General features: G+C 31.2%; 3 protein-coding genes across 3 annotated transcripts; 1 reads left to right on the top strand and 2 right to left on the bottom strand.

Moving 5' to 3' along the window:
* Positions 1–55,734: 55,734 nt before the first annotated feature.
* On the top strand, positions 55,735–117,759 carry LOC107441071 (discoidin domain-containing receptor 2). The gene is made up of 13 exons (XM_087167296.1): positions 55,735–55,948; positions 75,476–75,576; positions 91,340–91,445; positions 93,207–93,438; positions 95,044–95,191; positions 100,616–100,792; positions 101,461–101,802; positions 103,291–103,344; positions 106,054–106,244; positions 109,122–109,257; positions 111,736–112,010; positions 113,019–113,233; positions 115,430–117,759. Exons 2-12 carry the CDS (start codon positions 75,480–75,482, stop codon positions 113,202–113,204), a joined length of 1,944 nt encoding a protein of 647 aa, XP_087023422.1. The 5' UTR covers positions 55,735–55,948; positions 75,476–75,479; the 3' UTR covers positions 113,205–113,233; positions 115,430–117,759.
* Positions 117,760–121,383: 3,624 nt separating this feature from the next.
* On the bottom strand, positions 121,384–126,944 carry LOC107441070 (uncharacterized). Its single transcript, XM_016054209.4, has 4 exons — positions 126,785–126,944; positions 125,900–125,996; positions 123,143–123,257; positions 121,384–121,976 (listed from the first exon to the last, which is right to left on the bottom strand). The coding sequence occupies exons 1-4, from the start codon at positions 126,831–126,833 to the stop codon at positions 121,854–121,856; spliced, it is 384 nt and encodes a 127-aa protein (XP_015909695.3). The 5' UTR covers positions 126,834–126,944; the 3' UTR covers positions 121,384–121,853.
* A 5,968-nt stretch (positions 126,945–132,912) lies between these two features.
* LOC107441069 (uncharacterized) lies at positions 132,913–142,050 on the bottom strand. The gene is made up of 4 exons (XM_043051342.3): positions 142,001–142,050; positions 136,684–136,855; positions 135,122–135,227; positions 132,913–133,124 (listed from the first exon to the last, which is right to left on the bottom strand). Exons 1-4 carry the CDS (start codon positions 142,041–142,043, stop codon positions 132,969–132,971), a joined length of 477 nt encoding a protein of 158 aa, XP_042907276.1. The 5' UTR covers positions 142,044–142,050; the 3' UTR covers positions 132,913–132,968.
* Positions 142,051–144,179: the final 2,129 nt, after the last annotated feature.

Below are 144,179 nucleotides of genomic sequence, written 5' to 3'. Positions count from 1 at the left end.
AAAAATAAAGGAACAATACCTAAAAAAACCTTTGTTCTTATAATCGGATTTTTACGCACTAAAATGCTTAAGGGAGCTAACATTCACAAAGAAGCAGGCGTACAAAAATATATACTCTTTGACAACATGTTTATTTTCAGACATTCCAATTTTTTGACTTTTCATGAAAAAGATAGATGGCCTTCATATTTTTTCTAAAACTATTTATTTAAAAAAAAATTAAGTTTTATTGTGTGATTAAAACAAATTTCTTTTTCAATGTTTTATAAGTGAGTTTTATAGTGAGCAAGATTATCACATTTATAAAGCAAAATGAAAATTCAAAGTTTAACAAATATAAAAATAACCATTCGAGAAGTTGAACTTAAATTTGAGTTCAATAAAAATCCGCATTTATCTTATTTATTTTTGTGCAATTTATTAGATAGAGCTAAGCAAATTTTTAGCAGTTTATTCCATCAAAATGAAGGCCAACTGTATTCAGCGGCATAATGCTGTTGTTCAATTCGACTCATGATATTTAAAATTTTCAACTGTCAAGCTACTCTCTCCTGTACACTTCTCTACACTACTATGTTCAAAAAGAGCTAGAAATTATCACTGAGAAGTTAGAAATCATCACTGATGTTATTTTTAAAATGTGTGAAAAACTGAATCGTTTATAGTTAAAATTTAAAACAATGACTAACGATTAACTCATCAGAAAATTCCATTTCAGTTTTCGCTCATTCCTATTTAATGAATGAATTAATATTTAAAGAAAAATCTGCATTAACATCAACTGTTATCCATATCCAAGTTTAAAAAAGTGTATTTGAACTTGAAGGGAGGAATTAAAAATTATTATATTAACGATCGAACAAGATAATAGGGAGAGTGTGAACTAATAGTAGAAATTAAAAAAAAAACAGCTGATTTTTATGATCTAGGGATTTTTTTTTTTTGAAGTTATACTTCTTATGCGACTTCCAACAAGGTTGCGTTAAACGCTTAACGCTACATTTTTATTGGCCGGGAAATCACGTGGTAGGATCCAGTTTTCCCTCATTCATTTACATATTGATTTGGTTCTCACTAGCATAAAAATAATAAAAGTATTGTTTTCCTATAAATATTTTTTTAGTTTGTTTTGATACACATATAATTTAATAGGGTAGTAGTTCTTATTTTCAAATTTAGTGGATAACAATTGTAAAAAAAGAGTGAAAACAATCCCACGGACAATGCGACGGATTTAAGGTTATGTCAAGGTACGTCTCTTGTGAATATCAATTGATTGTTAGGTTTTCTCTTTTGAAATTACATTATGACGCATACATTATTAATACAAATACATTTTCCAGGGCGAGACGATGAGGCAACCACGGTGGTTCAAGAGATCGACGAGGGAAAAATGCACAATATTACCGTGATTGCAGAGCGCAGAAGCGAGCGGAGAAGGAAAAAGAGTCGTTGAATGGAACTAGTGATCCTTCTACGACTGCTGATTCTTCTACAATTAACGTCGCAGGTTGCGAAGTTTAACTTCTTCCGCGCGGAGGGACTCCACGCACTATTTTTTTTTTTTTTTAGTGGTGGTCCCGATGTAATTCCTAATATGCGATTTTTAATTTCATGTTCTAAATGTAAACTAGTTAATATGTAGGACAAATGTACTTTTCTAAAAGAGTAAAAGCTATTTTCTTAATTGTACAGGCTATTGAAATTATCAATATAACAGAATTCGTTTCATTTTCTCCCTTTCCATTTGGGATTTTCCTACTCCGTTCACCACATGTTCCCTCTAAGGGGACCGGCAGAAGCACTCCAGAAAAGAAATGGGGGGGGGGGAGTTGTTCCTCGTGATTTCGAATTTCAAGTGATATTCAAACAGTGCACTTCCTAAAAACAAATATCCAGATTGAATAATGCTTTATTATTCCATGGAAATGTAAGCCGATTTTGGATGAAAAACTCTCCCCTTTTTCAGAAATGACGCCTTTGATTTTTAGTCGCGTTGTGGACAATACAGCTTACGCAAAATGCTGCGATTCATAATACATTATGAATCAGCAACAAACACAGTACATTCCATTGACCCCTGATGTACGATTTCGGATATTAACACAAATAAATTCAAAATTAGAATAAAAATAGGAACATTAGCAAAGAATATACTTACAGAAATACCTTTTTTCGATTACAAGTCGTTGTTTTTTAGAAATACAGTCAAATCCCGTTATAGTGATCACTGTTTATAGTGAACTACCGGATAAAGTGAACAAATCTTCACTCCCGTGCCTTGCTGCACACGTATTTTATTTTTTGTGGATATGGTGAACCAAAAAAAGAAGAGAGAGGGTGTCGGATATTATGAACTGTTTTCTGTCTACGACTGATTCATTTTCTTCATTTTTTTGTAATAATTTTGAAATTTCTACTTCGAAATAAATACATATATCGATTTTTTAAACCATCTACAGCATGGTATGTAGCGATAAGTTTATTTTTCTTGTTTGCTTCATTATCGAATTGATTCAGCATTCAAAGAATTCGCAATCTTCCGGTATCTGTACAAATGCTTCAAGTCAAAGCCGAAGAATTCTATTTGGGGAGATCACTACTTTTATGTGCTCGAGTGGAGGGTTAAACAGGTTTAAAAAGCGGAATAACATAAATTCAGGAAAAAATATCGGAGAGTCTGGAAGTGTTTCCATATCTGATGTTGAAAATTACGCATCAACTAAAGATTACTATTTTTTTTTTATTTTTTTTTTTTTTTTGTACGGCGAAGAGTAATAAATAATAAAAGTTATACATTTTTGCTACTTTGATTATATTTCAGTCATTTTTATATTTCATTTCATTGGTCATTTATTTAAATAATTTGTAATAAAAAGGGGGGGGGGAGTTTGGAAAAATTAGTTGAAATTGTCTGCGGAACGGATATAGTGAAGTCCCGGTTACAGTAAACCGAAATTTCGGTCCCTTGAAAGTTCACTATTCGGGGTTTGACTGTATAATAATTCTGTCCTTTTTTCATAAATAGCATGCGAAAATTTGTCGAACCCTTAGATGCCACTGCTTTTAACTAATTCACTATAACCACGATGATGCCCCGCAGTGGACTGATCGTTAAGACACGGTTCCCAGCATATCACCGAAGTCAAGCATCACTGGCTGCGGTCAGTGTGCGGGTGGGTGACCACTTAGATCAGTCTGCTTAGGGACCGAGGGTGTACGGTATGGGTTCTCGTTAAACTGCTCTACCGTACAGTGCTCGACTTAGCGTGCAGGTCGTCGGGCTACCGAAGCGGGGGTGCCATCCCCTCTGCAGAGGATCAAAATTGTGATGGCATGTCTTCGGATCATCCTCAGGGATGTTTCCTAGACCGTCGCCAATAGCCCATTGTGCAGCTCTAGTGCGACGTAAATGAATTACAAGAATAACCACAATGATTGCTTCGCAATAATCGCTGCTTTTGGCAGAAAACAGTTTTATACTAAAGTTCAAATTCTTCACTTAACATATATGTACTAAAAGGACTTCTGTTTGTTTACGCTTGTGCTTCCACTTCCCACATCCAAATCTTATTATCTATTACTATTATAAATATCTAGATCTTTTGGTAAACTGAAGTAATTTTTCCGAGTAATCAATTTTTGAAAAAATATTTATATTGTTATTATATTATATAACATTACATATTATTATATTGCTCAAACTAATTTGAGTTTACAACAGTAATTTAATATTTCCGCTTACCAAACGGGCGGATATATTAAATACGATATTTGCTTCCATATCGTTGTGCATGAAGTTGAGTGTCCAGTTCTAAATCATTTAACAGATATCTTTAACTGTTATTTATAATACTATATTAATGTTATTTTTCACAAAAATAATAATTGTAAGATGGTTAATAAGATTAGACCACCTTTCTGAAATATAGTGTGCAGAATTACATTATAATAATGATAAAAAACAATTCTCTTAGTTTTTAACTCTTGAATTAAGAGCGCAATAATAGCAGCAAAGGAAAATTACTTTAAATTAGGAATGCAAAAATATTAATAGGAAAACATTACCTTTCTGACTTTTATTAATTTTATGCTGATGACAGCCAAAACAATATGCAAATGAATGATGAAAGATTGGATCCCACCACGTGATTTTTCTGGCCAATAATAATGCAGCGACAACTATGTTAACACAATATGTGTCTCCCTATATTAAAGCTGTTGCAAGCACCGCTATTGTTCGCTGCAGTTATCAATTTTATGAAACACTTTGTTTTGCTGTGCAGAAACTGTTAGATTTAAGAACTTAAAATTTCGAAGGTGTGTAGAAAAATATCGAGCGATAATATAGAATATAGAGCGATATAGAGAAATATAGAGCGATTTCTGTAATAATATATTTCTGGTAAAAATATAATTCAAATTCGCTTAAAAATTCTCAAATTGTCTTAAAAAAATATATTCAGTTCGAAAAATAGATAGTAGTATTCGCATAAGTAGTTGAAGAATAATTAACTGTTAAATTTCTGAACAAAAAATACAATAATATAGTCCGGACTTTTCTACATACTACAGTGATGAAATTTTAACTATCGAAAAGGTACTTCTTCTTTAAGCTTTTAAATGGAGTTCTTTTCCGTACTCCAATTTGTCCAAAAGTTATTGCAATTTTAAGTGCGTTTTTGTAAAAAAAAATTCTGCTTTAAATAATGACTATTCGTCGTGAGAAAAGTACAATTAAAGTCATAGCAAAAAAAAAAAAATTCCATAGAGATATTGGTGCAGAAAAATGTATTTTTCTTTCTCGAGATCTTTATTTCATAAGCTCATATTAAAGTTTATCTTAAAAGTAATAAAAGAGTGAGATATTAGATGTTGCCAGATATAAATCTGAACAGTTGTTACGAATTTTTTAAAAATAAATATAAAAAAAACGGATTAAAATCGTTCAGTACTTAAAATGTTTTGACTTCTATTTATTTATTCTTAATCAGTCGACCAATAAATATTTAATAAGTTAAATAATCGTCTGCACTTGAAATTTATTATTTCAAATCGATCATTTCGTTCAGATTAGCATATTGATAAATTAATATAGAAGTACATTTGTATAATTTGTTATAAAATGTCTTTAGTTTTTGTGGAAATTATTAACTTTTAAGAAGAAAAACATCTACTGGAGTTTATTAGTAGGGCCAGCAGGAGTAAACTCTCCTAGTTGATACGAAAATAATAACAGACTACTATAGAGATAGCTCCTGTTTTCATAGCGAACACATTATTAAAATAAAAGAGCCGTCGTGGCTCAGGGGTCAGAGCTTTCGCCATCTAATGAGTGGAACTGGGTTCGAATCCCAGCGATGGTTGGTCTATAAGAATACCACAACCGGTTTACACCTACCACAGTGCTGACGTAAAATATCCTCAGTAGTAGTAGTGGTCCTGGGTTAGAGTCCCTTTGCCGTCAGGCTAACCGTGGGAGGTTTTCGGGGTTTTCCTCTCCATGTAGCGCAAATGCGGGTTAGTTTCATCTAAAAATCTTCCACGATGGCAAATTTCTCCCAATTCTTGATCCAGTAGTTCCCTTGTCGTCTGAATTGGGTTCAAAATAACAAGCTACCGAGTTGAACACTGGCAGTCGTAAACCCAAAATTGGGGGCGACTGTTCAACGACGGTTATAAAATAAAATAAAATAACCTATGAGTGGACCCGGGATAGCCTGGTTGGTAGGGCGTTGGACTCGCTTTTGTGAGAACAGGAGTTCAAATCCAGATGGACGAAGACTCCCCTGGTAGTAAATGGTGACTCATGCACGCTAAATCTATCGAGTCGCAATGTCCTCTATGTTCCCAAAACAAATCATACCTCTGGGGGTACTGATCCAGGAGTTTCCTCGTCTTCTGCATTGGGTTCAAAATTTCAAGATTACAGAGTTGAACATTGGCAGTCGTTAATTCCAAATTGGGTCGGCCGACCGGTTGTAAAATATTAACGTAAAAACATTAAAGTTACCTAGGAAGAAATAATTTTTCTTCAGAAAAAACGCAGTATTAATACAGAAATTATCAGAGTTCCGAGGATTTAGCAGAAATTACATAAAATTACTATAAAAATAACAGTTCCATCAAAATGAATCTTGTTCCAATAAAGTTGACACAGTATTAAAATAAAAGTTAACACGCGAAGGTAACTCCTGTTTCTGTGGAGATAACAAAGAAGTTTTTTTTACAAGATGGTTGAAGATAACGAAAAAAAAAAAAACTTGATATCGTGTACTCTGAACAGCAGAGTTTATGATCATTAGAAAGAATAAGTTAAAATTAAATGAATCGTCTTAATAAGCATTTAATCATTCTTTTAATAAAAGTAGGATACGAAACAGCTGCAAGAACTCTCGTTGTCTGAGGGATCATTTAAATATTACGTAAGCACTAGCGGGGGAAATGATTTGCTCGTACAGTCGGACTTCTGTTTAACGAACTTCCATTTTGCGAACTTCTCTATTTTTTTTCGAGAAACCATAAACTTTTTGGAAATTACCTCGTAAAATAACTTCCAAAGTGAATTTTCTATTTAACAAACTTTTCTTTGAAATCCACTTTCCCTAATTCCCAAAATAATTCAAAACATTTAAAACTTGGTAACGCATTTTAAGGGGGAAATGACCTCGAATTGTTTTTCGTAGCCACTTTTAGAGAAAGCAGTAAAATCCCTCTTTCTTTACATTTCAAACGAAACGCTCAGACGAAATTAAACGAATTTTATCCGTAGTAATTAAACTTAAGAATATATGGTGTAATGTATGTTTAGAATTACTTTTATAACAAATACAGCTATAAATTTATACCTAAATTTAGCTTTTATTAGTTGTAAATGTATGTATCATGCATTGGATAATGTTTTGCTCTATTCCTGCTTTCCATGTAGATTTCTTTTATGGTTAAGATTTATAAAATAAATAGTATATACTAGTTTACAAGATAAAGGTGTATTAACTACTATTTTAATTACAATTATGAATTTAAAACCTGATTTGTGCTGTTTAAGTATTTCAAAAGGGGATTTTCTATTTAACAAACTTTCCATACAACGAACTTATTATTGGAAATTAGCGACTTGGTCAAATAGAAATCTGGCTGTATTTGCTGATAGAGGAGAGACATAAGATATGGACGGTGGTCAGAAGTAGCGCACTGCATTTAGCGAAACTACAGTAGTCGCTACTTTTTTTCGTAGTTAGTAGAGTAGTGTTAAAAATATAGTGTAGCGAGTAGTGCGATACAAAAAATAGTACTGATTCCTGGCAACGTCAGTTAAGTATATGAAGAGGGTTCTTACACAATTAACTTTTCGAGTTTGATGGGTGCATAACTTCAGTCAATGGATGCAATTGAAAATACTCCTGTAACTATGAGTTAACTGGATTTACGTATTTAGAATCAGGTAAAACTAATAATTAAGCTAGCAATAGATAATTTATCACTATCACATCATTATCATTATAGTTGGCCAGACAGCCCAATGTGGGCCAATGTCTTCGTCTGAAGATTTCTCCATTACCACTTCCGATTTATCTTTGATCTCCAATTCTTTTCATTAATTGCAAGAAAATCAGACTCCAATGAGTCAGTCCATCTCTACCACGGCCTTCCTCGTTTTCTTGCTCTAGTGGGTCTAAAAAGTTATATATTTTTTATTGTATTGTCCTCGCGCTCATTCGAATCACGTGGGCCATCCAATTCATTCTATTTATTTTCATGTATTTAAATTTTTTTTTTTTTTTTTTTTTATAAATCTTGTGCAGTTCAAAGTTAAGTCTCCTTCTCCAGTTACTGTTTTTACCACCTTCACATGCGAATGAATATTGAAACATTGATGTTATTTTAAAGGAAGGAAGTATATTTTCGATGTACTTAACTTCTTAGAGGAAATATAAGTGCAATATAAACACTTAACGAAATTGCAAGTATTTGATAATTTCCCGCATTTCTAAAATTAGACATTTGCACCCAGAAGATCATAAGAATTTGAAGATCAAATGAACAAATTCGAAAAAAAATTGTCTTTTTGAATAACAAACTGGCTTATGTAAAAATGAATAAATATTTCTAAATAATATTTCATGTTTCATATTTTCATATTTCAAGCCAATTTCTTATTCAAAACCATTTATTTAAAAAAATGTTATAGTTGTAGTAAGTTACAAAAATAACGCAGTTTTCCCGACAACTGGATGTGATCAAGACTTGCGCAAGACATTAAAATAACCGTAACTTCAAAAGTTCTTTAAAAATTAAAAATTTAAAAAAAAAATCAACTAAAAAGGTACACGTGGAGAAAATTTCAAATTTAGAATAAAAATTGAATTTGGAGGAAGGAAAAAATTAGTATAATTTTCGAAGAACTTGAGAGTTTTTAAAGGTGGAAGCGAAATGTAAAAGATTCTTAAAGAATATTCTGTTCAAAATTTTATAAAATAATTTTATTTTATGCAAACTTAACACTAGAAAGATTGAAACTTAGTATATACCTATATTGACCAAAAGCAGTCAAAATGAATGTATTGTGAAAGAATAATTAATGTGTAAAGAAATTTGTTTAAAATTAATTGTTAATATTTTTTATATTATTTACAGTTATATAACAAGTTATTAGTAAATATTAACAATAAAAGAAAATTATCTGTTGTATAAATAAAAGTCACAAAATTCTACTAAATTGTGTCCTTATATACATCATTGTTTTCGTAATTAAAATTGAAAAGCAGTCAAAATGACTTCCTTGGGCAATCTATAGTGTTAAACATTTAACTTTAGTTTAATCCTAAAAATTAGAGTCCCGCAGTAAACTGATCACAATGACACCGCTCCCAGTAGAGCACAGAAGTCAAGCATCACTAGCGGTCAGTAAGTGTGTGGTTGACCACTTGATCTGCCTGCGTAGAGACTGAGGGTGCACGGTATCGGTTCTCGTTAAACTGCTTTACAGTAAAGTGCTCGACTTCACACGCAGGTTGCCCACTCCTTCTGCAGAAAATCAAAATTGTGATGGCATGTCTTCGGATTATCCTCAAGGAAGTTTCCCAGACCGTAGCTCGTTGCGCAGCTCTAGTGCGACGCAAATAAACTACAACAACACAGACTAAAAAATAGAATACTGTACTAAATGTCACACAAGAGCCGATTGGTCTACTTAGGGGTGAGGGAGCTGGCCTTGCATGAGAAAGGTTCTGGGTTCATATCCCGGGCAAGGCATGGATGTTCCTTCATTCTCCGCACTATCTGTCCTTACTGTAGGAGCAACGTCAGCCCACCTATAATAAGGTTCCCCTGGAATAATGGCCTACAAATCTGCCCTTCAGATGTCTGTACGACGAAAGGTCGTTCTCCAGTTGGGCATTGGAAGAAAAAAAATGTTTGGTTTTCCACCAACGTATTTTTAAACAACTACGCAAACGAAAAATGATGCTTTACTACCCAAGTAGCACATATCTCAAAAGCGATATTGTAAAAACTTAGCTTCAAACATTGAACGATATCGTAGCGAAACATTGTACCATATAAAAATGGACCCCTTTTATAACGTATATTCAATATTGCAAAACAATATTGTTCGATATTGTAAAAAACGTTGGGGAATGTCGGTCGATATCTCTCAGCATTTACAAACGTTGCACAATGTCGATGGACGTCATCAGTACGATATTCAAAAAACGAATCATTTATAAAGGAGGGGAAAAAATGCAGGTTTATTAGCTGAAGTAAAGAATTAAAAGAGAAGTATAAACATTAAATGAGAATAAATGATATTAAGCCTTAACAATTAATCCACAGACATAATACGGACTCCATTTTCAATTAGCACCTTTTCACATGTCAATTTTTAGTTAAAACGTTATTATACATTTTTTTTTGAGTTGTTAGGTTTAAGTTTTTATTTTTATCATTCAGACGAAAATTATTTCCTATCATCTACATTTTTTATTTGTATTTTCTACTTTAATTTAAAAAATAAAAAATAAATTAAACAGACACATCTACAAGACGTTGAATGCTCTACAAACGCTTTGAAACGCTCCTGTAAAATTAAAATAAATAAATAATAAAATAAAATAAATTATTTATTATTCTGCAATAATTATTTTGTAATATGTGATCATATTCAAAATTTCAAACTTATTATAAATGCCCATCAGTAATAGTGTGATGTTAAAATCAGTATTATTCTTCAACAATTTTATTAAAATTTTAATCTCCCTTATTTTAGAACTTGGAATTTTTTCTAATTGCTCTTCAATAATTGTATTTGTGAAATTCATGTATATTTTTCCAAACATTTTATTATAATTTTGAACTCTTACCATATAATGATTTTTATAATGATTTACAATTAATTTCAATGTTTATTTTTAATTAGGAAAAAAAATAGAATAAAATTTTTTTTCATTTGATGTGATAGAAATAATGTATGGTTGGAAGTAAACATTAAAATTTTTTTGTTGCTTTCTTTGTGTAATAAAATATGCATTTTTGTGATATACTATAGTTCTTTTTTTTTACTGGCATTGGAAGGAAAAAAAATGTCACGCAACAACCTTCTTAGCTCAAGCAAAGGATGGGGTTTGCGATTTGCTTATTTTTGCTGACAAGGGGAGAGGGGTATTAAAGAAAATATAAAAATGTAAGGATAAAGTTACACGTAGGAGAATTTTATATCTGGAGTAGAAGTTGAATTTCACCTAAAAAATTTCTTCGAAGAGTTTTGAACACTCAACATTTATACATCTCAGAATATTCTACTCACAATTTTTATAATCTGAATTAAAATTTAATTTTTGTATCACATATTTTAAACTTTGCATTCGAGACCAATCCTAAAATTAAATTACTATAAAAGTCAAGTAAAAACCTTGTTTCTCGTTTTTCTGACAGGGGAGTTGCCTAAAATATACTTACGTAATATTTGAACGGTCCCTAAGGCAAAGAACAAAAAATTAATTTAAACACTCTTTTCCTAAGATATATAATTAGACGGAAGCAAAAGATAATCAACTAATCGCGAAAATTTTGATTATAATTTTTTTTCTTCCTACTCCTCCGTAATGATATATAGATTAACATCTGTCAATTCGGTGGCATTTTGTCTTTATAGATGAACTTCATATGATCGCTACTTGTTGAACAGAAAAAATATTTAGCTGTATATGTATTTTTTAAAATTTTTACACAATTATATTCAAAAATAGTAAAAATCATTAAACGTACAATCTTGGTTTGGTTAGAAAGTTAAGCCCTGGTCAAAAATGTTTTGTAGTCAGTTTGGTTAACCCTGGCGATTAACCTTTTAAAGAAGTTAACATTGTTAATAAAAAAAAAACGTAGAAAAGGAAAATTAAATTTTATTAACAGACTAAAAGCCAAAAGTTTTCTCTAGTTTAGTTGAAAAACTTATTAAAAAGAAATTCGCGTGTAATTTAAAGCTATTCGACTTGGATTTCATCGCATTTAATTTAGAATAAAAAAAATTACGTAGGAAAATGTACCTCGCATACTTAGATAGCATTGTAAGAAGTGTTTATAAATACAAGCCAATAAAATAAAGCACTTTTAGCTTTTTAACTATTCAATTTATAGACTCTTGTATAGTTCATTCGATTCAAGGTAAAAACTTCATAGGAAACCATGCCTCACTCTTTAATGCATCAATATTGTTACAAATGCAAATTTGTACTTTTTGTATATAAAACCCATATAACTTCTAAACTATTTGTTTGCTCATCTCGTAATTGTTTAGGTTTGAGTTCTTACCAGGGAAAAACCAGTTTTTACCGGGACATGGTAAAAACCATGTTTATTCACGGATATAATGGTTTGTTCTTTATAATTGATAGGAATATATATTTCCCTATTACAGCGAGTATGAAGAATTATTAGATAATATACATTTATGTATGTACTAACGGGTTAAATCCGCTGCCGCTCACCGATCTGGATGATTGCTTCGTAGTAATTGTTTTTTTCTTGACAGAAAACAGTTTTTCAACTGAGATTAATATTATTCACTTTGCTTGTGCTTCCCACGTTCAAATATTATTATCGATTAGTAATGTAGATCTATAGTTGAACGGATGTAAGTTTTTCTGAATTTTAAATTACTTAGGTAAGGATGTATAGCTTCCTATTATAGAATGTTTTACTCTTATGAATGTTATTCTTGGAATGTTTTACGAGCTGTTTTGTAGTCTTTGCTATCGGATATTTTAACACTGATAGTGAATATCAATGCTTGAACCACCTCCTTAAGTATGATTAAACACAATATTTTTTGCACAAAACTGCTTTTTAACTCATGAAATAGCTCTATTCTGTACATTCTAAAACCAAAAAATTTCTTTTATAAATTGTGCGCGCTTATGAATTATGAAATAATGCATTTAATTGTAATATCTCGAGCATTAGAAAACCCTAATTTACACAAAAGGTGGTTTAGAAGAAAGAAAAATGAAGGGCTGTCACACTCCCTTTTCCCATTTAAAAAGTCATGGCAGATTGCGTTTGGAGAAAATTACTTCAGATTTAAAAGAGCTTAGAGAGCTCTAAGCCTGCCTCGACCAATCACACTCATCTGGAATTACAATGAGCAGATTTTAATAAGCGGCACCCGTCAAACGATTCTTTAGTAATCCTTTTGTTAACCCTTTCTCTGTACGGTGTTGGAAGGGTTAACACCTTGTACGCCCATACTAATGAGACTAATCCTCCAAATAGGTTTATTAAAAAAAGGAAGATTTCCAATTCTAATCCCTCTTCTCTGTGAGTGACTTTTCTCTAGATTTCTGATAACTCAATGTTAATTTATAAAGGTATTTTACTTATATATTTTTAAATTAATTACAATTTAAAAATATATAAATTAATTTAATTTAATTACAATTTCTAACACGCAGTAAATAAATGAAAACAACAATCTCTAGTTCTTGACCTGCTCTTCTGGTTAGAAAGTATACACCCAGAAACCTTAAAGGCAACCTTGTGTCGTAATTTCCTTTTTATTGTCACCAAAATGTTTGCACTAAAAACCTTTATTTCAAAAAAATATTGCAGTATCGATGATTTTAAAGAAGTTTTTTTTTTGTCAAGCTGAAATACGACTGAATTGCATCTAATTATTATTGAACTCTACTTGCCTAGCCACTTGCAGCAGCTAGGAAACTGCAGAATCATACATCATCATGAAATCCAAAGCTTCGGCTCAATTTTAAGTACTCTAGCTAATCAGAAAGTACAATATACATCATAGCGATATATTTTTTCTACTTACTTAAATATCACTTACCATTTAAGGCTACGAAATTCTTTAAATCGAAAAACATCCTTTCGATAAGGAATACTGTCGTCAGCTATTAGGGTGGTGTGCGATTGTTTTTGTTTTCCAGTGGCACCCTCTATGGCCAAGAATTTGATTTCTGCCACACCCATATGTCATACCTGTCCATTCATGCATCCACAGATCATAATTTTGACCTGAACCAGAGAGCGATCAATCTCCAATTCAGTATCCCCAGAGGTATAATTTGTTATAGGGAACACTGAGGAATGTGTGACCCGACACATTTAACGGGCACCAGTCACCATTTACTATACGAGGAATCTTTGGCAGGCTGGATTCGATCTCCCATTTTCACAAACGTTAGATCAGCGCCCTGCCAGCCTGGCTATCCCGGTTGCTTTCAAATAATATATCTTTTGCAGAAATAAAATAAAAATTCTCGAATAAAAATTGAAAAAAAAAATCTCAATGAAGTTGTAACTCTCTCTTGGGGGATTGTTTAGAAGGGGAGAAAAAACAATGCCTGTCTGCCATAAAAGAGCATGCAGTTGCCGTGGCTATTAAAGAAATATATTGTTTTGGGGTAGAAATTATTAATATTAATTCTTTAAAATCGTTGAATTGTAGGAATTAGAGCTTTGGTGGCTCAGGGGATATAGTGTTCGCCTTCTAATAAGGTGTACCGGGTTCGAATCCCAATGATGGCTGAGCGAAATGAATCCCGCTCTCAGATCGCACCATCCACTATGCTGGCGAAAAGTATCCTCAGTGGTAGACGGATCATGGTCCCCTTACAGTCGGGCTTACCGTGGGAGGGTTTCGCGGTTTTTCTTTACATGTAACGCAAATGCCGGTTAGTTCCATCAAAAAGTCCTCCACGAGGGCAGATTTTTCCCAATACTTGATACAGGAGTTCCTTTGTCTTCTGGGTTGGGTTGAAAATTACAAGCCTACAGAGTTGAACATTAGTAGTCGTGTAACCAAAAATTGGGTCGGCTGTTTAACGACGGTTATAAAATTGTAGGAATTGGGAAAAAAATCATTTGCCTGCCATAATGCTTCATAAATCTCACCACGTAGAACTTAAATAATTTTTGTAAGGAAGAAAAAAAAACATAACCTGTATTTACGAAGCTTGTATTGGTTGGTTGTAGATTGCACCTTGTAGGAGTTATGCAATTTTTGCAGGAATTAAAAAACAATTCCTTGTCGGTTGTCAAAGATCGTGCCGTTGACAAACCCTCAAGGAAAAGATTGTTACATAATTTTTAATGTAATGCAATGAATCAGTTTGGGTCTAATGCGATGGATTCTGCTGTCTTAATTTCCACAGCAGTTTTAAAACTAGTTAATCTATTTTCAAAATAGTCCCCCCTCTCCACTTCAAAGTGAAAGGGTTGAGGAAGCAGGTGGGGGGAGGAAGGAAAGGGGTGGTTGCCTCAAATATTTTGCATATGTTTCTTCTTTGAAGTGAGAAAGGGTAGGTTAGCCATAGGCACGTGCACCATCAACCACACTGACTCACGCTTCCATCCCCCCCACTACTCAAATATTAGCTTCGCTTCATTCATCATTGATATTGCATTTCTCTCCCCCCCCCTCCTCATTTTGATGAAGTAAGGAACCTACACGAGCGCAACCAATGAAACGCCGTTTTCTGACGTAAGTTCCAGCTTCCAGGTGACATCAAGTTTGAACAGTTCATTAAGTTTGACCAGCAATGTAAGGCAAAATGAGGAACTTTTCCCATTGGACAGCGGTCAGTTGTAGCACTTGACAAATCTTTCATTAACATTTTAACAGATTAAATTTCAAATCATTAACTTACTTCCTACCAAGTGTAATCATATAGTTATTTATAATTCTATAATTAATCATAGTTCTATAATTAATTATAATTCCATAATTAATTATAATTTTATAATTAATTATAATTCTATAATTAATCATAATTCCATAATTAATAAATTCTATAATTAATTATAATTAAGATAGCAGTAAAAGTGTTGAAATATTTTTTTGCCACCATGTATGTGGCATTGGATCTAGCAAGTAAAAGTTCCATGTCTTTTCTCGAAATACTTTACAAGACCTAAAGGGTAGAAAAATTCTAAGCATTTCTCAAAATACTTTACGAAGCCTAGAGTGAAGAGAAATTCTAAGTATTTCTCAAAATACTTTACGAGGCCTAAAGTAAAGAAAAATTCCAAGCTTTTAGCAAAATGTTTTACAACGCCTAAAGTGAAGAAAAATTCTATGTATTTCTCAAAATACTATACAAGGCCTAAAGTGAAGAAAAATTTTAATGGAGCAAAAGTAATTTTCAGAGGTCTTCCCATATTTAATCATAATAAAATAAAACGCACAATTTAACGAAGATGCTCACCGACAGTTTTTTAAACGCCATTTTTTATGTAGTCGTCGTGTATGTAGTAGTTTGTTTGTGTGTGTCGTCGTGTATGTTTTATGTATGTAGTCGTTTTTAAGTAATCGTCCTGTTTTTGCTTATCAATATAGGCTTAGCGAGAGGGCACTTGATGATTAAAGAAAAATGTTCTCCTATATTAAGTTTTAAACATGCATTTATATAACATGCATATAAAAATGAATATGTATACAAAAAATAAAGTTATCGAAGAGCTGACAAAAATTGTGTTCCTCTCCCTCTATCATATTTCCTCTTATTCGCTTACCTTGAACAAGTAATTCTAATAGATCTTTACTAGAGTAAGTAATTATGTATATCTTTACTCGTACTAGTGATTCGAATGCGTTAAGTAATTCTAATACATTTGAGTAAGTTATTCTAACTCGAATTTCAATATATGTTGATTCTAATAAGTCATTATTAAGTTGATTTTAATTAGTTGTGTCTAATTAGTGTCTTTAACAGGTTGACTCGAAAAAGCGTTTTAAATTTGAATAAATAATTCGAATGTGCTGAATCTAATAAGTGATTCTGATGTACCAAATAACTGAATAAAATAAATTGACTCAAATAATTTGTTATCTCGATTAAATTATAAGTATATACGACTGAATCCATTGGAAGAATGACTCGAATCAATGTTCTAGAGTAAAGAGACCCTGATTTTTTATTTTCCTTGGCGAAAAGGCTTTGAAAAACAGTTTTTTTTTCGACTCTCTTTTCGCCAAGGCAATTAAAATTCCTTAGACTTGACATTTGCTTTACGCTTGAGACAAGGCATTAATTTTAAACTACCATCTTGCAATAAAGAATTATCTTGGTTTTAAAACGGACAAACTACCTAAATATTTTAAAAGCTAATAAATGTTTTAAAAAATCTTCAATGCGACGAGATTTTTTACCTTAGATAAAAATTAATGAACTCTATGCAAAATTCTCAATTTCTGATGAATTTCTTTCGAGATATTAGTTGGAGTAACTTCGTAAATATTAAAAAAATAGATTGCAAAACTGAAGTTTTTTTTAATATAGATGTTTTGCTTCATTTTCAGAATTAGCACAGACGGCGCATGTTATTATTGCGCTTAACTTGACCAAACTGCCATGAATGATTATTTCATACTCAGAGCAGTAATAAAAATAGCAAATTATTCGAAGAATGCTTTTCTCATGTGACTGGGAAGGTATTCGTCTCGTGATCTGTAGCAGAATGATCGCCAAGTCTTGGCAAATACTTCCGGTCTGCTTCCCGCAAGAAACAAAAAAAAAAAAAAAAAATCACAGAAAGTGGCCAACTCAAAAGGTACAATCTCGGGCAAGCATCTATATATATATATTTTAAAAATAAATTCCAACTTTGAAATCTATATGGACACTTTGGCGATTGTAGTTGTCGCGACTGATCACGATACGGAAAAAACCCCTTTCAAACGAAAAAAATAGTGTTTATTGAAAACCATGGTAATAAAAAAAAGCCGACATGCATATATTTAGAGTCACCCCATCTGCCGCATTAATTCAATCCCCCACACCCACACACACGATCTATAAAAGAGAGAACAGCTGAGAATCTATCAGCCTATTCGTAACTGTTTGAGCTTAACTAATCGGTTAGGATTTTTACTGTGCTCAACCTTGAGAAGAAAAAAAAAATTGTTTCCAAAATTGGCCTCTCAATCTTTTCCCACCCCCCTTACAGTCTTTAATACAGTCATCAGGGTCACATGACAGTAAAATGGTGCCATAGAATACATTGTTCCTTCATAATATTCGTCACTGATGTAGGACATGAAATAACATGCATAGACATGAAATTTATATGCATTTGAACAGGTGTTACTTTCACTATAGCTCTCTTGGATTCATTCTTTCCATTCATCGAAATTGATAATATTTTTTCTCATAATAAAATCTCATTCTTTTTAATTACAAAAAAAAAAAAAAAAATCATGCCCAATTTAGGCCCGTTTAGCAAAACATTTATAAAGAGTTAATTTTGATTCTTTTGTTTACATACTAATGAATATTCCATCTTTAAAGAATTATTGTTTTTTTTTAATCAATTGTCTCTTATATTTTAAGGTATGTACTCATTATTTTGTTTGCTTTCGTGAAATTTCGACTTAATAGTTTTAAAGAAACGTTTGTATTCAGTGTCGTATTTTATAAAAGAATAATGTGTCTAGTTCAATATATATTTTATTGGCATAACCTTTCGCTTTTATTTGGATTTATAATTAATATAGAATCAAATTGAATACAACTTACAATACTTTAGTAGTAATTCTGTAAAATTTATACTTTTCTTTAATTGTTTTACTTTATCTAAAATTAAAATGCATGTTTGACATCTTTCAATATTATAACTGAAAAAGAGGGGAAAAAATTGAAATGTTTTTTTGAATAATTATAATATTTATTATTATATTAATATAATATTTATTATAATATTTACCATTCAAGATTATAAATATCTAACTGTTATATTTCAATTATCGTGAATCTATATTTATTAAATAGCTGTAACTCTGTATTTTTGTAATACTGAGAAGATGGTGGTCAGATAATACAATTAAAGTCAAGAGTGTAGCTTTTCGACAAAATGTAAAATTCGTACAAAAATATTCTTTTTGAGAAAATATATTGATTTAATATTTATAATATATTTCATATTCTAACAAACACATTTTTTTTCTTCTTTAAATTAGTATTTTAAAAATTAAACAGTAATTTTAAAATATTTTTCTATTTTCTTTTTAAATTCCTACTATTAGTTCACATTCTCCCTATTATCTTGTTCAAATTTTCAATCATTAATAAAATACTTTTTATTCATCCAAGTTCTCAAGTTCAAATACATTTTTTTTACTTGATGTTAATACAGTTTTTTCAAATATTTATTCATTCAATAAATTTAATTAATTTTCGTTTTATTTGGGAGAAAAAAAAATAGTTATTTAATAAAAAGCAATAAAAAAAATTTTTTTTGGAAGATCTCAGTAGGAATTAGCTTTAAAATTTATAATTTATTTAATATGAATTATAATTATTATTTTTTATTACTTGCTTGCACCTAAAATTAGAATTAAAATCTCAATTTAAATTGTTTCTTATAAAAGACCAAATAAGTTTTTATTTATCAAGAAGAGAAGAATTGTAACTATTGAAAAAAAAAACTTTTTCCTTGAACTTTGTTAATGATTTCCTTAATGATTAAAATTACAACGTCATACCATTCTTTGAACCTCAATAAAAAAACTAACTGTAAAAATTTCAGAGTTTAGAAAAAATGTTGTGGAGGATTATAAAAGACGAAATGAGAAAGTTTTAACTTTTAAATAAAGTATTTTTATTGAGTAGAAAAAAATAAATAAAATATATAATTTCAGTAAAAATTAACTCAAAAATGTATTATTAATTATTCAAATTATCTTCAAGAATATGAAAACAATCAATTAAAAAGTAGCGTTTAAGACAAAAAACGCGGTACTTTTTCATTGCGAACATAGTTGCGGTTTTTCTAAAAATAGCAGTATGTCGTTACTTAAACTATAGACTGTCTATGGAAAGAAATCCTCTCGCCATTCGTCTGGAGCAGTGGAGGTGGACCACAAGTAGCGCTACTGGCCGTAACCTAATTTTGACTGTAAATTAACTAAATGTAACTGGCCTTATTTTGTCCCATATATTTATTAGTTAAAATATTGATTTGAGCCGGTGTAGCACAGATAGAGAAAAACCAACTGAAAGAAAAGGTTTTTCTATCTTCATAATGGAACTTTTACGAGAGCAGAGGGATCTCCTCCTCTTATCTACCCCAAAACTGCCCCCGTGAACGAATATATACGTGCATATTTAACGTGAGGGAGAAGAAGGGCCCTTTGCCCTATGTTTTATTTATTTTCATAGAGGAAGAGGCCTAATCGAGTTACGCCTTCCGTGGGATATCATAACAGTCTTCTTTTATATTCCTAGAGAATCGACCGTTGGCACACCGTTTCTGTTGACCGTTAAGAGAAGGTGTTTGATGACTTCTACCCCCACACCTAACAAAACCCACTAAATAAATAAATGATGAGTAAAAGAATATTTTTTTTATACTTTCCGTACTCCCGTTTACACCATCCATTCGAAGACAATGATTAGGAAGTCATGAAAATCATTAAATAATGAATGTTACCTGAAAGCGAGTGTCGTTCTAGCAATTAAAAACTTAATTTGGGTTTTAAAGATCTTTCGAGAGGAAATAATCAACTAATTTAATTACATTCGAAGTATATTTTTTTTTACAGTACTTTTTTCCTTTTTTTTTTCTTGATACAGTCGACATTGTCTGGTCAATGTTTAAAATCGCGAACTTGCTTGCTGCTTAAAGAAAATTATCATTTCATAACTTTTACTCGTGAAAGTCAACTTACATGCAGTGACAATAAATGTTGAATTTTTTTTTCCTGCAACCATCCATTTTCTTTTTTTTTCTGCTTATAACCCTTCCAACAGTGTTGTTGTTAATGCAAATGGAAAATATTTAACAAATGATTTTATCAACATTCATCATCATGATGCTGATTGCAGACATTTGAAAAGTAATTAGATTAGATTAGAAGAATTTCTCCAATATTCACCGTTGGTTCATGTTGACATTTGCCTCACCTTAATCTAAGCCAGCCTCTGGTTCGGTTTAAAATGAAATGATTCTGGATGTTAAGGAGGTGGATGTTATCCTTTACTTTATTTTAATGTAGATGAATGATAATATCTGATACTAACCTTTCTGTACCAATACAATTTATCACACCGATGAAAGGCTTTGTAACATTTGCTTAGAGAACGCCAAAAATGTTTAATTTCCAGTGTGGAAAATAAATCTTTCAACAATCTATCAGAAAGTACCCCAGGATCGAATCAAATGAGCATGTCTTGTACACCAGAATTTTTTCAGGGATAGAATTCGATGAATGGATGTTCCCTAGTTGCCGTATTAGCGAAAGACAGAGAGAGCTGTGTTATGTTCACCGGATTTTGAGCGCTTGAAATGAAAGCTGTACTAAGTTCACCAAGGGTATTTTTTGATAGATGAAGTTATACATGGTCTCTAGCTCCTTTTCCCGGAAATAGATTTTTAGACAATGTCAACCATCATCTATCAAAAGGTATCTCAAGATAAAATCGAGTTATATAATAGTGAATAGATGTTTAATAATCGTACGCCACACCTTATAACAAAAGGTTTTTCTAAGACGAATTTTTCAAAAGAAACCAATAAATATTGTTATGAAGAACTCCTATTTAGTTTACTTTAAAACACGAATGGATGCATTAAAAGAATAAATGGTAAAAACGGAAAATTAGGTGCCTCTCTCATTTTTCTTATGACTCCAAAAATGAATGGGCCTTTGCTGTTTCTTACAAGTTATTTTTAGTAACTAAAATACACTGGTGTAGGAATTTACGAGAGTTTGCAGACTTGGTAAATTATTTCCAGAACTACTGGACCGTTTTCAATGAAATGTGACATGCACATGCATTGGATATTGATGTGTTAATTTATCAAATCAAAATTGTAATTTTTTTCTCGAATATTATAAACACATTGCAGGAGGTTTCAGCCAAATGGATCGAAATTTCTATTCAACTGAAGGGGGAACCCAGATTCTCTAACCGAATAAACATTCAAATCACCGGGAAGAAATTTTTTTTTTTTTTTAATTGAGCCTCAAAAATCTTTAGTTTTGCCCTACCTTCTTTAGGGAATCAAAAAGTAATTTTAAAATGGAAAACCGCATTTGTTTGATAAGTTTCAAAGCTGCATGAATCAGCATCATCCATTACACTGGAAGATTTACACGTTCTTCAGAATGGCTCAACAAATTGAGATTTTTTTTTTATTTTTAAGGGAGGGAGGATATCTATCGCACTTGTTCGGAATCAACAGGCTAAGGGGGGGAGGGAAGGAACTTCGGAATATTGAAATAGATTCGTTTAAAAATGCGTCACCTGCTATCAGGGGACGATAGTTGATGGATGAAATACTTTTTTTCCCTGGATTCGGATAGAAAACAAATCTCTAGGATTTATTCCCCTTGGATATCTGAATGGATGTTTCACATTCAGTCCCTGGACAAATTATTCCTCGCACCATAAGATTCTATGTAAAATCTTAATTACCAGGTGATACTATACAGCTTTATTGTTTTTAATCGACTGAAACCGGTTCGCACTTGTTTACGTTCTTGTATCAATGGGTTAACGTTATAACGCAATACGTTAGAAATAAATACAAATTTGAAGTATATAAAAAATCTCCCGAATTAAAATCCATTACATGTATGCTTAAATATAAAAAATATTGCCTATAAACTTGTGCAAATCATGTCATTATTAAAACACTGCAGTGCGTCTAATAATTGGGTCTAATTATTATAATCTATATATATATTTCTCTTACACGACGACAAAAAAAGCCTCATTACAACTCCCCGAATGGCAACGCTAGAAAATAGACCAATGATTGCCGCTAAAAATGTCAGCTGCCAAATCTAGTTGAGGTGGCTCAACATATAGCGCTTTTAAAAACGGAAACTGAAATAACAGTTCAGCTGCGGCAATCTCATACTATTAAGCTAGGCAGAAGTGAGTAGTCTTTGTCGATAGATCTCTATTTTAGTATTTTGTCGAAGGCGCTTTTTTTCGCGAATTGATATATTATGAATTTATTTGACGATTTTTGATTTATATCACGAATTTATTTGTTTTATTATTGTTATTAGTTATTCATTGAAAAATGAGTCTCAGTCAATGAGTCTTTATTTGAATTCAAATTTATTTTAATGACTTAGTATTTACTAAAAAGATGTAATTTTAAAAAAAAAAAAAAAAAAGTTGTTATATGGATTTGAATGATTGTTTTGATTTCTCAGAATTTTGTGCATTTGAATGTACCTAAGTTAGTAGCGAGCGAAGCGATTTTCGGGGGTTGGCGAGTGGTAGCGAGCAGGGGGCGCAGCTCCCTAGTATACTAATATAATGCCTGATATTATAAATATTCTATATTTATAGAATATATCGTCTAATTTATCTAATTGTCTAATTAATATTATCTATCGTCTAATTTAACCCGTTGATACACGAACGTAAATAAGTGCAAACCGGTTTCAATGGCGTAAAAAGCAATGTAGCTGTATAGTATCGCCTGATAATTAAGATTTCACATAGAAACTTAGAGTGCGTATGTAGTGCATCTACCACTACAAAAATGTAATTCCAATTCACTAGTATATAAGACGTGTTAACTCGATTCTATGATGGGGTGTCTTTTCATAGATGAAGGTTGACATTGTCGATATCTGCTACCCCCACATTGGTGACCCGGGCGTGATGGGAAAACGCCTACCTTGACAGAAACTCCCACTTCGATGTATGTAAAGATAACTTTGCATCTAAGTGAAGTAAGAGAATTATCTTTAACACTGTAAAAATAGCTTATAGCACTGTTAAAAAAGATATGAATTTCCGATCCGGCTCACACCGACCACAGTGCTGACATAAAATATCGTCAGGACGAATCATGGGTTAGAGTTACCTTGCCGTTAGGACAGTGAAGTTTTGTGATTAGAACAGTGGGAGTTTTCGTGGTTTTCCTCTCATGCTGCACAAATGCTGACTAGTTCTTCAAAAAGTTCTCCACGAAGGCAAAATTTCTCCCAAAATTTGTCTAGATTAGTTAATAGCTGTATTCGTGATAATATCGGTTTATTACATTATCGAGAATAATTGCAATATTTTGGTATTGAGCCGTGATGGCTCGGGGGAATGCGGATTAGTTCCATAATAAAGTCCACCACGAGGGCAATTTTCTCCCAATGCATGATCCAGGAGTTCCCTTGTCTTCTGGATTGGGTCCAAAGTTACTAGACTACGGAGTTGAACATTAGTTGTCGCAAATCCCCGAAAAATTGAATCGTCTGTTCAACGACGGTTATAAAATAAAATAAAATTGTTCTTGATTGTCTCTTCGAAATGCTGAATTCATTAATAGTTCGATTGAATTTTTCTCTGGAGTAGTTTCATCTGAATCAAGAAATATTTATAAATTAGTTACATTAAGTTATCCAACCGAAAACAAATTCTGATAGACTTTTCTTGCGTGTTCTAATTAACTGAGAAATTTTAAATTACTCCTTGGTGCAAACGATACATTCACAATTTCATAAACTTTACTTTCATTCACATTCCATTATCCATCCTAGTGGAACTTTTTCATTTGCTTATAAGTTTTTAACGTTTAAGCACAAGATAATCTGGGGATTAACTAGGTGTTAATAATAATTTTGCTATCAAGATTTATAACACCAGATGGCGCTGAGCGCAAACAATTTATTATTATTTTTTCTGCTCTTCCTCAGTTTCAGCTTACCACTGAACCACGATGCTTAAATAAAATTATCCTAATCCATTAATTTTGAGTGATTATTAATGAATTTGACTTTAGGTTAGCGTCATTAAAGCGAGGATTTTCCACACTTTACCTAGGTACTGCGAGCATCTGTATCGTTTAAGTTTAAACGTTTGTTTCCCTAATTCTATCAATTCATTGGTTGATTTTCTTGGCAAATTCAAAAATAAATGAATGATATTATATAATTATTTCCTTCATTGTAATAATATTTTAAACAATTTTATTCTTTGAGTTATTGTTTTTTAAATGATTTATGATTGAATCTATCATCTGATGTCATTTGACTTATTAGATAGGGAATAATAACTTATAAATAACAATAGTCTAAGCCAGGGAAGGGCAAACCTTTTTTGGTCTAGGGCCAAAAATCAAGAAAAAAAATATTTGGTGGGCCAAGTAAAAGCTTCAAAATTTCAAAAAAAAAAGGTGATATGCAAGTTTTAATTTAAATATTTAGTGAGATGAAAGAAATTGCGCTTTTCATTTTTAAAATTCCTTATATTAAGGTTGGAAGTGAGATGTGCTTATTTTAAGGAACAAGGCTAAATGCTTTTCTGTTAGTCTATTTCTGAAGTGATTTTTTCAAAGGTTCATAGTTGAAAACTCTTGTTCACATATATAAGATTAAGCAAACATAGCACTGATTTTATTAGCATGAAATATTAAATTTTGGAAACTAGCTTTTGGTAATGATTTGTAAAACTTTGGAATATTTAGAAATAACTGCTTCAGATGATTGTTAGATTGTCCTCTCTTTGGAGCGTAAAATGCGCAGTCTGCCAAATGTGAAGTACAATTTACCTATATTAGATTCCATAAGTCAGCTCCTCGAGAAAGACAAACGCTAGTTGGAGCCAATCTGTGGCTATTCTATAAAGGACTTCTGTATTCAACATTTTACCAATTGAAGCTGTCTGTGCTAACTATTTACATCAATTTATGTTTTGTAGAACAAAAATAGAGAAAGTAAAAATTTCATCAGTACTTTGTTAAAGAAGGAAAAACAGAAATCATTTGAAACATAGTAGGCAAGAAAATGGATGTATATTATTTATATTTGCCACTGATCGGCAAATAAAAATTCTGTCCGCGGGCCGGATAAAATCTTCCTGCGGGCCTCAGTTGGCCCGCGGGCCGTAGTTTGCCCATCCCTGGTCTAAGCGAACAAAAGCCTTGCTGTTGTTCCATTTATGATTCCAGGGCCTTTGACAACTTTATGAAAAGAACTGATTTTTAATACATTTTTTTAAAAAAGACTTATTGAAAACAAAATGTGCTAAGTGATTTAGGGAAATGGACGAGATCAAATTATGGTAGGTAGGTGCTTTATTTACGTCGCATTAGAGATGCACAATGCGACGGTATGGGAAACATCGACGAGGATGATCCGAAGACCTGCCATCGCCATTTTGATCCTCTGCAGAGAGGATGGCTCCTCTTCTTTTTTAACTCGATGAGCTGGGTGCGAAGTCAAGCATTTTACGGTTGAACAGTTTAACGAGGACTGATATCACGCACCCTCGGTCCCCACGCAGACAGATCAAAGTGGTCACCCACCAGCTCACTGATTTCAGTCTACTTTGAACCGTATCTTTACGATCAGTTCACTGCGGGACTCATCACATTATGAATTTAATAGAATCTAATAGTTTATTCTTCGAAAAAAGAGAAATGAGAAGAAGAAGAAGAAAAAAAAAAGAAATCTAACCAGTATTTGGGTTGCATCTCACACAGTTAGCTTGGCGGTAAGGGGACTTCAACCCATGATCCGTCTACCACTGAGGATATTTTACGTCAGCACTGTGGTCGGTGCATGATAGATGCGTAATTCGTATCCACCAGCCATTGCTGGGATTTGAACACGGTTTACCTCATTGGAAGACGAAAGCTCTATTTTTTGAGCCATCACGGCTCCCTCCACTTAGGTATGTAGAGGTTGCATGGGGTATCGGTCCTCGTTAAACAGTTCTCGACTTCGCTCCCAGGTCGTTGAGCTAGCAAAGCAAGGGAGCTATCCTCACTCAAGAGGATCAAAATTGCGAAGACTTGAATTCGGATCATCCTCAAGGATATTTCCCAGACCGTCGCCAATAGCTCATTGTGTAGTTCTAGTGCGAAGTAAATAAAATACCTACCTACTTTAGTTTTCAAACCTTTTGAAAGAATAATTTTTTCTAAACGTCGTTTGTGACTTATCATTGTTTTAGAATAACTCATCCAGTTTTTAAAATTGACGTCTATGCATTCATCCCTTCTTCTGCTTATTTTCTTAAACAAACGTAGAAATGGAAAAACGGAATCTTTCTCAGGTAACAGTATAAAATAGAGCTGTAGGGGGGGGGGGAGTGTTCAGCAGATTGCAATATTTAAGAGCGTCGCTTGTAACCTTTTATTTGTAAATGTTCAATACCGCATGCCATTTATTTCTGCTTCATAAAAAGGTAGGATAAATGTTTCTTAAATGCAAGCCCTGAATTTCGTTCGTAATCTACCATTTGCGTGAAAGAAACCCTTAAAATCTGGGAAGATTCCGTGTCTCCCAGCGTTTAATGTTTCTTTCCGTTTTTCACTTAACATTTTCTTTTTTTAACTAAACTTTATCTTGAAGGATCCATTAATTTTCACTTTCTATCTACCATTTACAGAATGTTTAAGAAGAATTTGTAAAGGCGCTTTCTTTAACGATATTCCACATGCGTTTTTTTATTCTTTATTTTTCTAATTAGCATCGCCTGTTATTTAAGTCGCGTACATATTATTCTCGCTGTATAATTCTCTTTAAAGAAATTCTTGTTCATTCCCCTAACAATTTATCTGAACAGAACAAAATTTATTTATAAAAGCTTTATATTCTTAGTTTTAGTACACGCAAATTGAAATTTAATATTATAAGATGCGAAAAGTGACGAATTTGTGAACAGTGTTAATTTCGTGAAAGTTAATTCACCCACTTATTGTTTCACCTACTTATTGTTTCACCCACTTAATTCACCCAATTATTGTCACCCACTTATTGTCTTTATTGGAACTTAAAAGTGCATCACATATTTTTATAATGGGGAATAGGGTATACTAGGGAACTGGAATGTTTTTATTTTAATATTTTGTATTTTATAACCATCGTTGAACAGCTGATCCGATTTTCGGTTTACGACTTCTAATGTTCAACTCCGTAGCCTTGTAGATTTGAACCAAACCAGAAGACAAGGAAACTCATGGAAAAGTACCCCTAGAGGTATGATTTGTTATGGGAATATGGAGGACTTTGTGGCTCAACAGATTTAACGTGCATCAGCCATCACTTACCACACGGGGGAGTCTTTGATCAGAAGGGATCAAATCCACGACCTCTTGGACATGGGCCCATTGTCCTAACAACCAGGCTATTCCGGCCCTATCAAATAATTACAGAAAGAACTAACATTATAAAATTTACCATTTTTTTTTACCTTGAAATGACTGACTTGTGTAATTCATTCACATTTTTATTACTATTCATTTGTATTCGCCCACATTAGAAATTCGCTTAATCGCATTCATTTTATAATCCTTCAGATTTTCACATAGTGTAATTTATCTACAATATGTAATTCATTCAATAGCGTTCCTTTTAATTCATGTAGCTTAAATCATTGGGAAACATTTCTCACAATGTGCTCGTATATATTCATTCGTTCTAATATATTCATTCATATTTCCCCATCGTGCAATTCATCCGAATTGTATTTTTCATTCACATTTATCTGCATTCATCGAGCTTGCGTAATTCTTTCACATCGTTAGTACAGCTCATTTGCATTCATACCCATTTTCACATTGTGTAATTCGACAACATTATGTAATTCAAATTCAGTCTCATTCATTAACAGAGTGAAATTTATTCTGATTTTTTATACACGACTGTACGCTTTGCAAGCTCATTTCCACGAACTGCAGCACGGCTGCATGGTATTTTTTACTGCATGTTTACATACATACATATTCTTCATCAATCCGAATTAGACCATAGGGCCTCTATGATAGGGCTCTTCATTTCACTTTATTTGTGTCCAGATATTTTGCTCTCTCTCTCTCTCTGTCTTTCCTATTGTTTTCAATTTGCTTATAATCGTCCCGCGAAAAGCAATTTCAAGTCTTTCTCTACAGTACTGCCCTACCAGAATCATATCTGTGATAGAATTCAATAAACGGATACCACTAGTTGATTCTTTGCTGTTTTGTGAAAAGCCGGGAGAGCTGTATTAAGATCTCCATACTTTTAGATGCTGATCGTGAGAGTTGAATTAAGTTCACAGTCGTGGTCATTTCTGTGTTGCCATTAGCAGTCGAGTGTATACAGGCCGCCAATGTGAGTCATCAAGACTGAGTAGCAACAGCGCGAGAAGTGAATAATGTCGCAGTCACAATTAGCAAGTTAACTGTTTAATGGTGAGCATCCATCGAAATAGGCGTGTTCAAAGCAAATCCAATTCCAATCAAAAACTTGCTTTATCTTAAATTTCTCAGGTTAACGTATAACATGACTAGGACTGGGCTATAAATCGATATATCGCGACATATCGATTTAACGCCTATATCGGCAAACCGATACAGCAACTTTCATTCCAAGCGATACATCAGAAATGTGATTTAAGCCGTCGAGTGAAGAAGACGATATAACGATATAGCGATACACGCAAGGACTTTCTCTTACGTTCCGATGCCAACTCGCGCTGTGGAAGACGATATTGTTTCGTTATGTTGAGACGGCCTTGACTGATGAGCGGTAGAATCAGAATCACTTTTGAGACCTTATATCGTTATATCACATGTTCGTTTTCGCACCTTCGCGATTTGAAATCGTTTCTTGTAGATTATTTTCAATGGTATTAACTTCGTGATCGCCGTCGTAACCTTGTTCTGAACGCAATCTATTATTGAAAAGAATTTATAAAGAAAAGTTTCTTCATTAATTAGGTAAGTTTTTTATTTATTTTCTGACAAAACTTTTTTTATATTTTTAAATGTGAAAATTATCGGAAATCTAATTTAAGGCACCCATAAGGAATTAAATTACAAAGTAAATAAATTTGTTAGGTTATTTTTTTACTTTTTTTAAATTTATTAAAAACTTTTCGGATAAAACTTCTAATTATTTAATGGGCTTCTATTACTGATTTTAAATTTATAAATCTTGCGTTGTTTTTATTTTTAGAAATAAAGTTAAAACAAAACTTATTTTTTGGACATAAGTCAATAAACTTTATTTGTTCAAAAGAATTTGAAAAGTTTGCGAATTTTATTCATTTTTTTTTTTTTTTATCAATTACTACTTTGTTTTATTAGAGAGTAAAATCATTATTTTTTTTTAATTTTCGTTTTATATTATTAGTTAATTAGCTAAATATATTACCGAATATCACAATTCTTTTGTTTTTATTTTTAAGAATTTAATTAAGAAACTTTGCCTTACTTTGTTTTTCGTTTATAATTCGGTCATTATTTAATTTAATTTAATTATTTATATGAAATAATAATAAAAATAGTGTTTAAGAAGCATTTTTTTTCTAAAATTTATTTAGCTCTTTGTTTTAAGCATACAAATAATTTTTTAACGAACTTATTTTTTAAATTTTGTTCCTATGCTGTTAGGTAAATATATTGATAAATTTCACTTTTATTTATTTTTTTATTTTTAAACTAAGAAATCTTTTGTTATTTGCGTAATCATCTTTAGAAAATATAACAAAACTTGTGTTTACTTCTTCATTAAGAATTTGAACATTACGATCGAACTTAATAATTCTGTAATTATTTACGCATAATAGTACAGGCAAATATTGATTTGTTAAAAAAAGTTTCTTTTTTTTTAAAAAAAAAAAATATTTTTAACACTTTGTTTTAAGTGTATAATGAATTTCTTAACAAACTTTTTTTTTAATTTTTTAAATTTTCTTTCAATAATTTCAGCTAGATATCTTTATAAAATTCCCTTTTTACTTTTAAACTGAGAAATCTTTCAGAGAACGAAAATTTTAAGAAATTATTACAAATCTTATGTTTACTTTTTAGTTTAAAATTCGAACATTTTTAATTTTAAACTTCGGCTTTTAGTCAATCTAACTTTTATTTTAATTAAAATATATTTTGAAATTTTGAAATCAGCTTTTGTTTAATAACAATTTTTTTTTCATTAAGGGTGTTTTAGGGGTGAACTTAAATTAAGACTGCTTATACCTTATAAACGATAAAGAAGTGCAAATATTTCATTCTGTATCTACACACATTTTTTCAATAAATATTTTAAGTAAGATTTGTACATCTTAGTCAATTTATTTAATATCTTTCTTTAGCAAAACATATATATTTTCAAATTTATAAATTGATTTAAATCAATATGCGTATGAAGTCTTGATAGAAATCTGACTTTCTGTGCCTTAAAGTAAATGAAATTCAAAAATACTATATCGCGATACATCGCTATATCGCGATGCAAAACTGACGATATATCACGATATATAATTTCTAATATCGCCCAGTCCTAAACATGACTAATCCAATTACGTTTTTTTTTTTTTTAAATTTCAGTTTAATTGATTTCTGTTTAATTTTCTAAGGATTTGTGTGTTTCAAATTTTGCTTCTCTTCTCAGCTTTCTAAAATCTACTCTCTAAATATTAATAACTCACGAACTAATTATCGAATCTTTTTATTTTATTCCAATGTCACTCCCAGTACATTTTTTTACACATCTTCAAGTTTCAGTATTTTATTTTATAATCGTCGTTGGACAGCCGACCCTATTCTTGGTTTACGACTACCAATGTTCAAATCCATAGCCTTGTAATTTTCAGCCCAACCCAGAAGACAAGGGAACTCCTGAATCAAGTATTGGGAGAAAGTTGCCTTAGTGGAGGACTTTTTGATAGAACTAACCAGCATTTGCGTAATATGGAAAGATCACGAGAACCTCCCACTTTTATCCTGACGGCAAGGGGATTCTAACCCATGATCCGTTCACCACTGAGGGTCAGCACTGTGGTCAGTTCGAGTCGGGTGCGGAATTTGTATCGACCAGCCATCGAAGGAATTAGGACCCGGTTCACCTCATTGGAAAGCGAAAGCTCAATCCCCTGAGCCACCACGGCTCAAGCTTCACTATTTGCAAACACACACACAAAATAAACAAAGAAAATTCAACGTTAAGTTGAATACCAAAAACAGTGACGGCGGTATTTTTTAGTATATAAAGAAATCGTAATATGCCTCGTTAAATGTAAATGAGCTAATATTGGTAGTTACAATTTATTGAGCAGTGGTGGCTTGGGGGATTGAGAGTTCGCCTCAGAGAGTGCCGGGTTTGAATCCCAGCGATGGCTGGTTGATACGAATTCCGCATCCTGCTTGCACTGACCACAGTACTCACGTGAAATATCCTCAGTAATAGACGGATCATGACGGATTAGTCTCCCTGCCGTTATCCTAACCATGAGAGGTTTTCATGGTTTTCCTCTCAATGTAACGCAAATGCGGGTTAGTTTCATCAAAAAGTTCTCCACGACAGCAAAATTTCTCACAATACTTAATCCTAGAGTTCCCTTGTCATCTAGATTGGGCTCAAAATTACAAAGCTAAGGAGTTTAACATTAGTAGCCGTAAACCCAACAATTGGGTCGGCTGTTCAACGACGGTTATGAAATAAAATAAAACTGATCAAACTCAATTTTACTCAAGACTCAATTTTAAGGGTTTGAGGATCTGACCTCAAATAGGCTATTTAGTTAGTGCAGACGATAGTTTAAATTACGAAATCAGACACAAAATCGTTCTTTCTTTGAATAAACATAACTTCTTTACCAAAAAAAGAAAGCAAAATTTCTCACAATACTTAATCCTAGAGTTCCCTTGTCTTCTGGATTGGTTTCAAAATGACAAGGCTACGGCTTCGCCATAAACTTAAAATAGAGTCGTCTGTTCAGTGAGGGTTATAAAATAAAATGAAATCTTTTCAGTAATGAAATATTTTTTGACATCTTTTAAAAATGAAATCTTTTGTTGCGTGTTGAAAATAATTGTTAGATATGTCACAATTTGTGAAACCCTTATAATTCACAATTAGGATGATCACACTTATTAAAAAGAATCCACTGCGGGGATTCCAATTGTAAAGCCTACACACACCAGAAGGGATTTGTTTTGTCACCGAGAATTCACAGCATTACAAACAATCCACCTTGAAGCGGAATAATTTAAAAGGGATTGTTGAGCAGTAGTGAGTAGGACTGGGCTATAAATCGATATATCGCGACATATCGATTTAACGCCTATATCGGCAAACCGATACAGCAACTTTCATTCCAAGCGATACATCAGAAATGTGATTTAAGCCGTCGAGTGAAGAAGACGATATAACGATATAGCGATACACGCAAGGACTTTCTCTTACGTTCCGATGCCAACTCGCGCTGTGGAAGACGATATTGTTTCGTTATGTTGAGACGGCCTTGACTGATGAGCGGTAGAATCAGAATCACTTTTGAGACCTTATATCGTTATATCACATGTTCGTTTTCGCACCTTCGCGATTTGAAATCGTTTCTTGTAGATTATTTTCAATGGTATTAACTTCGTGATCGCCGTCGTAACCTTGTTCTGAACGCAATCTATTATTGAAAAGAATTTATAAAGAAAAGTTTCTTCATTAATTAGGTAAGTTTTTTATTTATTTTCTGACAAAACTTTTTTTATATTTTTAAATGTGAAAATTATCGGAAATCTAATTTAAGGCACCCATAAGGAATTAAATTACAAAGTAAATAAATTTGTTAGGTTATTTTTTTACTTTTTTTAAATTTATTAAAAACTTTTCGGATAAAACTTCTAATTATTTAATGGGCTTCTATTACTGATTTTAAATTTATAAATCTTGCGTTGTTTTTATTTTTAGAAATAAAGTTAAAACAAAACTTATTTTTTGGACATAAGTCAATAAACTTTATTTGTTCAAAAGAATTTGAAAAGTTTGCGAATTTTATTCATTTTTTTTTTTTTTTATCAATTACTACTTTGTTTTATTAGAGAGTAAAATCATTATTTTTTTTTAATTTTCGTTTTATATTATTAGTTAATTAGCTAAATATATTACCGAATATCACAATTCTTTTGTTTTTATTTTTAAGAATTTAATTAAGAAACTTTGCCTTACTTTGTTTTTCGTTTATAATTCGGTCATTATTTAATTTAATTTAATTATTTATATGAAATAATAATAAAAATAGTGTTTAAGAAGCATTTTTTTTCTAAAATTTATTTAGCTCTTTGTTTTAAGCATACAAATAATTTTTTAACGAACTTATTTTTTAAATTTTGTTCCTATGCTGTTAGGTAAATATATTGATAAATTTCACTTTTATTTATTTTTTTATTTTTAAACTAAGAAATCTTTTGTTATTTGCGTAATCATCTTTAGAAAATATAACAAAACTTGTGTTTACTTCTTCATTAAGAATTTGAACATTACGATCGAACTTAATAATTCTGTAATTATTTACGCATAATAGTACAGGCAAATATTGATTTGTTAAAAAAAGTTTCTTTTTTTTTAAAAAAAAAAAATATTTTTAACACTTTGTTTTAAGTGTATAATGAATTTCTTAACAAACTTTTTTTTTAATTTTTTAAATTTTCTTTCAATAATTTCAGCTAGATATCTTTATAAAATTCCCTTTTTACTTTTAAACTGAGAAATCTTTCAGAGAACGAAAATTTTAAGAAATTATTACAAATCTTATGTTTACTTTTTAGTTTAAAATTCGAACATTTTTAATTTTAAACTTCGGCTTTTAGTCAATCTAACTTTTATTTTAATTAAAATATATTTTGAAATTTTGAAATCAGCTTTTGTTTAATAACAATTTTTTTTTCATTAAGGGTGTTTTAGGGGTGAACTTAAATTAAGACTGCTTATACCTTATAAACGATAAAGAAGTGCAAATATTTCATTCTGTATCTACACACATTTTTTCAATAAATATTTTAAGTAAGATTTGTACATCTTAGTCAATTTATTTAATATCTTTCTTTAGCAAAACATATATATTTTCAAATTTATAAATTGATTTAAATCAATATGCGTATGAAGTCTTGATAGAAATCTGACTTTCTGTGCCTTAAAGTAAATGAAATTCAAAAATACTATATCGCGATACATCGCTATATCGCGATGCAAAACTGACGATATATCACGATATATAATTTCTAATATCGCCCAGTCCTAGTAGTGAGTAATTTATCGCTCCCCTCCTTTCCACCTGTAACTCACCCCTTCCCCCCTGAGGGAAAAGTACATTGTGTTTTGGAGAATTTTTAATAATTAAGTAGAAAAGAATGGGTATATTTTTTGCGTCTTTTGCTATAAAGATATTTAAGCTTATGAAATGTCAAGTGTTTGAAAAGAAAAAGTGGAAGATAGGATTTCGCAAAAATTAATTGATTTTTTTGTTTTGTTTCAATTTTACCTCTAAATTCTTCTAAGCATTCCTAAAATTTACTCGAAACTCAAATATCAAATTTTTGCAAAGGATAGTTATCCAAAAAACGTAAAATTCACATAAAATTAGACATAAATGAATTCGTTTTTTTTCTTTTTTTTCGTGTAAGTATTTTAGCAACTTTTTACTAAGGTAGGCAAGATTTCGTTTATTTTTACACATTATTTATATCAAAAGTATGTCAATATGATTTCATTAATTTTATTTGAGTTTACATGATGATTCTATAAGAGGTTGATTTCAGTGAGTTTATATTAATTTTCTTTGCTGCATATTTTTTAAAATTTTATTTTGTAACCGGTGTGAACAGCTGATCTATTTTTTTTTTCAATTCACAACTATGAAAATTGACACAATTATGATAGCTTTGTAATTTTGAAACTAGCTCAGAAGATTCTTTCATCAAGTGAAGAACACTGTTCTTCGTGGAGAAAATAAATTTTATTCGTTATCATGCACAAATGAAGAATTTCAGATTTCACTTCACGCCTTCTAACTTAACTACGTAAACGTGGGACGTAAAATCTAATACTATTGTTGATAATAGAATAAAAATATATCGATTTATTAAATATTTTACTAATAGTACTCTTTGGATAATATATTTACTGCAGATAATCAACTTTATTTATATAGTTGGAGTTCCGTCAAAAAAAAAAAAATGCTCAATCCTTTAAGGTTCTATAGTTGAAAAAGAAGAGGGAATTGCTGCTTTAAAGAATTTAAAGAAAAGCCTTTTTAATAATAATAATAATCTTACTATATATAAAAATCTCGTTATTATTACGTTTATGATTCTGTTTGATTTCTAAATTAAGAGTTTAGAAATATTGCTTTTATTATTACCATTATGATTATTATTAGAGTAATGCAATTTTACGTTTTTGAGATAAAGTTATTTAAATCATCGATGTCTGATCTTATTAACTGTTTTACAATTATTATTTTTTGATGCAAATTACATATGAATTACCGTTCAAGAGATTTTATTAAATGATTTAGAGCTAAACTTGATGAATGCAACAATTGTGTTCGTTTAGTAAGCAAAAATATTAAATGACAGTTGTGATTTCACTCAATTTGTTATAATAATATACGTTTCATTTTAAATGTTATTTCAAAAAATGATCACTTAGAAAAATAATTTAGGTTCACTTAATAGTATCGTAAGGGAAATATTTGGACTTAAAGAAGTGGAGGCTCAAATGTCTTTCTAGTACATGTATTTTCCATATTTTCTTTTATGACAGCAATTATTCCGAAGCAATCATCGGAGTTGGGGGGCGTTAACAAACGGGGTGCTCAGTAAATAAATAAAAAATTTAAAAGAATCTATACTTTACTGAGCAAATTTTAAATATATATGTCCATTTTGAATGCCCTGATACATTAGGAACCGTTTAAATATTACGTAAGCGTCAGTGCGTACAGTGCTGACGTAAAATAGGGTAGATGGATCAAGGATTAGAGTCTCCTTGGCGTAGGGCCAACCGTGGAAGGTTTTCGCTGTTTTCCTCCCCACGTAACGCAAACGAGGGTTAGTTTCATGAAAAAGTCATCCACGAAGGCCAATTTCTCACACTACTGCATACAGAAATTTCTTCATCTTCTGGATTGGTTTCAAAATTGCAATGCTGCGCAGTTGAACATTAATAGTCGTAAACCCAGAAAATTGGGTGGGCTGTTCATCCATGGTTACACACTATAAAATGAAATATAATTATTCACTAAAGCGTGGTGGTTTATTGTAGCGAAGTTATACGGCATATTATTATTTTTTTTTAAATTTCAAAATAAGAATGATCATTTTTGAAAAAAGGTTTCATGAAAGTACCCTGCTCTAAGCTTATTGAGAATATGCCCCACGTCTTTTTATTGTAGCTGGGACCGAACGCAAATGAATCTTACCCCCCACACTTCTTTCACGATTTCTTAAAATATGTTCTGTCCCCCCCCCCTAACATTTACTTTAGGGTAATATTGGGGTAGACATTACCTGAAATAACATTGCTCTATATACACACGCAACCCTCCGCCTTCAAGAGATTTTTTTCCTTCTTTAAGGGGGAAAATACAGAGGACAGTATTGGGAAAAGAGAACATTGAAAACGTTCTTAAAGAACTGTAGGGGGATTACAAATGACGAGGGCATTTCTGATTTTTATGTACCGCTGAAAACAACCCCCTTTCTGCATTTTTTTAGTAGTTCACTCAGAAGTGTTATTTTTCCCCAGTTCCCTCCTACAATGCAGAAGCTATTTTATTTTGATAAACTTAATAATTAATTTAATAAATTCTTATTTAATTTAGAACAGGGCACTTCCATGAAGACTTTTTTCAAAAATAAGTATTCTTATTTTGAAATTTTTTTAAAAAAAAATTATGTGCCTTCTAACTTAGCTATAATGAACCAGTACGCTTTAGTGAACATTTATACTTCATTTTATATTGTACAACCATAGTTGAACAGCAGACCCAATTTTTGGGTTTACGAAGACTAATGTTCAACTTCGCAGCCTTGTAATTTTGAACCCAGTCCAGAAGACAAGGGAACTCCTGGATAAAGTATTGGTAGTAATTGGTCTTCGTGGAGGACTTTTTGATGGAACTAACCCGCAATTGCGTTACTTGGAAAGGAAAACCACGAAACCCTCTCACGGTTATCCCGGGACAGCAACCCATGATTCGTCTACCATATTTTACGTCAGCACTGTGATCGGTTCAAGTCGGGTGCGGAATTCGAATCGACCAGTCATCGCTGGGATTCGAACCCGGTTCACCTCATAGGAAGGCGAATGCTTTATCCCCTGAGCCACCGCGGCTCAGGGAACATTTATAGTGATCTCCTCGGAACAAGCGAATGTTTATAGTGAGAAGCATTAAAACTGGACTTCCTTTTTGCAGACCTTAAAATAAATGTTGCAAGCTTTATGTGATGAGTTAAAAAGCACATGACTTAAAAATAAAGTAATACATCTTATGAGTCTGTAATGCGAGTGTTGAACACAAGGTAGAGTGATTCGGTCAAACTGATTTAGAATCATCAAACAACTAAAGAACTGTTGATAAATTTTGTTTAAGTCTGTTTTCTGAAAGCTATATTGTCACGGAACTTTTCGTCTAACAATATTCAATTTTATAACTTCTGTATTTTTGAAACAGTTAATCATGTGTGTTAGGCCTGTTTTCAGCCTCTTGCTCAATCTAAAAATGAAGTTAGTTTTGTGACATAATTTTTGAATATTTAAAATGGTAATCTAATGCTGCAATTTCATAAAAATTTGGAAAAATCGATTGCAAAATTATCAATTATTATTAATTATCTAGCTTGAAAAATTCGCTTTTCTATCCATTTCTCAAAAGGAGTTTAATATTATTTTAAGAGATTAATATAAAAGAGTTATTTATATAAGAGTTATGTTAAGAGCAAGATAGCATACATGGTTTAAAATTATAGCTTTGTATCACGTGCAAAGTGTGGTTTTTTTTTTACCTATTGCCAAAATGGGACTTGGTTTGGATTTGATGGCGTCCACACACTTTTCAACTATGTTCAAGAGTAATAGTAAACAGTGCGCATGCGTTACTTTGGCGACCACTGCTGTTTTTTTTTCCACTAGCAGGCATTTTTAATGTATTTATATAATAATAATTTAAAAGTATTTTGATATTCTTTTTCTTATTAACATATAATTACTGGCTTGACTGTGATTTCAATATAAATATGAAGGCTGAATAAGGAAAAGTATTTTGCAAACACGCGCATGGGCAAGACATCAATGGAGACAGTTTTTGCAACCCATGATTTGAAATGTTGTGGCGTTTAACGGAGTTAATCCAGAAAGAAAAAACATTTAACCAATGAGTAACCAGCGATCATAAAAAGGCGATCACCACTTTTTTGCTGATTTTTATTTTTTTACTTTCGAAAAGCACTGTTACACAAATTATTAATTATTTTTCATTATCTTTATCTAGGAGGACGAATTTCACCTGAGTATCGATTTTTCAGAAGGATTATAATATTATTTTACGAGTTTTATAAATAAGAGTTGCCCACTTTTAAGACCAGATACAGCAATACATGTTAAAAATTATAACTTTGTTACAATTTTGAAAATTATATAAAATTGTAATTAAATATAAAATTATAGCATGTTTGAAATTATAGCTTTGTATAACGGTATCGTGTTTTATTTTATTTTTTTTTTTTTTAATTGGTGAAAAAATCTCCGAAAAACACTTTTAGTTCCAAGGCAATATTAATTTGTTTGTTCCTTACCAAAGATCAACAATTAAATTCACATCAAAAAATTGATATCGTTAAATATTACATTTTTTTCGGAACTATTGCCTCTCCAATTAAAGAAAACTGTTTGTAAAACTTGGGTTGTTGGTACAGTAAAAAAAGAAAAAAACAAATAAAAAAAAAAGAATCTAATAACTCGAGAGCAGAGCCTCCCCGCATCCCCATATTCAAAAAGACTCTTAACATCTGCTCTCTTCGGGCATCTACGGAGTTTTCTTTGCAGACGATCATTACCATAATCCTCCCCTCCTTTTCCTTCCTGTAGGAAAATGTTCCAAAGAAAGGGTCTTGGCGAGGATTTATAGGAGGAGGGGGGGTTGCTACACCACCTTTACAAAGCATCGGATTGCTTTGGATTTCGAAAGGAGGGAAGAGAAAAAAGAATATTTTTAAAGAGAACGAATAAATTTCTTTTTGTTTCGTGAAAATTTTTAGGAAAAACTGGAAGAATAGCAAACTGAAATTAAAAAACAAAAATTCATTTTAAAGTTCAGAATTTCATTAAAAACATGAGGTTGATAATTTTTTTTAAAATTCAAATTGTAAATTAGCAGTTAGGGGAATGTCGGGAAAATCGGAATAGTTTGCCTATTCATAGGAACATTTTATTTTATAATTTTATATTTTATAACCGTCGTTGAACAGCCGACCCAATTGTTTTGGGTTTACGACTATTAATGTTCAACTCCGTGAACTTGTCATTTTGAACCCAATCCAGAGGACAAGGGAACTCCTGGATTGAGTATTGGGAGAAATTTGACTTCTTGGAGGACTTTTTGATGGAACTACATGGAAGAACACGAAAACCTTCCGTGGTTAGCTTGAACGGCAAAGGGACTCTAACCCATGATCCGTCTGCCGCTGAGGATATTTCACGTCAGCTTTGTGGTTCTTGAAGAGCCGGATGCCGAATTCGTATCGTCCAGCCATTGATGGGATTCGAACCCGCAGTTCACCTCATTGGAATTCGAACCGTCTATCCCTTGAGCCATGTCGTGTCGCAACTTTCTGACCAGGACCCATAAGTATCAAGAAATGATTGGTGGTGATATTCGACATCTGCTATAAGCAGGTCAGCCAATTATTTCCTTTTCTTTGTTACTTTGAACATGGTCTCTGTATAATGGTTTCATTATATATATATATATATATTACTGTGAATGAGTGAAATCAAGAGAATGGCGACTTTCACCGGTGAATGTCAACAATCACATAATCTCTTTGGTGAACGTCCGAAATATTTATTATATCCGATTAGTATTAATTTATTCGTTGATATTATTATATTTATTCGATATTTTAATATCTACTGAGGATAGATTAAGAGAAACATCAGTGTTCGGAGAATCAGCACTTGGCCTTATTCGAAAAACATTGATGTTGGGCATACCGGGCAGTGGCACTTCACTAAACCTAGTATATATTTCGGACATTCATATATATATATATATATATATATATATATATATATATATATATATATATATATATATATATATATATATATATATATATATATATATATATTGTATCTAATTTATTTTAAAGATTGTACTTTCATGAACGAAAGCTATTAACTTCGAAATTCTGTTTAATTGTTCAAACCACAAGTAAACGCAGCAGAAAGTGTGAGTTTCTATAATGAACGTCAAATTTTTCTTCTTTAATTAACCACTCTTTTCAATTTAATGAAGTAGTAGTCTATTTTCTCGTGGGAGTAATTTTTGGTCCATCAATCTGTGGAAGATTGAATTTCCTGCCTTTAGGTGAACTTCCATTGGAGAACTCAATTTGTTTCGATTATCTTCGACTATATATTTTGTTTAAATAATTACTCAACCTCTTTGTTTCCTTAAAAGCGTTTAAGAAAATGAAGTGAATTCTTAACTGTCGTTTTGTTCTACCGTTTTCTATGCGCTATACACCCAAAGGACATAAATAGGAGTTCGAGGTTTTAATCAGAAAGAGAATATTTCACATTATTTGGATGTATTACATCTTATATTATTTTAATAAGTCTAGATTTGTTTATTCATTTGATCTATATTTGTTTAATAAAGATTGATACATTAATTAATGTTAAAATACATTTTGAGTAATATACAGTAGGACCTCTATTTAACGAAGTCGCTAAATCTCGATAATAAGTTCGTTATATGGAAAATTCATTAAATAGAAAATGACCTTTTGAAATACTTAAACAACACAAAACATGTTTTAAATTCATAAACAGTAGGTATAATTGAAACAGCAATTGATGCACTTTTATCTTACAAACAAGTATCTACTATTTACTTTATGAATCTTAACTGCAAGAATCTATCACGCTACATATATTTTCAACTAAAGAAAGCCAAATTTATGGATAAAATTATAGCTGCATTTATTATAAAAGTAATTTTAAACATTCATTAACTCATGCGTTCTTAAATTTAATTGCTTCTAATTAAAGCTGTTAATTTTGTTGAGTTTTTTGTTTGAAATGCAAACACAAAGGGGTGGGGTTTTACAACTTTCTCCGAAAATTAAGTGGTTTCCAGAAATCACTTCAAGGTCATTACCTGATAAAATGCGTTAACAAGTTTGAAATGTTCTGAAATATTTTAAGATATGGGGAAAGTGGATCTCAAAAAAAAAAGTTCGTTAAATAAAAAAATTGACTTCGTTATTTGGAAGTTATTTTACGAAAAAATTTTCTAAATGTTCTTGTTTTGAAAAAACTCGCAAAATAGAGAAATTAGCAAAATGTAAGTTTGTTAAATAGAAGTCCGATTGTACATCCTACATTTTTGGTTTTAAGTCTTTTTCATTTTCTCTTTCCTTTTCATTTTTTCTTCTAATCAATTTGAAGAACGCAGTTTTTTTTTTTTTTTTTAAATTTCAATTGTATTTATTATTATTTTTGTTTCTGTTTTCATTTTTAGCTGGTTTCTATTGTAAAATAATAAAAAAAATTTGTGTGATCAAATAGAGATGCATCTTTTAATTAGAAAATGATTGTATTTTTACTGATACTCAAACACCATCGCTAATTAGAAAGTGCTTGAAATTTTGATTAGCGCTTGTTCTATAAATAATACTTGCACTGATAAAAGAAATTGATTTATTCGTTATAAGGTTCCAATAATGTTTTCCAGAATGTTTAAAATATCAATTGGAGAAGTGGTGGCTCAGAGGATAGAGCGTTCAACTTCAAATGAAGTGAACCGAGTTCGAATCCCAGATATTGCTGGTCGTTACGAATTCCGCACCCAGCTCGTACCTATCACAATGCTGATTCAACATATCCTAAAGTGGTAGACGGATCATGGGTTGGAGTCCCCTTGCCGTCAGGCTGACTGTGAGAAGTTTTCGCGGTTTTGCTCCATGTAACACAAACATGCGGTTCTCAAATGGCTGGTTGCTAAACAAACCAACCACGCTCATGAAGCCTTCTACGCTGAATAAAAGTTTTCTCCAATCTTCCTGTGGCACCACTATAGTTTGATTAAAGTAAGTAACTCCCCAAACTATTCGTTTGAACCCGTGGTGGTGACTATGGTAACGAGGTGTAACTATTTTGAGTAGGGGTGTGAGGTCAGTGCTTAAGAGAGGTTTTAGCTCGGGTAAGCGAGAGAAAGGGGATCTTTTTCTTCTGTCTATTGTATTAGCCTCAGAGTGAAAAGAAACAACCCTCCCTGACATGCGCTATTCTTATTTCAATGGCAGCAGACGACCTCAGCCTTTATGGCTGGAGGAGTTCGTACCGTAGACAAACTATAAGAGAGGATCTGAGCTGCGGTTCGATTTCTTTTTCCACATAAGGATAAATATCGGTCATCGGCGCATGTCGTTGCATTTGTCCGTTTTTGTTTGAACCTTCTGGCTGCCTAACCTGTGGTTCGAAATTGTTAAAAAAGTCTATGAAAAACAGAAGGATTCACATTTAGTCGTCTGTCCACTTTTATTTGACAGCCTCTCGTCAATCAATATATCTCCATCGGTCTTTGGACCTTTAAGTCATTGTTACAAAATGATCATTTCAAATTTCTAATTTCAGAAACACAACGAAATTCACTAGCTTGTGATAAGCACACTATTTTTTGCTTGTTGAAAATGGCTTAATTCAGTCTCTGTGGAAGACCGAAATTGATGTTTAACTTCCGGTGAATGTTGACAATCATAAAATCGCTTTGGTAAATGTCCGAAATATTTACTAGGTAAAATTAATATTATCTTAATATATTATACTTGTTATAAAATTTAATGCTGATTTACTGATTTTCAAACTACTTATCAATACTCAAAAAATTTTCTAACTTCAAACTATTTTCAATATCTTATATTATCTTAATCATTCTTTGTAATGACTTCAAACATTAAAAAAATGAAGGGGATAATTTAGTCATAATTTTAAACTAATATCCATCAATTTTTTATTATTGTTATCTATTATTGTCAACCGAGTTAAACCATTTTAAAACTTATTATCTTGCATTAACGTCTGTTGAGATTTTACAGGATGTTCTCCCGAATTTATTTCCATTAACTTCTTTATAACAATTAATAACATCTTAATATATACTTATTATAAAATTTAATGTTAATTTATTGACTTTTAAACTTGTATTCTATATTATCTTAATAATTCTTTGTAATGATTTCAAACATTTAAAAAATGAAGGGGTCAATTTAGTCATAATTTTAAACCAATGTGATTCCTGTCTTTAGTTAAAGTTAATTAAAAAAATTATTTTCCTTTTTTTCGAACGAATTCTCTTCCTTAACTCTTTGCAAAGTTAAATCATTATCAAACTAATTATCTTGTATTAACTTCTGTTGAGGTTTTACAGAATGTTCTCTTGTATTGACTGTTTTTTTTTTCTTCTTTCTTGCGAAGTTTTTATAAAACAGAAGGATATAATGTTAATTAAACTAATAAATTTCTTTTCTACTTCAGATAATTCGGATAAATCGGACAAACCTGAGGGTGGGAAGAAATCCCAGAGAATGCTACAAATGAACGGGGGGATGCTGCTTTGGGGGGGAAGAAGGGGGAGTTAAAATCTTAAGAAGAACATCGTTTATTACATCCATGCAACAGCAACAGAGAGGGGGAACAGTGTCAACAGGAACAGCTGTTGATGACATTTAATTAAAGGTGAGCTGCAAGGTTGAGAATAAAGACTTCAACCAGGAAAGGGGGAGGAAGGATGCTGTTTTTCATCCTGTATTAATACGTTCATAAATATGGATTTTTGGAAAATATTCATAAAAGACATGGATTAATAAGCGCAACCTTATTTGGAAAACAATGCACGACATCGTGAACATAAGTGCTTACAAAAACAAATGACTCGTTTGGAGCTTTTGAGTAAAGGGAATGAGAAATTTTCTATTAATTGGTATTTCTTTTCAATTTTGCATGGTTTCAATATTTTACCTACAGTCAATGGAGATACTCACTCTAAGATTCTATGTAAAAAACTTAGTTATCAGGTGATACTCTACAGCTTTATTGTTTTTACGCGATTGAAACCGGTTTGTACTTGTTTACGTTCGTGTATCAATGAGTTAAATTAGACAATATATAATGTAATTTCGACGATTGGACAAATTAAAAGATATATTATGTAAATATAGGATATTCCCAATATTAGTATATTAAAATAATTAGACCAAATTATTAAACGCACTGTAGTGTTTTAATAATAGCTTGTTTTGCACGAGTTTATAGGCTATACTTTTATATTTAAAAACACGTGTAACGGGTTTTTATTCGGGAAATATTTTATGTACTTTTTGTTTGTATTTATTTTTAACGTATTGCGTTACAATGACAACCTGCGGGTTCACAATTTATTGTAAGATTTTATTTTAGAATCGTGGTTGAACAGCCGGTTTGGGTTTACTACTAGCCTTGTAATTTTGAACTCAATCCAGAAGACAAAGAAACTCCTGGATCAAGTATTGGGAGAAATTTGAATTCGTAGAGGACTTTTTTGATGGAACAAACCTGCATTTGCGCTACACAAAGAGGAAAACCACGAAAACTTTCCACTGTTAGTCCGACGGCAAGGGGACTCTAACCCAAGATCGGTCAGTCACTGAGGATATTTCCCGTCAGCACTGTGATCTTTGCAAGCCGGATGCGGAATTCGTATCGATCGGCCATCGCTGGGATTCGAACGCGGTTCACCTTATTGGAAGGGGAAATCTCTTACCCCTGAACCATCGCGACTCTATTGTAAGATTTATAGAATTCAACAATAAAAATTTAAATTAAAAATTTGAAAAGTTATTTTTTTATATCCCAGAATACGGGCAAGATTTTAAATTTGCGCTATTTGTGTAATTCATATGTTCTCCCCCCCTCCCCAAAATATAGAGAAAATAGTAAAAAAAAAAGTGATAGTAAAAATGTAGCGTTACTCGATAAAATCAACGTGTTTTCATTGTTGAGAGATATTTTGATAGCTGCTGTGTCATTTTTGGATCGAGTAATTCTCCATTTTAGGGATTGTAACTGGCCGCCCAGATCTTGCAATTAAACATTTTCGAACTTCTGCTCCTCCTTTTATAGTTTCTAGAATATCATACCCCCTTTGAAAGACAAAGACATGCCCTATGTGATCAAATCTTGATCTCTTTTTGACATGAAAACAAAATCATATAAATTTCGATAAACCAATTCCTTCGTACATTTTTTTAGTATTTACATACTATTATTTAAGTGAAAGAGGGTAGGTACTTTAATGTACTCGACCTGCCTAATGGGTTATTGGCGACGATTTGGGAAACGTGCCTGAGTATGATCCGAAGGCATGCAACCTCAATTTTGATCTTCTGCAGAGGGGATGGCTACTCTACTTCGGTAGCCCGATCACCTGAGCAAAGTCGAGAACTTTACGGTAGAACGGATTAACGACAACCGCTTACCCTTTGGTCCCTTCGCCGGCTGATCAAAGTGGTTAGTGTTACAACAAAAAAATGTATGAAGAAATAATTTAAAAAAAACTTTGTTTTAAGGAGACACCGGATGTTCAAAATGTGAAAGATCCTTCAAAAATCCATTCTTTGGTCTTTAAGGTATTAAAAAAATGTTCACTTTACATAGTAATATGCAACATACCGTGTTTAAATCAGAGTCTTCTTTACCGAGACATAAGGTAATGAATTTGTAAATGTCCATACATTACTATGTAGTTCTCGTTGACAAAGTTGCATTTTCTCGAAATGGAATTTTTCAATGTTCTCACAACTTCAAAAAAGTTCCCTGAGTACCAGTTTTTGCTTTATTGATATAAAATGTTTTTTAGGTACCTCCCGATGTGTCTTGTTTAATTCTAAATTCACTTGATTTACGCAATATCTTAATTTCTGGTTGGTAGAGGACTTAGCCCATGTCCAAGAGGTCGTGGGTTAGATCCCCGCTGGCCGAAGACTCCCTTCCGAGAATCCGTCTGGATTGGTTGAAAATTACAAGGCTACGGAGTTGAACATCAGTAGTCGTAAACCCAAAAACTGGGTCGGTTGTTCAACAACGGATATAATATAATATCTTACTTTTGAGCCGTGAAGGCTCATACGTTCGCCTTTGTGGAGAACCGGATTCGAATCTCGGTGATGGCTGGTCGATACGAATTCCGCATCCGGATTGCGCCGACCACAGTGTTGACGTAAAACATCCTCAGTGGCAGACGGATTTTGGGTTAGTCCCCTTGCAGTCAGGCTAACCATAGGAGGTTTTCGTTGTTTCTCTCCCCATGTAACGTAAATGCGGGTTAGTTGCATCAGGAAGTCCTCCACGAACGCAAATTTCTCCCAATACTCGATCCAGGAGTTCCCTTGTCCTCTGGATTGAGTTCAAAATTACAAGACTACGGAGTTGAACATTAGTAACCTTAAGTAAAAAAAATTGGGTCTGCTGTTCAACGACGGTTATAAAATAAAATATAAAATATCTCAATTTACTTTTTTTTTAATAATTGAACAGACATACTTGAAGCGTGCTTTTTAAAGAAATTTTTGAATACAAAATAAAAATTTAATACCTAGTTGCGTTACGTTTTTATACGATTACCATATATATTTATCCCGTTAAATACCTGTAAATAACCTATTTGGGTAAAAATTTAATTAAAAAAAAATCAAAATTAGCTTGTGAGGAACATTTTAACTACCAACAATAAAAATCCATAATACATTCAGCATTCAGCTATAACATTAAGAGTAATTATTATTTTTTTTTCTAAAACTTTGTACACAGGCTTCTATTAATGTTACCAATATTCTGTTAAAACCTGAAAATGATCCAATAAAAATTTTACTTTTTTGTTTTGAGCGTCCTTTGTTCCTTAACTGCTTGAAGTGTCTATTGGAACATTGGTTGGTATGACAACATAATATATTTGCATATAGTATGTAATCGTAATTACTTGTAATCGTATAGTTTGATTACAAGCAATCACAATTACTTGTAATCAATATTACAATTAATCATGATTACATGTAATCATATATTTTGATTACTTGTAATCATAATTACCCGTAATCGTCTCTGTTGTGATTACTTGTAATCGCTATTACTTGGAATCATGATTACAGTTGGAATCAAAATTTAGTTAAATGTAATCAAGATTTCAAGTAATTGATTTCTGTAATCAATTATTGTAATCAAGTTTACTGCTGTAATCAAAATCCTTAAAAATTGTAATCGCCGTTACGAGTATGTGATTACTGTAATCGACTATTGTAATCACGAATACTGGTTGTAATCAAAGTTGTAATCACGAATACTGCTTGTAATCAAAGCTGTAATCACGATTACAAGTAATTGATTACTGTAACTGTTGTAATCACGATTACAAGTAATTGATTACTGTAACTGTTGTAATCATGATTACAAGTAATTGATTACTGTAGTCGAAAAATGCAATCGATAGCAATTTTGCCCAACTCTGGTAAGAACGACTCATCAGTGAATGGTACATTCTTGTAGTTGTCGAACGCTGGTTGCTTTTCAATATTTTAAAAGTGGATGGGGGGATTTCTCCCCTTCTATTCCCACCCCCTCCACTTGTCAAAAAACGTGACTGAAGAGTGTGTTTATAATAGATGTAATCCTGACTCTTGAAGAACGACATCTTTCCTTTTTGTCTTGTCAGTTTATTACCGGAAAAAAAGGAACTATTCACTCACTTGCTTTCTGTAGGGAAAGGGACATTTCGTTTTTAATTAGTCGACTGTGATTTTTCTAGATTTATTGTAAGAGGATTTCTTCCCTTTTCAAGTTGCTTGTTTCATGCTTTGAGAATTTTAAATAAAGAAAATATGTTCCAGCAGCTCCATGCAGAATAATGATAATAAAAAATAAAAAAAACAATATGCACAAAGATTTGAGGATAGCAAAAAAAAAATTACTAAATCATATTCCTGTTTTTTTAAAGAATTTTGTTAAGATGACTTTCCAGTTCTGCGCTTTCAACTTTCACGATTTAAAATAATTTTATAAAATTTAAGGCCAATCAGATCATCAAACGAGTAATATAAAAAAAAATTAGATCAATTCCTTCTTAGGTCAAAGAAAACTTTTATAAATTTGCTTTTTATTAAATGATTAAATTTTTTTTATCCTTTATAAAACTAAAATTAATTAATTAAATTTAATGAATGAATTAATATTTGAAAAAAAACTGTATTAACATCATGTGTTATCCGCTAAGAGTTTAAAATAGGTAGTAGGAATAGAAAAAAAATAGGAATAATAGGAATAGTAGGAATTGAAAAAAAAGTAAGTAAATTCTCTCCAAATAAATGTTGAGATAAAAATATTTAAATCATTTTATACAATTATTTTTCATCGTGTATCATCAGCCTTTGATGAAAACTATTGTTATATTTTTGAACAAAAAACCATTTTTTTTTTCTTCAAAAATATAAAATAGATATTTTTTTGAAAAGGTTTCCATTCGATTTCCCAAGACGTTCTAAAAACTATCAAACGCTTTTTCTTAACGAAGTATGTCTTCTCAACAACTTTTAGTTCGCTTTCCTGAAAGTATGGTATTCAAAAGTGTGTCAATACGTCGAGATTAAGAAAATCCTAAAATCTAAGATCTTAATATATGATATTGTGTTATTTCTACAATATTAAATATTTCCGTAAAAAAATACAATTTCTGTTCTTTAATTTTTTTTTAAGTTAATGATAGGAACAAAATATATGAAGGAAATTAATTAAAAGGAACTTAGTGTAATGAATATGCTAAAAACAAATGACGAGAACACAGGAGGAAAAAAAATTCTTTTTGTGTAATTACTTTTAGAGTGTTAAATAATATCTACCGTTTTCTAATTATCTAAGCTATTTTCTTCATTCCTTAAAAACGTAGAAATTTTTTTTTCTTCGCTTTTTTTGGATCTGTTTCTGAATGATTATTTTTTTTCTTCGTCTTTTAATTAACAATGGACACGAATGGCACACGTGAAGTGTTAAGGAATGAAGGGATAAATATATATTCGAAGGGGATAAAAGTTCTGTTAATTGATTTAAACTAAAATTGTTAAAGTGAAAAATTGAACTTTGATTTCAATTTATTAAATTTGAACTGTGCTTTAGAAAACCATCTGGGGACTTAGCTATAAATCCACGGTTAACCATGGTCCAAATATTCGAAATCTTCTGAAAATATTTTTTAGCATATTGCAGTTATACTGTTAAAAATAGTGAGTTGTAGTTAAGTATGTATATATGTATGGGGATAAAATAAATTTTCCAAGAGATTTTATAGCTATTCATGGTCAATTAACTTATAAACTAACTTTGAAATTGTTTATTTTTCATTTTAATGATCTATCATTGGTTACTTAATAGAATAACTAGGTAAAGTATGAATTTTTCATCTAATATATTCAACTGGCTTGTCTAATTATTTCATGATATATCTAGTTGTTATATGATATAACTGAGATCTCATTAACGGAACATCACATCCTTTTATCTCGGAATTTTTTTTATTATTGCTATTATCATTTTTTTCTTTTTCTACTATTATTTTTTTCTTAAATATAATATCGGGCAATGCCACTTAACTAGACCTACTATGTATTTCAGACTATGTATTACCAAAGCGCCTATGTGATTGTTGACATTCTATTGACTGTGTGAACATTCACCTGTGGAAGTCAACAACCACTAATTTTGGTCATTTATCAATGGTCATTTGTCATTTGTTATGCATTTGTCTTTTTTATTAGTCATTTGGTCATTTGTTATGCGATATATAAGTTCAAAATGAAGAATAAAACATAGAAAAATTATAGACATATGAAAAAAAGGGGGTGAACTTATTGTTTTTCTTAACTTTCTTAGTGTTTTCTTGTATTTTTTTATTTATTATATATATATATATATATATATATATATATATATATATATATATATATATAAACACAAAAAACCTCAATTAATCTTTTTAATTTAGTTTCTTTGTTCTAAAACTTCATTTTAATTAACTATTCGAATCTAAATACTTTCTCACACTTTTAAAAGCCACATCCTGTTCTTAAATCTGTTTTTGGCACAAGTATGCATTTAATTAAAAGCAGGACATTTTTCCCTTTCCTCTGTGTGGGAAACGCTCGATCTATTTCATAAACCAATAGCAACTACTAAGATTTCCCTCTTTCCCTAAATTAAGACATTTTACGGATTTTACTTTGCAAGATTTTCCCTATCATATAACCAAGGAGCGCAACTTTTCGTGTTCACTTTTCACACTTTCATGACTGCTTCTATCTAATAATTAATAAATAAATTTTGTACCCTCCTTCCCGGCCTAGGACCTGTTTTAATCCTTCACTCGGCAACGACGTTATATATTGTATATATCACGTCATGTTCTTTATTGAACCTCGTTGAACCATTGTTATGCAACCACGTCATGTTCTTTATTGGATTTATCAGACAGTGCGAATATAAAATAGTTAAATGTGTCCAATAAACTATTTCTTTGCTCAAATAAAACTATGAGTTAGAAATGATCACATATGATATTTTTAATAATATGTGAATAGCTGATAGTAAAATTTTAAAAAATGACGAATGCTTCACCCATCAGAAAATTCCATTACGTTTTTTCGCTCATCCCTATTTATGAATGAATTAATATTTAAAAAAACTGTATTAACATTAAGTGTCATCGCCTAAAAGTTTAAAAAAAATGCATTTGAACTTGAGTGGAGGAATGAGAAATATTTAGTACAAATAAAATAGTGCAAATTCAGAGAAAATGTGTCAGAGAAATGCGTCTGCACTAATTATTTAGAATATTTAAGGTCACTTCTTCGAACCAATAAGATTGACTCCAGGACGTAAAAATCCAATCATTAGATCACAGGTTATTCAGAGTCTGTTTTTTTCTCGCACTTCACAAAAACTGGACATGAGGGTGGAAATTTTAACTTCCTTAAATATACTTGACATTTTGAATTTTAATTGTACGAAACTATTCCTTATTTAGATGAAAAAGAAGGAATATTTTGCTTATTTCAATTTATAAAGTGGCACAGTGTGAAAAGACTGCTATAAAAAACTTTTATGTTTCGTTTAGACAATTCTGGAAATCTTTAAATTTATATATATATATATATATATATATATATATATATATATATATATATATATATATATATATATATATATATATATATATATATATATATATATATATATATATATATATATATATTTAAAAAAATTGACGAAAAATTATCTGGGGCGAGTTTAAAACTAAAACTTTTTAGAACATCTTTCGTTAAATTGTTCTTTTTTTTTCTTTCCTTTTTTTACAAATTATAACAGGACCCTTGTGTAACCCTATTTTTTCATTTATTCCCAGTTATTGTTATAGAATAAATTCAATCAATTCGAAACAACTTTTTATTGTAAGAAATTATTCCACAACAACGGTATGTAAATAAAGTAAAATTGAAAATTTTTTCTTCAGCATATTTCAAATTTAAATTATTACAACACAATATATTCCAAAACTGGAATATGCAAGACCAAGAAAAAAAAATGCATGTAGAATTCTCTAAAATTATGCGACAACGACTTCAAAATTTGCAATATTTTGTAAAACGAAGAAATAGTTTTAAAGAGCGAGAAGATCGATTGGGTTTCGCGAGGCTCATATGGTAAACATATAAGGCAGCAACACGTGGCAATGCGATATTCTCTGCACAACCTACCTTCCGATTGGCGCACACCCTGAAAATCAGAGCACGGCGTATCGATCCCTTCGAAAAAAACCTGTTGCACTCCTCCAGGAAATATGAGGTTACGCACTACCTAACACTTCCAATCCAAATCTTGCTTTTCACAATTTTATGGTTCGGAATTTTTTTTTCTCCAAATGAAATGGTGAGCTAAATTATTCCAAACTGTTCCAATCCACCTTCAGAGAATGCTATATCGCGGAAGAAACGCTTCATTTCTAATTGTTTCTCTCCTACATAAGTAATTTAAAATTTAATGTTTAGGAAGATGAACACAAAGTAAACCATGATGTTTCAAATGCTAATAAAAAAATCAAAATGCAAGGAAATTAAGGCGAAGCAAGAAATCTAACAAAAATTTATTTACATTTTAATATTTTGAAAATTATTTTTCAATGTTTGAGACTTCATGGTTTATTCAATTTTTAAAAGCTTTTAAAGGTGCTTTTTTCAGTTGGCGTTTTTACAAAGTGCTTTTTTCTCTCCCTTCAGTGATATCTGGTGGATCCCATGCATTTCACGAAAAATGTGGAGTTAGCCCACGTTATGACTTGCGCATACGCGCACCCTTGAAACCGAAACCCGAGTGCTCCAATTCGGATAGAGAATATCAGATCCTTATGAAATGTTTTTCTTTTTAATTTATTTTAATTTTGTTCTTGTTTATTTCATTTTACTTCTAACACTTTTTTTGACGTAGGGTGTAAGGGTACTTTTGTTCTGAGTTCAGGGTCAAGTTAAATTCACTCGGTGATGTGGGAAAGTACTGATTGTTTCGATTTACGCCCGTTTCTTTTTGGGTTTTTTTAAACGCTAAAACTGTTTATAAAAAAGTTTTTTTTTCAATAATATCATTGATTGAATATGAATTTTTTGAGTGCTTGAAAAGTTTTGTAAAGTGCTTGAAAAGTTTTGTAAAGTGCTTGAAAAGTTTTTAAAAAGTACTTATTTTTGATTCGAAGATTTGGCTACGCACATCCTGGATTCAGTTATTCATATATTTTAAAGGTAACATCAGTGATCATTTCCAACTTATAGCTCTATTTGAATATAAAAATAGTTTATTGCCCGCATTTAAATATTTCATTATTTTATATTCGCTGTCTGATAAATTCAATAAAGAACATTACGTGTAGCACATGTGGTCCATGTCACCCAATTAATATTTTTATAATTGTCTGATACCACGCACCTTTTCTTTTTCTTCCATTCCTACTATTAGTTCACAATCGCCCTATATAGATTTCTACATCTTGTTCAAATTTTCAATCTTTAATAAAATATTCTTCATTCTTCCACTCAAACACATTTTTTAAATCTTGTAGTGGATGAGACTTGATGTTAATGTAGTTTTTTCAAATATTAATTCATTCATTAAACATAATAAATTAATTATAGTTTTATATGAGAAAAAAAATTGCAATTGGGTGAAATATAGCCTACGTCACAGGTTGTGTTGTTCCTACTAAATTTAACCCATGAACGGCATTTTCTGCGAGCCTAACTTCAAGCCACAAATAAACAAACGAAGTGTTCGATCGCTTAAATAGCTGCTCGCCAGATTTTATTGCATTATAAAGAAAAGTTATTGAAACTAAATACAACTAAATAAACAACAACAACTAAAACAAATAACAACTACTAATAACAATAACTAAATAAACAACAACTAAATTCCATTCGTTTAGCATTGCGTCATATGTTGTTCCTACTAAATCGAAGTAGTTGTGTTTTTTTTCATATTATACCCAATTATTGAAGTAACTAAATAGAATTTTTCTTTTTTGACGACCTAAGTAAGAATTTACTTCAAAATTTTCTTTATATTACTTGTTTCAGATAAAACAAAGTTTACTCTAAAGTTTAAAATACTAATGGAAATAAAATAAGAATTTCCTACTCCCGTCATATAACTGCTTCAAACTTAACATCAACTAACTTGTATATTCCAGTTTGTTTCTAAATAAATGATTCAAAATTATCCTTTGATGTGCAGAAAAGTTTCTTTTTTGTTGTTCGTTTCCTATTTTAAATTATTATTTTTCCTTGAAACAAACAAGTAATGTAAAAAAAAAATTTTTAGAGTCAATTCCTATCTATTAGATCAACAAAGAAAGTTTTTATTTTAGTTACTTTTTACCAAATAATTAAAAAACATTCTGCCATACAAAACTAAAATTAATTCATTAAATTTGCATAATAAATTTAATATTTGAAAAAACTGTATTAACATCAAGTATTATCCAAAACAAGTAAAAACATAAATGTATTTTAACCTAAATTGATGAATAAAAAGTATTTTTTTTAACGATTGAAAATTTGAAGAAGATATATAAATATCTATAGGGAGAGCATACATTTGGTGACTTGCACCACACGTGCTACCACGTAACGTTCTTTAATGCATTTATTACCTGACACAGCGAATATAAATTGGTACACGAATTATATATATCTATATATATATATATATATATATATATATATATATATATATATATATATATATATATATATATATATATATATATATATATATATATATATATATATATATATATATATATATATATATATATATATATATATATATATACAGGGTGATTGAAAATGGGAAAAATTTTAGGAAGTGATAGGAGATAGTACACACCCAGACAAACAATTTTTATCAAAGAATGCATTGTCGAAAACAAAACCCAAAACCGCTAGAGGGCGTCCAAGTTTATGTTCGTATATGAGGCAAAAACACACAAAGAACGATGAAGTTAAGTTATAAAAGCAAATTTAATGGCATGTGATTACAATAAGTGTTCAAAACAGTGGCCGGCAGCGGCTATGCTGGTACAACGGCGAAGAAAATATAGGCGAACTTTTCCTGCAGCGGCCGAAAGCTTGACGACAAATAACGTAGCGCAGTAACTCGCAATAGGAATAGAGCTTTCTTGTTTGCATGAAAAAACTTTCCAAATTCGCCAGCACCTTTGCGTTTTGTTTTCGACCATGCATTCTTTGATAAAAATTGTTTGTCTGGGTGTGTACTATCGCTTCCTAAAATTTTTCCCATCTTCTTAGAACCACCCTGCATATATATATATATATATATATATATATATATATATATATATATATATATATATATATATATATATATATATATATATATATATATATATATATATATATATATATATATATATTTATATATATTTATATATATATATATATATATATATATATATATATATATATATATATATATATATATATATATATATATATATATATATATATTTATCTCTCTTAGTCACCTGTCCCATCTTGATAAATGTGAACTCTGAAATCTATCCTGATCCTTTATATGAATGATACCTCGGAGCAAGAGAGAGGGGATGTTATGAATATTTCTCTTCCCTTGGCGATGTTCGATTTGGCGACAAAGCAGCCACCGCATTTCATGCCTCCGGAAGCTCCAGGTTTATTCAGTTCGCGTGAAGTATTGAGGAGAAGCGGTATGAATGGTTTAGCAAATCATCATGGATTATGAGATGCGATTTCATGTTCATCGAACTTGACTGAATTCGTAGAACGAAGACACATTTTTTTTTCAAAGGATGTTTTCTCGAATATAAGACGGGTAAGTAAACACATTTATTATTTTTTAAAACGAAATATTTATATCGAAATAACATATAAATAATATCTATTAAATAAATACTCTTAATGTAAATATATATTTAAGCTATAATGTAGCTGTGCATAATAATAGAATTTAATAAATTACACACGTTATTTGTTTATGCATAGATGCAGTATTTGAGAATCATTCAATTCAATCAATTGAATAGATAAATTATAATGCAAATAAAAGTGATAATGCAAATGAAAAAAAAGTGATAATATCGCGCATAAATAGTTTATTATTTATATATAAAATATATTATGTTGATTGATAAAAATTGTATAAGAATATTCATTTTAAAAATTAAGATAGTATGAAGAAAACTATAAGAATTTTTTAATTTTAAGAAACTAGCTTCTTAAGAAAAGCAAAATAGTAAGCATATCCAGGTATAATTCAACATTTACAGAATTTTTAATAAAGGATTACTATATTTATTGTTTGAGCAGTAGTGGCTCTGGGCATAGAGCCTTCGCCTCCTCACCGGGTTCAAATCCCAGCGATGACTGGTCGATACGAACTCCGCATCCGGCTTGCACTGACCGCAGCGAAGTTAAATATCTTCAGTGGTCGACGGATCATGGGTTAGTCTCCTTGCCGTCGGACTAACCGTGGGAGGTTTTCGTGTTTTTCCTCTGCATTAGATGCAAATGCGGGTTAGTTCCATCAAAAAGCCCTCCACGAAGGCAAAAATTTCTCCCAATACTCGATCCAGGAGTTCCCTTGTCTTCTGAATTGGATTCAAAATTACAAAACTACGACGGTGGACATAGGCAATCGTAAACTCGAAATCGGGTCGGTTGTTTAACGACTGTTATAAAAAAATTATATTTATAGTTTAATTACATATTTTATTTTAAATTGCATATAGTTGAGCATCATATTTTTTTATTTAAAAAAAAGGTTGCTGAATTTTATAATTAGTTGGGTGATTTTGCTTCACGTGGTGCTCGTGCATGCTTCATTGTTATTTTTTCTTCCTTGAAATTTCAATCATTTGTTAGATTTTTGAAAAATGATCGTATTGTTTATATAGAATATATCTTATAAACTTATATCATATAATAATTAATTCAAATTGTAAACAGTTTTATGTCTTTTTGAGTCCTATACTTTTAAAAACTCACTCTGCCATTTACCACTTTGACTCTATTTAATTTAGTCATTTATGTTGATTTTGACTATAAGGCAAATGCGAGTTTGTAAAATGAAGATCTCGAGGCAGATATTTTTTTTGTAGGAGTGGATAAATAGTCATTATTTGAAACAAAAAAAGGTGAAAAAACACTTAAAATTACGACAACTTTCTAACAAATTGGAATTTCGTAAAACTTTCGCGTAAGTTCGTAAATGAAAATTGCCCCTTTTCAATGTTCAACTCTTTACTCTGGAAGTTCAATAGTTAATAATCCTCGAATTAATTATTAAGAGTTATAGATTTTTTTCTATTTCATCGTAATCCTTGCACATTTTTCAATGTGTAATTGTTGTAACTTCAAGTCTCTTAATCTTTGTGCTGCCAAATAAAATGTGACATATTGTTGATAATCCTAAACAAGGCGTACTTATAATATTTTAATATACATTGAAAAGTGTAATTTTAAATTTATAACTAAAATAAATCACTTTTTTTTACATATTTTTAAATTATGAGCTCAATATTTTGTCATTCTATTTCCAAATCATTCAGAATCAAATTTCAAAGTTACCATTTGTAACTATACATTGTGATCAAAGTGGTAACTATAATCCCAACCAATTATTAACTGTACTTGAATTGTTTCACTGACAATTGTAAGTAATCTTGTTTGTAGTTAACGCAAAAAGTCGTAAATTTAAAATTTGATTTCTCAGGAACTTTTCGACCGATTTCATTCAATCTTGTATTTTTCCTTCGAAAGCTACATTATTTTAAAAAATTGAAACATTTATATCCCTTTTTAACCAAAATTTTTCGACTATTATTAAATAAAGTTATAAAAAAATAATAGTATTTTTGATCTGTTTTTTGCATAGAATTATCTTTGGATAAACGAATTTCATAATTATGTGCTTTTTGACTCCCTCAGTTGTTCGCTCAGAAATTTCGAGATAATAGTGAAATACATAATCTCGAAGGAATACGGTGCATGACCGTACTCCTGACCAAACTATTTTATTTTATAACCATCGTTGAACAGCTAACCTAATTTTTGGGTTTACGATGGGTTAATTACGATGGTTTAATTTTTGGGTTACTATTGTTCAACTCCGTAGCCTTGTAGTTTTGAATCCAATCCAGAAGACAAGGGAATTCTTGTATCAAATATTGGGAGAAATTAGCCTTCACCGAGGACTTTTTGATGAAAGTAACACGCATTTGCGTTACATGGTGAGAAAAACCTCCCACTGTTAGCCTGACAGTAAGGGGACTCTAACCTAACATCATCTGCTCTATTTATTTTTGTTGTTGTTTTCTTTTATAACCGTCGTTGAACAGCCGACGCAATATATTGGGCTTACGACTGCTATTGTTCAACTCCGCAGCCTTGTAATTTTGAACCCAGACAAGGGAACTCCTGAATCACGTATTGGGAGAAATTTGCTGTCCTGGAGGACTTTTTGATGGAACTAAACCAAATTTGCGTTACATGGAGAAGAAGACCACGAGAAGCCTGACGGTAAAGGGACTCTAACCCATGACCCGTCTACAATTGAGGGTATTTCACGTCAGCACTGTGGTCGATGCAAGTCAGGTGCTGATTCGTATCGACCAGCCGTCGCCGGGATTCAAACCCGGCTCACCTCATTGGAGCGTGAACGCTCTATCCCTTTTTTCCGCTCTTCTGATCAAACTTTCGATCATTCTCCTGACCAAACTATTGAATTCTTTTTCCAGATTGCACCCCTGCCTTTTGGATCAAAAATCATATATTGTCGATAAAAGGAATGTTTATGCAGAGAAAGAACCTTTTTTTTTTTTGTCAAATTGTATTACTTAAAATATTATATGCACTAACTAGCATATTTGAAGTTATCCATTTAAGACATTTAGAATGAGTCCTAATGAGCTTTGAAGAAATCGATTCCTGAAAATTTCTTTTCAGAAAAGAATAACAGGCTTTCAGTATGTGATTTCTTATCACACCATTTTGGGCTAAATTCGGAGAAATAGGTTCCTGAATATTTCTAATCGGAGAAAATAAACTCAGTGTGACGTCATGCTATTGTTTTGTAACGTAACTACCGATTATTAAACATCAATTCACGAGTATATATGACATGTTAACTCGAATTATTCATGAGGTACCTTTTGAGATATCATTCTACATCACTTTGGACGAAATTGGAAGAAATATGTTCCTGAAAATGTAACGTTTTTTGGAATTAAAAGATCTTTTATTTCTGGAACAAAAGTAAAGAAATGGATTGCTCTTAAAAATTTTTTTTAACTCGAACTTAAAATTTTTCAGTTTATCCATGTATTCTTCCGAAGATTTAAAAGTTTTGAGTTCAAAAATTAAATAAGCTTGTTTTAAAATACGTAACTCCATACACGATTTTTATTGTGTTTCTTAATTTAGTTATATTAGATTCAAATATGAAGGCAGTTTCGTCCAACCATTCTAATTTACGAACGGTTTTGAAATTCTATAACATTTTCAGCTTAAATAATAATTCGGCATTAATCCATAAAATGAAATTTAATAAACTATCACAAAAAAAGAAGAAATAACATTTTGCTCATCAAAACGTTATTAAACACTATATAATAAAGCAGAAATCCATTAAAACTTTCACAATCCGAAAAAGTAACAGGCCATTGTAAATTCCGCCATCAGCTCGCCAAAACGTCGGATCTGAAGTGGCTTCATTCTGGTTGGTTTGTATCTCTAAATAATTATTGCTCGCCAATATGATTATTGCTCGTACTACTTGTGCAATTCTTTTCGGGGCAGGGGTGGAGCATCATAAAAATTGTTCTAAAATATATTTGAATAAGGAAAATATTGCTAATAAAAAGATATATATTTTAGTTTAATAACTTTTTTTTTATAACCGTCGTTTTTTTTAATAACCGACCCAATTTTATGGGTTTACGAGTACTAATGTTCTACTCCGTAGCCTTGTAACTTTGAACCCAATCCAGAAGACAAGGGTACTCCAGGATCGAGCATTGGGAGAAATTTGCCTTCGTGGAGGACTTTTTGTTGGTGCTAACCCGCATTTGTGTTATATGGAGAGGAAACCACGAGGACCTCTCACGGTTAGCCTGACGGCAAGGGAACTCTAACCCACGATCCATCTACCACTGAGGATATTTCACGTCAGCACTGTGGTCTGTGCGAGCCGGAACTCGTATCGACTGGGATTTGAACCCGGTTCACCTCATTGGAAGAGACGAACGCTCCTGAGCCATCACGGCTCATCTATTTTAGTTTGTCATTAAAAATTTCCGAAAAAATTAATTTTACATACTTAAATTTTAATGGGGGCCCTTGATCGCTCCCGCTGACCAACTCCGATCGCAATAATTATTGTTTCTTGGCAGAAAACAGTATTCACTTAACATGTATGCATTAAAAGTAATTCTGTCTGCTTGAGCCTCCTCTTCCCACCTCCAAATCTATATATATTTAAATCTATGGGTGAGCAGAAATAATTTTTCGAAGTAATCCTCTTTTAAAATAACATTTATATTGTAATCTATCTTCTATATTATATAAAACGCTAATACGTATGTATTAATAAAACTGATGATATTTCTTTTCTCGCGTTGGCAACAGTTTTCATTTTTAATTGATAGGATTCGGCGCGCAAGAGCAAGTAGTGAGCATCATATGTCTAATCGGGTGAATTCTCACTGAATTGGGTATAATATGAAAAAAGCACAATTACTTCCACTTACTAGGAATAACATTTACCTTTTAGTTTAATTAATAAACTGAGTTTTAAATATGTTTACTAAATTCATAAACTTTTTTTTAAACAACAATATAAATTATTTCCAAAGGAACTAGACTAATACAATTCCTACCTGGCGAGTAGCGACTTATGACAAAACACTTCGTTTGATGCTTTTACTTGTTGCTAGAAATCAGGTTCGCAGAAAATGCTGTTTACTAGTTAAATTTAGTAGGAATAACACGATCTGTGACGTATGCTATAGTATACCCAATTGTAAAGTGATTAATAAGATCAGACCACCTTTCTAAATAACTTTATCCTAAATCGTAGTGCTGAATTACATTATAATAATGATAAAAAGCAATTTCTTCTCTTGAATCAAAACACTTGAATTAAAAGCAAATTAATAGTAGTATAGGAAAATAACTTTAAATTTGGGATACAAAAATATTTATAGTAAAACAATACCTTTATGACTTTTATTATTTTTATACTGATGACAACCAAAACAATATGGAAATGAATGTATAAAAACTGGATCCTACCTGGTGATTTTTCGGCCAATAAAATTGCGTCGGCCAGTAAAATTAAAAAATTTTCAGCTAATGCACTAAAGTGTTGCTCAAAAAAGAAAAAAAAAACTTATATTTGATGTAAAGAACTCGATACTCGCAGCCTTAGCATTTTGAAAACCAAATTTTCTTTAAACTTTCCAAAATGTTGTTTCGTCAGACAGTTTTTGAGTTACGGCTGAGAGAAGAATGTCCGGGGCAAATTTTCTAACACAGCGGTATCAATAACTTTACTTTTTTTTTTTATCTTTTATATGCTTAGAAATTGCCAATTTGTTTTTGCAGTTTTATATTTATCATCTCTGAAAAAAGTTCAATTGTGAGATTTGATGTCTGGAAAGAAATGTTTTTTTCCTTCTGAATTATGGGGAAAAATCTAGATATTAAAAATATCACTTTTAATCTATAAGTTTTCAGGTGAAATATTCAGTTGAAATATGAAAAGTAATAGAAAATTACTTTTGGATTTTTTTAAAATTCGAGTTGAGAATTGATGTTACCTCTTTCAGACGAAATATATCTAGTTTTTAATATGGTGCAAAAAATTATGGTGCAAAGTTAACGGTCGCCAATGGGCGACTAAATATAGAAAATGGCCATAAAAAATGTGTCTACTAGTCACTACTCAACCACCACTCTGTTCGTCGTAAATTCACTTTTTTTTTCTCTTTATACTATTAACGTTTTTAAAAATAAATATGGAATTATTATTATGAATATTTTATAATTTGATAATTCCTTTATCTCGCGCTTCTTTCTGAAATTCTTTTTCATTTCAGACATGATTATTTTTTAATATTCACCATGCTCTGAAAAATACTTAAACTACCTTTCATTCAGTGGTCCGAAAAACTACATTATTTTTGTAGTTTACTACAAACTCTTTTTTACTAATGTAGTTAATTACAACTACTTTTTTTATATGTAGTGGTTGCAAACTACTTTGAAATTGCAGCAACTACTTCAATAATTTAAGGAAACGAGCTTTGCTGGAAAACTGAATTTACACCAATGACCTTGAACACGTTTCATAAGTTTTGTTCAAACTGGCTTTGTATAAGAAAGTGGCTTATATTAAATATAAGAGAATAATTTAGAAATATTTATTCATGTTTACATGAGCTACTTTGTTACTCCGAAACTTTTTTTTTTCGAATTTATTCGTTTAACTTTCAACTTTTTATGAATTTTTCGACAACGAATATTTAATTTAAGAAATACGAAATTTTGAAATGCTTGCAAGTTTTAATTTATTTAATGTTCTTTTAGTTCCTCAAAAAAATTAAGTACATTGAAAATACGTTCTCTTCCTTTGAAATAAGATCAATATTTGAGTAGTGTGCACTTGCAAGTGAAAGTGTGACCGAAATGATTAATTATCTACTTTTCGCTATGGCTAGTTGAAATATTAGTTATACGTGATTTTAAACACGTAATTCCTGTTAACGCTGAGATGCAGTCATTTTCAGACCATCCATTGACGGACACGCGAAGGTATATGTACCCAACAAATTCGAAAAATTAGTTGTGTTTCTTTTCTAAAAAAACTTTTCTTCTAAAAAGTAGTCGCGAAAAATGGCTACAAACTATTGTTTTTCTTGTATCGTATTATTTTGTTTTTAAAAACGGAAGCTTACTACACTGCAAACTACAAAAAAAAAGTAGCGACTATAGTCATTTTACTACTTGAAGTGCATTACTTTCGACCACTGCTTTCATGATTTATGAATGGTTGACTGAATGTAAACAATAACAAACTTCTTAAAACCGGCAGAAATTTAGAAAACTTCCGGTGTATTCCTCCGCCAATGCTTACGATTCGATGTGTGAACAAGCTTAATATTCTAGGAAAATTTATTAATGTAATTTATGTTTACATTAGCACACAATTTTACCATTCCTAAGAATTTCTGGTAAATTATAAATTCTAACTGATTGTGAGCCAAAAATAAATTGAATAAAATTAATACCACAAAGTAAATACGGTGTAAGGTTTGCGCCATGTTTTGAGTGTTATTTGTCTATATTTGTGTAAATTATCATCATTAGTTATTTTAAGGATTGCATCTTGCAAGGCATTGGATAGCATGCTTTCGGTTTCTTCCTAGCTCTTATGTTATTTGTTACGTTGAAATTTAAATTTAAAAAAACGCGCTATATTGTAAGCGCTACAAGTAAAATAGTATTTGATGCAAGGTTCGAAAAAAACGCAGAAATTTTACCCGTCCCCGAGGACGGCTTGTCCAACAATGTACCCGTCCTCCTTTGAAACTAACCCGTCGCTTCCAAATAAATAAAAATATAATTTTCTCTTATTTATTACAAACATTTATATAAATTGCACAATGAATTAGTAGTTACTAGGATTACATTATACAGTAATACGCATTACATTATATAGTATATACTAGGTTACTAATAGTAACCTAGTATTTCCTTCATGAAATAATAGGTTACTAATAGTAACCTAGTATTTCCTTCATGAAATAATTTAAATGACAAAGGTCAAGTTATCTGGAATGTCAATTTATCCGAGGGTACTGCGTTTCTTAAATGAATCAAATATGACGTTTGGCAGTTCCATAATCAAGCCAATGATTTACAGAGGTTTCTGCATAGAAATCTGAAAGGGTTTTTCGATTTAGGTAGATGCTCATAACTGCGTTAAACGCTTCTTGTTTAAGATCAGCACGTAATGTGTTTTTTTGTAAGTTCATTGCTAAAAAGCCTCTTTCAACCGCTGCAGTACTCCCAGACAGAGAAAACATCAATTCCACCATGAGCAATATGTTGCTGTATTTCTAGATTAGAGGGTCATTTTAGAAGTGAGGCGCTAGACTCTTGTAAGATAACAAAAATTGAAAATGTATCTCGAACATTAACGGGAAAATCCGCGCGGACGTCGGATTCTAGAAATTTGTTGTCCTCCGGGAATTTCTGACCGCCGAGGACGGGCGGACGGGCTGTTTTTCGAGCCCTGATTTGATGGCACCCTTTTTCAAGATTAGGCGTAAAAATCAGTTGGAAGTAGTAACCAGCAAGTCTTACGACAAATTTGAACCTCTAGAGTCATGTGTGCTTAGTTTTACTCAGTCAACCTTCCATATCAGGGGCCGGGATAGCCTAGTTTACCCATGTCCAAGAGCTCGTGTGTTCGAACCCCGCCGACCGAAGACTCCCCGTGTAGTAAAGGGTGACTGATGCAAGTTAAATCTATCGGGTCGCAAAGTCCTCCATGATCTCATAACAAATCAGTGCCTCTGGGGGTACTGGTCCAGGAGTTTCCTTGTCTTCTGGATTGGGTTCAAAATGACAAGGCTGCGGAGTTGAACATGAGTAGTCGTTAACCCAAAATTGGGTCGGCTGTTCAATGACGGATATGTATATAAAAAAAAATTCCGTATCAGAAATTTTTATGACCATTTATTTTTTTTTAATTTTTAATTTTTCATATTATTTTAAAAAGTTGTCATTGCTCTTAATATTCAGTCAAACCCCGGTTTAACGAATCCCTATTTACCGATTTAACAAATTTTATGAAGTTAGCAAAGTAGATTTATAGGAAACACACAGAAGTCGATTTGACACAGAAGTCGATGATATTGAATCACCAGTGAAAACTGTTACATTTTCTGATGCTTTGCATGATTTGGAAACAGTGAAAACTTACCTAATGCAGCAAGATGTAAATGAAGGAGTATTTTCTTCTCTTCATGAGGTCGAAAAAGAACTTTTTAAAGTAGGAAATCAAGGAAATAAGCTAACTTTACTCACGAAATGCTTTAAAATTTCGAATAATCATTCACTGTATTTTAAGTTCCTGAATAAAATGCATACGATTTCTATTTATTTTGTGGATTGGCTTACTAGAGATGTTCGAATATTCGAAAGGTTAGTCAATTTTTTAATTTTACCCCGATGTTACGAATTATCCCCGATTTAGCGAATGAGACCTTTCGTTCTTATGAATTTGTTAAAACAGGGTTTGACTGACTGTATATTCAATATGAGTGAAGGAGTACTGAAATTGGATTCAGTGTTATGTTTCAATCGGCAACACTATATAAAGTGGCGTGGAAAGTTTCCTTTCGTCAAATTAAAAAGTCGTTCCCCCATATAACAACAGTTTTTGTCCCCCATAACATATGAAAAGGGTCATGGAACGAAAATCCCTATACCAAACACACCGGCGCAGATAACTCACAAAAGCGTCGATTCAGGGTAACACCAAAATGGATGATGTGTGCCATTTTAAGAATGATTTTTTCCCCCGCTTTCTCATAGCACCGTTCTATTTATTATGAAACGAAAAGCGATGATAGGAGCTACAAGCACCCCTCCCCATGCCCATTCCAGCGGCAAATATCTTTTCTTTCTCTCTCTTTATTTATGAATTCAGAAATATCGTTTGCCATTCGAATCGGTCTCAACCCCCCTGGACCATACATCTGCCGAGACAGTTGGCTGTTTTAAAAAAACAAGTAAAAAAATACAGATAGATAATATTTATTTTAAGTAATTTTAATTACTGTCATGAAATTCCAAATAATATTTCAAGCATAAGTAATTTATTAGTAAATGTAGATATTGTATATTGAAATTTTAAAAAAAATAATGCCCTCGTAATACTCTTTTAATATATCGGATGCAGCTAAATTGGACAGCATGCTTTGCTTCTTATTTTACTCCAATTAAGCCTTCATTATTTTTATTTATCGAGCTGTGAAAATTGTGTTGTAGACAGCACACCGTCTACATTTTTAAAATCACTTTTGAGCAAACATTTCAACTAGGAGTTTTTATACTCTGTTACCATTACCATTGCATCAAATTATTGACTTGGCAAAAAAGAGTACTTAATAAAATAAACAAAAAAAGTGTATATTTATATTTGATGTATATCAACAAAATAAAAGCAAAGATGTTTGATTCACTTTCTCTTCCGTTACTAGTTTTTAATTTATTGTTTTAATATTCATTGATATCATTTATGGTCAGTTTTTCAGTTTTATATAAACATTTCCTTTTTTTTCAATGAAACCGAAGTAAATTTAGTTCTTTTGTTACATTCTTCCACTCTGTTCATACTACTAACTTTATTTGTTGATTTTTAAGGTCATTAAATATTAAAAGAAATATTTGTATGGCAAAAATTTAGTTATTTGCAATATAAAAATATTTAAAATTTAGTTTCAATGACAGCTTTCCCCTCTAATGACTTTTTCCAACCCATACCTATTTCCTTCATCTTACATAATTTAACGAAAAGTAATTTTTGTGATTTACAGTGTAATTTTGTCTGTTTCAGCTAACTTAATATATTTATTTTTAATTTAAACAATTTTCCCCATTCGCAACAATGGGGAACATAATGCAGATTCAAGTTTTTATTTATTTTTTGTCCCAAATGAAAAATGTCCACTGCTGTCTTAGGAAACATCACAATTGCAGCCTAAATTTTTAGAAGAATTAGCTATTCTTCGAATATTTGTTTTTTCAAAAATGTTTATATATATATATATATATATATATATATATATATATATATATATATATATATATATATATATATATATATATATATATATATATATATATATATATACAGTTAAACTCCGCTATAGTGAACCTTCAAGGGACCGAAATTTCTGTTCACTATATCCGTTACGCAGGCAATTTAACTAATGGTTCCCAAACTCCTTCCTTTTATTACACATTATTCAAATAAATGACTGAAAAATATTATGTAGTAGCAAAAAATTTATTATTTTTTATTACTCTTCGTCTTTTAGAAATTAGTAATCTTTAGCTGATGAGCAATCCTCAACATCAGATATGGAAACACTTCCCGACTCTCAGATAATTTTTTTTCTGAATTTCTGTTATTTCACTTTTTATACCTTTTTTCTGCCATCTAAATTTTTTTCATGCGCAGAAATTGTTAATTGCCTATTTTTCCATTTGTTACAAACTGTAGATTTGGATAGTTTATATTCCTTGCTAATATCAGCTTCATTGCATCCATTTTCAATTTTTCTGATTATGCCCATTTTATCATCAATGGAGAACGTTTTACGTTTACTGCTCGCTATAGTTAAATTTTAGGCACTTGTTTGCCGTTTTCTTTTTTTTTTTTTTAACTGAAATGAGAGAAAAAAGGAGTTGAAATGAGGGCCTTATCAACACAGATTAGTGTCCAACCCTTTGACTAATAATGAATAATTACTCATTCCTTCTGACAGAAAATGCATATTGATCACACTGACCCCTTACAGGTGCATCATCTGCCTGGGTTGAAAACATTTACTTGGTGCAACATCTGCTTGGTTTGTTTAGGGATGGGAAAGTGAGATAAAATAAACAAACAAGAAAAAATGCTTATTGCTGCATTCCCCTCTATAGATGGTTTTAAAAATCGGTACATGTATTTATTTTGAAGTAGAAATTTCAAAATTATTACAAAAATATGAAGAAAAAAATCAGTCGAAAACAGAAAAAAGTTCATAATATCCAACTTCCTCACTTTTTTGGCTCACTATATCCACACAAAAAAACATTATATGTGTATAGCAAGGCACGGGACCGAATATTTCGTTCACTACATCCGGGAGTTCACTATAAACCATGTTCACTATAGCGGGGTTTGACTGTATATATATATATATATATATATATATATATATATATATATATATATATATATATATATATATATATATATATATATATATATACATATATATGTATGTAAGAGTTAAATAAGAGAAGAGGAAAAATGAATATTGAAATAAAAATTATAAATTAATAATATTAAATAAAAATTCTTAAAAAATAAAACTTACAAATATCTTACAATAAAATTTACAGATCAAAATAAGGCAAAGATATAATCTTATGTTATCAGCTCACGCCATTACATTTGCAAAAAGTGTGCTTTCTAATATTAATATAGTCAAAGAAAAATACATACACAACACAATAGGCGAAATATATCAATATAATTTTCTTTTCTTTTTTTAAAAATATTTATATTTTTTTCCACGTTTACTCTATATTTCTAACTTATTTCATGAGTTTTATGCAACTGTTACTGTGAATGACCGACATTGGTGGGACTTCCAGCGGTGAATGTTGACAATAACATAGTCGCTTTGACAAGTGTCCGAAATATATACTAGGTCCAGTTAAGTGTACATTTACCCGATATGTCCTACATCAATGTTTTTTTAGGCCAAGTGGCCAGTATGCTTTTAACCTGAACTCCGAAAACTGATGCTTTTTCTAATCTATCCTATGCAGATATTGAAATATCGGATGAATGCTATAATATCAACGAACAAATTAATATCAAATCGGATATAATAAATATTTCGAACATTCACCAATGCAATTATGTGATTTTTGACATTCACCTGTGAAAGTCGACATTCTCTTTATTTCTGTCTTTCATCGTACCGTAAACCGGGGCGAGTCTACCCATCCAGGGGCGAGTCTACCCATTTTAGTTTTATTTAATTTTCACTATTTTAAATTGCAAATAAAAAATTTTTTACCAATGGAGGACTTAGTTCAGACTCTAAGGAAGATGGCGCTGTAGTAGTTTGATCCGTTTTTATTTATTTGGTATCTTTTTAACCGACCTGCTCAAACGTCTTTTGAGAGATTTGTACTGAAAATCAGCAAACTTTTAGTTGGTGCTCCGTAAGTATATTATTATTATTACTATTTTCACTTTGGTTAAGTGATAAACTTATCTAAGACTAAGATTACATTAATTTTATATGAAAAAAAAACAAAAAGAATGTAAGTTTTGCTGTTGTAAACAAAAAGCCAGAATTCGCGGGGCGAGTCTACCCATTCGTATTTAGTTTTAATAAAGCATAATAATATAATTTAGAACTTTGTTTATATTAAAATTAAGTCATTTTAAATTAATTTGAGTATATTATTTTAATTCTGCATTGATAAATTTATCATTAATAAGAAAATTTATAGGTTAAGTATAAATGTAAATATAAAATATGTTTATTTTACCTATTTTTTAAATTTCTATATTACAAAATTAACTTTTTTTATTTAATGCAAGTTAAATAAATTATTATTTATAAATTATTATTACCTCCTAAAAGAATGGGAAAAGGATTTTTCATGATTCCCAATGTTTGAATTTCGATTTTGTTAATAATCTTTAATTATTATTATTTACTAATTATTTGATTGTAAATTTATATTAATTTTAATTTATTTTTATCAACAATAATCATGAAAAAATGTTATTTTATAATGTTTATGATTATAAAAACAAAACTGTGATCAAAATGTGATAATCGATCAATTACTCAATTTGTGTTATTTTATGAATAAAAAAATGGAATATATAATAAAGTTATGAATTTTACTTCATAAATATCCTATATAGTAACTAAAATAACAATTTAATAGTAAAATTTGATCATTTACAATGTCAACATTCATTTTAGTAGAATGGGTAAACTCGCCCCATACGAGAGATTTGTCAGCAGTTCTATAAAAATACACAGTAACAGCGTAACTGTTAATATTTTCTAAAATCGATTTCACAGCTTTAAAGAGGGATAAATAGCGATTCCGAAACACCTATTAAAAGCCTTTTTTCTTTAATATTTACAAAAGTTTGACCACTTGAAAGTTGACAAACTGAAAAAAATGGGTGGAATCGCCCCGGTTTACGGTAACATTTATGTTACTTTCTCATTTATGGTGTTTTTAGAAGAAAAATAAAAAAGACTTTCAAATTAAAAAGTAAATCTAAAGTGATTCTCCACGCTTACTGTTATCCTTCCCAATTTATTGAGGAAAAAAAAGTGAGAAATATTCTTGTTTTTACTTTGAGAAATATTACTGTTTTAATTTTCTCTTAAATCACTTAAAAATATAAATTCGTAGGTGGACTTTTTTTCGAGACATATAGAAAAAGCGTTTTTCTTCTTTACATCTGTATAATAACAACGAGAGACGACTGCAATGAAAATAATATTAAAAACAATGACAAAAAAAAGCATTAACAAAACATTTACCTGAAGTTATTTTTTTTTCCTATTTTTAATAATTTATTAGAGTTTGTTTAAAATTAAAAAAGATATGGTGGCAAATAGTATAATTCTTGCTAATGATCTGTAAACAGAGCAAAAAAAGAAGAAAAAAAAGGCAGTAATTTACGTAAATTTTTAACTACTTGTTTTCGTGGTAGGATTTATGGTGACAAAGTATCCTGCTGTTTGTTTCTATCTCATTAGCGGAACACTTCGCATGGAGGCGGGCACCTATTCATAGGTTGTTACAAGTTTGACAAACTTTTATCGCAGGATGTGTTCCCTTTCTGGCATTTTTTAGGGCAGAATGTTAGGAGTTATTTATTATTCGCTATGTTCAATCTCGAGTGAGTTCTTAAGAGAACGGGGGTCAAATGTCATAAGGCAAAATGAGAGACAGCTGAGGGTCGGAACCCGGGTTAAATTATGAACCTTGTTTACTCTCTAAACGTCAATCACGGTTATTCCACAACTTGAAAGGGCAGTAAAAAAAATCACTCAGGTGAACCTGTCACACTGTCGTTAAAAACAATGGATAACTGGTTTTTAGCATAGAAATATCAAAGTTATCTTAAAATTTAGACAATATCATGCTTGGAAAACGTTAATTGAATAAAGAGAACAAATTTTTAGAGTACATTTTAGATAGTGAACTTCATTTTTAAGTTTTATTTCGGGAATTTATGTTAGAGAATTATTTGGAATTATTAGAATTTGTGTTATGTAATTCAAGAATGAACAGAATAAATTTTTAGAGTACATTTTAGATATTGAATTTCATTTTTTAGTTTTATTTCAAGAATTTACGTTAGATACTAGAGAATTATGTAGAATTATTAGAATTTATGTTATTTTTTTCGAGAATGAAGAGATCAAATTTTTACAATACATTTTAGATATTGAACTTCGTTTTTAAGTTTCAATTCAAGAATTTATATTAGATGATAGAAAATTATATAGAATTATTAGAATTTATGTCATGAAGTAGAGATTAAATTTTTAGAGTACATTTTAGATATTGAAGTTATTTTTAAGCTTTATTTCTAGAATTTACGTTAGATTTTAGAGAATTATTTAGAATTATTATAATTTATGCTATTTTTTTCGAGAATGAAGAGAATACATTTTTAGAGAATATTTTAGATGAAGTTCATTCTCAAGTTTTATTTCAAGAATTTATGTTTTAATAATAGAAATAAATAATAAGAATACATGTGAAAAACTTAATTTTCTGGTGCATTCAATTTAAGCTATACTTATAATACTTTATTGCTAAACAGTTGTATTTAGCATTTTTAGTTCATCCGTTTCGTTTCTTCCATTTTGTCAGTTTTCTTCCAGTTTCTTTCAACATTTTGGAAGAATTTTTTTTTTCCGGACAAAACATATCCCCCGAATAAAATATTAATTCAAAAGCTTTTAGACACCTTTTTATTTATTGATTAATATATGAGGATTAATTTAAAATTTACAGAACTTTTTATGTTTCATAGTTTTATTAGGACACTTAAGGAATTCTAAAAACTTAACTTTCTTAATTCCAATAGTTTTGATAAAATAATCATATACACGTGGCTGTTTAAAAACACTCTATTAAAATAATATTCAACTTATTTCCTGGTTAACCCTTTTAACAGACATTATATACAATGATAATATTATTATAGAAGATTTGTATAATAAAAAAAGATATACCGTATACTCTCGATATCTCGAACTTCAATATCTCAAAAACCTTGCTATATAAAAAAAAATTTCTCCTTGGTATTATATATCCACCTAATGAAAATTTGAACTTTTATGTCGAACAATTTCTTCTCAAAACCTTGTTAGGACGAATTTTTTTCAAAATATGAAATGAATTTTCGTGGAAAAATCACAATTTAAGTTTATTGTAAACCAATTATTTTCTATTTAATGCGTAATAGTTTTTGTCATATTTTGAAAATAAAATTATAGTTGTTGTATTTAGATTTATCGTCAACGATCATTACATATTTATTATAAGTTATTATTATGTTTCATGCCTTTACTTTTTAGAACATATTTAGCTCTGAATCTCGAAAACTCGCTGCTTCGAAATTTTTTTTAGCGTCCCTTGATCTCGAGAATTTGAGATATCGAGATCATACTGTACTATTTAATTTAAATATTATGACGTCATCAGGCTGTTATTTCTATTTTAAAATAGTTTAAGAAAGAATTTAAGTTTTCCAATACAAATAGAACTATAAACTAATAGTCATTAGTGTAGCAAAAAGGTGCATTCAGGCTTGAATAATGTTAATTTTGAATTCCTATAACGAAAGGTTTCTTCTCAAAACCTTGCTTTGTCCAATTTTTTTCGAAACAGAAAAAGAATTTTTTTCGGAAAAATCACAATGTAAGTTTATTGTAAACTAATTATTTTCTACTTAATGCATAATATTTTTCGTTTTACTTTGAAAATAAAACTATCGCTGTTGTATTTGGATTTATCGTCAATTATCATAGCATACATATTTATCAGTAGTTCTTCTTATGTTTTCCTTTTTAGAGTAATATTTTAGAATATATTTTTCTATCTCATAGAACATATTTAGATCTGAACTTGTTATCGCGAAAACTCGCTATCTTAGCGCCCTCTAGATATCGAGAGTATACTGTAATTCAACTTCTAATGAATCCCTGTACTTCGTTTGATATATTAAAGACTTATCTCATTACATCGAAATAAATGCAGTAGAACTCACTTATAACGAAATCCCGAATTCAATTAGCAAAATATATTGTTTTCTTTTGTGCAATGCATTAGAATTGACTCTCAAAGCGAGAAACTTTTTCTTTGATTTCACAAGAGAAATAATTTCGGACCATAGAATTAGTATCAAATATAATGAAAAACTATTACAGTATCATCATTATCAATTGTTTAATATTAAATGTTACTTTGTTGCGTAATAATTGCGAAATTAATTTCGGTGATTCAGACGTAGAGAAAGTTATGGAGAACCTTTAAAAGAAATTGAAAATGCGAACTAAACAGGCCAGTTCCTTGTCTCAATTCTAGAAGAAAGAATATTGAGGGGTTTGGAATTTACGTCATTGATTACGGAAGCATTTCCTGATTCAAGAGTAAAAGAACTTTCATAAAAATTTGTTCTTTATTCAGCTCTTTAAAATGTAGAAAAGTTAAAATTATTAAAGTCTCTTAGAGATCAAGATAATTTAAGATAATCCCGATAATTCAAGTAAACTGTTTTTTCTGTTAGATTTAGCGAGTGACCTGATTTAGCGAGTTATTTTTCCGTCTTCCCAGATCTTCGCTATAAACGGTGTGTCCTACTTTATTTAATAATCTGGAATCAATGCCCATATTCGATTAGGTTGTTAATTTCAATTAATTGTGAAGTGGTGCCCTTTCTGTGGGATGTTTCACCGTTACTTTTTTTTCTCCCCCTACATGGTTACGAGGGCTCCTCTTCAATTAAAACCAGCTGAAAGTGTTGACTCAAGAAAATTCTGGAAAAGAGAAACGAACCGTTTCTTCAAGATCCGATTGAGAGAGAGAGAGAATCCGAAGAGACTGCGTACCTACCTCAGGAAGGAGGGGAGGGGGATTGACTCTTAATGCCCGCTGGGGGATTGAGAGGAAAGTTATTAACTTTACTTTCTACATAAAATCCCTTCTTTCCTTCTTTAATATCTCACTCTCAGATTCCAAGGGGGATTTTTACTATGTAGTCATTTAAAAGAATATTTGAGAGAGTAGAGTATATATGTAACTGTGAATAACAGAAATGGGTGGTTGTTGACTTCCACCGGTGAATGTTGACAATCACATAGTCGCTGCTTTGGTAAATGTCCGAAATGCATACTATGTACAGTTAAGTACCCGGTATGCTCTATCTACATTAATGTTTACATTAATGCATCAAGCGCCCGCATTATACATTTGCCCTGTACACCCTTCACTGATGTTTTTTTTTAAGGTTCAATCCCACTCCTCGGTATTTATACAGGGTGTTTATTAAGTTCCGGACCCATTTTGATGTTTAATAACTCATGAAATAATAAAGATGGGTTAAAATTAATTGCATAAATGGTTAGAGAGACTCAAAAAGTTTCATGATCCTTGTCAATGAACTTCCACGTGTGCCCCCTTCGTCGCACGGAGAATATCAAGTCGATTGCAAATTTCACGCCAGGTAGCGGCAAACATGTCGGCATCCACAGAGGTTATTACGGTTGTAATTCTGACTTTTAGGTCATCAATGTTCGACAGGATCCTCCCGTAAACATTGTCCTTTACAAATCCCCAAAGAAAAAAGTTCAGCGGTGTTATATCAGGTGATCTGGGTTGCCAAGGAATTTAACCTCTTCGCCCAATCCATCTTCCTGGAAAATGGTCATTCAAAGAACTACGAACGATGATACCCACATATATCTTTGTATTCGATGATACCTTCGTATTTCCACAACTAGGAGAGCTTCAGCCACATGTCTTTTTGCAACAAGATGGTGCACCACCTCATTAGGGTATCATCGTTCGTAGTTCTTTGAATGACCATTTTCCAGGAAGATGGATTGGGCGAGGAGGTCCAATTCGCCGACATGGATGCCGACGTGCTTGCCGCTACCTGGCGTGAAATTGACTATCGACTTCATATTCTCCGTGACACGAAGGAGGCACACGTGGAAGTTCATTGACAAGGATCATGAAACTTTTTGGGTCTATCTAACCATTTATGCAATTAATTTTAATCCATCTTTATTATTTTATGAGTTATTAAACATCAAAATGGGTCCGGGACTATATAAACACCCTGTATTTAATATTGCAATGAAACAGTATGGATTAATTTCGCAATACATGTAGTGGCTGTTCGAACTTTACAGTGCATTGATCTCTTTTGTGTCTATTTACTCGCAGAATGAAATAAATTGATAAAAGAAAATGAATTATTTTTCAGATGGATGAGGAGAGATGCTGTAAGCGATTACCTTAGCATCAGGATGTTAATCCTTCTGTTTGTTAATTGGGCAATGCTTGTCTCTGCGGTCATTCATTTGGGTAAGTTTCACGTTTTTTTTATTTTTAATTCTTTATAATTTATGTAAAGTGGCTTTTAACCGGCCTTCTATCAATGTTGAACTACTTGGTCTTGTAGTTTTGCATTTAACACAGAAGACAAGAGAACTCTTGGATCAAGCGTTGGGGAGTACTAGCTTTCTGGGAAGAATTTTTTATGGAACTTATTCACATTTTCGTTACATGTAGGGGAAAACCTCGAAAGTCTCCCCCATTAACTAGGAGACTCTAATTCATGATCCACGAAGGGTGTTTTATGTAAACACTGTGTTCGATTCGAGACGGGAGCACAATTTGAATTGATCAGTTTCTAGACACAAGAAATCGTTAATTGAAATTTTCTGTTTTTATTTTTCGAAATTATTTATTTTTACACAGCCCCATTAAAAATGCATTGTGTTCAATTTTTTTTTCATTTAAATTTATATTTTATTTTTTATTTTTGTAACAAAGCATAATATGAATTTTAGAAAAATAGCTATCGATTAAACTAACCGTTTTAATGATCTAGCCAATACAAGTAAATAAATAATATATAGATTAAAAAAAGGTAAAACCCCCACAAACCTTTTCCTTTTATTTTTTTATTCTCTATTTTTCTCCTCCTTTTTTTCTTTCTCAGTGTGGGATATTTTGACTAAACTATTTGAATTTTTCTATACATTTAGCATTAGCGCAATGGAGGGAATCCAGATATGATACTATATTGCAATTTCAAAGAACTCTCATTAAACACTGTGATAAGATTCGCGGCAAGCGTCCTATCGTAGTATGTGAACATCGCTTGTGATAATCGATAATTAAAAAAATAAACATATTGTCCTTCCAAATCTCTAGAACCGTTTGCGGTACCATCGTGAAATTCAAATAGTGGATAAAGTGAGAAATGTTCCCCCCCCCAATACTAAAACTGTATAAATATTTATCTCGATCCTGATTGGTTGTTGTAACGTTCCATTTATTTACGCTAGCAACTACTCTTTCCATTCTATATCGAGTAAGCCAAGCCCGTCAAGTATCAATTCTCTGAAGTGACACATTCTAAATTCTTTCACTATATATTTACACTGAGACTTAACACAAAAACAGGCACAAAGCCATGCGGAACATAAACAAGCTGCATCGAGGTTGCCAGGTACACCAAACAAAAATACATCACGGTTACCATAAAATACATAAACAAATAATAAATCTAAGTTAAGAAGTAGACGGGAAAAGTATTATATTTCAGCTAATGTGATACGGCTCTGCATTTAATTCATGAAGTTACATTCTAACTTATGTAGTTACATTCTAACTTATCTAACTTATGAAGTTACATTCTAACTTATGTAGTTATATAGTTACATTCTAACTTATCTGACTTATGAAGTTACATTCTAACTTATCTAACTTATGAAGTTACATTCTAACTTATGTAGTTATGTAGTTACATTCTAACTTTTCTAACTTATGAAGTTACATTCTAACTTATGTAGTTATATAGTTACATTCTAACTTATCTAACTTATGAAGTTACATTCTAACTTATCTAACTTATGAAGTTACATTCTAACTTATGTAGTTATGTAGTTACATTCTAACTTATCTAACTTATGAAGTTACATTCTAACTTATGTAGTTATATAGTTACATTCTAACTTATCTAACTTATGAAGTTACATTCTAACTTATCTAACTTATGAAGTTACATTCTAACTTATGTAGTTATGTAGTTACATTCTAACTTTTCTAACTTATGAAGTTACATTCTAACTTATCTAACTTATGAAGTTACATTCTAACTTATGTAGTTACATTCTAACTTTTCTAACTTATGAAGTTACATTCTAACTTAACCCAACTTTAATGCGTTATTTAGCAGTGGGCGTTGAAGTCATATGTCACGCCTTCTTCAAGTACTAAATGGGGTACTTAAACACACGGTTGTATCTGATCACGTGGTTGTGCATGGTGTATTAGCGTTACAATGGTTTTAAGTATTGGATTTATTATCATGTTCGATTAATTTGAGGATTAGATTTAATGGGATGTCTACAGGCGACTTCACGCATGCGTTTCTATCCAAGTCAAAATTCTTGATGGTCCCATCAAAAAAGTTTGATGGTTTAAGCTGATTTCAGCGCGATTCATGATGGCCCCACGTCATTTGATGGTCACCATCACCCAACATTTTCCATTTTGCGTGTTTGATATGCCAGCAAACTTCCATCATTCCGTGATGTAAAATGCTGCTTGAATACTATGATAGTTAACCATGAAGAGAAGTTTGATTCTCATGGACCAACAATCCATGATGGTTCCAATTATACATTCCATGATGTATTAACGAGAATTCTTGTTGGTTCTCAGGAATATACTATCAAAACAATTTTTATTTTTTTATGTCGGACCATCATAAATCAGTCCGAATTCCTACATTAGGGTGATGGCTACTTATATTGGTAACCATCAAACAATAGAATAGTTTATAATGGAATTATTGATGATTAAAACCAATAAGATTACCTTAACTATAAGATTATATTAGTCCGCCAATGCAAAATCTTCAAAAATGTTGATTTTTGTAACGTAAATAGTTAACCAGCGCATGCCCTAGCTTACAACTATAAGGTTGTATAAGATATTTGTTCTCTGAAATCAAATGCGCGTTAATACCATAAAGAATTAGGAGATGCTTCAATTCAATAATATATTTTATTTCAAAGCATAAATCTATTTAACGCCAAGAAACAATTAGGACGGCGAGGAATAATAAGCAAAACAAGAAGGGGTGGAGCTCCTTAGTCTTGCATAAATATCGCCTGTCATTCTGAACACAGGTAGAAATGCGTGTATAAGAAAATGGGAACAACTCAAAACGCTTGTTTACCAAAATGGACGCAGGTCGAAATGGATGTTTAAAAAAATGGGCATAACAATTTTAATAAATGGACATAATTTAATTTCGTTTTTCAAGGGATGCCTGAAAAGTTACACTAACAGTCAACCTTCGTACTTTGTTTAAGTAAGTAAGTAAGTAAATGCTTAGATAAGTAAGTAAATATGTAAATGGTCAAATAAGTGGTTAAATAAGTAAGTAAATAAGTAAATGATTAAAGAAGTAAGTGTTTAAATAAGTAAATATTTAGATAAGTAAGTAACTAAGTAACTGTTTAAATAAGTGTATAAATAAGTAAGTATATAAGTAAATAGTAAAATAAGTAAGTATATAAGTAAATGGTTAATTAACGAATGTTTAAATAAGTAAATACTTAAGTAAGTGCTTAAGTAAGTGAATAAGTAAATGGTTAAATAAGTAAGTGTTTAAATAAGTAATGAAAAATAAGTACATAATTTCCTCGGTGTTGAATTTGGGTTAAGTATTGAAGAAGCATAATTTTCTTTTCGTAAAATATATATTTAAAAAACACAAGCATTTTTGTCCATGCATTTAAATGCGTATTTTGAGCGGCATCCATTTTCTTAAGAATTCATTTCGAGTTGTTTTTAAACACTTTTTAGAGAATATAAAAGATTCATAGCATTACATTTTATCAAGACATTACATTTATTTTCTTAATTTTTTGCAAACGTTTCAAATAATTCAAAATAGAGTTTTTAAGATTTCTATAATTTTTTAGTTGTTTCTCACTACACGCTCTATAATGTACCAAATAGAATTGGGTGATTGATAAGTTATTTCCTTTACTTATTAACGAAGGGTTTGTCGGTAAAATCTGGGGGGGGGGGAGGAAATTTTGAAAGAAGAAGCCAGGAAAAACACAGCAAAAAGCACCACATTATCTAATACACAAATTTAAATGTCTGATTCGATTCGGACGTTGCTCCTGAATTCGATGCAATTAAAAAATTCGAAGGTAATTAGATATATTTCTAAAAAACGTAAATTAAGATATTAAATTTAATTCGAGGTTAACTGAAAAAATATTATTTTTCTTTTCTTGATCATTCAAATAAATATTGGAGTTGGTTACTGATTCGATGATTCAAATCAGTGATTGGAACCACTGAATTGATTCTGTGATAAGAATCACCAACTTGCAACTGATTCGAATCAATAAGTGATTCGAATAAGTAAGTGATATGAAAGTGAACGGTTTCTATTGATTCGAATCACTTGGATGATTCGTTTTGCACAACTCTAATAAATATCCAATAACATGAATTTGTGGCTCTACAGCCGAAATTACATTGGCTGTAAAAGTTCATTTAATTTGTAGAGAGAAGATTTTCTGTCCGGGTATTTTCTTCCGCTATTCTTTTCTCCCCCCCCCCCCCTTTCGCCTCGAATACTGCAGACGATGTGAATATTTTCGTTCGAATGAATGCTGATATTCTCTCTCAATATATCCCGAGCAGAGTTTTACACAAGATAAAGATCTAAAAAGAAATCTATTGCCAGATATTTTCCATAAATAACACAAGACCTTTGAGCATTTTTGGAGAAGCGCTTTTCAAATCATTACCTACGTGGAAAGAGATCTTAATCTGAAAAAGATATGAGAGACCTCACTTCCTTCTTTCGACTTCTTTACACTCCTCTTGAAGAAATTATTTTTAACCGGGTGTGGGTTTTCACTTTAATGGCTGAACTCTTTGACCAGGCCTTGATTAATTGCTCGCCTTTTTATATCTTCATACCTTTAGTTTTTTTCCCCTCATACTTATTGTAAAGATTCACAACTACAAGCCAACTGAAAGAAAGGATCGAAGAACGAGATGTGGACTGATGATTTGTTTTCAGAACTGCGGGTGCAGGGAAATGACGAAAGATATTTTTTCCGATGCTATCTGTTAATGCAATGGTTACTGTTGATGCAATGGTTACTGTGTCACCTCGAATTAATTCTTCAACGACTTTCATAATTAATTAAACTATCTTAATTCTAAAAATCAGAAAGGTCTTTCTGCTCTTTAGATAGAATTACTTTACTTCACTTTGGGATTGGCATTAATTGTATTGATAATTAAAATAAATTTTATTAAAAAAAATATGTATTTATTATAAACAAGTAATATAAAATTTTTTTAAGTCAATTCCTACTTAGATCAAGTTTTATTAAATAATTACAATTTTTTTCTCCCATGTCAAACTAAAATTAATTAATTAAATTTCATGAATGAATTAATATTAAATGGGAATCTTATTATAATTTAGAGAATTTCTAACAAAAGGCAGCTATATTGAAACGACAGTTGTTTTAATTATTTTTCCTAATTTATATATATATATATGTATATATATCGTACTACCTTGACATTACATCATCAAAATTTTTGAGGCTTTTAATTTTTCTCGCTGCAAAAATATTGAAAAAAAAGAAATATGCAACGTTCAGTGAAGCACTTAAAACGGCGGAAACGCTTACAATTTATTCTAATTTAAAGATACACTTAATACCTCATATTAAATTATTTTTGTGTATTTTATTCATATATTAAACGTTTTGTCGAGGGTGGAATATCAACTCACTTTCGTAGAAAAATAAGCTTCACCTTTGTGTGTTATGGGAAAGAAAAATATCGTTTAATACGTTTCTGAAACAAGTGATTCAATTTAGTTTAAGAGTCCTTAAAAAGAAAAAGAAATGGTACATAAAAATTTGTCCATTCAATACTTTATTGACCTGTAATAGACAGAAGTTACGAACAAACACTTTACGAGTCCCTCTAGAATTCTTCGTAGGGATATAAACTTTGAGACCATTCCTGTAGGTTTTTTTCCTGCTTTGAGCTTTTTTTTTTTTTTCGATTATCGAGAGTAATTGTTTGTGTTTGGCTTGTAAAAGAAAAGTTGAATGGGAAAAAAGTAATCGTAGTTAAATGAATGATTTTTTTGTAATTTTTAACAATTTCATCCATGTCAGATAATAGTTATTTATTAAATTAGAAATATTATTGAAGTTTATTGATCAGTTACTATTTATAAATAAAATATCGTTTTAAAAGGGTATTATTCGAAAATAAATCTTATCTTTATTTTCGCAATTAACACTGAAACTCTATTCTTGCGTTTATTTTTTTATTTTTACTTTTATATATTTCTTTTTAATGTGTGTCGATTATGGTGTTAGTTAATGCATGTTCATAATTGTATCGCTTACTTTTTTTACATTAATCTTTTACTTTTTTAAATTCAGTTTCAGCGTATTTATAATTCCAAAAACTGCACCCTTTCGAAATTTTTTTTTCATACACTCACATAAATTTAACATTACTAATACAAAATGTTGTTAACTAAGGCTTTAACATACTTCTAAATTAATATATTTACCAATCTTATCTTATTCTTAAAACCTTTGAATTATCCCCTCCATATATTTATTTAAATTAAAACTATTCGCATGTTTCTCTTTGGAAACAGATCTAATTTTTGAATTTCTTGCGAAATTTTAGTTGTAGATACTGTAGAAATGTCTCATAAATGCTGCATTTAAATATCGTGTTTCATATGACACAATTACTAAACCATATCTGATGAATATTTGTAACAGATTATAAGACTTACTTTGGCTTACACTTTAGCTCTTTCATTGTTGCTTTTAAATATCATGTTCCATATGTTACAATGCTAAACCATACCTGATAAATATTTGTAACAAATTTTATGAGATTTCAGTGTGATTTTTATCGAAACATTTTGAGTTTTGATCATTTTTGTTATTTTTCCTTATTTTGTGATAACCAGTGTATTTCTTTTACAACAGGCGTGATTCTGTGACAGATACAGATTAACTGTTAAGGAAAAATCTAGCCATTTCTATAAATGACTTTAAAATTATCGATAAATTGCAATGACTGTTTCAACCGCTGGTATAAATCTGCACCCACGTGATCTTTGCGATTACTAAAATCGAGGCGTGTGTTCATTTGATGGTTAATAAAATCCAGTAAAAGAGAGAGAAGAGGGATGTCATAAATAAGCTTGAAAAGTTACTTAAGATAACCTTGTCACGTGACTATCCCCGTCCATCAGAACGAGTGTCCATCAAAAGAATGTGATGGTTGGAGAGAAAGTAACAAATGGTATTTGTGAAGAGATGGAAGCTTATTTTAAGAGTTCCGATCACGTAGAGCGTGTCAACATTTCAGAAGTGATGGAACTTCTCACACACTGCTCTCTCTCTCTCTCTTTCAATAATTTTTATATTTCTGGTTTCAGTGATATTGATAAGGTATAAAACAATAGTACTCAAATTTCCTTTGCCTATAGAATCCCGATTTGCTTTTGGAAGTTCCTAGGCAATTGCAAACATATTGACCAAAAAAAATATTTTGAAATTTTTTTTGTGGAGAATGAAATTGTTTCAATAATAGTTTCGTCAATAATAGTTTCATAGGGATATGATGTAGTGATGTGATGAAGTGTGGGTATATCTATCTTGATTGGTTGTTGAAGCGTGGCATTTGTTAAAGTTAGCAGCTGTTAGCTGTTCTTTCCATTCCATGTCGAGTAAGCCAAGCCCGTCAAGTATCAATTCTTTTAAATGATGCATTCTAAATTCTTCCACAAAGATTATTTCTCAAAGATTTCAATTCTTTCACTTTATATTTACACAGAGAATTAACACGTGAAGGGTCATAAAGAGAGAGATAAAAACGCTAATTATAAAAAATACTTAGGAGAGATAAAGATTCATAATATTCTAAATCCATATTTCAAACTATTTTTTTTCCATGCAAATGTATGAGGAATTCTTCTTTAGTAAAAAAATATTATTTCCAACAAATTATTCTTAAGTATAGGCAGTTTTTAATTCCCTAAGTGTAAGCAGTTTTTACAGTATCTAAATTTGCTTGAAAAATCTGACTCCATTGTCCATTAAAAATTATGTTTCAGTTATAAACTTATAATAATAATATTAGATTTAAAAATTTTAGTGTAGAAGCATCTCACACTCGGATTCAACCCCCCCCCCCAAGCGTTTACTTAGAATTGGGTACTTACACTTCTAGAAGAAGATCTCCCATACCCACACAATTGACCTGTAACACCAGCGCCAGCTAATCTTTAGCAGTACAATGGCGTTGAGCTTAGTTTCTTTACATAAGTTAATTACCGATAAGTTAACTAAATATAGAGCCGTATCGTGCATTGAATTAGTTGAAATGTAATTTTTTCTCGTCTACTTACTTTACTTAACTTAGATTTATTATTTGTTTATGTATTTTATAGCAACTGTGATGTATTTTTATTTTGTGTACCTTCGATGCACATTAGTTTGTTTATGTTCCACGTGGCTTCGTGTCTGTTTCTGTGTAAATATAGAGTGAAAGAATTGAAATCTGTGAGAAAGAAGTCGTTGTGAAAGAATTTAGAATGCGTCACCTCAGAGAACTCATACTTGACGGGCTTGGCTTACTCGAAATAAAATGGAAAGAACAGTTGTTAGCGTAAACAAATGCCTCGTTTTAACATCCCATCAGGATCGAAATACCCTCACTACGTCACTTTTTATTTTATATTTTATAACCATTGTTGAACAGCCGACCCAAAATTGCGTTTACGACTACTAATGTTCAACTCCGTAGCCTTGTCATTTCGAACCCAATCTGTAAGACAAGGGAACTCCTAGCTCAAATATTGGGAGGAATTTGCCTTCGTGGAGGAGTTTTTGATGGAACTAAAAAGCATTTGGTGCCACATGGAGAGGAAGACCACGAGAACCTCCCACGGTTAGCCTAACGGCAAAGATCGGTGCTAGCCGGATGCAGGATTCGAATCGCCAAACCATCGATGGGATTCGAACCCGGTTCACCTAACTGGAAGGCGAATGCTCTACATTATTACCTGAACTCTTTAATTAGGGCAACTACTGCTATTGCTAAGATAATAAAGACATTTTTTTTACCTCGCTCAGAGAACTGTTTGGAAAAGCGTCTAAGTATGTATTTTGTAATTTAAGGAGAGAAAAAATACTCCTTATCAAATAATAATAACTAAATTTTTTAGAAAAAGAACAATCTTGAATATGACTTTTAAATCAACAAGTTCCATTTCGAACGGATTCTTCATTAGAAAATGAGTAGAATCTTTGATTCGATGATCTAGACTTCCCCCTAAATAAATCTCAGGCTCCAGTGGTAGAAATTAAAGAGGGGGGGCGGGAAATACCAGGAATGCATAATAAAATAAGAGAGAGAGTGTGTGTGTGTGGAAGAAATGGAAGGAAATCTTACAGGTAGGTATACACATCTGTAGGGATGCACAAGAGCGGTAACCATGGCAACGTTATTGATCTCGAAATCCGAGACTCCACTTTTACGTAAAATGTATGTCAAATTATGTCAAATGTATGTCAAATTATTAATGTGAACAACTCCAGGTAAGCAAGAAATAAATTTAGATGAAAAACATTTCCCGGATTTATTGAAGTGGAAAATGTTTTTACTCCGGGATAATCCACTCTAGTCGCCAAATTTATTTTCTCTCGCCAATTGGATAGTAAAAGTCAGGCGTGTGGAGGAGACCTCTTATGATTTTAAATGGAAAATTTATCATTACCTGAATATTAGGAAGGTATGTGTTTATTAAACTATCGCGTTAAATGGTATTTAATAAAAACGACCGCGTTAAATGGTATTTAATAAAAGCGATCGTGTTAAATGGCATTTAATAAAAACGATCACGTTTAAATAGCGTTAGCTAAAAGTGATCATGTTAAATAGTATTTAATAAAAACGACCACGTTAAATGGCATTCACTAAAAGCGATCGTGTTAAATGGCATTTAATAAAAACGATCACGTTTAAATAGCGTTAGCTAAAAGTGATCATGTTAAATAGTATTTAATAAAAACGACCACGTTAAATGGCATTTACTAAAAGCGATCGTGTTAAATGGTATTTAATAAAAGCAACCACGTCAAAGGACATTCATTATAAGTGATCATGTTAAATCGTATTTAATGAAAACGAATACGTTAAATGGCATTTACTAAAAGCGATCGTGTTAAATCGTATTGAATGAAAACGAATACGTTAAATGGCATTCAAGGAGGGAAACTGTTTATTGTAAAAATGTATGGTGAATCAAATTTAAGGAAAAGAAGTGAATCAAATCGTATGATAAAATTTAGAATATATGTTACTGTTAAACCTCGCGCACTTTACCTAATTTGCAGATTAACTGATTTGCTTCGTTAAAGTGCAGAATCAAGAGTTTCTTCATTTTATTTTTATAATATGCATTCAATGCTTAAAATATGCAATAATTTGTTTCTATAATTTGTTGATTATTTAAATTGTATTTATTAATTTGATTCTTTTGACACTAAAAAGTAAAGAAAGGGCATCACGTAATATTCTTTAATTTTAATATTTTAAACCATTTAATTCGTTTTCTTTACCGTTAATTCATTTTATTACAGTTATTTAAATGGTACAGTTAATCAACGTATGTGTTGATTGTTTGATTGTTACATCTTGACTTCATAGATAATGACCAAAAAAATATCGTTTATTTAAGCGTACGAAAACGTTTGTTGATCTATCAATCACCTTATTTTCACTTTGATGAATGCTTAATAAATTAATGTTGATTATTCAGCAAATTTGCAGATTGAACAATCTTTAATATCTTATCGGATTCTCAATTAAAATGCATAATCTATAGAGAACGAATTACTGCACTTTAGAGTAATTATAGATATTATATAAATCTGCTTATTAAAAAGAAGAAGAAAAATCGGGAACTTCGGAAAATAATGCTCGGCGGCAAGAATTAGTTGTACGTTGCGTGTTGTACTGTAGTTACAACATACAGGTTTGAATAATTTTTTTGTTATTTTCTGATTCAGGGGGGGGGACTTTTTTTTCTACTCTTGGTCAGTGTCATGTCTCGGGCATGCCTTTGGAAGTGTTTCTAGAATAATTATTATGTAGAATTTAAAAAGATGATACACTTTCATTTCAGGGGGCGGGGTATTTGGCGGACGACGATTTCAGCGAAATGCAATAGAAGCAAAATGTTTCTGAAAATTAAATACACCAGAATGAGAAAAAAAAGCAGAAAATCTTTAGATTCTGTTTGCATTTATAGAATGAAAAAAAAATGCGATGCATAGAACCGAGTAAGTAACATCTTCAAGTAAACTGCATTTTGCAGCAAATATTGCGAGTAAAAAGAAGCTTTGAAAATAAAAACCGTGATTTAGAAACAACTAAAAATAATCCCACTGAAATGTTTAAATATTGATTCTTTTAATAAAGTCGATCCAACTAATTTTCCGAATTTTTCTTTTAAAATGTCATCCCTTTTTCTATTTTGAAAATGAAAACTATTTCTTATACTTAACTTTAACACTAAAGACCTTATTTATTGCGTTGATAAGAAACAATTCGCTCTTCTTATAAACTCTGAATGCTAATTTTTATATTACATTGACCGTAAATTAAAAACTTTAAAGCAACATAAATTAAATGTAAATCAAGAAATTAAAACAGAAAATTACTTTTTGATTTCCTTTTTTTTTGCGCACTTAACATCAGTTTTTGAAAGTTTAAAATACTAAAAAACACTGGTGTCAGAAATTAAGAGAATTTGCAGACTCGGTCAATTATCTCTAGAACTACTAGACCGATTTTAATGAAATATAATTCGTACATGCATTGATACACTACAAAACAAATAACCATTCAACAATTGTAATACACACGCATGCGCAACACTCGTTGAAGTCGGAAGGTATGAAACAATGGTTGGAGAAGAAGCAAAAAAGAACAACAAAAAAAATAGGTAAATCGGAGGTAGGGTCCTCTCTTATAGATATACAAGCCTTGCAGCGTAATTTCATACTTAAAATAAGACAGTTTATCATCTCCTGTGACAATTGGCCTGAATTTACCTGTGGCAATTACATACCTTCCGATTCCAACGAGTGTTAGTGTGCATAACAATTGTTGAATGGTTATTTGTTTTGTATTGTATCAATATATGTACCCATCAAATTTCATTGAAATCGATCCAGTAGTTCTGGAGATAATTGACCAAGTCTGCAAATTCTCTTAATTTCTGACACCAGTGTATTTATTATAGTTTATTTTCTACATTTTTTTTTCTCAGTTGCATTGCTTTTAACGAGAGTGCTAAAAATGCTTCAATGTACCATCATCTGGAAGGGGGTGGACTATTCTGAATGAAAAGAACAACTTTTTCCCTCCCTTCTACCATACACTATCGCTCCTACCATGAGGAGAGGCTATGATACATAAAAGGAAACTATTTGGGAATACCACGCGTCTGAAGAAAAACTCCAGGAATATTTCCGGTAAAAAGGGCAAATAGGAAGTCTATTAAATAGTTTGGTTGCTTTTTTTTCTGAAAAGATCTCGCTCGAAGGCCTGCAATGAAATATCAAAGACGAAACTGACGAGTCGATAGAAGTAAAAAAGAATAAAGAAAAGGCGTCAAAACTTAATATTAGACACATTGCATTATTTAGAAACGCTGTGTGTCTGAATATTCAAGCAAAGAGAGATAAGCATAAGCACCATTACAAAAAATGTTAATTTTTAAATGTTAATTGTTAATTTTTAACGGTAGGTAGGCACTTTATTTACGTCGCACTAGAGTTGCGAACTACACTATTGGCGACGATCTGGGAAACATCCCCGAGGTTGATCCGAAGACATACCATCGCAACTTTGATCCTCTGCAGAGGGGATGCCTCCCCTGCTTTCGTAGCTCGATGGCCTGCGCTCCAAATGGAGCACTTTACGGTAGAACAGTTTAACGAAGACCGATACCGCAAAGCCTCTGTCCCTACGCAGGCTGATCCAAGTGGTCACCCACCTTGCTGACAGCAGCCAATGATGCTTGACTTTGGTGCTGTACTGGGAACCGTGTCTTTACTGTCATTCCACTGCGAATTATAATATTGCGTTGTATTTAAAAATAATAAAAAACATGAAGAAACTGAAAATATATATCTAAATATCTAATTAATCCAATCCGTCGAATTTATATCAATTGATATCAATATTTAAACTAATTGATACACAAACGTCAGCACGTGCAAACCGGTTTTAGTCGCGTAAAAACATTAAAGCTGTATAGTATAACCCGATAAAAACGATATATATATATATATATATGCGCATTCTATGGCGTTATCTTAGACAAAAAGTAAAAAAAGTCACCCCATAAGGGAAAAAAAAAGGTTAGTTTCCCCAGTGCCCTTGCTGCTAGAAATATGTTCTGGCAACTCGTCTTCCCCCCCCCCTTACTCTTGCTCATGTTCTCGTGTATCTGTTTCAATATTGGGACACGCATATAATAAAACAATTTTTGACTCCACTTATCGGAATCAACATTCTTTTTTCTTCTTTCATTCGAACGCCCTCTCCCGCCCTTTTATTCATGAATCATTTTGAATTATACTAAAAGTTCCACTCCTGGATCAGGGATTATAAATGAATCCCTAATATGAGATGGGTGCGTGGGGGTGGCTAAAAAATTAGATTATTTGAGAGGTCATGAAAACCGCAGACATGAGTTTCCTAAGACGGACAATTTTTCAAACAAAATAACATTTGTCTTTTTTTACCTAATACTCCTTAACGGTTGGTAGGTACTTTATTTACGCCGCACTAGATCTGCACTATGGGCTATTGGCGACGGTCTGTTACAACTGTCCGAATGACGTCATTGCTCAGAACGCTGTAGAATCTGTAGGCATTGTTCTGAGATTGCCACGAAACATAGATTCCTAGCTCAATGCTCTGAGGAGAGGCTGTAGGTGCTCCAATATTTAAAACTTTTTTCGTTATCTCTTAAGTAATTTAAAAAAAATAAAAAAACGTTGCACAATTTAAATTTGAACAATGCTTATGGATAAAACGGGCTCGAATCCCAGCGATGGCTTGTCGCACAGTGCAGACATAAAACATCCCGAGCTGCATGCGGATCATGGGTTAGAGTCCCCTTGCCGTCAGTCTAACCATGCTAGGTTTCCGTGGTTAAAAAATGCTATGTAACGCAAATGCTGGTTAGTTTCATCAAAAATGTCCTAGACAAAGACAAATTTCTCCCAATACTTTACCCAGGAGTTCCCTTGTCTTCTCAATTGGGTTCAAAGCTACAAAGTTGAACATTATTAGTCGTAAACCCAAAAATTGTGTCGGCTGTTCAACGTCGGTTATAAAATAAAATAAAATAAAAGTCTTGTTATAATTTCCATACCTGCCAACTTTATATTCTTTCCAAAAATGGATTTTCCAAGTGGTAGAAAAACAAACTTACTCAAAAATATATAGAGTGGGAAGTTTTGTGAGAAATTTTCGTGGTTTTCCTCTCCATGTAACCAAATGCGGATTTGTAGCGTCAAAAAAGTCCTCCACGAAGGTAAATTTCTTCCAATAATCCAGGAGTCCCCTTGTCTTCAGAATTTCAAGGCTATGGAATTGAACATTAGTAGTCGTAAGCTCCCCCACCACCAAAGAAAAATGGTGTCGGCTGTTTAACGACGGTTATAAAATGTTTATGCATAATCTTAATCAAACAATTTATTTTTTAACGTATATGTGTGCATGCAAAACGCGTGCAAAAGTATGCATACAATATTATGTTCACACAATATGTATGCAATATGTAATAGCAAATATATATACGTTTAGTTAGCTCATACAACATACCTCTATATATATGTACAGACGTACATAAAAGAGTTGGGCGTCGATTACAGTAATTGATTACAGGCAATTGCAGCTATGTATTCAATTGCTTATAATCGTGATTACTATTTCCAATGTATGTATTCACGTATGCACAATATTGGTGTGTACAATTATACATACACTGGGTAAACATATATATTGTTCATATATACATTCAACATGCATACATTATATACATGTACCTACATACATTCGGCATGCATTTATTGTGATCATGTGCGTACATATATTGTACATGCATGTTTCGTACATGTGTGCATACAGGTTTGTCCAATATATGTATAAGTGGACAATATATGCATATCTAAATATATTTACAATACAATATATATAGTTTATGTTAGCTATCTATCATAAATTAGTTATAGGGGGTAGCCGCAATCTGATAAATATGATCAAAATAGTTTGGTTAGGAGAGCGCTCTCCTTAACATTAATTTTACTTTTTAGATAATGCGAAATTTCTCCAGAATTTTTTAAGCGAATCAAACATTTATTTGCACACAATTATAAAATGCATTTAATCAAAGACAATTTAATGTAAACAATAATTTGTAATATTTATTTCTAACTTTTCATTAATTTATTTCATAACAGTCGAAATTTTTTTTAATTGTAAGGTAAAATTCTTATCTTATTATTTTAAAGTAGGTAAATTCAACCGATTTCGTTCAGATTTAGCATATTTATATATAAAATTACATTAGTGACGATGATTTAAAAATTCTTAAAATCCAAATTTGTTTATTCAGAGAAGGAATGTTTTTGTGTCCGATTTTGTAACTTAAAATATCGTCTGCTTTAATTAATAGAATTGGGTAATGATTCGATGATTCGAACCAGTAATTCGAATCACTAAATTTACTGATTGGTTGATTCGAATGAGTGATTCGTGTCACCAAAGTGAACTAATCCTATTGATTTGAATCACTTAGCTGATTCGTTTTAAATAATTGATCAACATATTTGAGGTCAATCTTTCGAACTATAAAGATAATTTCCTAGTGAGTGAATGTATCTTTCTTCTTTGTGTTTGCTGACTGTGCTTTATTTATTTATTTTTTTAGATGAGTGCGGAAAAGATCTTGGGATGGAGTCAGGAAAGATTAAAGACGAAGACATCAATGCAAGCTCATCCTACATCCTTGCAAGCGTTGGTCCGCAGAATGCGAGGTAAAACACTTCTCTATAAGTTTGAGAAATCTACTTAGAATCTTTTTTAAAAATCACAGTCCCACAATGGAGAATCATTAAAACTCAGTTCCCAATAGAACACCGAAGTCAAGCATCACTGATTGCGGTCTTTAAGCATGTGGGTGATCACTTTGATCAGCCTGCTTAGGGACCGAGCGTGCGAATAAATAATTAATCAATTAAAAGTAGGGAAGTTAAGCTTCTGACGCGTTAAAAATATGAATGATAAAATGTTTTGATTTAATACAATTTTTTAAGAAACTAGGAGGCCAAAAAAGTACACCACGATACAGTTAAGCGTAATTAGTGAAATTTAGATCAATTTTAAACCTGCCGAAGAGTTCTTATCAATTTTTTAAATGATATGTTAAAGTTTCTTTTTCCTTACACTTTATTTTAATTCCGATTAATTCATTTTTTTTTTTTTTTTGAGAAATACCTCAGGGTGTTGGAATAATTAAACTCGAACCTCGTTAACGCGATATCGTCGAGACTAATTATTTCATGTTAACCGAATTTTATTTTATTTAAAAAAAATTATGTATTATTACTACATGTTATGTACTACATTAATGTATACAAACATTATGAATTATGAACGAAATAAATTTAAGTAGGCTTGAAAAAGTTTCAGCTACTTTATTAAACTAATTTATTTTTATTATTTTATTTATTTACCCATCTGCTACTTCTAACAAAGGAAGAAAATAGAAATAGCATTCCTCAAAAGGAATGATTGGGATTTTATTCGCATGTTTATTATATGTGCTGTGTTCAGTTCCCTTTCATGTTAAGCAATAATCTGCTTTAAAATTTCAAGTTAAACATGTAAAATGTAACAATAATTGATTGCTGACTCACGGGACCAAACATGCGTTTTATGTAAAGCTAGATTTCACGTTAATGAGGTTTGACTGTATTTAATTATATTTAACACCGGTGCCCGAATCGAATTGCTCTTTTTATTTATTTCATAATTAATAAGGAACTTTTTTAGACGGTATTTTTTTCCCGCTCCCCTCGTTTTATTTTTTCAATTCCTCCTATTAGTTCACACTCTCCCTATTATTATCTTGTTCAAATTTTCAATCGTTAAATAAAATACTTTTTATTCATCCATCTCAAGTTCAAATTTTCAATCGTTAAATAAAATACTTTTTATTCATCCATCTCAAGTTCAAATTTTCAATCGTTCGTAAAATACTTTTTATTCATCCATCTCAAGTTCAAATTTTCAATCGTTAAATAAAATACTTTTTATTCATCCATCTCAAGTTCAAATTTTCAATCGTTCGTAAAATACTTTTTATTCATCCATCTCAAGTTCAAATTTTCAATCGTTCGTAAAATACTTTTTATTCATCCATCTCAAGTTCAAATTTTCAATCGTTCGTAAAATACTTTTTATTCATCCATCTCAAGTTCAAATTTTCAATCGTTCGTAAAATACTTTTTATTCATCCATCTCAAGTTCAAATTTTCAATCGTTCGTAAAATACTTTTTATTCATCCATCTCAAGTTCAAATACATTTCTTTAAACTTATAGTGGTTGATGCTTGATGTTAATACCGTTTCTTCAAATATTAATTTACTCATTAAATGTATTGAATTAATTTTCAGTTTCATATAGGAGAAAAAACTGTAATTATTAAATAAAAAGTGACTGAAATACAAATTTTCTTTGTTGACCCTAACTAGGAATTGACTTTAAAAAAAAAATGTTTTTATATTATGTGTAGGCTGAATAAAGAAGCAAACGGAGGTGCCTGGTGCCCGAAACCCCTGATTTCGGAAGATGTTACCGAATACCTGGAGATTTCTCTTAACGAACTTCACATCATCAGTAAAGTGGCCACTCAGGGTCGATTTGGAAATGGTCAAGGACTGGAATTTGCTGAGGACTACAAACTAGAATACTGGCGACCGAATTTATCCAGGTGGTTACGATACAAGAACGCACTATCTCAAGAAGTAAGTTTATTCTAAATTGGAGGGGAGGTCTAACTGTCAAATAAACTAGATATAGCGGTTAATATGCACATTACCTAGCTGAACTGTAGATTACCTAGATCAGAGGTGGCGATCCTTTATGCACCAACGTGCCATTTTTTCAAAAAACTGTTTAATGAGGTCATAGACGTGCCGTCAAATAATTTTGACTTCGTGATTATTGGGAAAATAATAATACTAAATACTATCAACTCAAAACTCTTTATTTACTACGAAAAAAAAAACCTTTTTGCAATGTCTCAGTTATACGAGTAATTTAACTTGAAGTAATATTAGTGTGACTTCTGTTTCAGATTAAATGACTAATAACTTATATTAGGTTGTAAGATGCTAGTTTAAGCAGGACTGTCAATTTTTTTTTTTTTTTGCTAGTTATTTATTGTTAGCTTGTTTTTTATAGTTATTGTTTTGTTGGCATTAATTGTAAATGTTTTTGTTTATAATTATTTATTTTATTTATTTTTTTAAAAATTTAATTGTTAATATGCTTCATAGTGAACTTTGTGATTGGTGGGGTGCCCAGAATATTGTGTCACGTGCCATAAATGGCACGCGTGCCATTGGTTCGCCATCCCTGACCTAGATAGTTTTCTGATATTTTCCTGTGCGAGAATGTTCACCTTCCAATGAGGTAAAACGGGTTCGAATCCCAGCTATGGCTGGTCGATACGAGTTCCGTACTCAGCTCGCACCTTCCACATTGCTCACGTAAAATATCCTCAGTGTTAGACGAATCATGGATTAGAGTCCCCTTGCCGTCAGACTAACCGTTGGAGGTTTTGTTTCATGGTTTTTTTCCCCATGCAAGGCAAATGCTTGTTAGTTTCACCAATAAAGTCCTCCACGAAGGTTTATTTCTCCCACTACAGGAGTTCCCTTGTCTTCTGGATTGGGTTCAATATGACAAGGCTACGGAGTTAAACATGAGTATTCGTAAGCCTAAAAGAACTGGATCGGCTGCTCAACGATGTTGATAATTGTTGACGGTTATTTTTTGATAAGTTCATAATGGTTAAATGTTGATAATCACAAAGTCGCTTTAGTAAATATCCGAAATACTAGGTCTAGTTAAGTGCCACTGCCTGGTATGCCCTACATCAATGTTTCTTCAGGTTCAGTGCCACTGTCCAGTATGCATTTTGCCGGTACTCCGAACACTGATGTTTCTCCTAATTTATTCTCAGCAGATATTAAAATATCGAATGAATACAATAATATCAACGAATAAATGAATATCAAATCGGATATAACAAATATTTCGGACATTCACCTAAGTGATTGTTGACATTCATCCGTGAAAATCGACATTCTACTGATTTCGGTCATTCTCGGTAACATAATACATTGGAAGTGTTTAAGGTCTTCTTAAACAAATGTGCGTCTCATTTTTGATTTAAGTAATCTCAAAAAGTTATTTATTGATATTTATTTATTTTATTATATTCTTATTTTTTAATATTTTTATTATATATTTATTATTTATTATATTATATTTTATTTTATTTATTTTATTGATCTGATATCTATTGAGATTTTGATCTAACAAGAGTGAATTCTTTTTTTCAGCTGATGAAAGGAAACACCAACACATATACAGTTGTTGAACGAAAACTGAATCCAGTGATTGTGGCCTCCAAGATCCGATTTATTCCTTACAGTGTTCACGTTCGAACAGTCTGCATGAGGGTAGAACTGTACGGATGTCCCTGGAGAGGTAAATTACGGGCACCACACTAATTAATTGTGATGTGGCTGCATCACAATTGTTCCGAATCGTTTCTTTTTTTACTTAATTGATCGAAAGATAAATAGAAAAACTAATTTAATTCAGTTTTGCTATTTATCTTTCGCTGCTATTATCTATTTATCTTTCTGCTATTTATCTTTTGCTATTTATCGTTCAGCTATTTTAGTTTTGGGTTTTTTTTTGTGGCATTTCCACCTTTTAACTTATATTTTTAGTACTATTCTAATTTAACTGCAACCGTCAAGGGGTTATATATCCCCCGAAAGCTCCCTTAGCGTCACGTGATGAATATGCGTGACCTGCGTATGTGAAATTTCCAATTTTTAAAATTTCATTTTTTGCTTCCGTCTTCCGCAAATCTCACTTGCAGAGGCCTCACATACTCAGCAAGTGACGCTAAGAGGAAATTCGGGTTTTTAAAAAAAAAAAAAAAAAAAACCACCCTCCGTTAAAAAAACCAAAACTAAAACAACTGAACTAAACCTTCCTCGCGAACGATAAATAGACAAACTGAATTAAACCAGTTAAAATGAAAAACAATTCGACCTCAAGTGTGCTGCAGCCACGTCACATTAATGTAACTTGAATTAAACGTAACTAAATATTTATTAATTATTTCTTTAAAAGAAAATTAAGATACAAAGTTTAATTTGTATTTAGTCCAATCTACGTAGATTCAATATTTAAATTTAATATGCATTATCACTAAGCTATTTAATATATCTTTTATAAGTAAATAAAATAAAGCAAAAGAAAAAAACAAGGGGAATAAAAAAAAAATGAAAGTACGGAAATGGACATACTACACTTTCCCTTCTATAAGCTAGAACTTGTTTTCTTTCTGTCTTTATATCTATGCAAGAGAATTAAGGAGACAAACAATGAGGAAGGGGTTTGACCAAAAAGAACAGAGTAATAAGAGAAAGGAGACAAGACGCAGATGTGAGAAGGAGATTCAGAGAGGAGGGAAACCCCTGGGTGCAACTGACATAATTGGTTTCCCCCAAATCCCCTCACAGCTGTTTGGTACCTCTTTTTATTATTATCTTGTCCCAACTGTTTCTCTATCTTTATTCGTTAAACCACTTTCCACATGTTTGTCTCTTCACTTCTCTACCATCATTTGGTGTTTCATCATCATCATCATCATCATAGTTAGCCAGACAGCTCAACGTGGGCCAATGCCTTCCTCTGAAGATTTCTCCATAACGACTTCCAATTTGTCTTTAATCTCAAATTCTTTTCATTAATTGCAAGAAAATCAGACTCCACCGAGTCAGCCCATCTCAACCTTCCCCGTTTTCTTATTCCAGTGAGTCTAAAAAAGCAGTATTTTTTCTTTTGTATTGTCATCACTCATTCGAATCTCGTGAGCCATTCAACTCATTCTATTTATTTTTATGTATTTAATAATATCAGGTTGTTTATAAATCTTGTACAGTCCAAAGTTGAATCTGCAGTTATTGTTTTTATTTACACCATCCAGTATACACCGCAAAATCTTTATCTCAAATATTGTGATACAATTTTACTTCAGTTTTGGCATCGTCCAAGCTTCAGAAGCATATGTCAAAATCGGCCTGATAAGAGTTTTGTAAATTAAGGACTTAGTTTTTCTAGTAAGAAAACTAGATTTAATGAATCTTCTCAGCACATAGACTACCCTATTTGGAGTTTAAACACTGAGAAATGTCCTTGTCTGTAAAACCGAAAATATAGAATATCCATTTCTGTATTTTCATTTAAACTTTATTTACATTTATTCGATACCAATTGATTAGAATTCTATACTGTTTCCTTTGATAACAAGTGAATAAGAAACTAATGGACTGTATCTCAATTATATTTCCATTGGTGCTACAAGCTATAAAATTCAACAACCAATTTTAAACTGTAGTGGGTTATAAAAAATGGTGGCGAGGATAAAGGATGCCAAGTTTAAGGATAGATAAAGGATGCCAAATTGGCTCGATACTTCTGAGATATCGAACAAAATTGTTTTTTTCTTCTTTAGTCTACATAGCACAAAGTATACCATATCCTTTTCGTAGATAAATAAAATTTAAAAAGCAACAATTGGGAAGAAAAGTAAATTAAGCTAGCTTTCTAACAAAATTAAAAATATCTTTAGTCCTACAATATTTTATTTAAATGAGTATATTGAAATCTCTTTTTGTAATTATGTAGATTTGTAAAATTATAATAACATTTTATTGATACAACTAAATTAATAAATCACATACTGAAAGTATATAATATTACAAATCACAATTACATCCCTAATGGCAAATAGAATACTAATTTTTTTCATAAAATACTGGTAAATATGAAAATTCGACTCTTTAATAATATAGGTTTTAAAATTTTGTATAAAACTGAAATAAGTAAATAGTAATGACAGTGGGACCTCCATTTAATGAAGTGGCTAAATCCCGATAATAAGTTAGTATGTGTAAAATTCGTTAAATAGAAAATCACCTTTTGATATACTTAAACGACTCAAAACTGGCTTTAAATTCATAAGCACTGGACATAATTAAAATAGCAATTGATACACCTTTATCTTGTAAACTATTACCTACTATTTATTTAATAAATCTTAACCTTAAAGGAAATCTGCATGGAAAGCAAGAATAGAGCAAAGTATTATCCAGTGTTACACTATCATGCTACGTACATTTTCATCTAAAAAAAACTTAACTTGTGTGTAAAATTATAGCTACATTTATTAGAAAAGTAATTTTAAACATACATTACCAAATGTGTTCTAAAGTTTAATTGCTATTGATAATATCCATTTTGTCCGAGTTTTTCGTTTGAAATGCAAACAAAAAAGGAAAAGGATTTTACTGCTTTCTCTAAAAGTTAAGTGTCTTCGAAAATCAATTCAAGATCATATGCCCCCCCCATAAAATACATTAACAAGTTTGAAATTTTCCCAAAGATTTTGGGAAATAGTTAAATAGAGAAATTCGCAAAGGGGAAGTTCGTTAAATAAAAGTCTGACTGCTTTAACTTCCTGGTACTATGCTAAATTCACTTTATTTAAATCTAAGCTATTCATATTGTATTGGTCATTTTTAGTTTTTTTTCTATTTCTTCTGATTATTTCGAGTATCTTCGAGTTTCTTTCGTGCCCTGGTAAGAAATCGGCTTCTCTTGGACAAAAGCCAACCCTGATTCTAGTAAACAACATGTCCGGAAAGCAGTTAAGAAAATGCGCGGTAATTATCTTGTCACTCAAAATTGACGCATGAAAAAGCACTACTTTATCACTTCTCTTGAAAGAATTTAACTTCGCCGAAGAAAAAATTCATCTTTTTTTTTTAATATTATGGATAGAAAATTATATTATCACTTTAAATGAGCAATCTTTTATGTAAACGCGATGGTCCCATGCGTCTTACAGAAATCAGAGCAACGCGTTTTGATCAGAACATTTTAATGCATCAGGTAATTGGCTTTCGAAGGTTCGGAGGGAAGAGGTGGTATGGGAAGGGGGAATTCGCGAAAAAAGTTTAAATTAGTTTCAGTGGTCACGTGATTGGAGAAATGAGGCGAACGCCTATTTACGAAGAGCAACTTCTGCCGAAAATTGCGCTTTTAGCTCTCAAATACGCAAGAAAGACTCAGATAACCGTTTCTTTCCGAAGCATTCTAAATACCTTAATTATGTTTAATGCATACTTTTTAAGCAAGAAATTATTTCAAGAAATAAATTTCTTCCCGGAAATTTTTAATGAACATTTTTTTCTTTCATTTATTTACCCTACTTTTTAATTTAATGTGTGTTTACGAAAATCGAATTTTTAATTAAATGCCTATATTTGATAGATGGTTCCTATCTAATATTGCTTGATCTTTTACAATTTTGGTTTACAATAATTGCTGTTCACAAACGTGATCATATTTATAGAGTGATACATTTTTAATATTTTTTTGCTGACTAAAAATACCATTTATAACGACGATTCATAATTGTCTTTAAAAGACCTTTATAAACAAAGAAACATACTTTATGTTAATATAACAAGTAATATAAAAAAAGTAAATTACTACTTAAGTTAAAAAAGAAAAATTTTATTTCAGTTACATTTTATTAAATAATTAAAACATTTTCTCCGATATGAAGCTAAAATTAGTTAATTAAATTAATGAATTAATATTTGAAAGAAACTGTATTAACATCATGTGTTATCTACTACAAGTTTAAAAAAATTTATTTGAAATTGAGTGGATGAATGAAAAGTATTTTAGTAAAGATTGAAAATGTGAACAAGATTTAGAAAATGAAATAGAATCATTTACTAATTTTATTTTGAAAAACTACACTGAAAAAATATCTTGGTGTATGGTTGCTACTATTTTTGGAGTAAAAAAAATTTAAACTTTTTTACAATGCATCTAGTTCATTTTTTCATTAACATTTTCACTGTTTTCTTTCATTACATATTCGTTTTCTGTTTGTTTACTGACAACATATATTTTCATACGCTTTAAAATCATCGCAATGGCTACCTTGCAGAAACATTTCGTTCAAAAACACAAGCAGATTATACAAGGGGGCCCTGTTCGCTACTGCTCATCAACCCTGATGATTGCTTCGCAATAATTGTTGTTTCTTTGCAGAAAACAGTATTTCTACTGAAGTTAAAATTATTCACTTTACATACATGTACTGTCTTCTAACGCTTGTGGCTCCACTTCCCAAGTATTATTATCTATTGATGTTATAAATATTAAGAACTATGGGTGAACAGAAGGGATTTTTCTGAGTAATCATTTTTAAAGTGACATTTATAGTGTTATAACATTTTAGTGTTCAAACAGATTTGATCAGTTCACAACCGTCATTTAATATTTTCGCTTGCCAAACGGGCGGATATATTAAATACTATTTTTGTTTGCATCTCGTTGTGTATGAAGCTGATATTTAAGTTCTAAATCATTTAACACATATCTTTAACTGTTATTTATAGCAGTATATGAATGCTATTTGCCCGAAAATAATAATTGTAAAACGGTTAATAAGATTAAATTATTTCTCCCCTGATGGTAATGAATTGGAGATGGATCGTTCTCTGGTTCAGGTCAAATTTACGTTCTGTGGATGAATGAATGGATGTAAGAATGGATCCCCCCTATAAACGGGTTGTGACGTGTGTGTGGCTGAAGTTGTATTCTTGGCCATAGATGGCGCCATTAAAAGACAATAACGCACACTCTGCTTTTTCGCTTCATTTCACCAAGCTGGCTTGGAGGTTGGCAATTGGCATTAGAAACAACAACAATAACAAACAGTAAAGTCGTTATGATGTTTTTTTTAATTATGATTTCTTTATTCTTTTATTCATATTTTATTAAGTGAAATATGAAATGTTTGTTTTGCAGATGGTCTTGTGTCCTATTCCATGCCCGAGGGTGAGAAGAGGGGGACAGAGGTGGACTTCTCTGACAGGACATACGATGGTTTCCGGGACACCTACCTGCACGGCGGTTTGGGACAACTCACTGATGGTATTACAGGAGACGATAACTTCAGGCAGGATGTCTCCGGATTCGGTCGGGGTGAGTCCCATAATGTATATCGTCTGACAGGGGATAGAGCGCTCTTCTCGCAATGAGGTGGCACGGGTTCGATCCCCGTGACAGCCGGTCGATTCCAATTCCACACCCGACTCGCACCGACCAAAGTGCTGACGTAAAAATATCCTCAGTGTTAAAACAGATCATGGGTTAGAGTCCCCTAGTGGAGCAAGTAATGAGAGAAATTTGCCTTCATGGAACAAACCCGCTTTTGCGTTATACAGAGAAGAATAGCACGAGAACCTTTCACGCTGAGCCTGGTGGCAAGGGGTCTCTAACTGATGATCCGTCTACCACTGAGGATATTTCACGTCAGCGCTGTGGTCAGTGCAAACCGGATGCAGAATTTTTATTGACCAGCCATCACTGGAATTCGAACCAATGTTCAACTCATTGGAAGGCGAATACTCTGTCCCCTGAGCTATCGCGGTTCAAAAGAATCATTGGGTCGGGCCGGGATTTGAACTAGGAAAAGATTCTGATACAACCTATTACGTTATAATTTTTTTTAAAAAAAGAAAACTTTAGTGCATCGTGAGTTAGATCAAAAACACCACAGCGCCATCTTGTTTTTGCCTACATAACAGTAAAATGTTCTTTATCCAGCACAAGACTGGCGTATCACATTACAGTTTTTGTCTGTTCCACAGGATATGAATGGGTCGGTTGGAAAACGGACGCCTCACACTCTCGGCCCATCGACATCACGTTCGAGTTCGAGCAGGTGAGAAACTTCTCCGCTGCCTACATCTACTGCAACAACATGTACACGAGGGAGGTGCAGGTGTTCGCCTCTGCCAAAATATGGTTCAGTGTGGGTGGTGAACACTTTCAGGAGTCACCGGTCACCTTCAGCTACATACCGGACACCTTCATCGAAAAGGCCAGAAATGTCACTGTTAACCTTCGAAACAGGATTGGAAGGTTCGTGAAGGTTGAGCTTCACTTCGCTTCCAGGTGGATACTCATCAGCGAAGTCTCTTTCAATTCAGGTTATTATGGCTCTTATTTAATAACTGTCCTGTTCTCTCTCTCTTGGTAACCACGAACTTGATACACTGGTGTAAGAAATGAAGGCCGATTATCTCTAGAACTGATATTAATGATTCGTGCATACAATACAAATAATCATCCAACACACGCGATCACACGTAACACTAGTTGGAGTCAGATAAAAGGTATGAAACACCGGTTGCAGAATAAACGAGGAAAAAAAGGGTTAAGAGGTGGGTAGGGTCCCTTCTTACAGGTCTTGCAGCGTGATTTCATACTTGAAATAAGACAGTTTATCATTTCATGAAGGGAATTTCATACCTTCCAACTCCAACGAGTGTTACGTGTGTATAATAATTGTTGAATGGATATTTGCTTTGTATTGTATCAATGTATGCACGAATCATTAATATCGGTCCTGAATTAGAGATTGATCGTCCTTGGTTTGGACCAAAATAACGATCTGTGGATAAATAAATGGATGCATGAGTGGGTCTGCCCTCTAAACCGGGTTTGACGTGTGTGTGTCTGTACTCTAGGCCATAGATGACGTCACTGAAAAACAAGAAACGCACACTCTGCCTTTAATTTGCTTGGTTTCACCAAGCAGGCTTGGTGGTATTTGGCAAGTGGCATCAGAAACAACAATAATTGAAATGTTTGCTTATGTTTGTCCCCTCACTTATTTCCGCAGTAAAAATTTCTGTTGGGATTCACTTAATTCATTTCTTAGTGGATATAAGTAATTTTTTTTAAATGTTTCAAGCTGCATAGCTTTATAACCTATGCGGTAATAATGATGAAAAAAATCTTACGAATAGACAAAAAGAGAAAAACCTATATATATAGGTATATATATATATATATATATATATATATATATATATATATATATATATATATATATATATATATATATACACACAGGGTGTTCCAAAATTATCTTTACATCACCTGGCTTGAAATTGATTACAGACTGGAAGTGCTTAGGGCCACCAATGGTGGGCATGTCGAAGTGTACTAAACAAAACTTTATTAGTTGCAGTAATACATGCAAAAGACAGAATATAAATATCTTGTTTATTTTCGAAGTTATGAATTTTTGAAGTTGTAAAGAGAATTTTAGAACACCATATATATATATATATATATTTGGAAAGTTAATTCAATGCTGCATTATCTGGACTCATAAATATTTGAGAGAGTTTAAAATTAATTTTCACATGACAGGGGTGGAGAAATCTCTCTAAGTGAACGACTTTCTTTTGAAACCGTCAGCTTAGCGAGTACAATATTTTTTAAAATATTTATATCTTTTTACTCGTTTTAGAGACCAGGTAATTCTTTACGACTAGTTAACTCAGGTTCGAAATTATAGCTTCGAGTTAAAAGCATTCAGACAGGTGGCATTTATTTGGCGAAAGAGCTTTGAAAAACAGAAATATGTGGTTTGATTTTCACTGAGTTGAAAATTCCTTTTGTTTCAGTTCCCTCCATTGGAAACGTCACAGAAGAAGATCCACCAGCAGCTCCACCTGTCGGTAAGCATCATATGTCTTTTAAATTCAAGGAGATAAAACATCGTATCTAAAATCCTGTGAAATATTTCCAAACCATGCATTCAATGATTCTAAACTAGACCCCCACCCCGAAACCAAAGAATATAGAAAGGAGAAGTCTAGTTCTTAGGGTCTGTAACTAACCTGGGGAACTGCTCAGTTCTGTATGCTATAACAGAAAAACAACTTACAGGGGGAACATCATACTCAGGTTTAACAGAGCATCATATGTATTAAGATCCAACGCATGCGCATTAGAAGCAAAGTGATAGTCAGGTGATCATTTTCTATTATTTTATTTAATATTAGTCGAAAAAATTTTGAATTGTAAGGTATGCAATTTCTTGCATCAACTTAAAAAACGTAATTTTAGATGGCAAAATATAAAATTTCAGGCATAAACGGTGGAATATTTTATGAATAATTGAAAGATTCAATTTCTCAGGAACTATTCAACCGATTTCACCCAAATTTTGTATTTTACCGTGTGAAATGATGCAAAAAATTGTATATCTTACAATTCAACATTTTCCGGCCATTATTAAATAAATTAATAAATATTTAATAAAAATGATTTTTTTCCCATGGAATTATCTTTGGAAAAACGAATTTTATAGTGTGCAAAAAAGTTTCCCATTCGCTATAAAATTTTTCAAGATATAATGAATAACCAATAAAGGTAAAATTAACCTTAAAGGGTCCGAACTTTAGAACGCTCTCCTGACCAAACTATATCGAGACCATGTTCCTAGATTGCGGCTAACCCCCATATTTGGGAGGATCCGAATCCGTCGAAAAAAAGATATATTTATTCAAAGAAAGTACGTTTTTATGTCTGATTTCGTAACTTAAAATATCGTTTGCAATTATTAATTAGCATATTTGAGGTCACCTCCTCGAACCATTAAGAATGAGTTCTAGAACAAGAAAATCCGATTATTAGATCAAAAATTATTCAGGAAAAAAAGGTATATTTATTCAAAGAAAGTACGTTTTTATGTCTGATTTCGTAACTTAAAATATCGTTTGCAATTATTAATTAGCATATTTGAGGTCACCTCCTCGAACCATTAAGAATGAGTTCTAGAACAAGAAAATCCGATCATTAGATCAAAAATTATTCAGGCTAGACCGTTTTTTATTTTGCCCAGTATACAAAAGGAAACGTAAGAAAAAGCGAGTAGTGTACTGCTAAAAATCAAAAAATATATTTTTTTAAAAATTGTTGTTACGGAGGTTCGTTTTTAATCACAACAATACCACGTTTCGACTATCTAATGCTCAGTTAATTGACAATAAAAAAATTATGTTTGTATGAAAAAAGATAAATAATAATATATAAAAAATATATATAAAAATATATATATAAAAATATTTATGAATTATAGTATGCAGGGGTCTGTCCAGACATTTTGTGAAAGGTCCGTTTTTCGTGAAATTGTGAAAAAAATTACTCACATTCTTTCAACCAGGGTCCGCTTTTATGAATTTGTGCAAATAGGGTCCGTTATTGCAAAAAAAAACTTTCTCAAGGAGTTTTTAAATTGTAAAAACATACAAGATTATGCTCAACACTGTAAAATTATAATTGAAAAAATTAAATTTTAAAAAATAAACAACAATTGCTGCTTCTAAATTAGAGATGCAACATACAAATATTTGGTATTTAGACTATACTGCTGAACGGAGAATATTCATTTCGGACGAATAATGGAAGAATCGTCTGCCGAAGACAAAACTTAATTCGCTTACATCCATCTTTCTTGTTTTCTGCCCTGGAAAGGGTTTATTCGATTAACAAAATAATAATGAAGATAAACAAATTTGTGAAGGGCCCGATTACAAGAAAAATCATTTTGTGAAGGGTCCGTTTTTAAGTTGAAATATTTTGTGAAGGATCTGTTTTTATGAAAAGATATTTTGTGAAGGGTCCGTTACCGGACCCAAATTTCTTCTAAACAGACCCCTGGTATGGGTTAATCTAATTGAGAAATATAACATATTTTATCCCTCATTTCAAAATTTAAGTCAAAATTCTTGATGGTTCCCTCAAAATGTTTTGATGGTTTATGTTGGTTTCACTGCGATTCATGATGGTCCAACATCATTTGATGGTTATCCATCATTATCCAACATTTTCCATTATACGGTTTTTGATTTGCCAACAAACTTCCATCATTCCATGATGGAAAATGCTATTTTAATACTATGATGGTTAACCATCAAGATTCTCATGGACAAACAATCCATGATGGTCTAGGATGGTTCCAACGATACATTTCCATGATGGTTTGATGGAAACTCCTGTTGGTTCTCAGGAATATGCAATCAAAACAATATGTTCTTTTTTTGGGGGGGGCATCATAAATCAGTCCGAATTCCGACATTAGGATGATGGTTGTTCAGGATCGTTCCAATATTTGATTTCTAAGAATCTATGATGGAAATTTCTGATAGTTCAACATGAACAAACCATCAAAACAAGCTGCTATTTCTTATGTTGGACCATCATAAATCAGTCCGAATTCCCACATTGGGGTGATGATTTCTTGTGCTGGTTACCATCAAAAATATAATGGTTCATGATGAAATTATTGATGATTACCATCAAGATTATGTTGGTCCATGAGAAAAACCTTCAAAAATTTTAACTTGGACATTAGTGTATTTCTCATCATTGTTTATTTACAGTAAGCACAGCTATGAATGAGGATAGCTTGACCAATGAGTATGTTGGCCTTGTCATTGGGGTACTTGCTGCGGTCATCCTACTGTTGGTTGTGGTCATCTTCATTATTGTTGCGAGAAACAGAAGAAGGAAAACCACGACACACGCCATTCTTAAACAGCCTGTCGATAACAGGGTCACCATCAACATGAAGGTCAGTGCTAAGAGTCTGTCTGATTGTTTTAAAGATTCTTTGTATACAGGGTTTTAAAAAATGTACAATATTTAAGCGAAATCAGTCAAATAGTTTCTGAGGAACCATGGTGGTTCAGAAGATAGTCTTACGAAGTTTCGAATCCCAGCGATGGCTAGTCGATACGAATTCCACACATGGCTCGCACCGACCACAGTGCTGACTTAAAATATTCTCAGTGTTAGACGGATCAGGGGTTACAGTACCCTTGCCATCGGGCAAAAAGTAGGAGATTTTGGTGGTTTTCCTCTACATGTAACGCAAATGCGGATTAGTTCCATCAAAAAGTCCTCTTTGAAGGCAAATTTCTCCCAATTCTTGATGCAGGAGTTCACTTAACTTCGGGATCGGGTTCAAAATGACATCAGTAGTCGTAAACCCGAAATTGGGCCGGCTGTTCAACAACGGTTATAAAATAAAATAGTTTCAGGGAAATGATTTTTTTTTTGTTAAAGTCATTCTTAAGTTTTTATTTCTCGAGAACATTGAACAATTTGAATTTTGTCATTTGAAATAATTTTATTTGTTTACTTGAAATGTTTACAAAAATATTAATTACTAAATTCAGTGTGTTCAGCAGAGGACAAGACTGATTTCAACTAAAAATTTAAAGAAAATAAACTTGTTAATAATGGATGATAGAGAAAGGAAATAAAACGGTGTATATACTGTAAAGATTTCATGCGGGAATTTTAGAATTATTCACAATAGCTGCCAGCATAATAGCTTGAGAAGACTGCAAATTCCCTAGACTATTATCTAATATCCCTGTGATATTCCAATATCAGAAACGCACGATGGTCAGAGGAATACATGGTTCAAACCTCCTAATAAAATTCAATAACCTCTTTTCAAGTGCTAAATATTATTTTTATTATTTAAATTTTAGTTAAATATTATGTAAATTAAATTAAACATTTTTTAATTTCTTTTCATGAGCTGCATGATCTGGGTTCCTAAGCATTTCCAAAAATAATTGGAATATCTTATCGATTTTGATATTTTTTTTATATCTAATTGGAAAAATCTCACCCAAATTGGCATTTTTTTAAAAAGTTTAGTAGCTAGTATAATCTATATCATTTGTCCTTCCTAAAGCTTAAGTAATTCATTACTACTAAAAGGTATATTATTTAAAATTGCAGTTTTGTTTCAAGTGTAAGGTACTTTATCTCTTGCATTTTTACTTTCCAAAATGAAAGAGCTTTGAAAATTACAATTAAGCTTTAATTAACATCGTCGACACCTATCTAGTTAACGATTTTCTAGAAAGTGAAAATATTCGCAAGCTGGATTGACCAGTCAGACACAGACCTCAACCTTATTGAGCCCGGCTGAGGTGGTACATTGTAACTCAATATTTCCAACTAGGTTCCCAAATCAGCCTTACTGAACAAGTGGGTGCATTGGTTCCATTATTTCTAAACTAAAACTAAAGTCAGTGGCGCGACAGCCCATAGAAGGCTAAGGCCTACTGTGCCCATCTCAGTTTTCTTAAACTTGGGCTCTTGCATTATTTCTAGCGTATGAAAACACGATGTACCATTTGTAAAGAAGTCCATTTCCCAGTTGTCTAGAGCACTTCCTCTGATTATAGGTTAAGAAGTTGTGCTATTTAATGTAACATTCAGATCAGTTTCGATTGGGGAGAGAAGTCTCTAAACTCTAAAATGTGGTCCTTCTTGTTTCCATGGCAGCAGAAAACTATGTGTTGGGAAAATATGCACCCTTATTCAATTTCTACTCTCCCTTTGTCTTGTTCCGATTTTCAGTCGTTAATAAAGTACTTTTTATACATCCACTATAACTGAAATACATTTTTTAAAGCATGTAGTGGATAACATTTGATGTTAATACAGTTTTTTCCAGATATTAATTCATTCATTAAATAGGGATGAGTGAAAAACGAAGGGGAATTTTTTGATGGATTAAGCGTTAATCATTGTTTTAAATTTTATTATAAGTGATTCAGTTTTTTGCATAACATCAGTGATATTTTCTAACTTATAGCTCAATTTGAACAAAAAAATAGTTTACTGCGCACATTTAAATATTTAATTATTTTATATTCGCTGTGTCTGATAAATTCAATAAAGAACATCAAGTGATAACACGCGTGATCCACGTCACCAAATTGATACTTTTATAATCTGATACCACGTGCCTTTTTTTGTTCAATTGGGTATAATATAAAAAAAAACACAACTACTTCCACTTAGTAGGAATAACATTTACCATGACGCAATGCTAAATTCTATGCTACTATCCACATAAATCAATTATTAATCAAAAATCGAATATCAATTACTTTTCTTTATAATGCAATAAAATCTGGCTAGCAGCTATTTAAACGATCAAACACTTCGTTTGTTTATTTGTGGCTTGAAGTTGGGCTCTCAGAAAATGCCGTTCATGGGTTAAATTTAGTAGGAATAACACAACCTGTGACGTAGGCTATAGTATACCCAATTCCTGCTATTAGTTCACACTCTCCCTATTATCTTGTTCACATTTTCAATCGTAAATAAAATACTTTTTACTCATCCATTCCAAGTTCAAACACATTTTTTTAAAACTTGTAGTACACTTGATGTTAATACAGTTTTATTCAAATATTATTTCATTAATTAAATGTAACTAATTAATTTTAGTTTTAAATGGAACAAAATATTGTAGTAATTTAATAAAAAATTACTGGAATACAAATTTTCTTTGTTGACTTAGCAATTGACTTTAAATTCTTTTTTTTATATATTACTTGTTTTCTATTTTTGTTTGACACTGAACTGTACTGTAAGAAGTAATGCTAAATAAATTATTTTGTTTATTCCAAAACAGGATTTAAGTTACGCACAGTGTTCCAACGGAATTATGTACAACCACAGCGTCATCTTAGACGAATCTGATCCGGACAACTTGATGTACCAAGAGCCAAAAGATTTTAAAGTTACTTACCTAGAAAGGTACAGCAATGGTATGTTTGAAATTTCATTTCATTTTAGCTATTTCAGAAATATCATTTTATAATAAGGCTTCTGTTTAAAATGATCTTCATTGTTTAACCTGTTTTAAAAAGCACTTAAAAACTACTAATTTTTGAATTTTGATTTTTAATTTTTTTGAGATGAAATAGCGAGATTTCGCAAATTTAATTTAGCTTCTGTATGCTCCAGTACGTCAGATTTCAAGTAATTGGTCGTGCATACGGAAAAGATAACAAACTTACGCTAGTGAGCCGTGATGGCTCAGGGGATAGAGCATTCGCAGTCCATTCAGGTGACCCGGGTTCGAATCCCAGCGATGGTTGGTCATCCGGCTTGCATCTATCACAGTGCTGAACGTGAAAAATCCTCAGTGGTAGAAGGATCATGGATTAGAATCCCCTTGCCATTAGGCTAACTGTGGGAGGTTCTCGTGGTCTTCCACACCATGTAACGCAAATGGAGGTTAGCTCCATCAAAAGTCCCCCACGAAGGCAAAATTCTCCTATTATTGGGTTCGAAATTACAAGGCTAGCTACGACGCTGAGCAATAGTAGGTCGTAAACCCAAAAATTAAGTCGGCAGTTCAACGACTGTTACAAAAATGAAAAAATAAATAATTTAAAAAAAAAATTTTAAAAAACTTACTGATTTCTGCAAAATCTCTTATTTTAACTAACGTAAGTTAAAAAGGCTGACGTAGTGGAATATTATTTCAGTTTTGACCAAAAAATCCAATCAAACACTTATAGTGGATATAGACTAACTCTTTAAAGATGTGGCACACGATTCAAGATGCTTTGCATATGGTGATCTACATAAAACTGCGAATATGTGATCAGAAAAATTTGGTAGATTATAGATTTTGATGAATTCAGTGATAAAGAATGCAGCTTATTTATTATTATTATTATTAATATTTAAAAAATTCTATTGAACATCTCTTTATTATTTAATTAAATTGTAAAGTTAACATAAATACAATTTGTAATTTTAAGGTAGCGAATATATATCTAGTTGTTTATGGAACTAGTGCAATTAGACAATCATAATGTTAAACAAAAACCAATACAATTATTTTTCTTATTGAATGAAGCAATGATTGTAAGATCACACGGTTCGTTAAATGTATCAACTCTCTTAAGTAACACATTCTAACTTCTTTCACAAATATTCTTTCTCAAAGATTTCAATTCTTTCACTATATACAGCTTACATAACACAAAGACTGGTACGAAGCCACGTGGAACAAAAACAAACTATTTATGCATCGAAGTTGCCAGGTACACAAAACAAAAATATATCATGGTTACAATAGAATACATTTATCATCATAGTTGGTCAGACAGCCCAATGTGGGCCAAAGCCTTCCTCTAAAAATTTCTCCATAACATTTTCATTAATTGCGAGAAAATCAGACTCGACCGAGTCAACCCAACTCAACTACGGTTTTCCCCGCTTTCTCGTTCCAGTGGGTCCATAAAAGCAGTATATTTCTTATTGTACTATCACTCCTTCGAATCACGTGGGTCATCCAATTATTTTAATGTATTTAATAATATCGGATTGTTTATAAATCTTGTACAGTTCAAAATTAAATCTCCTTCTCCAGTTATTGTTAATGTATAAAATACAATAATAAATCTAAGTTAAGAAGTAAGTTCAACTCATTCGATGCGAGATACGGCATTTAATTAACTTATCACTAATTAACATTCCAACTTATACAGAGAAACTTAGCTCAACTTTAATACGCTATTTTGCTGATAAAAATTAGCATTGGTGTGGGTATGGAGGATCTTCTTCTTCTTGAAATGAGAGCACCCATGACAAACATTACGAACAAGTCACAAACTAAATCGGAAATTACAGTCTCTGGACAAATAATTAGACGCACTGTAAGATTCTACGTAATATCTTAAATATCAGGGGAGGCTATACAACTTTATTGTTTTTATACGACTAAAACCGGTTTGCAATTGTTTGCGTTCGAGTATCAATGGATTAAATTAGACGATATATAATATAAATTCGACAACTGGATACATTAGACGATGTATAATACAAATATATGATATATATTATATCAGGTATTATATTAGTTTATCATAATAATAAGACCAAACTATTCGACGCACTATAGTGTTTTAATAATTGCATGTTTTGCACGAACTTATAGGCAATGCTTTTATATTTAAACATACATGTAATAGGGTTGTATTCAGGAGATTTTTTATATACTTCCTAATTGTATTTAGTTTTAACGTGTTCCATTACAATGGAAACCATTGATAACGAATTTAGTTTTAGTCGCGTAAAAACAATACAGCTGTATAGTATCACCTGATAGTTAAGATTTTAAAAAGAATCTTGTAGTGGCCAGAGACTGTACTTTACGGAAATGATAAGAAGCTTTTAGAAGTCATTAGCTTTTGAACAGTTCATTTTAATTTCTTTTTTATTTTTTTCAGAATCCACCACTTCCAGAGAATATGCCGTTCCAGACGTCACCATAAGTGCCACCCCAAATAATTTATCCCTCACCAGCAACAACTTCCCCAAAACAACTCTGCCTAAACATTACGCCGCCACAGATGTCGCCAAGCTTCAGAATTTGCAGGGAGTGAGTGGCAACACCGTATACGCTGTTCCAAACATCGACCTCCTCAACAGAGAGGAAGTCAAAGAAATTCCCCACCATCGTCTGCACTATTTAGAGAAGCTTGGCGAAGGCCAATTCAGCGAGGCAAGTTCATCTCTCTGATTTCAGAAAATTGATTATTGAATTGTTAACCACGATCTACTCATTGCAAACAGAATACGGGAGCCGCGATAGCTCAGGGAATAGAGCGTTTGCTTTCCGGCGAACCGGATTCTTATCCCAGCGATGGCTGGTTGAGATGAATCCGCATCCGGCTTACACCGACCACAGTGCTGACGTGAAATATCCTCAGTGGTAGACGGATCATGGATTGGAGTTCTTTTGCCGTCAGGCTAACCGTGGGAGGTTCTCATGGGCTCCCTCTCCATGAAACGCAAATGCGGGTTAGTTCTATCAAAAAGTCTTCCATGAAGACAAATGCCCTCCCATACTAGATACAAGAGCTCCTTTGTCATTTGTATTGGGTTTAAATTTACAAGGATATGGAGTAGTCGTAATTAGTAGTCGTAAACCCGAAAATTTGGATCTGCTGTTCAACGACGGTTATTACAGCTATCTTGGTCTTTCACTGTATGTCCCGGCAATAAAATTTCGTTCTTCACCTTCGGGGGTGCCGGAATTGTTGCTCATTTATCGTTACTCGGAGGGCACCTGTGAACCCAAGTTACGAAAGCGAGAAATTTCACCCACGCCCCACTGCCACAGATACCCAGTCATGGGGCGGGTCACATTCACACATCTCACAACAGAGGACATTACATAGAGAAACATCCATGCCCTGAGCGAGATTCGAATCCGCAGCGATTGCCTATACAGTCAGGCACACTAACCACTCGACCACATGGCCGGCCCTTCTAATGCCCCTTCTTGACAGCTTAAAACTGAAATTAATATTCAGTGCTATTCATGACGTCTCACTTTTCTTTTCTTCTTGCATTTACAAAGACTTTCAGTTCACTGTACAATTATTTGGCAAAAGTAGTATTCTCTAGATATCTGTTTTTAATATATATACTTTTTAATAATGCAGAAGTGTATTTGTTTCTAAAACAATCTTCTATTGGTTGGCATAACGGATTTATGTTTTCACAGCTGTGGCAGCTTGATTTACAAGGCAACTCAGACAGCGTCGGGAATGAAGTATCTGAACAGGAATCTGGTGACCTGTTTTGTGGTAAAAGAACTATCCATCAAGATAGCAGATTTCGACATGCACCCAGACCTGTACTTGGAAGATTACTGCAAAATAGAAGGAAAGGCCATCAAGCTCCTCATTAGGTGGATGCCATGGGAGAACATAACTCTTGGTAAGTGTTCCTAATACAGTTCTCACCATAACCCTTCAAAATCCGATCAACTTAGTACAGTTCTCCCGGTTTTTCGCCAATACGGCAACTAGTGACATTCGTTCATCGAATTCGGTCCCTGATAAAATGGTGGTGGGGGAGTATTGTGGCGTAACTACGATTATTAAACGTCAATTCTCTAGCATATAAGACATGGATTTTATTTTGGGATAGTTTTAGATTGATAAAGGCTGGCATCATCGATAATTCCTTTTCCTACTCTAAACATTTTAACTTTTAAAGATCTCTCACCAAGGAAAATTTTTGGAAAAAGTCATATTTTTAACCAAAGCTTTAATTTTAAACTATAAAGGCCATTTTTCTGTAAAGAATTATCTGAGAACAAACATATAAACTGTTTTAAAAAGTTTTTAAACATTTTCCGCCCCCTTGGCAATATTTTTCCACCTTAAATGAACAACAATATATGTGATTAATTTTTTTGAAATCTTTATAAGCCCAGATAATGCAGTGAAGTATCTTTTTAAATATTAAAAAAATTAGATTAATTGGGTATAATATAGCCTACGTCACAGGTTGTGTTGTTCCTACTAAATTTAACCCATGAACGGCATTTTCTGCGAGCCTAACTTCAAGCCACAAATAAACAAACGAAGTGTTCGATCGCTTAAATAGCTGCTCGCCAGATTTTATTGCATTATAAAGAAAAGTTATTGAAACTAAATACAACTAAATAAACAACAACAACTAAAACAAGTAACAACAACTACTAATAACAATAACTAAATAAACAACAACTAAATTCCATTCGTTTAGCATTGCGTCATATGTTGTTCCTACTAAATCGAAGTAGTTGTGTTTTTTTCATATTATACCCAATTACGCTTTTCATTTTATATATGTTACTGTGGAGGACCGAAATAGGTGGTTGTTGACTTCCACCTGTGAATGTTGACCATCTCATAGTTGTTTTGGTAAATATCCGAAATATATATTAGGTCCAGTTAAGTGCCACTGCCCGGTATGTCCTACATCAATGTTTTTTTTTTATGGTCAAGTGCCTAGTATGTTTTTAACTGGAACACTGATGTTTCTTTTATTCTATTCTCAGCAGATATTAAAATATTGGATAATAATATCAACGAATAATTTAATTGGATATAACAAATATTTCGAACATTCACCAAAGAGCGACTATGTGATTGTTAACATCCACCGGTGAAAGTCGACATTCTCTTGATTTCGGTCATTCATGGTAACCTATAGGGGAGAGTGGGGTCAATTGTAACAGGGTACGATTGTAACAGAGCAAAAATTTCGAGTGTCTGGTTCTAGATTTGGTTCCTAGTTGGCGCACAAGGTGTATTTAATAAATCTACATGTACACCCCTGCTGGCAACCATTTTTATGTACTTTTGAAAGAGTTACATCACAAAAGATATTTTCACGCTACGTAAGTACGTTTTTTGGTATTAGAATATTATATTGTAACAAAGTAATTTTGCTTAAACAAATAAAAATTATTAACCGAATATGTAATTGGACACCTTAATTAACATTTCAAAGGAAAAAAGATTAGTTTTGTTAATTAACTAGCATTGTTTTTAACAAATGAAGCTGAAATGGTGTCTTGGGGACGATTGTAACAGCTGAAAATAAATAATCTTATGTTTACAAACCATTACTTAACTCTTTAAGAACCACCAATAGTTTCCTATATCATTTATATTATGTTGCATGTGCATTATTTAATTTGTCCCCTTTCACAGCATAAATTAAAATTTTTAACCCCCTAAAATTAAAAGTTTAACCCTTTAGGTCTGTGCTCATTATTATTTATATTCCTAAAATATCGCTACTATTTTGATCAATGAAAAAATATATCACAACTATGATAATATGTGTAATTAACTATGTTTTAGTTGAATTTATGAACTGTTACAATTGACCCCGTAAGTGGGGACGATTGTAACAAGTTCACGACTGTCAGAAATTGTTAATAATTAATATAATAACATTTAAAATAAGGTATTTATTCTTTTTTCTAGTAGAGGATAGTCTACTTTACTCGTCTGTCAATTAACAATAATAATATATTGCATTTTTTGTTAGTTAAAAATAGCTAAGTAAAAAATGTTACAATTGACCCCACTCTCCCCTATATATTTAATAATTGTTCTATTGTTATTATTTTAGGGTAAATTCACCACCAGAAACGATGTTTGGGCTTTCTGCATGACTCTGTGGAAGATTTTGATATTTTCCAAACAGCAGCCGAATATACGAATGACAAAGTCATGGAAATGGTCAGTCACTTCTTCCACAATGATGGACGGCAGATACATTGACCGCAATCCACCTCCACACTCAAGAAATATATAATCTGTTCAGAGAATGCTGGCAACGAAATGACCAAAACAGACCGGATATTCACCTCTTCCTTCAAAGAAAACATCTCTGACATGCTCACTGAATTTGTTAATGAAGTCCATATTACTGTCTAACTCGGCAATAATGAACTCCGGATATAGTGAACTTTTTCAGTAGGTTCCATCCGAACTGTTTTTTTTAACTAGTTTTATTTCATACGCTAAAAGTAGCCAGTTGAGAAACGAGTGCAAAAATTTTTTCATAGTTAATATTTCAAATATTTCTGTCAAACCACGCTATAATGAACTCCGGATATAGTGAACCTCTTCAGTTGGTCACATCCGAACTGTTTTTTAACTTTCTGACACTAAAAGTAGCCTTTTGAAAAATGGGTGCAAAAATATTTTTCGAAGTTAATATTTAAATAAATGTAACAATTGATGTAATAAGGGGCTCAAAGGTATATAATTATGACGTTTGATCTAAAAAAAGATAATAACGCATATAAAATTAGTACATATGTTAAAAAAGTGTTTGAAATTAGTTTGAAATAGTAATATTTCTGAAAGGAATTTTAATAAGTATATTGTTTATAGTGGACATATTGGTGCGTCTGCAAAAGTTTCACAATAGCGGAGTTCAGCTGTATTTGACTACTTGTTCTGTTCGTAAACGCTCATCTACAATTTTTACAGCACATCTATTTATTAAATGCTATTTACATCGTAAAATGATAATTTCTAGCAGAAGGATAATTCTAAATTTCTTAGAATATTTGTCTCTCACACAAAGATTAGTGAGACGTTTTTAGCTGCATTAAGAAGATTGTTTCTGATTATTATTAATCTGATATTTACTTTAGCGCTTTTAACTTAATCAAAAAAAAATTTCTGTTCTAATTATTACATTTTTGTTTTTAATTTAATGTGAAGAGTACTTCTAATCAGGACTGTTACTTTCTTACCATTTTCAGATATTCTAAAAATGAAATCTTTTTTTTAAAACAAAATATGAAGATTAAAAGTATAGTCGCTATTGAATTATTTTTAAGAAAAGAAATGTTCCTTTTTTTTCTGCATAAGAGACAAGATTATGCAAAAACTTAGTCCTAACAAACGTTAAATTTCTAAGCAGAATATTACGCAATCATGCTTTTAAAATAAATTTAAAAAGGTGAAGAAATAAAACTTCGCCAATTTATTCTTATAATAACTATTACCGTGAATGGCCAAAATCAAGAGAATGTCAACCTTCACCTGTGAATGTCAACAATCACATAGTCACTTCTGTGAATGTCCGAAATATTTTGTATATCCGATTCGATATTAATTTATTGGCTGATATTATTATATTTATTCTATATTTTAATATCTGCTGAGGGTAGATTAGGGGAAACATCATTGTTCGGAGTATCGGTTAAATGCATTATACACTTGATCTTAAAAAAAACATTGTTGTTGGGCATATCGGACAATTGTATAAGGCTTAGCTATAGGCGAACCTAGGCGACTATGTGATTGTCAACATTCACCGATGGTAGTCAACAACCACTAATCTCGGCCATTCACTTTAACATATCTGAAACCGAACAATAAAAGACAGTAATAATCTTTTTAACTTCTAGAAGTGTTTGATAACGTTTTATTGTCAGAGAGAAGTGGCATGTTAAAATGTCACTGATGGTGCAATGTCATCGTAATAATTTCAACTCTTTTGATCATGTGAGGTGTTACTGGATGATGTTCTGTTAACAAAGAGGTGACATGTAACTGACATGACATCAGCAAAGTAAAAACAATAATTCCAACAATTAGGGAAAGGTGGCGTTCCATTGTCAAAAAGAAGTGACATACATAAAGGTATCACTGATTCTGGAGATGCAGTTTTAGGTGCTAACTTCTATCGAATATGTGCTGTGGTTCACAAAGACTATTCAAAGTGTCATTGCTCAAGAGCTTTTTTAAGATATGTTTCTTTTTTACATAGAGATAAACACGTTATTTCATGCACCTTTTGCAAATCTTCCATTTGTTCATGTTTTGTATGAGACTACTAAAGACATTTTATCAGAACATTTCGCATTGTTTTATGCAATTCGAAAGTTAAAGAGCTTAGTGAAAGAATTGATGTTAGTTTGAGAACGCATGGAAATATTTTTCAAAACATATGATACAATTATAAATTTACAAAACGCTTTATTCCATTAGGCTTAGCGGCAGAAGAACACATTATTCCATTTGGCTTAGCAGCTTAGAAGTTTGGTATGAAGTGAGTGAGAGATGATTGAGAAAATATCTTTTGAGATATGGATGATTGACTGAATGGCAAACGATATCAAGCTTCCTAAAGCCAGAAGAAATTTGGAAAATTTCCAGTGTATCCCTCCTCTGATGAGGCAATGTGTGATGAGGCAGGCTCAATATTCTAGAAAGTTTTATTATTGCGATTTGTGTTTAAATTTACGCGTGATTTTACTATTCATAACAGTTTTCCGTGATTTATAAATTCTAACAGGTCTTGAGACTCAAGCAAATTTATCAAAATTAGTATCACACCATAAATAAAGTGTTAGGTTAGCCAGGTTTTGAATGTTGTCCCTTATTCAGCTATACTTGTGTAAAATAACACAGTCTGATATTTTTGGGTAGTCAAGCTTGGGGAGTCTTCCGAATTAATTTGTTGTTTGTTTCGTTCAAATTTAAATTGAAAAAAAAAGCGATACAGTGTACATACAATTGTATGCACACTACAAATATAATATTAAATGGCATGCTTTTCCAAGCCTAGGCGTTAAATTAATTGAAAATAGTAAGCCAGAATTCTTTTGACGAATTTTTACCCCCTAGAGCCACCTGTGCTTAGCCTTACATGGTCAAGGAGCAGTGGCGGCTCAGGAGATAGAACTTTCGCCTCCCAATGAGGTGACCCGGGTTTGATCCGAATTCCGCACCCGGCTCGCTCGGTGCTGACGTAAAATATATCCTCAGTTGTAGACGGATCAGAGGTTAGAGTTCTCTTCCAGTTAGGCTGACCCTGAAAGTTTTTCGTGGTTTTCCACACCATGTAGCGCAAATGAAGGTTAGTTCCATCAAAATGCCCTCCACGAAGGCAAACTTTCTCCCAATACTTGATCCAGGAGCTCCCCTGTCTTCTGGATTGGGTTCAAAATTGCAAGGCTACGGAGTTAAACATTAGTACTCGTAAACCCGAAGAATTGGGTCGGCTGTTTAACTATGATTATAAAATAAAAATTAATGGTCGCCAAACGACCACAGAGCAACTTAAATAACAAATGGCAATTAAAAAATTGTCTGACGGTCGCCAACAGATCGCCATTTAATTTTTGTCGAAAATACTCCTCGTGTACATTTTATTGTTATTATTTATTAATAAATTTGGAAAAAAATATGAATATTTTATATTCTGAAAATTATGTTATTCGCCGCTTGTTTCAAATTTTCCTTCGTTTTCAGACATGAACCTTGACTTGTTTACCATATTTTGAGAAATGTTTCAAAAATAATGTTTATCGTTTAAGATTTTCTATTTTTTTAAAAAGTGGTCAGTATTAAAAATGCTACGACTGGTCACTACAAGTTCCTAATTTTGTCCTACACTGTGCACACAAGAATAAAAAAATAACTTTTGAATATCAGATCGATTTTTGCTTACCCTAAATATGTCTAATAAATGGACTCGCTATGGCTCTGGGGATAGAGCGTGCGCCTTCCACTCAGTCGAACCGGGTTCGAATCCCAACGTTAACTGGTCGATAAGAATACTCATCTGGCTTGCACCGTCCGCAATGCTGACGTAAAATATTCGCAGTGGTAGACGGATCATGATTTAGAGTCCCTTTACCGTGAGGCTTCTTCTCCATGTAACGCAAATTTGGTTTAGTTCCATCGAAAAGTAGCAAATTTCTCCCACTTCAGGGGTTCCCTTGTCTTCTGGATTGGGTTCAAAATGACAAGGCTGCGGAGTTGAACAATAGCAGTCGTAAGCCCAATATATTGCGTCGACTGTTCAACGACGGTTATAAAAGAAAAAAATAAATAGAGCAGATGATGTTTTTAAGTCTGAATAAAAATATCTTTTGGGTATTTGGATTTTAGATGCTTCAAATTTAGTCCCATTCTGAGAAATGGAGTTTAGTTTGATATACAAGTTTTGACCTCTTAAATTTTAATTATCATGTGCATTTTACTGATATTCTTTCACTGAAGCTCTTCTTCTTGATGTATCTGTTAAAATGAAATGATAGCCGTCTCAATGCATTTTTGAAGACAATTTTGTACAAAAAGGGAACAGTGATTTTATATACAATTGAGGAAACTGTGATCGTCAAATATAATTTATACTTAAAAGCACTCGTGTATATATTCAGAACACAATATTCTCCATTTGTGCTATATGTGATTATTTAACACTTAAAAATAATTATTATTTTAAAGTAGGGAGTTTCTTTCCCAGTGAAAAAAGGCCTTCCCGGAAGAAATAAGTTTCTTCGATCCCGAGTGGAAGAAATGGAAGAAACCATTTTTTCAAATAGTTAATATATCATTTTTAAATAAGCGAAAACTAAAAAGTTACGATAGGAAAAAGTAATTAATTTAACGAATTTCTTAATCAATTAAAATAACTGTAAATCTTTACTTTACTTAATATTAAAAACCTTTAAAATAACATAATCATACTACTTCCCTGAGGCATCACATACTAAAAGCGTATATTGAATTCACAATTATAAATAGCATGCTTATTTTTTTTTATTCATATACTGTTAAATATGAATATGCAAATGATTTAGAACTTGACGATCAGCTTCATGTACAATGAGATGCGAGCAAAAATAGTATTTAATATATATCCACCCGTTTGTTAAGCGAAAATATTAAATTACGGTAGTGAACTTATCAAATTTGTTTACTAATAAACTAACATTTGGACTAATAGATAATAAAATTTGGATAATAATATTTGCTAATAGATAATAATACTTGGACTGGGAAGTGGAGGCACAAGCGTAAGAAAGCAGAATCCCTTTTAGTATAAATATATGTTAAGTGAATAATTTTAACTTTAGTAGAAAAATCTTTTCTGCCAATAAACAACAATTGTTTAGAAGCAATCATCGGGGTTGATGAGCGGCAGCGAACTTGGGGCTTAGCCCCTTAATATAAAATAAAGAAATAATGATCTTGTGAAGGAAAAATAAATTTTTGCAACAGGAGATAAATAGTCAATACTTAAAGCAAAAAAGTTTAAAAAAATTCGCAAAAAAGCACTTAAAATTGAAATAACGAAATAATTAAAAAAAAACTTTGAGTACAGTTCATAAACAAAAGTGTTCTCTAGAGCGGTCCGCATGATATTTTTTCCAACAATTTTAACACCCTAGCTATTCAAGCTTCTGAAAGTTTTGGGCATCAAAGGAAAATGTAACGTTAAGTTTAACTCCTGAAACAGCGACGTTCTTATAATACACCTAAATTTTTGTAACGCTATTTTTTAGTTTCTTCCATTTCGTCCACTATTTTGTTCAGTTTCTCCGAATAACCCTGACTATGGAGAAAATTATTTCTTGGAAGAAAAAGTTTTCTTTCTTACTAAGAGTTTCTCCTAATTTAATATGAGTTAACGTCAAATTATTCTTTAAGTTTAATTATTTCTTCATTTTTCATATGACAATTGTTAAATTAATCTATTCATTCAGTAAATTGAATGGAGTGTTTTTGTAAATAAGTGTGAATGATAAATCTCACTTTGCTCAAATAATGTATGTTTCAAAATCTTTTATTTGCACACGCAAGCATGTGATTGTCCATATTTTCATAATCAATATTTATTCACAAAAAAAGTTGAAACTTTCACTGCACATATCTTATGTCAAGCAACTAATTTTTTTGTAAATAATAATAAAAGAATTAAAACTGAGTCAAATGTTAATTTTTTGACATGCACATTTAAAAATATATATATCTTGTTGTAAATATATATATATCTTGTCGTCGGCCATGAAGGCAGAGGAGTTGCGATTGTTCTTATTTTCCAGTGGTGCCATCTATCCGAAAATTTGACTTCTGCCACACTCATACGTCACACTCGTTTTAATAGGGCGGAAACCATTCACAGATTGACCTGAATGAGCCTAATTTTGACCTGAACCAGAAGACGATCACAATTGTAAAACCATTTAAAAAACAGCAAAATAATTTTTAAAGACTTTTTTTTATTTAAATGAAATATCTTAAGAACATATAGCTTCCTTATAAGCAACAGGAACAAGATCCGAAATTATTTTCAATCTTTCTTTGTTCAGAGATATGATGGAACCTCTTTGCTTTTCGATTTTTGAAGTCATAACCAGAACCTGAAATTGAAATATGGTATTAATTCTTGATAATAATTATTAACAGAGTCAAATGAACATTTTTTTATGGATTGATATGTCATTTGAAAATAAACAACAAATAAAAACATCAAATTTTTTAACCTTTATAAACACGAGTTTATTTGAACAGAAATTGGTTTTAAATTAACCATTTTCTTTCATAATACAAGTTACATTCGTAACTAATCAGTTATTTTCCCAATATCATATAAAAAAATTGGCTGTGGGCAAAGAAAAAAAAAGACAACACCTTGAATAACTTTTAATCTGATGATCGGATTTTTTCGAAATTCAATTTTAATGATTTGAAATGTTTGAAATAATAATTTTAAATATTTTAAATTATTTTTGCAGACGATAAAATAGGTTGCAAAATCATATGCGAAAACGTACTTTCTCTGAATAATCATAACGTTTTTCATCGAATTTAGGTTCTTGACACTTAAAATATAGGGATAGTAGCAATTTGGAAAATATTGTCCCAATAGTTCAGTTAAACAAAAGTGTTTGATTTCCTTAAATGTTAATTCGTTTTTTGCGTTGAACTCGGGAATTTTTTAAGCGAATCAAAAAAAAATTTTGAACAAGACAGTTATAAAATTGCTTTTTCCAAAAAAAAAAAATTATTAAATAATTTTTAACAATTATTTACTATTTTTTATATTTAATAATAATCGAATATTTTTTTGAATTGTAAGGTATACAATTAAAATTATTTTAAAATGTGTATTTTTTAATGAGAAAATACAAAATATGAAAGAAATTGGTCGAGTAGTTCTCAAGAAATAAAATTTTAAATATATATACACACACACACACACATATATATATATATATATATATATATATATATATATATATATATATATATATATATATATATATATATATATATATATATATATATATATATATATATATATATATATATATATATATATATATATATATATATATATATATATATATATATATGCTTGTTTAACTCTCCCATTCTGGTTGTTTTAAAGCTTAGGTCCTATATGTTAATTTATGTAAAAGTTAATAAGGTTCGGATCAGGTTCTGTCCACTTCATCTTATGGGGGCTGTTGAAAGATAGAGGTTTGAGAAAAACGTATGTTCAACACTTATTCTGAATACAAACCTTGATGAGAAGTTCGGTGGATGGATTCTTTTTGAGTTCTTCAAGAATATAAAATAGACCAATATTCATTCCCATTACTCTTTCATCCACGGCTGTTGTTTCACATTTACTCGTCCTGTTAAGGAAGAATAGCAACAGTTTCTATAAATTGATTGAAAGAGCATTCTGCTCGGGCTTTTGATTAAAACACAAGGTGTTTTGTAAAGACCACCCTTACTATGTCCTCAAATAAAAAAAAAGGCACAAATTATTAAATAAAAACTAAAAACGCAATCGAAATATGATAAATCACTGTTGAGGAAGGCGAGAATATGAAACACTGAAACCTGCTTGATTGTAAGAAAAAAATTTGAAAGTGTTTCAAATAATCGTCTCTTAATCCTCCTCTGTTTCTTCTAAAATCGAACAGGTTTTATTGTTTCGCACACCCATTTTGTTTAACTGTAACGAATCAGATTTTAATTACGTTTTAATTTTTTTTACTATCAACTTGGTTCATAGTTTTTAATCTTAGTTTATGATAAGGATTCTCATGAAGGTCGGACTTTACGGAACAGTCCTTTATAGTTCTTTAAATTGAAAAAATGTGGTCAGTTTTGGAAGAAAAAGATTTTATCGCGATAAAAGTACGAAAATCTAAACTTGCGCGTATGATTTAATCACTTTTATTTAGACTTTTAGACATAACGGGATTAGAGCTCGTCTGTTTCTTTCCAGATGAAATTAAGCAAAACCGAAATCAGTCAATAATTTTGATTATAATAAAATACAATTATTTTATTTTTATTTTATAACCGTTGTTGAGCAGCTGACCCAATTTTTTGGGTTTACGACTACTGAAGTTCACCTCGGTAGACTTGTAATTTAGAACCCAATCCAGAAGACAAGGGAACTCCTGGATCAAGTATTGGAAGAAATTAGCCTTCGTGAAGTACTTTTGGATGGAACTAACCGGCATTTGCGTTACATGGAGAGGAAAACCTCTCATTGTTAGCCCGAGCCGGAGTGTGTCTTATTGTTAGTGCAAGCCGGATGCAGTACCCGGTTCATCTCATTGGAAGAGGATCCCCTGAGCCATCGCGGTTCAAAGTACAATTATATAATAAAGGTGAAGTACAATTATGAACATATTATGAACATGTCCTTACTTGCTGAATAGAATGCCGTCATGCAGGAAATACATGCAGATGCAATTACAATGATTTTACTTATATGCATGATTTTACAATACATATCATTTTACTGTATGATTCTACTATATGATGCTGCTATACAGATGATTTCAGTATATGCAATATTTTATTATATAGATTATTTTATTATGTGATTTTACTGTAATTTTAAGAAAATGCAGATGTCCTTGTTATGTGGTCAACTGTTTCAAATATCAAGAACCAACAAGGGAAGGCTGGACACTTATGAGGAAACTACTTTTAAATTTTCTACCTAAGCATTATTAAGACTACAGAAATTGCCCTGTCATGACAGAAAAATTTTAATTAAGATTCTAAACTAAAATGGAGTAATTCGAAAGTATTTTTGCAGTAATCACCAATTTAAATTCAAAATGGGCTGAAAGAGAAGACAGTAAAGAACAATTGTTTTAGCTATGCTTGTAATTTTTTTAATTAAATCAACAAATTTGGTTGAGCTGCAAATTACCTTTTGCTTGTTGATCATTTCTTCTCTTTTTGGACATTTAATTTTTCAACACTTTCAGTTGGTGGTATATTTAAAACACTATCTGCGTCGACATAAAACATGAATATTTGAATATTTCTTTTCAGATTAAAATAAAATTGATGATTTTATTATATGGAAATATTAATTGCATTTCATATAAAATTTTATTAACTAAAAAACTCTTATATGATTTTTAAAATATATGATTATTATAATTTTATGTAAGAAAATTTTGTTGCGTGTTCATTGTAACAAAATGAACAAGTCTTTGAATTTGAAAATAACCAACAGTACTTGAAAAAATTATTTGAAATTAGGAATACAGATGGCATATGAATTAAAAAGTTATAAATGAAAAGCAATTATACTTGTTATTAATATAGGGATAGCCTTACATTAAAACTATAACCGTTCAAATTGAAACGGTTTTTATCTCTTTCGCGTATTTTATATTTTAAAAAATTTCGATATAATGTTAATATCTGATAACATCTAACCTCTCGTTCTCTTTTTTTTTAAATTTTATTAATACACTTTGTTTTACAGTCAAACCTCGTTAACGCGAAGTCTGCGAAGCAGTTTCGCGTTAATAAGATTCAAATGTATTACTTTTGATATCAATTAAGATGGGGGCTTGTAAAATGAATATTTAGTGAGTGATATGCTCATTTTTATTCCATGTATTTATGGATGAATGGTCATTTCTTAAAGCAAAGTAATAATAATGAATAAATAAATAAATTATAATTAGAAAAAAAGCACTTAATATTCAGCAAAAAGTAGCTTTAATTTCAAACAAATTAGAGTTTCAAGTTTAAAAATTAAAATTTTTCATCATACTACATTTTTAATTTTTTCTAGTAGCAAAGTAATGTCAAGTGGGTCTCCTAAAACAGCACTTGCGATTTTTTTAATATATAGAGAAATATAAAAGGTAGAGCTTAAGTGAAAAAAATATTTTTTTTCTTAAAAATGTGTTGACCCCTAGACGCTATAAATTTTGTCGTGACTTTTTTATTATAACTATATGAGTGATGTGATCAAGTAATGTAAAAGGAAGAAAAGAGCACTTACGTGCTTTCCGCAACATCATTATCATCGGTAGAATCAGTAAGTCGGTCAATTACTGATTCATCCTCTAAAGAATCAGTCAAGTTCTGGGCTGAGATCACTAGAAAAAGAACCCTATTGACTATTAAACATTTTATGAAACGCTATTTTCATCTATTTTATAGATATTGAAAAATTTAATATTGCTGTCAAACTTCTAAATATTTTTTTTACATTCACTTTTTAAAAAATTCCGAAATAAAACCAGTTTTAAAATTAGATTTCTTGTATACTTTTGAACACAATCACTTAAAAATTCCATTTAAAAAAGAAAATTCCCCATTTTTTTTTCGAACAATTTCAATTTATTTCTAGTCTGGTCCCGACTCTGAGTCGAAGATCGAATCCAGCTTCATCCAGAACAGAGTCCGAGTCTCTAAAAACAGGACGACCACGGATCAGTGCATTTTTAGATATTATATCCATTACTCTAACCATTTTTAAATAAAATTCAATCCTTTTATTAAAAAAAATCTTAATTTTGAATATATTTACTACAATTTTTAATTATTATTTTAATATTATTTGTAACATTTAAAAAAAAAATTAAATATTTTCGGACGAAATTCATGTTCAAAAATTAATTAATTACTAATGTGAGATACATTTGAAGCTTTTTTCTCCTCACTTTTGAGAAAAAAGTTCTTTTAATGAAGTAGATAAAAAATTTGAAATACTTTTAACCCTAGTTCAATTATCTAGTATCCAAAGATATTTTTAACTTTCTTTTAAATGTAAGAAAGACATCGGATTATTTTTTCTACATTCTTCATATTTTATTTTTAAAATTATTTATACCCAATGATAAGCGGAGGAATGAAGACATGTCGATTAATATAGGTTAATTACCTGAACTGCAGAGAATCACCCCAAAAACGAAAAGTTTCATTCGCGTCATTTTCGCAAAAAGACTGTTTAGCAGCTCCCTTAAAAGCAATTTTTCTTATCTTTTATCAACGACAAATTTACAATATATTGTATTTGTGAGGGAAACAGTTTCAGGAAAAAATATGTTTAAATTAGGATTATTTAATAAATATCATCATTTGTGGTTGTAGATAAAAAAAAATGTATATGTTTAAGTAAATATTGCTTACTTGTTTGCAGCTTTGATTCTATTTTTATTCAAGGTCCGTAAGCATAGTTTTGGAAATTTTTGACCCCCTTCGGCCTTGTTAACAAAAATAAGCAAGTCACGAACCTTCTCCACGCTAACGTAAGAAAGTCGCAATCCCCTTGTTTTTCTCTTAAACGTTTTACTTTTTTTGTAATAAACATTCTAATTTTAGAATTAAATTCATACGCACGATTTTACTTTCCACAGAATAAAATTTACCTTCTCATTCATTTAATAAAGCTTTGAGTAAAATATTTTTTTTACGAATCTTATGTTTTTTTCTCTTGAGATTAAAACTCTTTACCTCTGATACTCTTTAAAGACATTATTTTCCTAGATCGGTTTAGATTTGCATGGTACTTTTTACACTGTTGTTGCTTTTTTTTAAAAGTTCAAATTTCCCCCCTCTCTCTCTCCGATATATTCCTGATCAGTATTTTATTTTATAACCATCGTTGAACAGCCGACCCACTCTTTTGGATTTACGACTACAAATGTTCAACTCCGTAGATTTGAAATTTTGAACCCAATTCAGAAGACAAGGAAACAACTTGATCAAGTATTGGGAGAAATTTCCCTCCGTGGAGAAGTTTTTGATGGAACTAGTCAGCATTTGCGTTACAAGAAGAGGAAAACCACGAAAACATCCCACGCTTAGCCTGATGGCCCTAGGAGACCCTAACCCATGATCCGTCAGCCATTGAGGATATTTTACGTCAGCACTATGGTTGGGACGAGCCAGGTGCTGAATTCGTATCGACCAGACATCGCTGGGATTCGAACCATTGTAAGACGAACGCTCTATCTCCTGAGCCATCACGGCTCTCCTGTTCGGTATTCCGGAAGCCAACGTTTTTCAAGTGTAAAGACCATTGCCCGTTATGTACTATATACTCTTTTTTTTAATTTAAAAGGCATTAGCATATGTTGCCTGGACTTATATTTTGATAATATGAATTATAAAAAGTTTGTAACCACCTCCATGTAAGGAAATATAAATAACGGATGAATAAATAAAAGCTTATTATAAACATAAAAATGAATGCAGTGGGAAAATGAATGAGAATAATAATATGAGCCTGAAATTGGCAATACAAAGCAAAGCACTCTAAGCGTCTGAAAAATGATTTTGATTGCATTTCGTTATTAAAAATTCAAGTTTACTTTTTTCAAGCTAACTTTTGAATGCAAGTAATTCAAGTTTAATTTTACATTTACTTTCATTAAAAATTCAAGTTTCCTTTTTTATATTTTCGGTTTCAGGTTCTGAAACCAAAAATAAATTCTGTTCTGTTTCAATGAAGCATGCTACCTTTACCTTTCTTCACATGGAAAAAAAATTGGTAGAATCTAACCTAAGAGAGAAGAAGTATGGAATTGGAAAGTTATTACTGCAATTGAGTATTTGGTACAGACGCTTGATTAAGATACCGAACAATGACATAATAATTGATATTTCAATTGAACCAAAAATTATAAAAGTGTACGCAAAATGCCTCACTCAAACGCAGCTTTTAAAAAAATATGAAAACAGAAAAAGAGCAATGCATATTACCTCATATCATATATGCATTATAATCGATTCTAGCGACAGGTATATTAACTATATCGTGACAGGGACAAAATAAAAATAATAATTTAAAATGTTTTATAAATATTTTTTTAGGCATATACATATGATTTTAGAAATTTTGACATCTATCCTTTGACAAGGTAATTATATCAAAGTTCTCATTTAAACAGGAAAAAAGTCCCGCAGTGGACTGATCGTTAAGACACGGTTCCCAGCAGATCACCGAAGTCAAGCATCACTGGCTACGGTCAGTGTGCGGGTGGGTGACCACTTGGATCAGTCTGCGTAGGGACCGAGGGTGTGCGGTATTGGTCCTCGTTAAACTGTGCTACCGTAAAGTGCTCGACTTCGCGCGCAGGTCGTCGGGCTACCGAAGCGGGGGAGCCATCCCTTCCGCAGAGGATCAAAATTGTGATGGCATGTCTTCGGATCATCCACCGGGATGTTTCCCAGACCGTCGCCAATAGCCCATTGTGCAGCTCTAGTGCGACGTAAAGTAACAACAACAACAACAACAACAAACAGGAAAAAAAAATATTGAAAATTATTCAAGTGTCTGCGAAAATTTAAAAAGTTTTATAAATATTTTTTTGCATATGTATATGTTTTTAGAAAAATTTATACCTATCCTTTGACTTGGTATTAATATCAAAGCTGTCATTTAAAGAAAAATATTAAAAATTATTAAAGAATTCGTGAAAATTTAAAATTTTTTGTAAATATTTTTTAGTATATGTATACGTTTTTAGAAATTTCGACATCTATCCTTCGATTTGATATTAAAGGAAAAGCTCTCATTTAAACCAAAAAATTATAAAAAATTATTAAAGTGTTCTCGAAAATGTAAAATTTTTTATAAATATTTTTTAGTGTATGCATATGTTTTTAGAAATTTTGACACCTATGCTTCGACTTGATTTTAATATCAAAGTTCTCATTTAAACCAAAAATTATTAAAGTATCCTTGAAAATTAAAAATGTCTTATAAATATTTTTTAGAATATGCATATGTTTTTAGAAATTTTGTCACCTATCTTTCGACTTGATGGTAATAGAAAAGTTCTCATTTCAACCAAAAATTTATAAAAAATTATTAAGGTATCGTCGAAAATATAAATGTTTTATAAATATTTTTTAGCATATGTATATATTTTTAGAAATTTTGACACCTATCCTTCGACTTGATTTTAATATCAAAGTTCTTATTTATACCAAAAATTATTAAAGTATCCTTGAAAATTAAAAATGATTATAAATAGTTTTTAGTATATGCATATGTTTTTAGAAATTTCGACACCTATCCTTCGACTTAATATTAATAGAAAAGTTCACATTTAAATCAAAAAATTATAAAAAATTATTAAAGTGTCCTCGAAAAAGTAAAAAGTTTTATAAATATTTTTTAGCATATGTATATGTTTTTTGAAATTTCGACACTTATCTTTCGACTTGATATTAAAAGAAAATTTCTCAATTAAACCACAGAATTATAAAAAAAATTATTAAAATTTCCTCGAAAATGTAAAATTTTTTATAAATATTTTTATAAATATTTTTTTATAAATATTTTTATCTGATACTTATCGCACGATTTGGTATTCATATCAAGGCTCTCATTTAAACCAAAAAATCATTAAATATTAATAAAGTGCCCGAGAAAATTTAAAATGCTTTATAAATATTTCTGAAGCATATGCATATGTTTGCAAAGATTTTTAATCCTACCCTTCGACTTTTATATCAAAGTTCTCATTTTAACCAAAAAATTATAAAAAATTATTAAAGTGTTCTCGAAAATGTAGATTTTTTATAAATATTTTTTAGCATATATATATATGTTTTTTGAAATTTCGACACCTATCCTTCGACTTGATATTAATAGAAAAGTTCTCATTTAAACCACAAAATTATAAAAAATTATTAAAATGTCTTCGAAAATGTAAAATTTTTTATAAATATTTTTTAGCATATGTATATATTTTTAGATATTTCGACACCTATCCTTCGACTTGATATTAATAGAAAATTTGTCCTTTAAACCAAAAAATTATAAAAAAAATATTATAGTGTCCTCGAAAATTTAAAATTTCTTATAAATATTTTTTAGCATGGGTTTTTGCTTTTTGAAATTTTGCACCTATCCTTCTAGTTGGTATTAAAATCAAAGCTCTCATTTAAAACAAAAAATTATTAAAGTGCCAGAGAAAATTTAAAATGCATTATAAATATTTTTTACCATATGTATATATTTTTAGAAATTCTGATACTTATCCCACGATTTGGTATTCATATCAAGGCTCTCATTTAAACCAAAAAATCATTAAATAATATTAAAGTGCCCGAGAAAATTTAAAATGCTTTATAAATATTCTTGTAGCATATGCATATGTTTTTAAAAATTTTTAATTCTACCCTTCGACTTTTATATCAAAGTTCTCATTTAAACCAAAAAATCATTCAAAATTATTAAAGTGACCGAGAAAATTTAAAATGTTTCATAAATATTTTTTAGCATATGCATATGTTTTTAGAAATTTCGACACCTATCCTTCGACTTGATATTAATAGAAAAGTTCTCATTTAAACCAAAATATAATAAAAAATTATTAAAGTGTCCTCGAAAATTTGAAATACTTTATAAATATTTGTAAGCATATGCATATGTTTTTTGAAATTTTGACACCTATCCTTCAACTTGGTATTAAAATCAAACTAACTTGGTATTAAAATTTTCATATGGGAAAAAAACTAATTTCAAAACTACAAAAGCTAATTTCAATTTGAAAAAATATCATGCTCATGACTGTCATTTACTCACCTGGTACTACTGATGGATGCTAGAAAACACCGTGAAAAATTTCATCATGTCTGAAGGTAGTTTTACTGTGGTTCTAATATATATATATATATATATATATATATATATATATATATATATATATATATATATATATATATATATATATATATATATATATATATATATATATATATATATATATATATATATATATATATATATATATATATATTGTATTCCTTATTTATGTACTAATAAATTATTTAAAAATTTATCATGAACCCTCATACCCTTTATCATACCCTCATCATAAAACTCTAGCTTATATTTATTCAATTAATTCTATTTATGTATTAATAATGGCAAAAAATCTTATTTCGTCTAGTCCTTTTATGTTTTAAAGAAAATTCGATGTCTCAATTGAAAAAACTAATTTTAAATCAAATTCTTGATTTTGAAACAAAATGTATTGCTTCTCATGATTGTAGACATATACATTTTAAATATTGCATGAAAAAATTTAATTATTTTGATTATAAAGACATACTTAAAAATATTTCAGGTCAAAACATGTTTTTATCCATTTTAATTTTGTTAAAAAAAATCTGAAAAGAAATTAAAGAAACCCAGATCTAACTGAGATTAAATTTAGTACCAAATTTACTTTAAAATCATTTATAAATTTTTTTTATGTAATTGGTATATAGCACATGCACAGTTTCTTGCTTAAAACTTTAAATCTGTAATAAAATTTGCAGTGAATTTGTAAAAGCATAAAAAAAGTTTCCCAAAAACAATGTTAATTGATGCACGCTTTTCTTTTCTGATTGTCCTATAGTTGAGGTTAGCGTCGTTTGTAGCGATGAGTAGCTAAATCTTGTAGCTCTTCATTATAGGAGGAAAAGCTTTTGCTACAAAATAAATGATAAGTCTAATTCAGGGGCTCTATTTTGAAATAGTTAAGAAATCAATTTCAATATTGCGACTTCACCTGGAAATCATTCCTATTTTAAAATAGTTTGCAAAATCAATTTCAATAATAAATACAATGACGTCATTTCGAAATTATTTCTATTTCAAAATAGTTTATGAAATCAAAATCAATATTATGGCTTCATCTGGAAATTATTTCTATAGTAAAATAGCTTATGAAATCAATTTACATATTATGACTTTATCTGGAAATTATTTCTATAGTAAAATAGCTTATGAAATCAATTTACATATTATGACGTCATCTGTAAATTATTTCCATTTTTAAAACAGTTTATGAAATCAGTTTCAATATTGTGACGTCATCTGGAAATTATTTCTATTTTCAAATAGTTTATGAAATCAATTTCAATATTATGACAGCATCTGGAAGTTATTTCTATTTTCAAATATTTTATGAAATAATAATGTTACATATAACAAACGGAACTAATCTAGTAGTCATTGGGGTAGCGTAAAGATGCGTGCCAGACTGAAATAATTTGCACACAAGATATTTATTTCTATTTATTGTCTTAAGAAACAAATACATGACACTCAAATGACTTGATCAGAGGAAGCCAGCGGGTGGAGCAGCAAAAGCGGAAAATGCAGCTGGATCAACAGCCTGTACTGCATAATCAGCTACTAAGGAATCCAGTTTATCTTGGGTCGGTTTATCAACTTCACCTCCCAACATCTTGATTTTTGATGCTACAATGCAAGCCTGAAAGACAATTAAGTTTAGACTTTTGTTGAATTTTTAATACCTTATATTTATAAAGCTTGTCCTTGGTCATTACTTATAATTGCTTTTTTTCTATCATTTAGTCATTTTCTAATCAATATTAATTTTTCTTATTAAAAGCATTTTGTTTGTGAATTAATTTTCTTTTTTAATTTCTGTAAACTTTGCATTGACAGTAACACTGTAACAAGTGTTGATGTCGAATCAAGTTTTTCAAGATCCTTATATGTATATATATATAAAATAAAGAGTTTTCATTAATCTTTTTATGTTATTCCTTTCGGGTAAATCCTCTATCGTTTTCTTAATTTATAATTCAAAACAATACGCTTTCTCATACTTATAAATTCACATCCTGTCTAATAATCTATTTTTTGTTCAAATATGCATTAGTTAAAAGTAAGATATTTTTCTGTGGGAATCACGCGACCTACTTGATAAACCAATTACAATTACTAAGTTTTCCCTTATTCCTCAAAATGAAACATTTTACGGACTTACTTTGCAAGATTTTTCCTAGCTTCTATTAAGGAGCGCAACGATTTCGTGTCCACTTAGATAATCGCTCTCTGTCTGATAATTAATAAATAAATTACCCCCTCCTTCCTTCCTTACCTAAGACCTGTTTTTATCCTTCCACTCGGCAACAACGACATATATATATATGCAAGGTGATTCTAAAAAGATGGGCAAAATTTTAGGAAGTGATAGTACACACTCAAGCAAACAATTTTTATCAAAGAATGCATGGTCGAAAACTAAACGCAAAGGTGCTGGCGCGTTTGGAAAGTTGTTTGATGCAAACGTCTTATGTATGAGACTCCCATTGAATCTGCAGAAGAACTTGTCGCCAAGCCTTCGGCCACTGCAGGGAAAGTTCGTGATATGCCTGGTATAGAATGTTCGCCTATCTTTTCTTCGCCGTTGTACTGCGTGCATAGTCGCTGCCCGCCACTGTTTTTTAACACTTATTGTAATCACATGCCATCAAATTTACTTTTATAACTTAACTTCATAGTTCTCTGTGTGTTTTTGCCTCATATAAGAACATAAACTTTGATGCCCTCTAGCGGTTTTGCGTTTTGTTTTCGACTATGCATTCTTTGATGAAAGTTGTTTGCTTGGATGTGTACTATCACTTCCTAAAATTTTGCCCATCTTTTTAGAATCACCCTGTATATATATATATATATATATATATATATATATATATATATATATATATATATATATATATATATATATATGTATGATTACAACATAATGAAATGTTGATAACAATTCATTTTCACAGTCGAGGCTTCTTTTAAGTTTTATTCAACATCTTTTGATAAATTCTTAAGGAAGAGAGTTTCCTGTCAGGGACATGGGGTTTGGCCATTCGGGCCGTTGTTTTGCTAGCAGTTACATCATGAAAAAGCTAAGAATTTTCGATAGCTCCCGCTACTTACAGCGCTATATATATATATATATATATATATATATATATATATATATATATATATATATATATATATATATATATATATATATATATATATATATATATATATATATATATATATATATATATATATATATAGCCCAAACGGGACAATTTAGGGGTTTTGATGTGTTCCAGTAATGACGCTTTCCTGAATATAGGGCTATATTTTCTTAATGAGAATTTTTCTAAGAAATATCACCCATTAATTTCAGAAAATAATCTTTTAATTGGCATCTTTGACTTTTTATGGATCTTTGTGAGAGAACGATTTCTACGTCTTTAAATTAATAAGAGAAATCTACTTTAAGCTTATGATTTATTGTAGAAAGACGCGTATGAGGCATTCCATATTATGCATACATGGATTATTCTATAGTATGTATACTATATTATATATACATACATGTATAAGAATGGTAATCAATGAAAACTGTTCATAATATTCTTCATAAAAAATATTTAAAAAATTTCATTTCTATTTTCGAGATACCTTTTGGAGACCACCGGGGTTGACGGGACCACCAAGGGATTGTTGTTTATCCAATTCATCCACCATGAAACCCAGAGCCAGATTTAAACCAGCAGTTTTCGGGGTTCTGAAACACAAAAATATTTTATCATAACAATTAATACACCACAAAATATTAAGCACTATTTTTATCATATTAATTAAAATGCAGTAATTTTTAATATTAGATAAATTTTAATATTAGGTAATTAAGTAAAAGAAAATACTAATATTTTTTATATATATACCATCCAAAAAAATTTTTTTCACTATAAAAATTAATAAAAAAATTATAATTATTTTTACTGTCACAAAAATTAATTTAAAAAAATACAGTGGTTTTTATCATAACAAAAATCAATAAAAAATATATGGCAGTATCTTTATCATCACAAAAGTATATGAAAAAATATAGTATATTTTCAAAATACAGAAATTGATTATAAAAATAGTACTTTTTATCGTAACAAAAATTAGTGCAAAAAGTATCTTAATTTAACAAATTTTATGAACGTTTAAAACCTTAAGAATACTTTCTTACACGGGTGTTTCGTGATACAGCTCATAAAATTTATTTTTTGAAAGCATTTCAAATTTAAAACAAGAAATAATAATTAAAAGAATATAGAGTTCACAAAATAGTGAAGGGAATACAAAAGTACTGTCAAACCGTTATTGAGAAGGAAGGAACTGAAAACAATAAAAAACATAACTGACCGCAGAGATAAGTTGAAAATCGATTATTTGAAACACCTCTTAGTATTGTTGACAAGATTTTTGTTGAAATATAAGTTTACATAAGAGCACATAAGTTTACATAAGACGCTGTTTATTTCTTTATGCGAGAGGTACAAACCTGTGTTTGTTTAGTTCTGCGTCAACAGCAGATAAAAATAACTAATTTTCCAGAGGTTTTAAAATTGGGCACTCATTTAATAGATAACTGGTTTCAACAAAAGAATTTTTTACTTTAATTTTTGGGATGGTTACTTTATTTAGCTTTTGGTCACTCAATTGTGTTATGTTTTTAAAACTGTGTACTTCATCGTCATGTTTTTAGAAATTTAAGTTTTGATTAATTAGGTTAGTAAGTATATAGTTATTATTATATAAGTTTAAGTTAGTCCTGCAGTGGACTGATCGTAAAGACACGGTTCCCAGTAGAACTCCGAAATCAAGCATCACTGGCTGCAGTCAGTAAGCGGGTGGGGGACCACTTTGATCAGTCTGCGTAGGGACCGAGGTTGCTCCCTACGCAGACTGATCAAAGTGGTCACCCACCCGCTTCTACCGTAAACTGTTCTACCGTAAAGTGCTCGACTTCGCACGAAGGTCGTCGGGCCACCAAAGCAGAGGATCAAAATTGCAATGGCATGCCTTCGAATCATCCTCAGGGTCCATCGCTCTGAGCCCATTGGACTGTTTCCCAGACCGTCGCCATTAGCCCATTTTGCAGTTCTAGTGCGGCGCAAATAAGATACCTACCTAGTGTAAAATATTATCAATTATTATTTTAAAAAAATTAAAATATTTTAACAGCTTACGTTACGGATGCACCGGGATCAGCTGCAAAAGCAGCCATTGGAGCAGCCGCAGGTGCAGCAGGATTGGAAGGAACAGCCACTGGTGCAGAAGGAGCAGCTATCGCTGCTGGTGCAGCCCCAAATCCAGCAAAACCTCCAAATGCTCTCCTAATCCTCGAGCATTGAGCCCCACCTGATAAATATTTAAAGACATTTATAAAAATTTATTCTTTTAGCTGAACACTTAAAAAAAAAAAGATGTAAACATTATGTATACACTCGTTACTGTGAAAGACTGAAATTGGTGGTTGTTAAATTCCACCGGTGGATGCTGACAATCACTTAGTCGCTTCGGTAAGTGGCCGAAATATATACTAGGTCTAGTTAAGTGCCACTGCCTATATACCCTATACTGATGTTGTTTTAAGATTCAGCCTGGTATACATTTGCCCAGCATGCCCAGCATTAATGTTTTTTAAGGGCAAGTGCCTCTGCCTAATATGCATTGAACCAAAATTCCGAACACTGATGTTTCTACTAATCTATCCTCTGCCGACATTAAAATATCGAATAAATATAATAGTATCAGCGAATAAATTAATATCAAATCGGATATAACATATATTTACCATTTAGACATTCACCAAAGTGACTGTTGACATTCATCGGGGATGATAGACATTCTCTTGATTTCGGTCTTTCACTGTAGCATACGCATTATCTTCAAATTTATTATGAGAAAAAAGTAAATTGTGCAACATATTTAGTACCCACAAGTGGCTTGATATATAACTGAGTCTTTTGATAATTAAAACCACTTATTTAGCAACCCTAAAGGGGTACAATGTTGCTATCCCAACTCAATGTCAATATCTCATCCAACAGTAACACCATTTACATGAGTATTGTTCAAAAAACTGGACTGGTTGTTTGAAAATTCCGATCTAAATCTCACAACACGGCGCCAATGAAACTAATTGTTTCGAATTTGATGCGTACAAATCTTCGCGAGTCCGTCAATGGATGCAATGAAAATGACCCAATGGCTGCAGCTGAGAGTTACGAAAAATGGATAATTAATCACTTCCGTAAAATTTCACATACAGGGAACATTGATGTTGTATCATTGGAAGTAATTTTGATGTACTTAATTTCTCAGAGGAAATAAAAAAGCGTTAAACAATTGCAAGTATTTGATAGTCACGATTTTCTTAAATTAAATATTCGTTGTCGAAAAAGGCATAAAAAGTTTAATGTTAAATGAACAAATTCGAAAAAAAAATATGTTTTGGAGAAACAAACTGGTTTATGTAAGCACGAATAAATAATTCTTAATTATTCCTTTATATTTAATGTAAGACAATTTCCATTTTGAACATAAGTGTAAATTAAGTTCTTCAGAAAAGTTCGTCTCCTTAAAATAGTGCAGTAATTACTAAATTCCAAAGTGGTTTGTAGTCCCTACATTTAAAAAAAAAAAGAATCAGCTACGTTTAACAAACAGTTACAAAATAGTTGTAGTAAACTCCTAAAATAATGCAGATTTGCCGACCATTGCATAGGTATTTATTATTATTAAAATCATTTTACAGAAAGATTTTGTACAGTATGATTTCGAAAAGTGATAGTCTATGATAAAATATAATTGGTTTTAAACTCATTGTTGAATTTTTAATAGCAATTATACATTTTAAGAATGGTAAGAATTAGCAAAAACAAAGTTCGCTTCCTTAAAGTGAAGTGGTTACTAAAGTAGTTTGTAGTCAAAACATTTAAAATAAAGTAGTTAATTACGTTTGAAACAAAGTAGTTTAGTAAACTACAAAATAATTTAGTTTTCCGTCCACTGATTATTTGTAATATCAGAGTTCCCAAGGTTTGAAAAAGTTTTTCGAGTGGTAGCAGAAGTGAGATAAATCTAGATGTCTTAAGCTACCAATAAGTTTTTAATTTAAAGGGAAAATGCATGAATGCAAGAATATCTTGGAAATATTTTCGTGATTTTCAAATGAAAGCAAAATTTAAGCATTCTTGAAAAATCTACAACGAATCCAAGCTACCCCTCATTTATTTTTTTTCTCGTCGCTCTATGAGCCAGAAGACCATGATCTTCAGCCTAAAGTCAAAAATTAAGTTTACACATAAAATATGAGTAGGAAGTTTTAATATAGCCCAAATTAAGCATTCATAATCATTCCGAACATAATAATTTACTTTTGGGACTGACAATAGTACAATGTAATGAAAAATATGTTAAAAAAAATTTTTTATGTAATTTTTAAATTTTTATTTCAGAAATTGTATATGTAGGAATTTCACCTTACTGTTACATTTTTATCAGAGTAATTAGTCTGAAATTATAGTACAATTTTTCAATTTGCTGGATTAGTAAATACTCTTGACAAACTTTTAGTTTATACCTTATCATTTGACATTTTACAATATTTGAATGATTTTCCAAAAAGTTCCACGAGTCAATTAGCTAAACTTTTTTTTGTTGTCCTCTTTGATGTTTCTTCTTTCGATAAAACCTGTCCCATTTTTCCCGTATTGCAAAGGTAGACCAAATATACCGAAAAACAAAAATTTTGTTTTCTTTTCATGTTTTCGCGCTATTTTGCAATTCTCGTTATTTTGTAATATTACTTCGGAAGTATAATTTGCTTTTCATTTTAAATATAAAATTACGAAAATTATTATATTTTCATTGCTATATTTAATTATTTAAGCGTACTATATTAATTATTTTTATTTTTGCTCGCCATATTTCAGCCGCCATTTTTTTTTGTTGGTATTTTTAGTGTATTTCAAAATTTCAACTATGAATTCAATTAACCTGCACATAAAAACCCCTAAGTAAAAAACCCCAAATTTTGAAACTAATTTTATCGAAATACTAATTTCGGTCACGAAACCTTGGATGCTGGCCAACTGTGGGAAAACTGCAATATGTACTACTAGTCTTGTAGTAATAGGTGGATTTTAATACGAATTCTACAAACGGTTTTTCGTAGTTTCAAAAAATATTCTTTCAGTGGTAGCAAAGATAGTGTATTTTAATGAATTAAAACAACTCTTTTTCCACCACTACTTATAAATATTTTAGACAATAAATTAAAGATCAAATACAGAAATGTTTATGCTCCAAAAAACTTATCAAGGTTCGCTGCCACTGATAAATGTATTTCGTACAAAACTCGAATGTTGAAGGGCTATGAGTGCCAAATCTTCTAGTATAGGTAAAAAGTGCAACAATTATATGTTTGGAGATTGTTAACACTGCACCAATATTAAGCAGTTTTAATACCAATACTGTGGAAATAAGTGTCTTACGACCCCTTTAAAAGAAATGTATCGGAGAAAATTATTTGATAGCGGTAAGAATTTGACTATTATGAATTGGCCGGGAGCAATATCAACACCGCAAGTGGCGCTAAATACGGTTAATCTCTATTCACAAGGGATGCAGTACAAAAACGTATTTTGCTTAATTTATTAAAGTGAAACTACAGGAAAGGGAAACAAATAATAATAAATGAAAAAAAAATTGAAATTATTTCGGTTTAATTAATGGAAGGTCTTAGTAAAAAAACCAGTCAAGTGACATTTTCAGAGAGGCTATAATCAGGGTAAGCAGAAAAAAAGTGCTCTTAGAAGTATTTTATTACCGATTTAATTAGAAGGTGCGACTAATGATTCTTTATCTTGTTTTATTTACCACTGCCTCATTTAAAAATAAAAATCATGCAAGCATACTAAAACCTAATGTGGATTATTTATGTTAAGATTAAAAGGAGGGCAAAAACAATTATGTTGCCTTCATCATACCCATACTGATGTTTATGTTATTTTCGTTTATTCCTAAATACCCCCAAAATGTGACTTTCCTGGTTCTTTCACCATGATCTTTAATTGTGTCGGTACACGCCTTTCAGTTTTTAGCATGATGATTTCGCAGTAAATGTTCATTAATCGATTTTTTTTTCAACCCGTACAAAGTGGGTATTCAGTTAGCTATTAAATAAAATAATGAAAAATAATAAACAATTTCTAAAAAATATATTTTTTCGCATACAGTAATTTTTGAATAAGCATGTTAATAACTGAAAGATTTTTTTTTTTAACAATTCAGTGAAAGATTTTTCTAGATAGGGTGAAATACGTATAATGTAAAATTAATATTAAGGTGCAAATTAACAAAGCTTTTGACCACTCTCCTGATCGAACAAATTGAACCCTATTTTCCAGAATAAGGCAAACTCCACCCTTCCTTTTGAGGTTGAGAAATTGTTGAAAAAAAGTTTATGTTTCTTCAGAGAAAGTACGTTCTTGTGTCTGATTTCGTAATCGAATTCCGTTGTGTCCGATTTCGTAGTCGAAAGTTGATAACTATCATAATAGTATCGCTTATTTGAATTAATTAGCATATTTAAGATAAGGCCCTCAAGCCATTAAGACTAGTACAGAATTTGGTACGTGAAAATCTTATCACTATAATCTTATAAGTTATTCTTCGTAAAATTTGAAATGTATACATCCCTGTATACTCTAGCATAGGGGTTTCCAACTTACATGTGGCCGGGGGCCGCAATAAAAAACACCAGTCAAATGGCGGGCCGGAACTTTATGAGATTAGTCTTTTTGATATTAAAAAGCAAAATAACAAGCATTACAAATATTGCTTGTTACGCATCATTTAGAATCTTCTCCTAATCAGAAACGTAGTGACAAGATTTTTTTTTCTTTTAAATTTAATTCTGTGATAAATTAACATTTTTTTCTACTTATTAGGAATTATAACAGAAAAAAAAAATTATCGAGCCACTGAAAAAAAAATTTTTTTCGCTCATGCGATATTCAATTCAAGAAATTTAAATAAAACATAATATTCATTCCCTCTTTCATGCGTTTTAAAACTTGCAAATGTTAATGATTTCGTCCAAAATGAGTTGTTTCAAAAAGTTAAAAGGGATAATTTCTTCGAGAAAATTTCTGATACGCAGATGCTATATTCACAAAATACAAAAAAAAAAAAAAAAAAAAAGTGCAACATACACCATTATTTTTGTGTTTGAATAAATATTTTCTTGGGTGCAAAACCTGAGAAAGAAATTTTTTTGCATCGTTGGTATGTTAAATTTCACCGAAAGGAAGAAATTAGATTTTCTTAAACGAAAGAAAAGTATTTTAACCCCATATAGATTTTTTACGAAAATGATCAACAGAAAAAATGACAACTTATGTATTTTAGTTCACGGGCCACAAAAAAAAAAGGCTTGGTGGGCCGCCAGTTGGTAACCACTGCTCTAACAATAATAGTTAATATGTTATTACTCACCAGCGAAAAGGGCAAAAACAGCGAAGATCAGTTGATATTTCATGATTGCTCACTCAATTGTAACTGCGACAGTGTGCAAAGCAATCTTAAATACAACTCTTTTGCAAGGACGTATGTTGAAAAGTTTATCTCAAAAATAGCTTATTTATGGATAGTAAACTTCACGCATATCCGTGAAAAAGATTTAAGCTTATCTTTTTGAAAACAAATGAGCATCCTTCTTTTTTAAGCAATAAATTTTGTAAACTGTTTTGTATAATTTTTTTCTAAAAAAAAAGGAGATTAGTTAAGAGAGAGAGACGTAAATGTTTGTTTCAAAAGTTCAATCAGCATAGTACCTAAATTCCTGTCAAAAAACTTCCCGCTTGAAATCATAAACTGTTAAAACTGGATAATAATGGATTCATAAGTTTTGCACACACTGAAACAAGTAATATGATAAATACATTTTTAAAGTCAATTTCTACTTTGATCGACAAAGAAAATTTTTCATTTTAGTTACTTTTTATAAAATTACAATTTTTTTCTCCCGTATAAAACTGAAGTTAATTAATTAAATTTATATAATGAATTTAATATTTGAAAAAAACTGCATTAACATCAAGCTTCGTTTACTACAAGTTTAAAAAAGAATGTATTTGAACTTGAGTGGATGAATAAAAAGTATTTTACGAACGATTGAAAATTTGAACTTGAGATGGATGAATAAAAAGTATTTTACGAACGATTGAAAATTTGAACTTGAGATGGATGAATAAAAAGTATTTTACGAACGATTGAAAATTTGAACTTGAGATGGATGAATAAAAAGTATTTTACGAACGATTGAAAATTTGAACTTGAGATGAATGAATAAAAAGTATTTTACGAACGATTGAAAATTTGAACTTGAGATGGATGAATAAAAAGTATTTTACGACCGATTGAAAATTTGAACAAGATAATAGGGAGAGTGTGAACTAATAGTAGGAATTGCAACAACAACAATAGGCGAGTGGTATCCAGACAACTATAAAAGTTTAAATTTGGTGACGTGGACCACGTCATGTTCTTTATTGAATTTATCAGACAGTGCGAATATAAAATAGTTAAATGTGCCCAATAAACTATTTCTTTGCTCAAATAAAGCTATGAGTTAGAAATGATCACTGATGATATTTTTAATAATATGTAAATAGCTGATAGTAAAATTTTAAAAAAATGACTAACGCTTCACCCATCAGAAAATTCCATTTCGTTTTTTCGCTCATCCCTATTTATTAATGAATTAATATTTGAAAAATTTATTAACGTCAAGTGTCATCCGATAACGTCAAGTGTCATTCAAAAAAATGTATTTGAACTTGAGTGGTGGAATGAGAAATATTTAGTACAAATAAAATAGTACAAATTCAGAGAAAATGTGTTTTGAGGTCTGATTTCTGAATTTAAAATATCGTCTGCACTAATTATTTAGAATATTTAAGGTCACCTCTTCGAACCAATAAGATTGACTCCAGGACGTAAAAAATCCAATCATTGGATGACAGCTTATTCAGAGTCTGTTTTTTCTCGCACTTCACACTCCTCACAAAAACTGGACATGAGGGTGGAAATTTTAACTTCCTTAAATATACTTGACATTTTAAATTTTAAGTGTACGAAACTATTCCTTATTTAGATGAAAAAGAAGGAATATTTTGCTTATTTCAATTTATAAAGTGGCACAGTGTGAAAAGACTGCGATAAAAAACCTTTATGTTTCGTTTACATAATTTTGCAAATCTTTTAATTCATATATATATATATATATGTATTCTAGAATTATTAACTGTCAACTTCTTTAAATTATCCAGTATAATATTACTTAGCGCGCATTCATTTTCGGCCCCATCCTTGGTAACTAACAAATCAAACGTACTTCAATACTGCTGTAAGAGCGCACTATAAAACAAAACTCCTGTATTTACGTTTTTATCTCAATTTGCGCTTCTCTTTTCATATTTTGTAATCTGGAAATCTTGTTACGTTCCTTTATTTTCCGGATTTTTATAAATTTTTTTTTTCCTTTTTTCTCGAATATTTTTTTTCGTTCCTAATTTTTTAATTATTTTTATTATTATTTTTCTTTTTCTCTATTTTCATTGTTCTGTAATTTTTTCCATGTTTTCTCCACATTTTGAAAATACACACACACACA

The sequence above is a fragment of the Parasteatoda tepidariorum genome, chromosome 7 (genome assembly GCF_982258835.1).
Source record: "Parasteatoda tepidariorum strain Cologne lab strain chromosome 7, Ptep-v5.0, whole genome shotgun sequence".
In the NCBI taxonomy this organism is placed as follows: Eukaryota; Metazoa; Arthropoda; class Arachnida; order Araneae; family Theridiidae; genus Parasteatoda; species Parasteatoda tepidariorum.
Note: the sequence above shows the minus strand (reverse complement) of the source record. Positions and strands in the feature narration are given on the sequence as shown.

Excerpts from the sequence above, each read along its gene's own strand:
- LOC107441071 (XM_087167296.1), top strand. The coding sequence starts at position 75,480 with ATGAGGAGAGATGCTGTAAGCGATTACCTTAGCATCAGGATGTTAATC. Across the intron at positions 103,345-106,053 it reads ACCAGCAGCTCCACCTGTCG|TAAGCACAGCTATGAATGAG; the intron begins GTAAGCATCATA and ends GTTTATTTACAG. Across the intron at positions 106,245-109,121 it reads GGGTCACCATCAACATGAAG|GATTTAAGTTACGCACAGTG; the intron begins GTCAGTGCTAAG and ends ATTCCAAAACAG.
- LOC107441070 (XM_016054209.4), bottom strand. The coding sequence starts at position 126,833 with ATGACGCGAATGAAACTTTTCGTTTTTGGGGTGATTCTCTGCAGTTCA. Across the intron at positions 123,258-125,899 it reads AATGATGTTGCGGAAAGCAC|GACGAGTAAATGTGAAACAA; the intron begins GTAAGTGCTCTT and ends CTTCCTTAACAG. Across the intron at positions 121,977-123,142 it reads CCACCGAACTTCTCATCAAG|GTTCTGGTTATGACTTCAAA; the intron begins GTTTGTATTCAG and ends TTTCAATTTCAG.
- LOC107441069 (XM_043051342.3), bottom strand. The coding sequence starts at position 142,043 with ATGAAATATCAACTGATCTTCGCTGTTTTTGCCCTTTTCGCTG. Across the intron at positions 135,228-136,683 it reads GATCCCGGTGCATCCGTAAC|AACCCCGAAAACTGCTGGTT; the intron begins GTAAGCTGTTAA and ends TTTGTGTTTCAG. Across the intron at positions 133,125-135,121 it reads ACCCCGGTGGTCTCCAAAAG|GCTTGCATTGTAGCATCAAA; the intron begins GTATCTCGAAAA and ends ATTGTCTTTCAG.